General features: G+C 45.0%; 3 protein-coding genes, 1 long non-coding RNA gene and 2 pseudogenes across 17 annotated transcripts; 2 read left to right on the top strand and 4 right to left on the bottom strand.

Moving 5' to 3' along the window:
- Nucleotides 1-4,370: 4,370 nt before the first annotated feature.
- Nucleotides 4,371-6,150, bottom strand: LOC146188833 (uncharacterized; annotated as a pseudogene).
- Nucleotides 6,151-13,653: 7,503 nt separating this feature from the next.
- LOC146188832 (uncharacterized) lies at nucleotides 13,654-15,485 on the bottom strand (annotated as a pseudogene).
- Nucleotides 15,486-25,253: 9,768 nt separating this feature from the next.
- Nucleotides 25,254-34,927, bottom strand: LOC146188831 (uncharacterized). Of its 14 annotated transcripts, none has more exons than XR_014707595.1 (4): nucleotides 34,754-34,927; nucleotides 30,228-31,809; nucleotides 29,578-29,744; nucleotides 25,254-25,435 (listed from the first exon to the last, which is right to left on the bottom strand). It is a non-coding gene; the product is annotated as an uncharacterized LOC146188831 (long non-coding RNA). The 14 variants fall into 14 exon arrangements; XR_014707586.1 differs by having other exon boundaries at nucleotides 29,586-29,666; nucleotides 34,754-34,926; XR_014707593.1 differs by having other exon boundaries at nucleotides 29,578-29,666; nucleotides 30,228-30,353; nucleotides 34,754-34,923.
- A 3,033-nt stretch (nucleotides 34,928-37,960) lies between these two features.
- On the top strand, nucleotides 37,961-38,542 carry LOC146188830 (uncharacterized). Its single transcript, XM_084605132.1, has one exon. It carries the CDS (start codon nucleotides 37,961-37,963, stop codon nucleotides 38,540-38,542), a length of 582 nt encoding a protein of 193 aa, XP_084461258.1.
- Nucleotides 38,543-51,456: 12,914 nt separating this feature from the next.
- On the top strand, nucleotides 51,457-86,133 carry LOC146188829 (uncharacterized). Its single transcript, XM_084603923.1, has 3 exons — nucleotides 51,457-51,695; nucleotides 71,122-71,206; nucleotides 85,804-86,133. Exons 1-3 carry the CDS (start codon nucleotides 51,637-51,639, stop codon nucleotides 86,005-86,007), a joined length of 348 nt encoding a protein of 115 aa, XP_084460049.1. The 5' UTR covers nucleotides 51,457-51,636; the 3' UTR covers nucleotides 86,008-86,133.
- Nucleotides 86,134-114,663: 28,530 nt separating this feature from the next.
- On the bottom strand, nucleotides 114,664-131,937 carry LOC146188828 (uncharacterized). The gene is made up of 6 exons (XM_084603179.1): nucleotides 131,803-131,937; nucleotides 127,706-127,753; nucleotides 123,622-123,663; nucleotides 121,652-121,716; nucleotides 116,713-116,790; nucleotides 114,664-114,788 (listed from the first exon to the last, which is right to left on the bottom strand). The coding sequence occupies exons 1-6, from the start codon at nucleotides 131,837-131,839 to the stop codon at nucleotides 114,669-114,671; spliced, it is 390 nt and encodes a 129-aa protein (XP_084459305.1). The 5' UTR covers nucleotides 131,840-131,937; the 3' UTR covers nucleotides 114,664-114,668.
- Between the last annotated feature and the right edge of the window lie 12,242 nt (nucleotides 131,938-144,179).

Here is a 144,179-nt window from a genome sequence, read left to right as displayed (position 1 = left end):
GCGCCGCGGCGTCTATCCCCAGTTTTTATTTTTCTCTCAGAGATGGCGCTCCCTGTCAGGAGCAGCAGCGCCGCTCGACGGTGCTTTGGAAGCCTATGTGCTGTGAAAGTTTTTTTTTCTTCCGGTTATTCTTGGCAATTTTAAAACTTTCACAGCACGCGTAGTCGAAATTCGCAGCTGCCAACGGTCATAGGCTTCCAAAGCACCGTCGAGCGGCGCTGCTGCTCCTGACAGGGAGCGCCATCTCTGAGAGGGTAAAGGTGCAGTCGCCTTTTGTCCGAAAACCGGAATGCGGGGAGGACGCGCTAATGACGGATACACGTGCGCTGTTTCGAGGAAGCCAGGGTTACTGTAACGGGAAGAAAGGACCCGAGGTGACAAGGAAAGCAACAGAAGGACGGTGGGGCACAGAGGAACGAGAGACACTCTATAGCTGGTCAACCTAGCCTCGTGTTCCGAGGGACGACTGTCTGAAGATACGATCGCGGCTGCGAATTTCGACTACGCGTGCTGTGAAAGTTTTAAAATTGCCAAGAATAACCGGAAGAAAAAAAAACTTTCACAGCACGCGTAGTCGAAATTCGCAGCCGCCAACGGTCATAGGCTTCCAAAGCACCGTCGAGCGGCGCTGCTGCTCCTGACAGGGAGCGCCATCTCTGAGAGAAAAATAAAAACTGGGGATAGACGCCGCGGCGCCTCCTAGGCTCCCATGCACGTTTTCTCCTTTCGCCTCTCGCTTCCGCGCACGTGCAAACGTCTCGCGCTGCTTTGTCGCGCGCCCCAATGATCCGGCTGCAGTGCGGGTTCAAAAAGATATGCCAGCTCGACAGCTATTTCAGGAAAGCGAACCTAATCAAAGGTGAAGAGCTCATTAATCATGTGTACTCTTGTGAGCAGGTAATTGAAAGCGACGAAGCCCGATTGAATGGGAAATGCGTGTCACAAGTCAGCGACAACGTCGTGTACGTCGTGTACCTTGAGGTAAGTCTGTTCATTTGTTACATACTCAAATCTCCGCTTTATTATAAGCACTAGCTACGAAACAACGGTGCATTCGGTTGAAATTCTCCGCTGTCGAAATGCATGGGAATGAGTTGTTAATTCGTGCGCTTTCGGGAACGACGGGGAAAAATTCTTTGCGGCCATATCATACTACCCACTGTAAAGCTTGGGACGGTACGAGACACACGTTTAGAACATCACCGGCTGACTTGGTCGGGAGGCAGCTTAACATCGCTCATAAGCCACACGCATTGCTCGCCTTTTTTTTTTTCGGTCTCTCGTCTTTATTTCAGTTGTTATGTCATGCCTGCACTTTATTTACTTTTTGCGACTATCGAATTTGCAGACGTAAATGCGTAAAATCTGTTTCGCGAACGCGGTGTTCAGCGTGAGGGGTGGCGAGCTAGAGGCGCGCTGTAGTAACTGTGGTATCATGTGCGCGAAGCACTGGCGTAACTGCGCAGGCATAAAAACGCACTCAGAACATTGTACTCGGTGTTTTAAATAATGAAGCCTTTAATCAAATATGTCGCCTTAATTTTAGCTTTGTACGCGCGCCCGGAATAGTATGACAGAGGGGCAGACGAAGTGAACTGAAAAAATGTACACGGTGCCAGATGACATGTTGCTGAAAATTTGTAGAGGGAAATTTGGGAAGGAAGTCACTCTTAAAAAGGCGGCAAGGGTCTACGCTATCTCACTTTTATTTCTGCCTCTCATAGCTGGCGTGGTCCTGCCAGGAAAAGCAGGAGCTGCTTGTCCGAGAGGGGCGGTGCACCTGCAAAGCTGGAATTCAAGCTAACTGCAAGCACGCAGCTGCGGTGTGCCTCCATGTGAATGACCACGAAGTAAATTCATGCACCAGCGAGCCCCAGAAATGGGGCAAACCGAGTGGAAAGCCCAAGAGGCGCTTAGAACAGGATGTTTTGGACCTCTTCCCCCGTAAGTATTTTTGGGCATCCGATGTGCCACACCTTTAGCAAGCAAAGGCTTGAAAAGATATATTGCTATAATAGAGTAATAGACTAGCATTTCACTTTGTAAATTACCTTATTACACCAAATCAAAGCATTGTGACTACACAGACGTGCAACAACTATGCAATGCTTTTAAGCCAGACTAGCTAAACCTACAATTGCAACAAAAATTACTCTTTAAATAGGGTTGACTACAGTGTAGTAATAGAAACAAAATATACATAACAGTTTACCTTTAACAGGGCCGAAGCAGCAGTTTCCATTTTATGAGTCAATCATTATCTTCCTTACCCCTTGTCTCATTCTCCACAACAGGACAGGGCAGCAGCACTCCTGATAACAAACCTGCTGACCCAAATATTGTTCTCAGCTATCCGGACATAGAGTGCCCACTGAGAGAAATATTGGTGCTGCAAAATCGAAGTACCGAAGATGTCATTTATGCGAACGTGATAAATGGCATTGTTGAGAAAGTATCGGAAGCTGTGGAAAATAAATCTTATACGATTTACTGCAGTCAATGTCAAATCGGCCAGTTTACAGATATCTTAATGTCCTTGATGGCAAAACAACTGAAGTAAAGGATTTTGTTGGTGAAATGGACTATGAAAGGGCGCATATCTACAAAACAAATGTAGTGCTGAAAGAAGCACCTTGTGACATGTGCTTCCTCACCATAGGCCAGGCAAACTGCTCACGGTATGAAACTACACTTCAGTAAAAGGTAGCAGACACATTTCATGTACATTGTGTTGACTCACTTTTTTTAAAGTTTGTCAATTTGCAGATGGCATGAAGAACGTCGACTTTGCATAAGCAGCACGAAAGCCCATGCCATACGCACTAAAAGGAATGATGAAGGATTGGAGAGAGCTGCTGTTAGCCTTTGTAAGACATCGTCATACACAAGTGCTGCAATGCGCTATGGTATGTTTCCAACAGCACAGAAATTTGTTTAAAAGAAACATTTTCAGTGCTTAGTTATGGTGTCGCAACACTGCATTCACTTGTTCTACTACAAGCTTAACACAAAGCGTGATGTTCATAGTTTCTTTGCTCTGAAGTTTGGCGTGTAAATATCTTTACTAGGCATCAATACAGAAGCCATAGCACGAGAAGAGCTCGAACGTAAGCTTAGCATCCGTAATGTGCAGGTGAGTTCACTTACCAGTTTACATCACGAGTTATTCCTGGCATGCTTAGTTTCCTATTTGTTGTACGTTTAAACTCAAACACTAATCTCCATTATTCATGTTCTAGGCAGGACTCGTCGTGCTTCCACAGTAGCCATGGCTGTGCTGTAGCCCAGATGGACTCACAAAAATTGGCAGTGAAACCGTGTTGATTGAGATCAAGTGTACGTTCAAGTACAGGAAAGAACCTTTCATTAACTATGAAGAAAGACGAAGCTTGCTCCCCTACTTAATGTTTGATAGAGATTTGATTGTTCTGAGAACCACACATGCTTATTATACACAAATTCAAGTCCAGATGTATATTCTGAACCTGCAGTGGGCCATTTTCTATGTCTACAGTCCCAAACATTCAGTAATAGTGAAAGTAATTTGGGACGAGGCTTTTCTGTGGGAACTTATCCCCAAGATGGAGTATTTTTATTTCAAGTTTTTGATTCAAGGTTTGTTTTAGGTTTCCACGCTATGTTTTTATGGACTGATGAATGATACTTTCCCCACATCAAACTTTTTGCGGTACATATCTAGCATATTTCAAGTGACCTATATATCTGCTGTTAGATTTCGGCCCTGTTAAAGGTAAACTGTTATGTATATTTTGTTTCTATTACTACACTGTAGTCAACCCTATTTAAAGAGTAATTTTTGTTGCAATTGTAGGTTTAGCTAGTCTGGCTTCAAAGCATTGTATAGTTGTTGCACGTCTGTGTAGTCACAATGCTTTGATTTGGTGTAATAAGGTAATTTACAAAGTGAAATGCTAGTCTATTACTCTATTATAGCAATATATTATCTTTTCAAGCCTTTGCTTGCTTTTTATAGCAAGCTTTTTGTACAAAGAAGGGAAACAATCACAAGCCTTCATTATGTTTCATTATTACAATTGAGTACCATATACTATGTTGCACATTGGCCTACGACCTAGTTTACTGCATACTTGATGCCAGTCTGTGTTGTCTAAGTGATCTTGTTTGCTGTAGCAGGTTACAGTTCACAATCAATAAACCAAAGATAAATACTGTGATATTAATTGGAGCCATGCACTGGCTTGTGTCCAATACTTTCATTTCTGCATTCTTTACCTTTGTACAGTTGAATAAAAAAACATGCCTTTGCAGTGCAAGAAGACATTACAGAACCATCGCACGACTTCTCACTACAAAATAAAACCACTACAAATGAAAAATAGTACTCCAATTGAAGAACACATTTATTACACAAAGTGCACATAATTGCAGTTGTCAAGTCACAGTGTGCTAATATAAAACTGCAAAACTATTTTTTTTTCAAATGTCATCTTTTACAAATGCAATCCATGCCTACAAATCAATTTATGGATGCCACAGCAAACCAAGCAGGCCTACTTCTTAATGATTGGTGCTTGCATGTTTACAAGGGCAGCACACACTGACACCACTTTGTTCATGTGTGGGACCAGGCTTAGCGGTACTCTGTTGCTTAGAATATGATATATCTTCAACCTTTGAATTACTCTTTCTACATGGATGCGCACAGACGCAATCTTGTATGTCTTCTCCATGTCTTGTTGAGAAAGCTGTCCACCCGCTGAATTAAAAGGAGGCATAAGTAGCACTGCACCTTTACCCTCTACAGTTGTCGGTATGCTTGGGAATCCTTTGTCACTTAAAATTGTCCCCTGGTTTGATAAGCTGCAGGAAGCCAGAGTCCTGTGTTATGAAAGAGTCTGTATGCCATCCTCCATAAACCTTAGAAATGAAACTTATCATTCCATTTGGAATTATACCTATCAACACATTTAGCCTGTATCCTCCTTTGTAATGTGAATACGGCATGTGTTGACAATCGGGGTTTGATGGTGTTTCTGTGTGTACCTCGGTGCAATCTATTATCAGGGTGCAATTTGGATAGTTTTCTTTGAATGGGGCAGGCAAAGAAAGCTTGATTATTTCTCTGCAAGGCATGAAAACCCAATCCTTCAGGGCAATGCATAGAATATCAAGTGTCTTTTTAAACACAGTTGATACTGTTGTGGATGTGACACTGAACGTAGCTGCCAGGGCACTGTATGTTATCCCAAGCCGTAGCTTAGCAAGGAACAAGCATAACTTGTCTTCCCTTGACATTGCATTGCACCTGTATTGCGGTGCTGGCAACAAGTTCAGAAGGAGGCAAAAAACTTGCAGCGTCACACCGCACATATCTTGCAGTGCCTCTTCTTTTTCCTTTAAGGATTCAAAGCCATAAAATCCACATTTTCGCTTCCTATTTCCATCTGTGCTTGCAACCTTCAGGATAGGATAAGCATACAGAATGATGAAATGAAAAAGGAAATACAATAAGGTAAAATGAATAATAAAGAGAAAATAAGCATGGCCATTATAAAATAAAAACAAAGTTATGCAGGAACAAGAAATTAAAAATGAAATTTGCTCCAGAATGCAAGTACGATTGGAATAAAACAAAGGCGGGTTGCTAGCAGCAAGACAAAACCACAGTTAAACACAACAGATAAGGAACAACACCATCATCATCTAACCTTGTGAGTCATTTTTGTGTGCATGACTTGAGCAGATGCTTCAGTGCCATTTGTTGCTGAGAGAAGTATAGTTAGCTTTCCTGAAGTAGTGCATTCTTCTGTTTGGCATGTCTGAAAAAAAATTAAACAAAAATTTGAGGTATTTAGACAAGTTTTTTGTGCTCCCTGTGGAAGTTGAAGGAACACTATTAAAAGCAAATGTATGTTGCACTGGTGTCATGCTATATTTACATTGACTAAACAGGAGCTCAAAATTAAAAGGTGTCTTACAGCGTCCCTCTTTTTTGAAGTGGAATGGCTTTCTTGTCCTGCACCACACACAAGCGCCAAAGGATGTGAATCACTCGGGTCGTCGAGCAAAGAGGTAGCTATGCTCGTTTCCACAGATGCATCGCTGAAATCCATTGTGCTCAAGTCACAGTGCACATCGTCAAGAATGGAGGCTTCCGGCGCCTGCATTGTTGCTTCATCAGCTGTACTTTGTCATGAATGCTCATCGTTTGCAACAAGCTGTCTGGATGAGATTTCCTTCTTGAAGCGTGTCTGCCACCTGCATTTCGCAATCAAAAGCCAAGGTTACTATGAATCTTGTGTAGGCTGCAAGCAAACCTGCCTTGAAATGTACTCACTAAATGCATGCCAATGCATCTATTGTTCGATATACACTGGCACTACAATTTCATAAAAAAATTAAACAACAGAATATGATGGAGCACTGAGCAAGGGTAAAGGGGATACGCCTCAGTTCGCAGGTCAAGCCAACCTTTCCGAGTGGACTTGTGTTCCTCTGAATCATTGCTGGCAGGGGTTTAAATATGCTTTTGCTTCTGAAGAAAAAAAAGCTGGGGAGGAGGAAAGTGGGTGAGAACAAAGTAGGTCCATGGAGTGTGGAAGGGGAGGATGGGTGAGAAAAAAGCAGGTCCATGGAGTGAAAAAAAAATTCTTCAGTATGTATTTTCCAGCCTAGAACCAGGGATTCTGTGGCCTGCAAAAGAAATAAAAGCCCTAGTACCAAGAGAAACTATAATACTGGGTGGATGATTAGTCACCACCTAAGCAGGTTTGGTGCAGATACATCCACTTGCAAAGGGACAGGCTTTGGAAAGAGCCCTGATATGGGATATATCTAAGAGGAGCAATTCCTAAAACTTTCTGCAAAGGATGGGGGTGAGAAGGAAAAAGCAACAGAATAATCACTGCACAGTAAACCACAACTGACATGCAAAAAAAAAAAAGGTTCCAGGGAAAACTCAAGTAGCAAGGGATAAGGAGGAAATATGTTTGGAATAAATATCTCTAAGGGAACGTTCCCTTTGCACCATAACTGTTCGAAAAACAATCCCTCACAGCGTTAATTGTACAGTTTATTCACAGCACACATACACACTATTTCCCTCCGCAATAGCATAAGCTGCACAGTTCAGTTCAGGCGTTCAGTCGTGTCCGACTCTTCGTGACCCTATGGACCATGTCACGCCACACTTTCCGGTCTCTCACTATCTTCTTAACATCACATAGCTTCATCTGCAATGCCTCGAGAATGCCATCTAACCATCGCGTTCGCTGCCTACCCCTTCTCCGGCGACCCTCAACCTTTCCCAACATCAAATCTTTCTCCAGCGACTCCTCTCTTCTCATCAGATGACCAAAGTAGCCGAGCTTTAACTTTAGAATTTGACCCTCCAATGAGCAGTCAGGGTTTATGGTCGACAATATCGACTGATTTGATCTTCTGGCAGTCCAAGGAACTCTTAAGAGTCTTCGCCAGCACCACAATTCAAACGCGTCGATTCTTCGGCGGTCAGCCTTTTTCACAGTCCAACTCTCGCATCCATACATTACAACTGGAAAGACCATAGCACGGGTTATACGGATCTTGGTTGGCAGACTAATGTCTCTGCTCTTTACTAGGCGGTCAAGGCTAACCATTGCTCTCTTTCCCAGAAGCAGGCGTCTCCTAATTTCATGGCTGCAGTCTCCTTCCGAGGTAATCTTGGCGCCCAAGAACAGAAAATCTGTCACAGCTTCCACTTCTTGTCCATTGATGCTCCAGGACTTGATAGGGCAAGACGCCATGATCTTCGTCTTTTTAATGTTCAGTTTAAGCCCAAACTTCTCACTCTCTTCTTGTACGCGCATCAGAAGTCTCTTGAGATCCCCTTCACTTTCTGCCATTAAAGTGGTATCATCCGCATATCTAAGGTTGTTGATGCGTTTTCCAGCGATCTTCACTCCAGCTGAAGACTCGTCCAGACCGGTCTTCCTCATGATGCACTCTGCATATAGGTTAAATAGGCAGGGCGACAGTATGCAGCCTTGCCTCACCCCTTTCTCAATCGGAAACCAATCAGTAAGACCATGCCCAGTTCTGACTGTGGCCTCTTGCCCTTCATAAGCTGCACATGTTTCTCCAAACACATTTCCTCCTTATCACTTGCTACTTGAGCTTGCCCTCAAACATTTTTTTTTGCATGTCAGTTGCAGTTCACTGTGTGGTTATTATTCTATTGTTTTGTATGTCTCAACCCACCTTCTTTGTTGAAAGTTTTAAGAATTGTTCACCTTAGATATATTCCTTATCAGGGCCATTTCCAAAGCCTGTCCCTTTGTAAGAGGGTGTATCTTCACCAAACCTACTTAGGTGGTGACTAACAATCCAACTGGTATTGTAGTTTTGCCTGGTACTGTCGCTTTCATTTCTTTTGTAGGCCACAGGATCCATAGTTCCAGGCTGAGAAATACATACTGAAGAATCTTTTTTTTCACTCCATGACCTACTTCTCACCCATCCTCCCGCATACCCCCCTTGTTAAGTGCTCCTTCATACCGTGTAAACCATCTTCTTCCTCTCGTTCTACCTAGATCGTAAACAACAGAACACACTTGAAAACATGAGGATGTAACCTCTACTGGCAGCATCACATTTTTGGTTTCATACCTTTGCGCCCTTTCCTGATCAGGTGCCTTTTTTTCTGTAGACAGGTGGGAAAATGGTTAGGATGTAGGAAAGATGTTGGCTGATGTCACTCTTGCTGTTGCCCACAAAATGTGTGCTGCAAATTCGCGTATATTCTTTTGGCAGCCACTGAGTTCCATCGGCACTGCACAAGAAAGAAAAACATTTTCTCTTATCCACTATCAAGACACACAAACACACATGTACTCGCACACATGCACGACCACACAGAAACGAACGCACACACATGAACAAAATCGCACACGCTCCGAAGGTGGCAAACGGTAGAGCCGCCGAGCTTTTAAGCATTCGACAATATTAGGAGTAGTAACGTTCACAACTTAAAATGCTGCCATAATAAAGAGGCACAACAAAGTGAACGAGCAAAAAAATGTCGACGTTTGTTGAAATTGTGAGCAGTCTGTTCTGACACGAGAAAGATGCTTGCCTGACGCATAAATTGCAGGCGTCAAACATTTGACAACGTACGTACTTGAACTGAATTCAACTAACAGCGCAACGATCACATACGAGTGGGAATTTCAACAATGACGGCTACGTTTAAAAAAAAGCAAAACAAGCTGAATAAAACAGCCTCACCATGCCACCGTAACTTGGCTTTCACACACACACATGCTGTGAGAAGGCAGCGATCTCGATATATGGTCCTGTAGTCGCGATGCGTCGCGTTAGGAAACAAAAACGAGTAACTGAAACAGTCAAATCAGAAAACGAGACAAGGCTTTCATGACTTACTTGACTCTTCGTACAGCGGTGATCCAGGCTTGTCGCCTTTTTTTCTCGTACCATCTGCCTGGGAATCGGTAGTTTCACAGGCGGATCGCACCCTTTGGTGTTGTCTGCACTGTTGTGGCAGCCGACGACGCAGCAATACTTCGGACCCCGCTTCTTATTTCTTTGGGCCGTTTCTGCCATTTCGAAAATTCCTCTTCAACACCTTGTCAAAGCAGCGCACCAAACTAGCCGCAAGGATACTTCGCTGCCGGGCTAACAGCACGTGTACACGTGCGCCGCCCCCGCTGTCAAACAGGCAAGAAACAGGCAGCGTCTGCTACGCTCCGCCCCAGTAGCCTTTCCGGCTGGCCACCAGGGGAGGCGCGGCGCTGTCGTTGCGCGACCAAACTTGAGCTTGGGTTCCCTATGACCGTTGGCGGCTGCGAATTTCGACTACGCGTGCTGTGAAAGTTTTAAAATTGCCAAGAATAACCGGAAGAAAAAAAAACTTTCACAGCACGCGTAGTCGAAATTCGCAGCCGCCAACGGTCATAGGCTTTTAAAGCACCGTCGAGCGGCGCTGCTGCTCCTGACAGGGAGCGCCATCTCTGAGAGAAAAATAAAAACTGGGGATAGACGCCGCGGCGCCTCCTAGGCTCCCATGCACGTTTTCTCCTTTCGCCTCTCACTTCCGCGCACGTGCAAACGTCTCGCGCTGCTTTGTCGCGCGCCCCAATGATCCGGCTGCAGTGCGGGTTCAAAAAGATATGCCAGCTCGACAGCTATTTCAGGAAAGCGAACCTAATCAAAGGTGAAGAGCTCATTAATCATGTGTACTCTTGTGAGCAGGTAATTGAAAGCGACGAAGCCCGATTGAATGGGAAATGCGTGTCACAAGTCAGCGACAACGTCGTGTACGTCGTGTACCTTGAGGTAAGTCTGTTCATTTGTTACATACTCAAATCTCCGCTTTATTATAAGCACTAGCTACGAAACAACGGTGCATTCGGTTGAAATTCTCCGCTGTCGAAATGCATGGGAATGAGTTGTTAATTCGTGCGCTTTCGGGAACGACGGGGGAAAAATTCTTTGCGGCCATATCATACTACCCACTGTAAAGCTTGGGACGGTACGAGACACACGTTTAGAACATCACCGGCTGACTTGGTCGGGAGGCAGCTTAACATCGCTCATAAGCCACACGCATTGCTCGCCTTTTTTTTTTTCGGTCTCTCGTCTTTATTTCAGTTGTTATGTCATGCCTGCACTTTATTTACTTTTTGCGACTATCGAATTTGCAGACGTAAATGCGTAAAATCTGTTTCGCGAACGCGGTGTTCAGCGTGAGGGGTGGCGAGCTAGAGGCGCGCTGTAGTAACTGTGGTATCATGTGCGCGAAGCACTGGCGTAACTGCGCAGGCATAAAAACGCACTCAGAACATTGTACTCGGTGTTTTAAATAATGAAGCCTTTAATCAAATATGTCGCCTTAATTTTAGCTTTGTACGCGCGCCCGGAATAGTATGACAGAGGGGCAGACGAAGTGAACTGAAAAAATGTACACGGTGCCAGATGACATGTTGCTGAAAATTTGTAGAGGGAAATTTGGGAAGGAAGTCACTCTTAAAAAGGCGGCAAGGGTCTACGCTATCTCACTTTTATTTCTGCCTCTCATAGCTGGCGTGGTCCTGCCAGGAAAAGCAGGAGCTGCTTGTCCGAGAGGGGCGGTGCACCTGCAAAGCTGGAATTCAAGCTAACTGCAAGCACGCAGCTGCAGTGTGCCTCCATGTGAACGACCACGAAGTAAATTCATGCACCAGCGAGCCCCAGAAATGGGGCAAACCGAGTGGAAAGCCCAAGAGGCGCTTAGAACAGGATGTTTTGGACCTCTTCCCCCGTAAGTATTTTTGGGCATCCGATGTGCCACACCTTTAGCAAGCAAAGGCTTGAAAAGATATATTGCTATAATAGAGTAATAGACTAGCATTTCACTTTGTAAATTACCTTATTACACCAAATCAAAGCATTGTGACTACACAGACGTGCAACAACTATGCAATGCTTTGAAGCCAGACTAGCTAAACCTACAATTGCAACAAAAATTACTCTTTAAATAGGGTTGACTACAGTGTAGTAATAGAAACAAAATATACATAACAGTTTACCTTTAACAGGGCCGAAGCAGCAGTTTCCATTTTATGAGTCAATCATTATCTTCCTTACCCCTTGTCTCATTCTCCACAACAGGACAGGGCAGCAGCACTCCTGATAACAAACCTGCTGACCCAAATATTGTTCTCAGCTATCCGGACATAGAGTGCCCACTGAGAGAAATATTGGTGCTGCAAAATCGAAGTACCGAAGATGTCATTTATGCGAACGTGATAAATGGCATTGTTGAGAAAGTATCGGAAGCTGTGGAAAATAAATCTTATACGATTTACTGCAGTCAATGTCAAATCGGCCAGTTTACAGATATCTTAATGTCCTTGATGGCAAAACAACTGAAGTAAAGGATTTTGTTGGTGAAATGGACTATGAAAGGGCGCATATCTACAAAACAAATGTAGTGCTGAAAGAAGCACCTTGTGACATGTGCTTCCTCACCATAGGCCAGGCAAACTGCTCACGGTATGAAACTACACTTCAGTAAAAGGTAGCAGACACATTTCATGTACATTGTGTTGACTCACTTTTTTTTAAAATTTGTCAATTTGCAGATGGCATGAAGAACGTCGACTTTGCATAAGCAGCACGAAAGCCCATGCCATACGCACAAAAAGGAATGATGAAGGATTGGAGAGAGCTGCTGTTAGCCTTTGTAAGACATCGTCATACACAAGTGCTGCAATGCGCTATGGTATGTTTCCAACAGCACAGAAATTTGTTTAAAAGAAACATTTTCAGTGCTTAGTTATGGTGTCGCAACACTGCATTCACTTGTTCTACTACAAGCTTAACACAAAGCGTGATGTTCATAGTTTCTTTGCTCTGAAGTTTGGCGTGTAAATATCTTTACTAGGCATCAATACAGAAGCCATAGCACGAGAAGAGCTCGAACGTAAGCTTAGCATCCGTAATGTGCAGGTGAGTTCACTTACCAGTTTACATCACGAGTTATTCCTGGCATGCTTAGTTTCCTATTTGTTGTACGTTTAAACTCAAACACTAATCTCCATTATTCATGTTCTAGGCAGGACTCGTCGTGCTTCCACAGTAGCCATGGCTGTGCTGTAGCCCAGATGGACTCACAAAAATTGGCAGTGAAACCGTGTTGATTGAGATCAAGTGTACGTTCAAGTACAGGAAAGAACCTTTCATTAACTATGAAGAAAGACGAAGCTTGCTCCCCTACTTAATGTTTGATAGAGATTTGATTGTTCTGAGAACCACACATGCTTATTATACACAAATTCAAGTCCAGATGTATATTCTGAACCTGCAGTGGGCCATTTTCTATGTCTACAGTCCCAAACATTCAGTAATAGTGAAAGTAATTCGGGACGAGGCTTTTCTGTGGGAACTTATCCCCAAGATGGAGTATTTTTATTTCAAGTTTTTGATTCAAGGTTTGTTTTAGGTTTCCACGCTATGTTTTTATGGACTGATGAATGATACTTTCCCCACATCAAACTTTTTGCGGTACATATCTAGCATATTTCAAGTGACCTATATATCTGCTGTTAGATTTCGGCCCTGTTAAAGGTGAACTGTTATGTATATTTTGTTTCTATTACTACACTGTAGTCAACCCTATTTAAAGAGTAATTTTTGTTGCAATTGTAGGTTTAGCTAGTCTGGCTTCAAAGCATTGTATAGTTGTTGCACGTCTGTGTAGTCACAATGCTTTGATTTGGTGTAATAAGGTAATTTACAAAGTGAAATGCTAGTCTATTACTCTATTATAGCAATATATTATCTTTTCAAGCCTTTGCTTGCTTTTTATAGCAAGCTTTTTGTACAAAGAAGGGAAACAATCACAAGCCTTCATTATGTTTCATTATTACAATTGAGTACCATATACTATGTTGCACATTGGCCTACGACCTAGTTTACTGCATACTTGATGCCAGTCTGTGTTGTCTAAGTGATCTTGTTTGCTGTAGCAGGTTACAGTTCACAATCAATAAACCAAAGATAAATACTGTGATATTAATTGGAGCCATGCACTGGCTTGTGTCCAATACTTTCATTTCTGCATTCTTTACCTTTGTACAGTTGAATAAAAAAACATGCCTTTGCAGTGCAAGAACACATTACAGAACCATCGCACGACTTCTCACTACAAAATAAAACCACTACAAATGAAAAATAGTACTCCAATTGAAGAACACATTTATTACACAAAGTGCACATAATTGCAGTTGTCAAGTCACAGTGTGCTAATATAAAACTGCAAAACTATTTTTTTTTCAAATGTCATCTTTTACAAATGCAATCCATGCCTACAAATCAATTTATGGATGCCACAGCAAACCAAGCAGGCCTACTTCTTAATGATTGGTGCTTGCATGTTTACAAGGGCAGCACACACTGACACCACTTTGTTCATGTGTGGGACCAGGCTTAGCGGTACTCTGTTGCTTAGAATATGATATATCTTCAACCTTTGAATTACTCTTTCTACATGGATGCGCACAGACGCAATCTTGTATGTCTTCTCCATGTCTTGTTGAGAAAGCTGTCCACCCGCTGAATTAAAAGGAGGCATAAGTAGCACTGCACCTTTACCCTCTACAGTTGTCGGTATGCTTGGGAATCCTTTGTCACTTAAAATTGTCCCCTGGTTTGATAAGCTGCAGGAAGCCAGAGTCCTGTGTTATGAAAGAGTCTGTATGCCATCCTCCATAAACCTTAGAAATGAAACTTATCATTCCATTTGGAATTATACCTATCAACACATTTAGCCTGTATCCTCCTTTGTAATGTGAATACGGCATGTGTTGACAATCGGGGTTTGATGGTGTTTCTGTGTGTACCTCGGTGCAATCTATTATCAGGGTGCAATTTGGATAGTTTTCTTTGAATGGGGCAGGCAAAGAAAGCTTGATTATTTCTCTGCAAGGCATGAAAACCCAATCCTTCAGGGCAATGCATAGAATATCAAGTGTCTTTTTAAACACAGTTGATACTGTTGTGGATGTGACACTGAACGTAGCTGCCAGGGCACTGTATGTTATCCCAAGCCGTAGCTTAGCAAGGAACAAGCATAACTTGTCTTCCCTTGACATTGCATTGCACCTGTATTGCGGTGCTGGCAACAAGTTCAGAAGGAGGCAAAAAACTTGCAGCGTCACACCGCACATATCTTGCAGTGCCTCTTCTTTTTCCTTTAAGGATTCAAAGCCATAAAATCCACATTTTCGCTTCCTATTTCCATCTGTGCTTGCAACCTTCAGGATAGGATAAGCATACAGAATGATGAAATGAAAAAGGAAATACAATAAGGTAAAATGAATAATAAAGAGAAAATAAGCATGGCCATTATAAAATAAAAACAAAGTTATGCAGGAACAAGAAATTAAAAATGAAATTTGCTCCAGAATGCAAGTACGATTGGAATAAAACAAAGGCGGGTTGCTAGCAGCAAGACAAAACCACAGTTAAACACAACAGATAAGGAACAACACCATCATCATCTAACCTTGTGAGTCATTTTTGTGTGCATGACTTGAGCAGATGCTTCAGTGCCATTTGTTGCTGAGAGAAGTATAGTTAGCTTTCCTGAAGTAGTGCATTCTTCTGTTTGGCATGTCTGAAAAAAAATTAAACAAAAATTTGAGGTATTTAGACAAGTTTTTTGTGCTCCCTGTGGAAGTTGAAGGAACACTATTAAAAGCAAATGTATGTTGCACTGGTGTCATGCTATATTTACATTGACTAAACAGGAGCTCAAAATTAAAAGGTGTCTTACAGCGTCCCTCTTTTTTGAAGTGGAATGGCTTTCTTGTCCTGCACCACACACAAGCGCCAAAGGATGTGAATCACTCGGGTCGTCGAGCAAAGAGGTAGCTATGCTCGTTTCCACAGATGCATCGCTGAAATCCATTGTGCTCAAGTCACAGTGCACATCGTCAAGAATGGAGGCTTCCGGCGCCTGCATTGTTGCTTCATCAGCTGTACTTTGTCATGAATGCTCATCGTTTGCAACAAGCTGTCTGGATGAGATTTCCTTCTTGAAGCGTGTCTGCCACCTGCATTTCGCAATCAAAAGCCAAGGTTACTATGAATCTTGTGTAGGCTGCAAGCAAACCTGCCTTGAAATGTACTCACTAAATGCATGCCAATGCATCTATTGTTCGATATACACTGGCACTGCAATTTCATAAAAAAATTAAACAACAGAATATGATGGAGCACTGAGCAAGGGTAAAGGGGATACGCCTCAGTTCGCAGGTCAAGCCAACCTTTCCGAGTGGACTTGTGTTCCTCTGAATCATTGCTGGCAGGGGTTTAAATATGCTTTTGCTTCTGAAGAAAAAAAAGCTGGGGAGGAGGAAAGTGGGTGAGAACAAAGTAGGTCCATGGAGTGTGGAAGGGGAGGATGGGTGAGAAAAAAGCAGGTCCATGGAGTGAAAAAAAAATTCTTCAGTATGTATTTTCCAGCCTAGAACCAGGGATTCTGTGGCCTGCAAAAGAAATAAAAGCCCTAGTACCAAGAGAAACTATAATACTGGGTGGATGATTAGTCACCACCTAAGCAGGTTTGGTGCAGATACATCCACTTGCAAAGGGACAGGCTTTGGAAAGAGCCCTGATATGGGATATATCTAAGAGGAGCAATTCCTAAAACTTTCTGCAAAGGATGGGGGTGAGAAGGAAAAAGCAACAGAATAATCACTGCACAGTAAACCACAACTGACATGCAAAAAAAAAAGGTTCCAGGGAAAACTCAAGTAGCAAGGGATAAGGAGGAAATATGTTTGGAATAAATATCTCTAAGGGAACGTTCCCTTTGCACCATAACTGTTCGAAAAACAATCCCTCACAGCGTTAATTGTACAGTTTATTCACAGCACACATACACACTATTTCCCTCCGCAATAGCATAAGCTGCACAGTTCAGTTCAGGCGTTCAGTCGTGTCCGACTCTTCGTGACCCTATGGACCATGTCACGCCACACTTTCCGGTCTCTCACTATCTTCTTAACATCACATAGCTCCATCTGCAATGCCTCGAGAATGCCATCTAACCATCGCGTTCGCTGCCTACCCCTTCTCCGGCGACCCTCAACCTTTCCCAACATCAAATCTTTCTCCAGCGACTCCTCTCTTCTCATCAGATGACCAAAGTAGCCGAGCTTTAACTTTAGAATTTGACCCTCCAATGAGCAGTCAGGGTTTATGGTCGACAATATCGACTGATTTGATCTTCTGGCAGTCCAAGGAACTCTTAAGAGTCTTCGCCAGCACCACAATTCAAACGCGTCGATTCTTCGGCGGTCAGCCTTTTTCACAGTCCAACTCTCGCATCCATACATTACAACTGGAAAGACCATAGCACGGGTTATACGGATCTTGGTTGGCAGACTAATGTCTCTGCTCTTTACTAGGCGGTCAAGGCTAACCATTGCTCTCTTTCCCAGAAGCAGGCGTCTCCTAATTTCATGGCTGCAGTCTCCTTCCGAGGTAATCTTGGCGCCCAAGAACAGAAAATCTGTCACAGCTTCCACTTCTTGTCCATTGATGCTCCAGGACTTGATAGGGCAAGACGCCATGATCTTCGTCTTTTTAATGTTCAGTTTAAGCCCAAACTTCTCACTCTCTTCTTGTACGCGCATCAGAAGTCTCTTGAGATCCACTTCACTTTCTGCCATTAAAGTGGTATCATCCGCATATCTAAGGTTGTTGATGCGTTTTCCAGCGATCTTCACTCCAGCTGAAGACTCGTCCAGACCGGTCTTCCTCATGATGCACTCTGCATATAGGTTAAATAGGCAGGGCGACAGTATGCAGCCTTGCCTCACCCCTTTCTCAATCGGAAACCAATCAGTAAGACCATGCCCAGTTCTGACTGTGGCCTCTTGCCCTTCATAAGCTGCACATGTTTCTCCAAACACATTTCCTCCTTATCACTTGCTACTTGAGCTTGCCCTCAAACATTTTTTTTTGCATGTCAGTTGCAGTTCACTGTGTGGTTATTATTCTATTGTTTTGTATGTCTCAACCCACCTTCTTTGTTGAAAGTTTTAAGAATTGTTCACCTTAGATATATTCCTTATCAGGGCCATTTCCAAAGCCTGTCCCTTTGTAAGAGGGTGTATCTTCACCAAACCTACTTAGGTGGTGACTAACAATCCAACTGGTATTGTAGTTTTGCCTGGTACTGTCGCTTTCATTTCTTTTGTAGGCCACAGGATCCATAGTTCCAGGCTGAGAAATACATACTGAAGAATCTTTTTTTTCACTCCATGACCTACTTCTCACCCATCCTCCCGCATACCCCCCTTGTTAAGTGCTCCTTCATACCGTGTAAACCATCTTCTTCCTCTCGTTCTACCTAGATCGTAAACAACAGAACACACTTGAAAACATGAGGATGTAACCTCTACTGGCAGCATCACATTTTTGGTTTCATACCTTTGCGCCCTTTCCTGATCAGGTGCCTTTTTTTCTGTAGACAGGTGGGAAAATGGTTAGGATGTAGGAAAGATGTTGGCTGATGTCACTCTTGCTGTTGCCCACAAAATGTGTGCTGCAAATTCGCGTATATTCTTTTGGCAGCCACTGAGTTCCATCGGCACTGCACAAGAAAGAAAAACATTTTCTCTTATCCACTATCAAGACACACAAACACACATGTACTCGCACACATGCACGACCACACAGAAACGAACGCACACACATGAACAAAATCGCACACGCTCCGAAGGTGGCAAACGGTAGAGCCGCCGAGCTTTTAAGCATTCGACAATATTAGGAGTAGTAACGTTCACAACTTAAAATGCTGCCATAATAAAGAGGCACAACAAAGTGAACGAGCAAAACAATGTCGACGTTTGTTGAAATTGTGAGCAGTCTGTTCTGACACGAGAAAGATGCTTGCCTGACGCATAAATTGCAGGCGTCAAACATTTGACAACGTACGTACTTGAACTGAATTCAACTAACAGCGCAACGATCACATACGAGTGGGAATTTCAACAATGACGGCTACGTTTAAAAAAAAGCAAAACAAGCTGAATAAAACAGCCTCACCATGCCACCGTAACTTGGCTTTCACACACACACATGCTGTGAGAAGGCAGCGATCTCGATATATGGTCCTGTAGTCGCGATGCGTCGCGTTAGGAAACAAAAACGAGTAACTGAAACAGTCAAATCAGAAAACGAGACAAGGCTTTCATGACTTACTTGACTCTTCGTACAGCGGTGATCCAGGCTTGTCGCCTTTTTTTCTCGTACCATCTGCCTGGGAATCGGTAGTTTCACAGGCGGATCGCACCCTTTGGTGTTGTCTGCACTGTTGTGGCAGCCGACGACGCAGCAATACTTCGGACCCCGCTTCTTATTTCTTTGGGCCGTTTCTGCCATTTCGAAAATTCCTCTTCAACACCTTGTCAAAGCAGCGCACCAAACTAGCCGCAAGGATACTTCGCTGCCGGGCTAACAGCACGTGTACACGTGCGCCGCCCCCGCTGTCAAACAGGCAAGAAACAGGCAGCGTCTGCTACGCTCCGCCCCAGTAGCCTTTCCGGCTGGCCACCAGGGGAGGCGCGGCGCTGTCGTTGCGCGACCAAACTTGAGCTTGGGTTCCCTATGACCGTTGGCGGCTGCGAATTTCGACTACGCGTGCTGTGAAAGTTTTAAAATTGCCAAGAATAACCGGAAGAAAAAAAAACTTTCACAGCACGCGTAGTCGAAATTCGCAGCCGCCAACGGTCATAGCGAGCGCGCGTGAGCGAGCGCGACAATTATTTTGCAGCGGCACGGCCGGTCTCGAGGGAGAGAGCGCGCGCTCTTTCTTACGGCCTTCTCAATCGCCGCTTGAACAATGGGAACTTTTCTCCTTGAGTCACGCTCTCCGCCGCCGCAAGGGGCGCGACCTGCTCACTGTTCGCTCCGCATCTGCTTCAGTGGCGGCGGGTGGCTTTTGCCTGGTTTCGCGCTGTCACCCGCGGGTTTCGTGGTGAGTGCAGCCCCTAAATGAAAAATTACAGAAGGTAGATGCTGCAGCGGGATCTTGTCTGCGTGCTACGCACGTGAATGGAGTCTTTATATTAAAAAACACTGTCGCTCAGCAAACGCTCGACAAGCATATGACATGTATTACGGCATGGTATCTACTTTTGTTCATTTTAATCTTAATTTTTTCCCAAGCTTGTACAAGAAGATGAATAAAAAAGTGAATTAGCAGTGATCACATCGAAGCTTCTTCAAGGCAAACATAACAGCAACAATGGCAAAACCGTCTTTCAGCGCTAGATGAGAAACCATCGAGGTAATACCGAAGATGAAAATAATTTTATAAAAATGTAATGTAAGTTGCACAATGCTTACATGACATAAAGTATTAGTATAACGTCAGAGTAAATGCTTTTAAGTTTTGTTTTCAATTTTGCTATAATTTATAGACCAGCAAATGTTTTATGTTGTATTATAAACATTATTTTAATTTTGCAAATAAATGTTGGTTTAATGTATATTTTTGATATAGTTCCTTCTAACTATCTGTGCAATAATGCCTGCCTTAGAGAGCAATCGCTGCCCCATTATTTTGGTAGAATGCTTTGCTTATTACACATACGCCACTGTTACTCAAGGAACACTCCTCAATAATGAATATAAAAGCTTTTCTCTGTGCTATTTATTCAGATGTGACTATAGGAGTTGTATGTCGCGCTGTATTGCGCGCCAAGGCACCTAGTGTCGACACCGACGAAATCATTTCAGCTCTGCCGCAATCAGTAACCGAGGAACTGAAAGAAATGATGGTATCTCCTGTCATCCCATTACCCACTGTCTCGTATTCTGGTTTAGCTTACATCGCTGGATACATTGTGAAGTTAATCAGTGACTTCGGGTGTGACGCTTGTGCTATCCTTTGCTATCCTTCTTGAAACCAGCGAAAGAAGCAGCCCCATGTACACTATTCTGCGAGGACAAGATTCTAGCGGACCGCATTATCCAAAACCAGAGTTTGTAGCCCTCTTGGACAAGGTTGTGTCTCTTTTTGAAAAAGCTGTCGTGCATCTACCATACACAAATGTCCTTGAAGTCCTACAAATATTAATCCAGCCAGCACTTGAGGACTCACCTTGGCTGAGTTGTCCGGAAGGCATTGACAATAGCCATGCTATAAGGTCCGCTTCTTTAATATGTGAGAAATTTCTCAGAATACTTTTTGTCAATTATGCTAAGAAGGTGACAGACAGGAACGAAAGGCCAGCTCCTTATGTGCACAAACCGTCCAGAAAGATTTTGAGACTTTAATTTTCTAGCCGCATGTACCGTTTTGATGAATGAGTGCAATGAATTAACTTTGAAGGACATTTTTTTATTGCTTGCTGCAATTTTCAATTATGCATATCTGCTTACGCCCATTTCCTTGATTAAATGTCGTTTTTTTTATCACTGTATTAAACTATGACTGTCTACGTGTGCGTCATTCGCGAGACTACGTATACATCTGCTGTCTTTCAACCTACTGATTTGTTTTAAACGAAACTAGAACAGCCCACTTCACTAGACAACTGAAATTTTAACTGTATGCGTAAATGTTTGATCCTTACTCTGAATCTGAGACGTGCTATGAATTTTCGTCAGTGCCTCTTTTGCTCTAAACGAAAACGGCAGCGGTTGACAGAATATCCACCGAACAGTTTGCCATGCACTAGCGTCAGGCCGCGGAAACTCAGGGGCACTTCCGTCCCGTCTAATTCTCCCAAGCGGGGGCGAAAGGAGGAAAGAAAAAGCGGGGAGGAGGACTTCTCTCGCGCCTAAATTTTCCCCTCGCCCTGACGGCGCCGCCGACTGCGCTGCGTGGCTTCGTCCTCGCGTGAACCGCTGCAGCCGTTACGACTCCGCTCGTTTTGAATTAGAACCGTCGTCTGCGTAGCCTGGCGCTGTGAATTCTCTGCGTGTTAGCTTATCGGCCAAAGTCGCGATTTTTCGTCGCGGTTCTTTTACTCTGTGCATCTCATTCCTGCTGGCTCTTCGCCCCTTCGTGAGACGAGAGACTTATCTGCGCGCACCTCCAGTTGCGTGGACCCATCTCGTCTGCTGATTGTGCTGGCCATTACAGTCGGCGATATCTGCTGTGTTTCGTGTTGTTGAACTTGTTACCTTCATGTACTGTGGAGGGACGTGCGTTTCGAAGAAGACGGTTTTTCCAGGAAGGGTAGTGTAAATTTTTAATCATGCATTTTGGTTATGTATAGCACAGTGACATGTGTGATTACTTGCATCAAATACCAACCACTAGGTAACTAGAACGCAGCTATTTGCTCATGTTTCTACATTGCTTTGATGGTATGTAATGCGTAGAGTGAATATGTTGCATCATTTATTTAATTTCATATCAACTGTACACATGCTGACAGAAGCAGTGCCGGCAAACCGGGTTCTTTTGTAGTGATAAAGCAAGCATGCAAGATTACAATGTTAGCGCAGAACACATAACACTACTGTAAACTTTTAGCTATGTAAAGTGCGTGTGTGTGAGGGATACCTTGTCGCATCTTTTCATTTTCTGTTTCACGTGCAGTTAATAAAAAAAGAGAAACAATATCTGCTGTTCTATGTGCTATTTCTTGCTGCGGTCGGGCACGCTTGTTCGCGAGCGCCTGTGCCCTCGAGAGCGCTATGTGTTTCCATAACACTGTTCCTGCCGTGAGCCGGTCGCGCGCGGCAGAACGATGATGCGGTAGAAAATCCACGGTCAGAGCGTTTTCGCGGGCGCGGGCGCACGGGAGCGCGCGATCCGCGCTGCTTGAAGCAACCTACCGACACCCCCTTCAGCGCACCGTTTTTTGGACCAGTCAGCTACACGGCCTCCCCCGTGAAGTCCATTTTTTACGCGCCCCCTCCCGCTATAATCCTATAATGGGGAGTTTGGCGCTAGCGTCTGTAATTCGCGGCCGCTGGGAGGTATAGGGAGTTTCACACCCCTGCTAGCGTCAGGTCGCGTTATACCAGCTTACAGCTTTCAAAGGCACACTGCATAAAATGGTACATATAGTTTTGTGAAAAATTTAGGGGCAAAAAGTGTTGATGTAAGTGCACCCGAAACTTCATTCGACCGTGCGCGACAGCACTGACGAAGGCGCGCGCGCTCTCGCGCACATTATTGACTATTTTATTGCTCATACACGATAAATCAGACGCTGATTACGGCTTCTTCCTATAAGCCATAAGGGGTGAAATATCAGAACCTGCCGGTTGCAACCGCTGCGGGCGGAGCGAAGAGCGAGCGCGCGTTTCCCTTGCGCGTGAACGGCTATAGCGGAGGAGCAGCAGTGGGGCGGTGGCGACCCCACCGAGGCGCGGCGGGCGGTGGAAACAGACCCCATTGGAGAGGCCGTAAGAGAAGAGTGAAACGCGCTCTCCCTCGAGACCGGCCATGGCAGCGGCAAGCGCGGTATTGTAAGCGTGGGATTGCGAGGAGGAAAGCTCCGAGGAAGTGAGTGAGGGAGCGGTGGACGGAGTGGAAACAGCCACACTGTGCCCGTCAAACTTGTGGGCGTGTCTGGCCATCAAATTTGGTGGAAACACTAGTAGCATAGTCTGGAAACAGGTTAAGTTACGCTATTCTAGGCACTATAGTTACGCCAACCGGAACGAAGCCAACGCGTGTAAGTTAAAAACTGCTCAGTTCAGAAGCATAAAATTTTCCGTGAGTGTGCGCAAAGCGTTTATGAAACAGGAATGAAAACGTTTGGTAACTTACGTTGAAGATTTTTGGCAGAAAGAAGTATTTTTTTCCATGCTCGCGACGTCGCCAAACTAGCCAAACGCCGCTATGGTGACGCCGCCTCCCCGAGAAGTTTTTTGCAGATCTTCGGTGCACAATCACGTGACACATGAGCGATGCATAACGCATGCCTCTATTTTTGCAGGCATTCGGTGAGCAATCACGTGACACATGGGTGCCGTAGCTAAGCCGTAGTCTCGGCGTCCGCTCACGCGTATCTCGTGGAGTTCGCTTTTTTTTTTTAGTCGCGCTACCGCGCTGCTCAGACGAAAGGCGGGAAGCGTGGAATGCCGAGCGAGCCCCGGTTCTGTGCGTTTGCAATCTTTTGCTTTCGTTCTTTTTCTTCCGGTGGTTTTGTGGGGTGGCTGGTATTCGAGGCGACGCAGACTCGGAGTGGCGAGCCCGCTTCTTCACAGCGCGCTGCATGGACCGTGTTTGCTTTCCTCATTGTAATGAAAACTTGAGTTCTGACCGTATGCGGGGCCACACATATTGAGTACCTGCGCATGAGTTATTTGCACACACGCCGGCTCACACACATGCAGATTTGCAGTGGCGGAAAAGATATATATAGCTCTCAAGACTGAGAGCATTATCCATTTATGCTAAATAAACACGAAAAATTGATTGCTGATTTGGTTACTTTTACTCGGAGACAACTTCGTGAATATTTTGTGAAACTTTGAAGCCATCCTTTTCGCTGTTTTGATGACATCACTGCGGTATTACCATGAAATTGCGCTGTTATTCGGTAAACAATATCTATTTTCCTTTTTTTTTACTTTTGATGCTGTTTATCTCTGTAATGCCTGCAATGTGTTCCATGTAAACTAGCTTCGTGTTGAACTGTCACCTGCTGATGTATGCGGGGGTCCTCGGCACTCTCAAGCAGTGTGCAACTGCTTTCTCGCTGAGGCGCCCCCTCCCCCCTTCCTCCGATTTGAAAATAAAATTGATTGATTGAGTGATAATTTGATTGATTGATTGATTGATTGAAGGGCGCATAAATGTTGACGTAGCAGTCAAATCGCCAGCGCTACCTAGCTGCCGATCAGCTAAAGCAGTCCATACCAAACTTTAAGAAAATAAACGAAAGGAAGAAAGCGTGCAACCTGCTCTGTGATTTGCCGAGTGCAGCTCCAAGCCGTCACAGGTTTGATACCATGCTGTCTACGTTGGCAAGCCTGCGCGCTTCTCCTTTTACACCTTTCGCACTTCAAGGGGGGGGGGGGGGATGCGTGCGTGCGTACTGCTGTGTGCTTTGCTCACAGGACGGCTACCCAGACGGCCATAGACGTCCGACGGTCGATCGACGGACGTCCGTTTTCGGACCTTCGGACATCCGACGGAAGTCCGGTTATGTTCGATATACGTACAGCGGACGTCCGTCGGACTATCGTTCGTGGATCCGGATCGCGTCCCACGGACGTCCGACGGGCAGCCGGAGGCGGACATTCGGACGTTTCCCGGAACATGCTTGCAGGGCCCGCTATTGGTGTAAAAACTTGCCAATAACATTTGTGTAAAGCTCAGCAAGCATGTGCCATGGAAATTTCAGTCACTAGTGCTCAATGCCTTTGTCGTGAGAGTAAATCAGACAACAGAATATGCAACAGGTTCAAGTTTCCTGTTGTCTGCTTTACTTTCACGCACAAAGCACTGATCAGTAGTGTGCAATTATAACTTCCATCAAAGAGGCACATATGCTAGCTGAGCTTTACACAAATGCACCATTCCTGAAAACATGCTAAGTGCATAGGCATACCAGCATGCGAGGTTGTAAAAAAAGCATTTTTTTTGGCTTTATTGCAAAAACTGCATGCATAAATAGTCTACACTAAAAAAATATTGATGTTAAGGAATGGCATGGTAAAATGCAGGCCAACTGGAGTATTAAGAATCTACTTGAATAATTTTTTTTTAATTATCCTTGGCCGTGACAGCTCTTCCCTTGGGGAGGTAGTGAAGGAAAAGGTATTTATTGAAACCTAATATTTCGGAATTAACGAGGAGATGATCAAGTTCTCTGTGGGCGGCCTCCACAGGCCGGGATTCCAGGAGCAGTTACTATCCTGTGCATTTGCTCGATCAGCTGTTGCTGGTCTTTCAGGCCTAAGATGGAAAGAGCAGGCTGGGCTCCTCCTGCAATAGAAGGGAAAATGAAATTCAAGTTATCTGTGCTGAACTTTGATTACACATCTCCAAGGGCAACTGCCAGTTTCTCTCAATTGCTTTTTCCAGATGGCACTGTACGCATGCATCTCCATTCAGAACTGTCACATACTATATAGAAAGGTCATATAACTGCAGCAAAACCCATGCAGAATAACAAAAGATACAAACGTAGTTTGAACAGAACCTGGCATTCAGTATTTTAATGTTTTTATGTCGTCTCTTTGAACATGCCACTCTGACCAAACATGGCATGTTATGCTTGCTGCTATGCGCCCTCAGCAATGCCCAAGACATGGAGTGCACATGCAGAGAAACTAAGCATAAAGGATGCTGTATATGAACATAAAGCACAGCCAGAGCATTGCAGTATTACACAGGTACGCATTGGCGGCAGAAACCTGCATTTTGAGCGGTTTAACAGGCAGATTTCTAAAGTCATTGTTCCTGCTCTGAAAAGAAGTGATCAATAATAACATCATTTAAAATTGTTACCTTTTTGTTCTGTAAACTGCACATTTCGCTGGTTTCCATGTACCCTCTACCGAAGACATTCCCTGGGCGTGTCGGGGGTATATCGACATCAACATCTAGGCTACAAGCGTCTAGAAAGCGTCTCCTTAGAGCAGCTGTGACGAAGTAACTTATCTGATAACATGCAAGCTGCTGCAGCAGAATAAAGATAGACATTTGACATGTGGCTAAAGCCCAATGTGGAAGCATAGCCCGCCGCAGTGATTGCGCAGTGTTCATGCTTCTACAAGAGTTAAAAGTAAAGTTATTTGTTTACCCACAGCGCTATATGTGACATTACAATAGCAAGGCTTATAGTTACACAAAACACAAAAAGCTGACAACCACAAGCTCCTGATGTATTACCGGCAGCATGCAGCATGGATGTTAGTTACTGAAATATGGCTGCATAATTCTGGCAACCAGCTGTGCATGTATGTCATGGATTTCTCAACTACGCACAACAAATTACAAAAAAAATAATAGTATTTATAAATGCAGCCAGCTGTTCACAAGCAACACTGTAGCTTTTTTATGGGGAAGGTAGTGGGCGCCAAAGAAACTGCCCCTGTAAAGGCACCTAATTTGCCCCTATGTAATATCGGGGACAAGTGTGTGGACTACACAAACTGCAATCAAAGCACATAACTTTTACATCGACCAGGAAACTCGGACCATACTTGTCGATGTGAAAGTTGAACGTTAGTTCTTTCATGTGTGCAAGAGAAATAAGGTCACAATTTGTTTACATCGCGATTCTAGTCCAAAATCTCCAGACATACTGTCCAGAGACTTTCGCCCCCGCAGTATAAGCCACCATTTGGGTAAGAGATTAGTAAAAGAAGTGTATAAAAGACATTAGTGCTGTTGGACAGCCATAGCCATAAAAATGGTATTGACATTGGAGTACTGCCTTAAGGCGGGGCCTAGGGCATTACAAAAGCAAGAGTTAATGTCCGCTGGTCCTCATTTGAACGAACAAAAAGAGGGGGGGGGGGGGGGAAGAAATCTACCTCAACTACATGTTTTGAGTGACACCAAGCCGCAGTTAGTATTAAAGATATCACAGTTTTGTGGAAGATTTGGGAGCGCTTTGCTGCTTTCTTACAGGATTGGACAAAAGAGCTCACCATCTTCAGAAAGGCACGTTATATCGAAATGAAAATAGTGAATTTACTGCATCTGGCCACAACTTGCACACGGAGAGGAAGATGAACTGAAAATTTTATACATGAATGTACGTATTTACAACAGGTGAAACAATGACCATGATCTATGCCGAAGAGGAAAGATCAAAATCTAGCTCAGAACGAGTTCTCCAGGCCGCGGGGCCGTTTCATTAACTTCGGGACACCGCCCACATTTCTCACCCCCAATAACAACGAACTCACACATGACTGGCTAACAAACATTTTGGCATGTCTTTCCACTTTCATAAGTTCTTCATCCTCTCCCTAATACAAGCAATGCAAAAGGGACAACAAATTCGTTTCACAACAAACGGAATTTAGAGAATGGACCTCGAAATGATTGGCTCACTAGGTCACATGCCAAACTCTCTCCCCTAGGAAAAAAAAAAGAGAAAAAATAAATAGAAACCACCAAAACGGTGTCCCACGTGCGCAACCATTGCCCAACGCTTGCATCCTTGGCGGCTCCTTTTACAGGGCAATTATTGCAATTATTGGCGTCCGAGTCAGCACCATTGCGGACCACATCAGAAGAGCCAACCCACATCCTCCCGCTCCGCATCATACAGTCACTGTTACACACTTGCCCTTTTTCAACGCCGCCATCTCCAACCATTGTTGTCATCCAGGGTTGGAATCCTCAACGAGACCCCACTCAGCGCGCCTGCACTGAATAATTGTCACTTTTATGGGCTCCTCAACAAGGAAGAGGGCCTTACACCCTTCAACCTGACAGTTTTTTCTTTGAACGATAAGCAGTTCTTCCAAAAGAGGTGCTCGTTTCAAAGCTGGGCTACCTCTGGGTGATGGGTCCAGTCAGAGTACTAAGGACCCCTTAGTACGCTTAGTACTAAGGACCCCTTAGTTGTATACTGTTCGTAAAGCTCCTGAAATAAAAATGAGCCCCCTACATGACACAGCAACGAGAACAAACTGCTTGTCCCCGCGTCTTCGAGTGCGACAGCAAAGTCCTCGGAAGAGGGGACTTATTTCCCTCTCTGCCTACGTTTCCGTTAAGCACTGTAGCTGCTGTAGCTGCCTCTCTGTGCGTGTCTCTCTGCCTCCTGTCCGAGGGCAAGTGGGAGACGGCCGCAGCTGGGCATTGAACAGGTGACCCAAAAAGAGCAGACTGATAATGGTGCCTAGCATACCCACCGATCCCTTACAGAAATCATTAAAGAAATGAAAGCAACACATCAGATAACGCTACAATGTTTCTAAGTGCAAAGTCGACAACTCCAAGTCATATAAATATATGTACAGGGTCGTCCACTTCTAGCTATAACACAGACACTGCTTTCAAATCAACATTACGTACGAAACAGCCACATATCGATGCAAATCAGTGCACACACACAGGGACCCGGATGTGCTGCTTCACATGGCCTGCCACTTAGCTTTATTGTGTGGCCGGTTCAAACGCAACAGCGTTTTGAAGGCGGTGAGCATGTTATAGCTAGAAGTGGACGAGGCTGTACATCTCCGCACATTAACTAGACAGAAACAGTGCAGAGTAAACTAATAATTCAGTGTCTAGCAACACTATTAAAAGGGGATAAAGGCCACGGGGGGCTACGATTATTAGTACCGTTTTGCCTTTAAACTACAATAACATACTTGTTGCAAGCTTAAAATCAAAGATTCACACCTGTCCCACCCACAGCAATGGAACACACATCTGACTCAAGTCTGCAGAGAAGAGCAAGCTAGACTATTACAGACGCACCCTTGGTTATTTTTCTGGCATTTCTGAGGGTGAAGAATCTGACTTGTCAGTAGCATGTATATGAATAAGAATCCTATGACAGTAAATGCATCAGATTTTCTGGAGTGGCTTTTCTTTGCTGACCACATATGAGGTGAGCTATCCAACTTGGCCTAGGTTTATTCTATGAATAACAAAGCTATAGCAGGTACACAGTCGTCCACTCTGGCTGAACATGCGAGTGCGTGGCATGCACTTTTTGAGATGCCACTGCATCCATCGCAGCTGCACATCGTAGCGAAGAGGCAGACAGCGTGAAGTACCAGTTCTAGTCCCTCTACCACCACTGGGGTCCCAAACTAGGGACCCCTTGTTTTGTCAGGTCAGGCCCCCTCAGGGTCAGCTAGTGAATAACCTCCTGTATTTGTATCTGATGGCAATGTTTTCCACCGCCACCCACAATACGCAGCTGCGCATCATAGCAGATGTGAAGCAACAGCTCCTGGTCCTTCTATGCATAAGCCACTTTGCCTTGATGCATGCTTGCGCACCATAGTAAAGAGGCAGACGACATGACGCAGCAGCTCATGGTACCTTTACACATGAGCCCCCCCATTGTACTTCGATACGCACCATAGCAAATATACAGACTACGCCACACAGCAGCTCCTGGTCCCTCTATGCATAATTGCCTCAATACGTACCAGCGTACCTGAGCGAAGAGGCAGACGTGAAGCTGCAGCTCCTGGGCCCTCCATGCACAAGCCACTCAGCATCAATGCACGGCTGTGCACTGTAGTAAAGAGGCGAAGGACGTTAAGCAGCAGCTCCTGGTCCCTCTACACATCAGCCATTTTGCCTTGATGCGCATCTGCACACCGTAACAAACAGCCAGATGTGACAAAGAAGCTCCTGGTTTCTCTACACATAAACCACTTTGCCTCAATGCACGTCTGCACACCGGAGCAAAGAGGCAGATGACGTGAAGCTGGAGCGGCTGGTCCCTCTACGCACAAGCCACTTAGCCTTGATGCATGGCTGTGACGGATGCATTGCTATTTTGCAAACTGCATGCCACACATTCCCATTCAAGCTAAGAGTGGACGACTGTGTAAACTTAAAATACTGGTTATTTACTTCAATGGACAATGACAAAAAGTAACATGGTGGACAATGCAAAAAGAATTTGCTGCATAAAGTTTGTTCAAACCAGTTCTACATCCTACATGTAAACAAGCTAAAACCTTAATGTCGAAGGGATGTCCTGTGTGTTTAAAATCATCACGCTCAAACAACTTCAACACTGACAATCATGATTCAATATTAATAATATAGATAATGATACAATACTCACTTTTAGCCATACCAAAGAAATGAGAATGCAAAGGAATGTTGCTGTTTTTTCCCCGTGGATGACAGTTTTCCATGTTCAAAATGCTGCTTCCTGTTGGCCTACGAAATCGGCTACAGCAAATGGCATCTGAAAAATTTTCGGAAGCCTCATGCTAGTCTTCAACGAGAAAAGCATTGCCATACAGAAGCAGAACACAAATACTTTTACAACACACTAAAAGCACCAACTGCAGTGCTGTTTTTAGGATGACTAGGTAGAGGTTTTGCTGTAGCAAGCCAAATGTTAGCCTTCAATAAGGAAAGCATTCCCATACAGAAACAGAACACAAAAACTTTTACAACACATTAAAAGCATCAATTGCACAAATGCTTGTAAGATTACCAGGTACAGGTTTCTGCTATAGCCCATATCATGTGACCAGCGGCTATCAGAAGCCTTGTATGTGAGCATGATGCCCTAGATTCAATTTATGGCTATCACTGTATTAACAAGTATGGGTTTAAAGCTACTTTAATATGATAATCTAAGAACATGGTAAGAGCTTTCAGTGCGAGACATAAGCTCAGTATCATGCACTATAAGGTGCTGCATGGCTCTAGTGTAGCTTTGGCATTATCTCGCTGTCAATAATGCAGTGAAGTTCTGAGGAGCCTTTGAATATCTGTAAGGACAAAGCAACAACAATTTTGTTTTCATCTCACTTTTGCTCAACTCGTTTCTTTTTTTTTTTTTTTTTTTGAGCCCGCGGCTTGCATGGCCTCCCAGCCCTAGTAGCACAATATGTTTCTGTAACATTGCAGCAACATTGTCAATGTTGTACAATGTTGCGATAACATTGGACTACATTTATCCAACATAATGCGAAAACTTTCAACATTCGATAACGTTGCTGCAATGTTAACAAGTAACATGCTGGCAATGTTGCTCTAAAGTGGTCTTTCCACATTGCAGCAATATTGTCAAATGATGTATAAATGTTGAACCACATACGATGACATTACTATAACATTTACTTTATTGGCTAACTGTCCTTCTTTCAGACTATTTCTGCAGCCCAAACAGAAAAGCCGGTATTAGGTCACTCCACTGACCTTGTCACTTCCCCGTATGACAATGTTTATTTATTTTTGAGTTTGAATGCAACCTTGCATGTCATGTGCATGCGATGAACAGTACAAGTGTACTCAACTTTGTTACACTGAGATAGAAATATATATACTATATTTATATGCAATATATTTAGACTGATGAGATTGCATTATTATTCAATTAAACATGCGGACTAAAATTATAACTGCTGAAGAAATTTAGTTCTGTTTTCACTAATGCACCGCAGCCTAATGGTCATGAAGATCGTCGCGAATCCAAATCAAGTCGAAATCGCGGTCGCGCCGAGAGCCATTCCTGCCAAACCGCGTGTAAGCGGTGATCGCGGCAAATTCTTCACGTGCATGGAGCATTTTCCTTCCTCCATGGCTCACGTGTGTTTCCCTTATTCTAGCATAGTTTTCTTCTGGTCGCCGTGTTCTTGCTGCTGTGTTGCATTGCGGCTTCATGAGAATTCAGCTGAAATGACGGAGGCCTGCACAAAGGATAACATCAGTGGTGAGTGATTTATAACCTACATTGTTGAGCTGTGACACGTGTTGCCTGGCACAAAGCCAGTAGTGCATATATGCATGTGTTACCCATGCCCTTCGTGATAGTTTGGTAAAGTGTTACATTCATTGTATCATGAAGAGAGTAAAGTGTTCGCTAAGCGAAGTGTCGATCCGGCAACGACGCCGAAGAATAGCAGAGGCTGTTAATGACGAATTAGAAAGCTGTTCGGCAGATGTCAGTCCTGATAATGGTCGTGACAGCAGATCATGAAGAGAGTGAAGTGTTCGCTAAGCGAAGTGTCGATCCGGCAACGACGAAGAATAGCAGAGGCTGTTAACGACGAACTAGAAAACTGTTCGGCAGATGTCAGTCCTGATAATGGTCGTGACAGTTGTCCATGTCTGTGTTCATAGAGCAGCGTAAAATTTTTGTAATTAGAGATGTGCCCACCAAGATGCTTAGCTTAGCAATTCGATTTTTTTTTTTCAGGGATGCAGCTTCACTTGTGACAGCATCATGATTTGGAAGACCCCCTCATCGTGACCAGCTGGAGGCTACCAGGGCACAAGCATTTTTAGACATGCTAAATTGTTCAGTCAAATGCTGACAATACTTGTTTGCAGTTTTCCAGTGCAATGGCGCATGTCCAAAGAAGGAAGGATTAAACTAGTAATGACTCTACTGTTCATAATACGTCTGCTTGTTTCTGAATACCGAACTAGGTTGTACTCCTACTTTGTATATTTGTGTCAAGTTTCTGCACAAAATAGTGCTACACTGTGTTATAGTGTTTGCGTAAATAGTTTACTGAAGTGTTTTATATTTGTAAATGCAAGTTGAGGGGGGGTGGGTTCATTTTCATGCTATGCTATTGTGCCCAGTAACTGTTCAAAACATTATCTCTGGTTCTTGTTCCTGAGTAGCCTATGTGTTGCTTTGTAGCTTTGTTGCAAGTTACTTTATAAAGTAATTAAATAAAATAAATCTTGTCTGAAGTGTAGGCTCGTGTGGCACATTTTTCAATATATGCCAATGTGCCTGTGTAAACGTTCAGTATGTTATATATCTGCTTCCTTTTTCTGAATAGGCAGTACTGCTGTTTTATATTTTGTTGCAAGTTTCTGCATTTAATAATTTATTAAAGTGTCATGTTTGTAAAACTCAAGTTGAGGGACATGCACATTTTAAAGCTATGCTGATGTGCTTAGTAACTGTTGACATTTTTTGTGCTTCCTGTTCTTGAGTAGCCAAATCGGCTGCGTGCTATGTATGATTGTTGCAAGTTTCTGCATAAAACGATTGTCTTGAAGTAAATGTCTTACATTTGTGACACTAGCTGCTGTATGTCAAGCTAATGAGTATACTGGAATCAAGCTTGCTGTTAGGCTAATTGAATAAATTCTTGACAAAAAAAAAATAGTGCTAAAACACAAATGATGGTTATTGATGGTTATTTGTAATGCACATGCATATATATAAATCATTCTAATTGCCAGAATAACCACTTTCAGTGCCATTTTCAGGTCACAGCTGCTTATAGCATCTAAATGAGCACTGGTACAGAGCTGATGAATATTACATTTAAGGTCTCATTCAGAGCAAGCAGCTTGAAAAGTGGGGAAAAGCTGTGTTGTCCAGTGCAGCCTTTTAGGTATTCGTACTCTGCCACCGGACTGCCGTGTGGCAACGAGTAATGTTCAGTTGCTCATTCTTGCGACCTTAAGCTACCATAACCATTGTGGTACGGTGATACCATTGCACATGGTTTAGCCTTTCACAAGATAAATTTATTGAACACCAAGCATCGATAGCTAGTGGCCATCAATGCGGCAGAATATTTCAGTAGCTTGGAATGCTGCCTGAAAGTTTCTGAAACATTACAGTAACTTTGCAGCAATATTGCACTAACGTTGTCATGGGAATGTTGCATGTGTGCAAATAAAAAGTTGTACCAATATTAAGAAAATGTTGCAGCCATGTTGCATTAATATCGTCTTCAAAAGTGGCTTAAACATTGACTAAAGGTTGTTGTAACATTGGTGCAATGTTGCTTCAATGTTGTCTTATGTATGTTGCATCAACGTGGCAAAAAGAGGACACTAGCCACGTTAAGGCAATGTTGAAAGCAAACATTGCGGCCACATTGAGGCAACAAAGTGTGCTACTAGGGAGTATGCCTGTTTTGCATAAAAGAAGGCGTTGCAGGTACCAGAGCTCACAGCCCAACTGTATCGCGGCGGCGGTATGTCAAATTCGTGCCAGAACAGCGCAGAACAACGGGTCAAGAAAAAGACAAGTGCTGACTTTTTTTTTTCTCTCATCTCCTTGTCCGGTTGTTCTGCGCGGTTCGGTCCCACATGCATAACCAACATGCGCAAGGTGCTGTCCTGGTTCGTCAAAGCTGAAGGAGAGTACTAAACCTTTAGTTATTTAGTAGCTACAGCCGTTCCTTCTGGAAACTGTAGTTGCCGTAGAGCTCGAGAGAGAAAAATCAGCGACTGTCCATTAAAAAAAAAAAAAAAAAAAAAAAAAAAAAAAAAAAAAAAAAAAAAAAAAAAAAACTCGCGACGTTTTCACAAGTGTAGGCATGTCGCACGATAGGCTCGAGGAGTGCAAAAGTTTTCTCGTATAGTTTTTACAACTCAGCACGTTTATAACTCCTTTAAAGCTCGGGCAGGCACTCCTTTATCAGAGACAGAGAAGTTGCGCGGCTTACTGGCGCAGCATCCAGTAATGCCGAGAAAGATGGCCCTCAGACTTGAGGCTGCACTTTAGTTAGTCGGCGCGGAGCCATCCTGTCAGTCTCGCCTAAAACACTCGACCGTTCGGCTGCTGTACAGAGCTGTTTCCTTACCTAAAAGCTCACCACTATCGGTGCATCGAAAAGTTCCACTAAAGAAACAAAAGTTCGGTGAAATACTTACTTTGGAATCGGCGGGTGAACAAAGTGTGCCAGCCGCACAAAGCCACAGCAAAAACAATGCTAGCAGTGCATTACAGCCGTAGGTATTTGTAACTGCGCAGAAAATGCAGAACACGGAAACGTGAAGCCATCTTCCATGACTAAACTTCAACTTGTCAGGTGGATTGGATTGGCTCATTTAAGATTTTTTTGAGGATAGGTTCGGTTTCGTTCTTTTTGAGCTTGCTGCGTCTATTCAGCCACTGATTAAAATTTCACCGAAGCATCATGATAGAAAAATGTTTAATGGTCATTTCACTTTTAATCAAAAATTTTTGATGGAAGAATTCAACGATGAAACACGCGGAAAATAAAAAAAAACTGTTTAATGGAAACGCTTTCTATCGCATCGATTCGCTCTGACATCATATAATGCAGACTTGACGGTATTACTGATTTATACGCTGTTCAGACGAGCACGACGACTACAAACTATATCATAGCTGTGTAAAAGCAAATCCAGTGGCGGACGTACGGCGGCTGTCCGCTGGGCGAACGGATTCGACCATCCGCCTTCGTACGTACGCCGGAATTCCGGCGGACGTCCGAAATCGGCCGCCGAGTTGCGGCCGAGTTCGGTTGTCCGTCGGACGTCAGTGGCCGTCTGGGTAGGCGCTCCCCCTCCTCCAGCTCAAAGGCGCGCGCTCCGATGGTCAAGCGCCTCCGTGCATCCTCCCCGCGCATTGGATTTGAAAGACACCTTGCAACCACCCTCTCGAGAGGGTGGCTGCAGCTAGAACTGGCATAACGTTCACAATGGATCACAACACACGGAAGGGTGAATATGTTCAGCTACAGCTGTTTCATATTCCGTGGTTCTGCATGTTAATTGCTGTTAATTGTGGCGTAAGGGCGTTTAATTTATGCACAGAGCAAGGTCAGTGCTGCGGACCGCAGGTTGCGCGGTGATATAGTTCACCAGGCTGAATGAGCGCGATGCGAAGGCAGCGAGCGAATATGCATGTTTCTGCGGGCGCATTCTATGCCGTTAAGTGTGCTAGTTCGCCCGCACCGCCCCCTTCTCTGCGCCTTCCCTCTTCCGCTCTCTTCTCTTACCATTAGCGCGCCTGCCTTCCCTACCCTTGCCCTTAGCACGCACCTTACCCAGACACCACCTCCAGCAAAAGCATAACAAACAAAAGTAGAACCTGTAGAGCACTCGCTCGGTTGACGCACATGCCCAAAGGCTGCTGTGTGGTCTCGGATAACCTCCGCGAGCGAAACATACGATGCGCGCGGTCAGGAACAGATGGGCTGAGCTATGGCCGCTGCCTTGACGTGAGCTGTGGCGCAGAAGTGATTAAGACAATTGCTAACATATTGAGCGCGGCGATAGAAAATGTCGGCGCCGCGGACGCCGATTTGTTTGCATAAGTGGTGGGCAGGGGCGTACCGTGAACAGGGGGGTGGCTCGACGGCGTCTGGGCGCACATTTCTAATCCCAATCGTGTCGATAAAAGAAAAAAAAGAGAAGTTCATTTTTTTTTTCTGGTGAAAGTTTTGTCCTCGCCAGGGAAAAGCACCCTCCATTTTCCAGTAATTTCGGCGCGTGAAAAGGGAAGGGGGCGGGGGGGGGGGGGGAGCTCGTTCGGTATTTTACTGAACATGTGCATATACTCAATAGTTGTGTGTATATGTGTGTATACCATCAAATAATGCTAAAGTCCCGCCCATACAGCTTCTGGGCTACGTGGATGCGAGCGTCCAGGGCGTATGCCTCTTGGAGATGTAACCCGACAACACCCCACAGCGCACATTCGCCATCGTAAAGTTGGCGGTGCGGTGGCTGACACCGTGCTGTCCGCGTTTACCTTCCATTTGTGATGTTTTAGTCTTTAATGGTGCGAGCGAGCCCGATAACCTGACTCAGTGCGTCCTCAACAAGAGCGGACGCTTGACGAAGAAATGCGCAATGAAGAGTGAAATTGTAACCAGTTAAATTCTTCAAAATATAAAGTTATACATTTTTATCAATGATTCTTGCAAATTGGTCGTATCAATTGTCTTTTTCCATTTCTTTTCTTAACAGATGTTACTCATAATAAAAAAAAAGTAATTCAAATATGATTTACAATGAACAGCATGCACTCGGTCAGTTAATTGGGGCTATATACTTTCGATCTGAACATTTTTTCTGACATGCCAAATTGCTTCAACATATTGCAATAGCTGTGCATGAGTGGTATAACCAGACATAATTGTCGAGGGCGTTATACGGCATCGATAAAAAATTTGCAAAAAAGGCGTGTAAAAACTTTCGGAAGGTGTTTTGACCTCGAAACAGAGCCCTAGCTCCGCCCCTGCTGTATATTGACAGGCGTATATACAGATAAGTATATTCACCTAACAACTTGCTATGTACTAACTTTATATGAACTGATCTAAATACACAAAAGTAACCGTGTATGAACTTCGTATATTCACATGTCCATACATATTAAAAGTACGTACAATATTGATAGAGTCAATAAGGTGCTAATACAAATTCTAAAGACTGTTGACGACCATTTTTGTAAGGGTGATTAAGTCTGTTGCTGGCCCTATTTCGTGTGTGATTCCTGGTCTCCACCCCGACAGGAGCCCTATAACCGGGATATCACAGTTATATGGTGACCTCAAGGATTGACCCTTCGGTTGGCGAGGTGTGTGCCGCCATCAAGACATTTGAGACTGAGCAAGCATTCCTCCGCGAGCTAAGGCTTACTCCCAAATCAACTGCAAGCCGGCCATCCCGAGCCAGTAGCCAAGGAGGCCGACCTGCAACGTCGGAATACTGAGGTGTCTGTAAAGACCTTACCTTTAAAGCCGACAAGCCTTCCTGCGAAGAAGTGGTGACATTCAACCGGAAAGAAAAAAATGGAATGCGGCCAAGTTTTAGATGTAACAGGTGCCGCAAGCAGCTTTCACAGCTTCATGGCACCTGTGTGCTTCAAGGGGTACAAGGCCAAGGGTCTTTTTTTTTGCCTGTACGGACCGTTTGGGCCGTCCAAATGTAAAGTTGTCAAGGCGAGACATAATTTGGATCACCTACTGTATGGCGAAAGAACGCACATCCAGACAGACCGGCGAGCTCGTGCTCAAAGATTTCGAGCTTCACAACGATGCCCGCACTTACTGGCGAAACTATACCCGGGAAGTGCTGCAGCAGGAGCTTCTCCAGCGGCCTCCCATGGGAGGAGTTGGCGAAGAGGTTCAAATCGATGAATGCCTCTTGCGTGGAAAGCGGAAGGCCAATAAAGGAAGGCTTCTATGCTGCGACAATGTTCCTCCAAGGCACCGGAATAACTACGGTGGTGTCGCCGACAAGGGTCCGTGGGTGTTCGGGATGGTGTGGTCCCAGACTGGCGAGCGTCGCCTCTTCAAAGTTGACAAGAGGGACGCAGATACTTTAGGCCCTATCATCGCGGCTAACATCAAGCCAGAAACCACAGTTTACAGCCATGAATGGGCCGCGTACAACTGTGTTCCGAGCCTTCAGGACCCAACCGGAGTTCCCCTGAATCTCAACTGGCACACGGTGAACCACACCATCCATTTTGTCGACCCCACGACCGGAGCAAACACTCAGCGCATTGAAAGCGCATGGCAAAAAATCAAGCGCAAGCTAGTGCGCAACGGCCAGAAGACATCATCGGCTCTTCTGGAGTCGCACCTCTACGGGCGTTGGTGGCAGTTCGTCAACGGCCGCACTAAGTGTTCAGACCCTTTTCTGCACCTAATAGAAGCCATCGCAAGATGCTATCCGCTGTAAAGGACCCTGGCTTCGCCGCCGAAGTCGCCACTGATCTATTTGCTTTGAAGTCGGGGGCGAACAACGCTGGCTTCAGCGACAGCACCTGCTGTCTAAATTTTTTAACCGGTTCCTATCGGAGCCACCAAGAGATGCCTAGGCAGAATCGTCGCTGTCCGCTCCGTCCCCACCCTCTCTCTGGTAACTCGTAGTTTCTTACCAGTGCCATACCTCCAGTCTAATCTTCTAACCTCAGTTAACCGTACGCGACTTGCTACACATCGGAAGTGAAATCAGAGCACGCGAAATTCGCAGCTGCGAAGGTCAGAAGTATATATCAGAGCACGCCGCCAAGGCTGCCATAAGCGCCGTCGAGTTTATGTAACGCCAGCCGGAAGAGAGGTAAGGCTACCATAAGCGCCGTCGAGGTTATGTAACGCCAGCCGGAAGACAGGTAAGGCTGCCATAAGCGCCGTCGAGGTTATGTAACGCCAGCCGGAAGAGCGGTAATGCTACCATAAGAGCCGTCGAGGTTATGTAACGCCAGCCGGAAGACAGGTAAGGCTGCCATAAGCGCCGTCGAGGTTACGTAACGCCAGCCGGAAGACAGGTAAGGCTGCCATAAGCGCCGTCGAGGTTATGTAACGCCAGCCGGAAGGCAGGTAAGGCTGCCATAAGTGCCGTCGAGGTTATGTAAAGCCAGCCGGAAGACAGGTAAGGCTGCCATAAGCGCCGTCGAGGTTATGTAACGCCAGCCGGAAGACAGGTAAGGCTGCCATAAGCGCCGTCGAGGTTATGTAACGCCAGCCGGAAGACAGGTAAGGCTGCCATAAGCGCCGTTGAGGTTATGTAACTCCATCCGGAAATCAGGTAAGGCTGCCATGAGCGCCGTCGAGGTTATGTAACGCCAGCCGGAAGACAGCTAAGGCTGCCATAAGCGCCGTCGAGGTTATGTAACGCCAGCCGGAAGACAGGTAAGGCTACCATAAGCGCCGTCGAGGTTATGTAACGCCAGCCGGAAGACAGGTAAGGCTGCCATAAGCGCCGTCGAGGCTATGTAACGCCGGCCGGAAGACAGGTAAGGCTGCCATGAGCGCCGTCGAGGTTATGTAACGCCAGCCGGAAGACAGCTAAGGCTGCCATAAGCGCCGTCGAGGTTATGTAACGCCAGCCGGAAGACAGGTAAGGCTACCATAAGCGCCGTCGAGGTTATGTAACGCCAGCCGGAAGACAGGTAAGGCTGCCATAAGCGCCGTCGAGGCTATGTAACGCCGGCCGGAAGACAGGTAAGGCTGCCATAAGCGCCGTCGAGGTTATGTAACGCCAGCCGGAAGAGAGGTAAGGCTGCCATAAGCACCGTCGAGGTTATGTAACGCCAGCCGGAAGGCAGGTAAGGCTGCCATAAGCGCCGTCGAGGTTATGTAACGCCAGCCGGAAGACAGGTAAGGCTGCCATAAGCGCCGTCGAGGCTATATAACGCCGGCCGGAAGACAGGTAAGGCTGCCATAAGCGCCTTCGAGGTTATGTAACGCCAGCCGGAAAACAGGTAAGGCTGCCATAAGCGCCGTCGAGGTGTAACGCCTGCCGGAAGACAGGTAAGGCTGCCATAAGCGCCGTCGAGGCTATGTAACGCCAGCCGGAAGAGAGGTAAGGCTGCCATAAGCGCCGTCGAGGTTATGTAACGCCAGCCGGAAGGCAGGTAAGGCTGCCATAAGCGCCGTCGAGGTTATGTAACGCTAGCCGGAAGACAGGTAAGGCTGCCATAAGCGCCGTCGAGGTTATGTAACGCCAGCCGGAAGACAGGTAAGGCTGCCATAAGCGCCTTCGAGGTTATGTAACGCCAGCCGGAAAACAGGTAAGGCTGCCATAAGCGCCGTCGAGGTGTAACGCCTGCCGGAAGACAGGTAAGGCTGCCATAAGCGCCGTCGAGGTTATGTAACGCCAGCCGGAAGGCAGGTAAGGCTGCCATAAGCGCCGTCGAGGTTATGTAACGCCAGCCGGAAGACAGGTAAGGCTGCCATAAGCGCCGTCGAGGTTATGTAACGCCAGCCGAAAGACAGGTAAGGCTGCCATAAGTGCCGTCGAGGTTATGTAACGCCAGCCGGAAGACAGGTAAGGCTGCCATAAGCGCCATCGAGGTTATGTAACGCCAGCCGGAAGACAGGTAAGGCTGCCATAAGCGCCGTCGAGGTTATGTAACGCCAGCCGGAAGACAGGTAAGGCTGCCATAAGCGCCGTCGAGGTTATGTAACGCCAGCCGGAAGACAGGTAACACTACCATAAGCGCGTCGAGGTTATATAACGCCAGCCGGAAGACAAGTAAGGCTACCATAAGCGCCTTCGAGATTATGCAACGCCAGCCGGAAGACAGGTAAGGCTGCCATTAGCGCCGTCGAGGTTATGTAACGCCAGCCGGAAGACAGGTAAGGCTGCCATAAGCGCCTTCGAGGTTATGTAACGCCAGCCGGAAAACAGGTAAGGCTGCCATAAGCGCCGTCGAGGTTATGTAACGCCAGCCGGAAAACAGGTAAGGCTGCCATAAGCGCCTTCGAGGTTATGTAACGCCAGCCGGAAGACAGGTAAGGCTGCCATAAGCGCCTTCGAGGTTATGTAACGCCAGCCGGAAAACAGGTAAGGCTGCCATAAGCGCCGTCGAGGTTATGTAACGCCAGCCGGTAGACAGGTAAGGCTGCCATAAGCGCCTTCGAGGTTATGTAACGCCAGCCGGAAAACAGGTAAGGCTGCCCTAAGCGCCGTCGAGGTTATGTAACGCCAGCCGGAAAACAGGTAAGGCTGCCATAAGCGCCGTCGAGGTTATGTAACGCCAGCCGGAAAGCAGGTAAGGCTGCCATAAGCGCCGTCGAGGTTATGTAACGCCAGCCGGAAGACAGGTAACACTACCATAAGCGCCGTCGAGGTTATATAACGCCAGCCGGAAGACAAGTAAGGCTACCATAAGCGCCTTCGAGATTATGCAACGCCAGCCGGAAGACAGGTAAGGCTGCCATTAGCGCCGTCGAGGTTATGTAACGCCAGCCGGAAGACAGGTAAGGCTGCCATAAGCGCCTTCGAGGTTATGTAACGCCAGATGGAAAACAGGTAAGGCTGCCATAAGCGCCGTCGAGGTTATGTAACGCCAGCCGGAAAACAGGTAAGGCTGCCATAAGCGCCTTCGAGGTTATGTAACGCCAGCCGGAAGACAAGTAAGGCTGCCATAAGCGCCTTCGAGGTTATGTAACGCCAGCCGGAAAACAGGTAAGGCTCCCATAAGCGCCGTCGAGGTTATGTAACGCCAGCCGGAAGACAGGTAAGGCTGCCATAAGCGCCGTCGAGGTTATGTAACGCCAGCCGGAAAACAGGTAAGGCTGCCATAAGCGCCGTCGAGGTTATGTAACGCCAGCCGGAAGACAGGTAAGGCTGCCATAAGCGCCGTCGAGGTTATGTAACGCCAGCCGGAAGACAGGTAAGGCTGCCATAAGCGCCGTCGAGGTTATGTAACTCCATCCGGAAATCAGGTAAGGCTGCCATGAGCGCCGTCGAGGTTATGTAACGCCAGCCGGAAGACAGCTAAGGCTGCCATAAGCGCCGTCGAGGTTATGTAACGCCAGCCGGAAGACAGGTAAGGCTACCATAAGCGCCGTCGAGGTTATGTAACGCCAGCCGGAAGAGAGGTAAGGCTGCCATAAGCGCCGTCGAGGTTATGTAACGCCAGCCGGAAGGCAGGTAAGGCTGCCATAAGCGCCGTCGAGGTTATGTAACGCTAGCCGGAAGACAGGTAAGGCTGCCATAAGCGCCGTCGAGGTTATGTAACGCCAGCCGGAAGACAGGTAAGGCTGCCATAAGCGCCTTCGAGGTTATGTAACGCCAGCTGGAAAACAGGTAAGGCTGCCATAAGCGCCGTCGAGGTGTAACGCCTGCCGGAAGACAGGTAAGGCTGCCATAAGCGCCGTCGAGGTTATGTAACGCCAGCCGGAAGACAGGTAAGGCTGCCATAAGCGCCGTCGAGGTTATGTAACGCCAGCCGGAAGACAGGTAAGGCTGCCATAAGCGCCGTCGAGGTGTAACGCCTGCCGGAAGACAGGTAAGGCTGCCATAAGCGCCGTCGAGGTTATGTAACGCCAGCCGGAAAACAGGTAAGGCTGCCATAAGCGCCGTCGAGGTGTAACGCCTGCCGGAAGACAGGTAAGGCTGCCATAAGCGCCGTCGAGGTTATGTAACGCCAGCCGGAAGAGAGGTAAGGCTGCCATAAGCGCCGTCGAGGTTATATAACGCCAGCCGGAAGGCAGGTAAGGCTGCCATAAGCGCCGTCGAGGTTATGTAACGCCAGCCGGAAGACAGGTAAGGCTGCCATAAGCGCCGTCGAGGTTATGTAACGCCAGCCGAAAGACAGGTAAGGCTGCCATAAGTGCCGTCGAGGTTATGTAACGCCAGCCGGAAGACAGGTAAGGCTGCCATAAGCGCCATCGAGGTTATGTAACGCCAGCCGGAAGACAGGTAAGGCTGCCATAAGCGCCGTCGAGGTTATGTAACGCCAGCCGGAAGACAGGTAAGGATACCATAAGCGCCGTCGAGGTTATGTAACGCCAGCCGGAAGACAGGTAAGGCTGCCATAAGCGCCGTCGAGGTTATGTAACGCCAGCCGGAAGACAGGTAACACTACCATAAGCGCGTCGAGGTTATATAACGCCAGCCGGAAGACAAGTAAGGCTACCATAAGCGCCTTCGAGATTATGCAACGCCAGCCGGAAGACAGGTAAGGCTGCCATTAGCGCCGTCGAGGTTATGTAACGCCAGCCGGAAGACAGGTAAGGCTGCCATAAGCGCCTTCGAGGTTATGTAACGCCAGCCGGAAAACAGGTAAGGCTGCCATAAGCGCCGTCGAGGTTATGTAACGCCAGCCGGAAAACAGGTAAGGCTGCCATAAGCGCCTTCGAGGTTATGTAACGCCAGCCGGAAGACAGGTAAGGCTGCCATAAGCGCCTTCGAGGTTATGTAACGCCAGCCGGAAAACAGGTAAGGCTGCCATAAGCGCCGTCGAGGTTATGTAACGCCAGCCGGTAGACAGGTAAGGCTGCCATAAGCGCCTTCGAGGTTATGTAACGCCAGCCGGAAAACAGGTAAGGCTGCCCTAAGCGCCGTCGAGGTTATGTAACGCCAGCCGGAAAACAGGTAAGGCTGCCATAAGCGCCGTCGAGGTTATGTAACGCCAGCCGGAAAACAGGTAAGGCTGCCATAAGCGCCGTCGAGGTTATGTAACGCCAGCCGGAAGACAGGTAACACTACCATAAGCGCCGTCGAGGTTATATAACGCCAGCCGGAAGACAAGTAAGGCTACCATAAGCGCCTTCGAGATTATGCAACGCCAGCCGGAAGACAGGTAAGGCTGCCATTAGCGCCGTCGAGGTTATGTAACGCCAGCCGGAAGACAGGTAAGGCTGCCATAAGCGCCTTCGAGGTTATGTAACGCCAGCTGGAAAACAGGTAAGGCTGCCATAAGCGCCGTCGAGGTTATGTAACGCCAGCCGGAAAACAGGTAAGGCTGCCATAAGCGCCTTCGAGGTTATGTAACGCCAGCCGGAAGACAAGTAAGGCTGCCATAAGCGCCTTCGAGGTTATGTAACGCCAGCCGGAAAACAGGTAAGGCTCCCATAAGCGCCGTCGAGGTTATGTAACGCCAGCCGGAAGACAGGTAAGGCTGCCATAAGCGCCTTCGAGGTTATGTAACGCCAGCCGGAAAACAGGTAAGGCTGCCATAAGCGCCGTCGAGGTTATGTAACGCCAGCCGGAAAACAGGTAAGGCTGCCATAAGCGCCGTCGAGGTTATGTAACGCCAGCCGGAAGACAGGTAAGGCTGCCATTAGCGCCGTCGAGGTTATGTAACGCCAGCCGGAAGACAGGTAAGGCTGCCATAAGCGCCTTCGAGGTTATGTAACGCCAGCCGGAAAACAGGTAAGGCTCCCATAAGCGCCGTCGAGGTTATGTAACGCCAGCCGGAAGACAGGTAAGGCTGCCATAAGCGCCTTCGAGGTTATGTAACGTCAGCCGGAAAACAGGTAAGGCTGCCATAAGCGCCGTCGAGGTTATGTAACGCCAGCCGGAAAACAGGTAAGGCTGCCATAAGCGCCGTCGAGGTTATGTAACGCCAGCCGGAAGACAGGTAAGGCTGCCATTAGCGCCGTCGAGGTTATGTAACGCCAGCCGGAAGACAGGTAAGGCTGCCATAAGCGCCGTCGAGGTTATGTAACGCCAGCCGGAAGACAGGTAAGGCTGCCATAAGCGTCTTCGAGGTTATGTAACGCCAGCCGGAAAACAGGTAAGGCTGCCATAAGCGCCGTCGAGGTTATGTAACGTCAGCCGGAAAACAGGTAAGGCTGCCATAAGCGCCGTCGAGGTTATGTAACGCCAGCCGGAAGACAGGTAAGGCTGCCATTAGCGCCGTCGAGGTTATGTAACGCCAGCCGGAAGACAGGTAAGGCTGCCATAAGCGCCGTCGAGTTTATGTAACGCCAGCCGGAAGACAGGTAAGGCTGTCATAAGCGCCGTCGAGATTATGTAACGCCAGCCGGAAGACAGGTAAGGCTACCATAAGCGCCGTCGAGGTTATGTAACGCCAGCCGGAAGACAGGTAATGCTACCATAAGCGCCGTCGAGGTTATGTAACGTCAGCCGGAAAATAGGTAAGGCTGCCATAAGCACCGTCGAGGTTATATAACGCCAGCCGGAAGACAGGTAAGGCTACCATAAGCGCCGTCGAGGTTATGTAACGCCAGCCGGAAGACAGGTAAGGCTACCATAAGCGCCGTCGAGGTTATGTAACGCCAGCCGGAAGACAGGTAATGCTACCATAAGCGCCGTCGAGGTTATGTAACGCCATAGGTAGGTGTTTTGAAGAGTGTACAGCGACCTGTACACTCTTAAAAACACTTTCGCCTAACCGCGGACAAGCAGGATCAACCGGTGAACAAAAGTCGACAGGCGCTGTGGTTCAGCTGGCGAAGCGCCAAGACTAGCAAAAGGCCTGCACTACCTGCACTTTAGCATGCGTTTCAGTTTGGCGCTAGTGTCGCGCTAAGCCTGCGCTGCTGAACTGGCGCTGCATGCGTGCGGCACTTTTTCTGAACTGCCAGGAACTAGTTCACGCAGTGCAAGGTAAATCGAACGAATCTTTTGGTTCGCTTCATGTCCGTCCATCAGCGCTCGTCGTTCTGTCCGCGCTTTGCACGTTGTAGCCTATACTCAGTTTCATACATCAAGTGCAACACTGCCAGAGCTACAGCTCTTGTTTAGCGCTCTCCGCAGCCGCGCTGAAACATAATGCTGCTCTTGATGATAGTAAATAATAGTTATTTTGTCTGCAAACTTAATACATATTACATTTGCCATCAACTTCATAACGAGCTCCTTTTTTAGGGAGAAAAGATTGCATTCGGTGAATTTGTACGTTTTTTATGTCGTTTTCGTTCGTGTCGCGTTTTCGCTGCCCCGCAACCTTGCCAGTTGTGCCACTAGATGCCGCTGGCTGTGCTATCCGCGCTGCGCATTTTGTTTTGAGAAAATGGTTCTTCGGGGAGCATTTTTCTATAAGATCCGCACTGCAAAGATGTCTAGGCATGCGAAGCAAGTTATTGCAAACGTGTATGCTCGGAATAGAGCCCGTTTCCGCAGGAACCACTCGGCCACAAAACAAGTGCGTAGTGATACGCCTCCCTTTGTTTCTTGCGGACTACTTGCGTAGCTTTCGCTGCGTTGCACCTGATGTATGAAACGGAGTATAGTGTGCTGTGCTTGGATTTCTCTTCTGTTCCTGGCGGTGTCTGTTAGTGACGCCAAGAAGCGTATTTTGACAGCCGAGGCGTAGCGGGGTCCACCGGCCGCGCTGCCGAACGTAGTTACAAGCTGCTCTACGAGTCGTGCATGGGCCCCTAGTTGATCCGCGCAGCGTCATCCCTATCCAGGTACAGTATCCAGAGTTTCGTAATGTGCAGATTTTTTTTGTCCATGTGCCTTTGCTATTTACTTGAACGACTATGAGAGATGATCGCGAGTTTGTTTGCTTGGTTTGTGCATCACCGTCGCTCATCCCACTGGTAGATACTTGGTGGAATGAGCGAGGAAGCAATTTATTTTAAGACGAAAGAATCGTGCGTAATTTGACGTAAGTTGGAATGGCGCTTAGCACTTTTCTGCCTATGCCGTCGACGCAGTAGTTGGCACGGGTCTCGGAAATAATCGGGGCTGCGTAAAAAAAAAAAATATATGTCATGATAATTTCTGCTTCCAGTGAGTGAAGATTGGTGTGCGATAGCGATGATGAGTTAATAAAATATTTGTAATAAATTGATAAAATTGATGAAATAAAACAACGAAAAAGAAAAAAATGGAAATTGAGGGTTTAAAGGTGTCAAAATGCTCAGAGTGAAAAACCAGTACTTGGTGATGCTAATGAAGAAAATTTAGAAGGTGTGATTGATGAATTGCACCCCGATATTGCAGCCATTTCAGATATCAAAAACTTTCACGACGCAATAGCTAACAATGTTTATTCTGAAGGAATTTGATCATATGTTATATCTGTTTCCACTGTGTTGTGTACATTGATTTTATGTTATTTACGCTTTGTGAATGTTGTGTGTTTTATTCTGGAGGAATTTCATTTTGTACTACTTGTTTTCACTGTATTATATTCATTGCTCTGTATCATAATTAACCCACTCCCCTCTGTAATGCCTTTGGCCCTGAGGGTACAATAAATAAATAAATAAATTGAAATAATTGAAGAATATGTTCAAAGGTGTTAAATTGCTCAGAATGGAAAGGCGATTGTTGCTGACCCTGAGTGTTGGTGTATAAAGATATAAAACATAAAATAAAGTGAATAGGCAAATGATAGAAATATAAAATAAATAAAAGTTAAATTTAAAACGGGAATAAAGAAATCATCGTGTGTGTGTGTGTGAGAGAGACGCTATCGCGTCATACCCTTAACGGCGGAGCTTAAGTGTCCCCCTAATTTTTTATAACAGTATTGTATAATATCAATCTGACTTTATGAACACAGCCAACTGCAGCAAGCACAGACACTTCGCAGTAATGTGAGTTGACTTTTCAAATTTCTTTTCGTTTCAGCCGAGTTTCTCTTCCTCCTAGTTCCTCGAAGCATCCCATGACAGCGCTTTCATATGAGGTTAATGCTTCAAATGTTTACTATCTCATAGAGGGAATAAACAAGAAATCGGCATGTTTACAAAATCAACTGAATTTCAAGTGGCTGTCAATTAGCGAACTATCGGGTGACTCGACAAAACACACAAAACTGAAGCTCACGCTTTGTTATGTTATCGGCCGCGCTGGCAGCTATGAAGGCACAGAATGCAAACCAGAGCTGCGCGCTCCGGACGCGGACCGTACTTCGCATGCATTATCACCTGATAACCACTTTCGAAACGGGCTACCCGTGAGCATATTACAACAAACCAGTGGGATATCATCTTTTACTGCTTTTCTAGACGCCGCGGGTTTGGCAACCGCTTTTGCAGCGTGAAACACGCACCTCGGGCGCACTAGACAGCCGTACTGCTCTCTGCACCAAACACTACCATTTCGTACGACTGTGAAAAGTAGTTTCGGCAATCATGCCCTTTTATTACATCAAATACACACTGGTAAATGCAACCTACGTACAAAAAGTTTCAAAGAACGTATTTGAACTATAGCGTTCGTTATGCATGCATTGCTCCTTCTCCCGTGTCCTCCATCGAAGCATAAGCTTATCTTTCAAGTTAACAAGGCTCCATAGCCGCAAAACAATCTTGCTGTTTTAGGTGAAAATGAAACGATCGCTTGTGATCATTCTAATGCACCTTGAGGTGCATGCACGGGTTCTACGAAGGCGCACGTTGACAGCGTACTCGATGCGAGACGCGGGCGGACTGAACAAAACATGGCCGCTGCGCACAGTTTCTGTCTCTTTCACTAGATGGCGCTAACTTTTGTAAACAATTCACCATATTATACTCGAATGCAATGGTATCCATCCGGAAGTTGATGCAGGCGCAATCACTGTTCCTGAAGCTGTGGGGTTTAGGGATAACAGTGGCCGGGTGAATAAACCGGCGGTGGAAACTAGCAAAAAACGGCTGGAAGAATGGTGGCTTAAAAGCAGAGAAGTGACATAATGTTAGTAATGGAGGAGCAAAGTTTAATAAATAGAATGATGGTTTAATTAACCATTCTAAATAAATAATTAAGATATAGGAAGAAAAATGAGCATGATAGCTACTGCTACCACCCCGTTTCAAAGGGGACGCTCCTATATTACATCCATCCATCCATCCTCTATTAAAAAAAAAACTCAATTTTTTATATTTTTTAAACTTTGTCCACCTATTCTCCTCTCCTCAGCTTTCAAAATCATGAAAAAACATTGCATAGTTTTATTGCGTTAGTAATTATGGCCACTTAATAAATCCCTTGTGCAACGCATAGCGCTCCACGCAGATGTAAAGTATCTACGGAATTTGTGAATCGTCCACGATTTTTAAAGTTTGGCATAATATTTTAACTGGGAGAAATATATTTACAAAATAGGATTAAAGATGTATACATCATGAGACAGGCAAGGAGCCAGGCAATGAGGGCCCCCGTTCGGCGTACTTCTTTTTCTTTACCTTCCACAAACGAGCGCGCCACTTCGCGCTCATTCTCCTGCCGTAACAATATTGCATCTAGTCATTTTTGTCACGGCGTTGCAAATTAGCTGTGGCATGCACATCAATGAATGACTCGGAATCGGTTTTGTACGCGTACAGTTCCTCAAGGGCGCTGTGGCATCGGGCAGCACACAGACGTTTTTTGCAATCACCTTAAAGCAATCACCTTAAGTGAAGCAGAGAACAAGCTTCACTCCGTAAAGTCCATTTTAGGAGAATGGCAATTATGTCAACACCAGAAACGATTCATCGAGATAGTTTTATGTCGTCTACGCATAGGTCACACACACAATACCCCTAACACCTCGCTAACAAAAAAAGACAAACCTGTATGTGAAATGTGTGGACATGAGCTCACAGTCACATTCTATTCTCATACTCGCAAATCGAGAAACAGGCAAAATGTTTTACTGTATTTTACAATAAACATATTCCATTTCATTCTGCATTGCTTTTAGGCGAACAAGTACTTGTTTACACATTTCTGAAGAAAGCCAACGTTTTATATGAAATATGAGCAACATAACTTCAGTCACCTGATAGATCATCTAACCTTGTGTTTGGCGCATGATAGCCACATAGCATGATAGCCCTAAAGCCTCATATAACTCTAACTTTTCGCTATTTTATGCATGCTGTGTTCTCTCTATACGCTTGGGTAACATTTAAAGTACGAAGTAAAATATTTTCATGCGGTGCTGCTTGTTCAACTGGAAATATTAATCAGCCTGCAATAAGGAATCGATCAAGTGTCTCGATCAAGTGTCTTGAAAATTTTTGTGCACCGGTAACAAAAATTGTCTCAGTACAGTGATTGCTTGCTTCCGTATCACCTACTAGAGTATAGGTATATATTTTATTTCCTAATGACTAATCGTACCGTGACACCGTCTGGATCTTTCCATGTGAAAGATGTCATACGGTGATCTATCCGTTAAGAACTTTTTCCTTTCCCTTTTTTTCTTGCATACATAGTAATCGAAATCACCCCCTTAAATCTGTATATCTCTGTCTATAACTCACCCACACCTTCCACCCTCTAGAAAATGTGTAGAGATACAGATGCACAACTTAAAAGTGCAGATGAAGAAGCACTACTCCCTCCACTAAAAGGGTGCTGCAAGCGCATCTGGAATCTGTGTTAAAGAGGTGCTACAGATGTGTAGACAATCGTTAATATCAAATTTTTACACTCGTATGACTTGCGTCCTGCCCTTCTGCTGGCTATTATAGAAATAATCATGCATGCCCTGTTTTAAGGAAGTCACACCTTGATATGTATCCACGCTTGTGATGTCGATAACATAACTAAGCACAAAGCGTTAGAGAAAGGAGGGGCTCCTAATGAGAAACACATTTTAGCATGCCCCTAAGCTCGCAGCTACTATGCTGAATAAAAGCTGAGGAGAGGCTTCTAACACAGAGCTTTATTTGCATACCATAGTAGCATATTCAATGATGTTAAAATGATACAAGAACATCATGATCAAGGAATTTGTGGTTTCAGTGCACTGAGCAAATATGCATTGGAATTCTCATGCAAAGCAACTGCACAACTTCTTTATATATTTTCTTCCTTTCGGATCGAACTCGATCGTTTCTATCGAACGTGAACAAGTTTATTCTTTGACACCGCAAAGCCACTAATGACCCAGAAGAAACTGACATAGCAACTCCTGACATAGCAACTCGCCTCTTTACATGAGACAACTTCCTCGCCTTTTCATTTTGGCTCTTTGTGACGGCAGTCAAAACTCACTGTTTTCCAGCTATCAGGAAGTACTCAGCGCATTACGAATTTTGTGGTTAGAACTAAACAAGAATAATTTATCAAACATTATATCTCTATATATTCGTTAGTAGTTTCCAAAAGTTTGAAATCCCGCATGACCAGATTGTTAAGGTTAATCATAGATTAATTGTCTCACATAATACCGCCTTTAGCGCTAGATTCAAGTGATCTTGTATAAATTTTAGCTAGAAAGGCATACGTGTCAAACGAGTAAATCTTAGTGCTAACTTATGCGGCATCGGCTGTCATGAGGACAGCTGTGAAATACATTGCGTAAAACTGACGTCAATTATCATCTGCTTTTCTTTACGCGTTTTCGACACACGAAGAAAATTGCGTTTTAGTCGTGATTTATTCAATACCGTCGATAAAGATGCAAACGTGATGTCAAAATTGGTTCACAATGTCTCATAATTCCAAACTATGGACAGAAGCTCGTGGTGACAGATCAGCTCCGTATGCAGATGTCCGCTGCTCAGCAGAGATTGGGACTAATTAGGCTGAATTTCAATTCTCCCGCAAGGACTCCGACAAGACCACATAAAATGCTCAACACGGCTGCTTAAGAAATCCACCGATTTTGCGAATCTCCTGAAATTTTCATTTTAGGCCAAATGGTCTCTGCTGTGCTTTTGAGCCTTGGCCTACTACTGCTCTTTGCAGCGGCTGCCGAGTGAGTATGAAAACGTAACGTAAGTTGTGTAGCGCGCACTTTAATTTCGCAGATAGTTTCACAAAACGAGGAGAGTGCGATGCGATTAAAGTACATTTATAACACAGTTCCCGTTTATTTACGCTTTCGCGGCCGGTACACTGAACGCAACTTGGTCAGCAGAGTAGTCTCTGCTGAGCGCTTTCTCTAGCAGAGTATTAAACACACTGCAAGAGCTTTCAATCCTGCTCGGTGCCTAAAATGCTGCGCATACACTTTACATTAAAGTCATACGCGACCATGTAACCTATGTATAAGTATCGTAGCTATTTACCCGTTCGATATTTCTGTACACCAGTAATATTATATTTCTTTAGTGTTTAGAGTACTATCTTTAAATGCCCATTTTCTACGCAGTTATGAACGCAATATATTATATTACGTATACGAGTTTTTGTTTGTCTGTATATCGATTTAGCTATAATATGCTTTCTAAATCTTTTTATAGGCCTCTAAACTCTGCCAAATATAGTTTTGCTTTCTTGACGTACATATATCGAGATTGTGCTTACATGATATTTCCTAGAGAATTCTATGATTGACATTGCTACAGTAAAAATGATTACTCGGATTGATGTCTAGGAAAAAAATTACAGGGGCTCAACGCTGCTGAACCGACTGTGAGGCGAAAGCCTTGCCGGTGTTAGGTTTGTGTCGCGTGCGCCTGGGTATCGTACTGCTGCCACCAGTTATTAGGTTTGAGGCTCGCGTTCTCAGCCCACCGCTGACGCCAGTTGTTACATGCGGCTCGCGGCCCCTCAGTAGCGTTGGCCTGGCGGCTCCGTGGACGGCGGACGGAATCAACGGTGCCAGCAAAGACACAACATAACTTCCACGCTAGGTTGTATTCTCTTCTAACGAAACAACCTTTACTAAAACATCATGAAGGATCGGGCAGAGAAGCTGGCCCGGAAAGAATACAGACACGTTCACACAGCTGGTGTCTAGCGTCGTCTCCACGGCGCGTCAAAGTAGTCTCTGTCTCAGCGGAGTCGGCCGCTGCTTTTTATAGGTTTTCCAGTTCACAGGGAAAGGGAAAACCCTCACAGGAAATGGAGAGCCCGACAAGTCTGGGCACGAAGGGATGACTCAATAGCAGGTGGTCCGACCGCATCTCCTCCACCTCCTGCAGACGGGCGAGGGCGGCGCACTCTCTCACGAGCTCCAGGCTTGGCCGGCGTTTGCACACGCACGCACGCACACACATTTGGCGCGCGGCAAGATCACGTCGAGACTTGCCCGCGGGAGGAAGCGTTGCGCGGCCGATGAACGACGCCGAAATGGCCTATCCGCTCGCGGTTCTGCCTGTTGCTATGCGGTGGCCGCGTCAGCTGTCCCACTTGTCGGTGGAGAAACGTAACAGACTGCCCCGCCGGGGAAGGGAGATCCCGAAGGGCAGGGGACTGCATCCGCTGTCCGGAGGGATCGGGATGTTGCTGCTAGCCGGGGTCGTCCGACTCTGTTTCTCTTGAGCCAGTTAGCCTGAAGAAGTCCTTGGCAAGTCCGGGTTTCCAAGGCACTCTGCAACTTGTCTTCAGGAGAGTTTGCTGACAACCCACAACGTCACAACCACGCTAAAAACTCAACCGTTCAGCCAACAAGCACGGCACAAATTTCACTAAGTTATGCCAGACTCTTTCCCTCTTATGCCCCCATCTATATTAAAGGGCAGGTCAGCAGTTCTTGGAACGCGTCCACAAATTTGAAAATTTCGCTTTCAAAAGCGTCATTCTCAAACAAAAATAATACAATGCAATCTGTTCAAATTCCTATGTCAGGAAGAAAAACACCAACAAATGAAAATTGAGGCTTCTCACGTTAGGGGCTCCGACTTAAGCCATCGGCGTTACCGTTGAGATTACCTTTTTCACTAAAGCTTCGGCTGTCCGTTTCACGGAACAACCGTACCTTCCTGTTTCTGTGCAAAGAAACACATGAGCTTGAGTCGCTCACTTTTCTAAATAACCTATCCCTCTCCTTACGGGTTGCGCACCAGTCATGCATTTTCTTTGCACGGGCGCATTTGTGCCGCTGGAATAGTCGCTTTCTCTTTCGCGATAGCTTCAACTTGCACCATTCTTTCTCGCGCCTGCCTTTCCGTTTTTTTCTGCGGCAGCACTGGAACACATGATTTCTGCTTTCTTTTCGCAACCATATAAGTTTGCTCTCCTTACGATGGCAGCATTCTTTCTCGCGCCTGCCCTTCCGCGTTTTTCGTTGGCAGCACTGGAATACTAGCCTTCTGCTTTCTTTCTGAGCCATCTCTGACAAGCTAGCGGTCAACGTTCTAGCGGTAACCGGAGCTAGTAGGACACCGGTGTCGTCTGAGTGGTCAAAGTGTGGTGCCGCGTATGCATCGCGGCCAGCAGCGCAGGACTCACTTTCAGTCAATTCCGAACCACAGCAACGGCTGACGTCAGTCGCGTCAGTCCCCCTTCTAGGCATTTGCTCTGGCGGCTCGCCACTCAGTGCGTCGCCTCGCTCAGAGCTAACCGGAGCACGATCAAGCTCTTTCGACAGCTGGGGCGCTTCGGATTGCGTGAGGGTCATGTGCGCTACGTCCGCGTTCGCACTGGGGTTGCTTTCGCGAATACAACCTAGCGTGGTATCGGGGCACGAACGATTCTGACTCTGCTCTGGTCGCTCGCTGTCGCCTTCGCAAGTCTCGCTCTCTACAGCATACGCGCACTCCTCGTAGGTCTGCCCTGGCTGATCACAACTCGCGGGCTGCGCAGTTTCCCGGATTGGCAATTCGCTTTTCTGCGTGTCCTGCTCTACGACACAGTCGATTTCGGAAACCGAAATTTTCTCCTCTCCTAGCTCGTTTTCAGCTCCGTCGCGCTCTACACAAGCTTCTGCTTTCGACTCGAGAGGCGGTTCAGTTATTGCCAGTTCCCCACTCTCATTTGATGGAACTGTATCTCCTGCAGCTACTTGGGTCGGCGTGCAGTTCACCTCGCTTAACGGCGTCACTTCGGACTTCTCACCGATTAAGCCTGCGCTAACGGTCTCGGCTAGTGTCTCGACCAAGGTAACACAATACTCTTCCACGGCCGCTCGATGGAAGCGCACTTGGTGCGGCCTGCTACGTCGCCCGAAACCGGCGGGAGGCGCCTACTTCCCGTCGCCGCCGCCGCGGCGCCACCGTTCGGGCACAGCCGCGCGCGGAGAGCTGCGCCTGGCTGCGCTTTCAGGGAATCGTCGGCGTGGTAGAAGCTTTTTATTTTAAGGATATAAGAGCTCCGCTTCACACAATTAGGCAACACGAATTAGTATATACTGTCATGTCTAGTGTGACCATGTCGGCACCTAGCGCTTGCTCGGCAACGATGTATACTGGAGTGTACCCCGAAAAACTTAATGTGACGGTGGGTCAAGGTTACTCGATTGGAGAGCTCGCATTACCGTGATGTTGCATTCGGATCAAGTTGTTTGTCACACGAAAATGTCACCCGGCTGTGAACAATTCGAAGTTGTTCAGCTGCCATGGTAGCCTAATGCATAACCACTTAACTATGTCGCGAATTCCGTGGGTCATTTTCATACCATTTACTCATTCCTGCATACAGCTTTTATACACAAATTTATGTAAACCTGTTCTAAGCTGACAGCGCTATCCAATAAAAATATATTTTCCTACTGTGAGCAACCTCTGTGAAAATACGACATGTAACTAACTAACCTTTCTATCTCATTCTGACAAATGTTACGTTGGAAATATGAAGATGTTTGTTAGGTTAAATCTACATGATAACCTGGAATCTTCGACTCAGTTGGAGACCTTAAACTTTTTACGCCAGAAGGCTATCCATCATGGCTTCTCGCATTTTGCATCACCGAACTAAGCGCGCTTCATAGAGCCGGTCTGCCTCAAGGTGCTACGTATATGCGCCGAAAGTTTTTATTACCATTTTTATTGGCAGCTCGCAAACCCGTACAATTTTTGCAGGTTTGTAATTTTCAATGGAAGAACGCCCATCGAGTGTTCCTGTTGTGAAACTCTTAGCTGCGATCACAAGAATGTTCACGCTTCAGAGCGCAACTGCAGCCGAGATTCAGCGAGCAGCCGAGTACGTTTATGAAATGGCCACACAAAAAAGGAAGAAAATTACCAATCGCAGATGGAAAACCTTTTATGAGAGAGGTTTATGCCATAGCCATAAATGTCGTTCCACTGTTGAGTTGACATTTCCAGCCCAGCTCGCAGTCAGTGGGTGCCGCAACTTAACCGTATCTTGCATAGCACCTCAGCATGGGCACGATCATTGTTTTCATAGATTAGCTGCAGGTACTGTGTACACTGAGAAAAGAATGATGGAATCAAAAGTTTACACAGCTTGCTACTTCGCCGGACCTCTTCAGACTTCATTCTCCTGTTAATGAAGGTACTCGTAAGCTGACAAAGCTTGATTACTTCCTTTGCGGGTACATCAAGCCTCCATTGTCTCTGTTTTTCATCAACCTGTAACTGGTTCAGTTGACATATTTCCTGCAACAGGCTTTTGCATGACTGACATGTCGCCTCAAAACCATCACCAAATATCGCATAAATTAAGCAACAACCTGGTAGTGATAAACAAAACTTGGGGTTCTTAAATCTCCTTGCAGAGCCTCGTTAGAGTACCCGCTCTTTGCTACCTGCTTATTCACCGTCTCCCGTAATTGCTGCCTCTGTCGCATATATCATTAGAATGCAGCCTTAAGCCACCGAATTATATGAAATAGCACCCTACACATAGATATATAAAGCCCCTTTTTACTGAAGCCGTACGAACATGCCCTATAAGAGTATAGTGTGCCTGACTTGGGATCTAAGGGTCCCACTTTCAATAATTCCCATTTCACCCTTACATCATATTGATTCTCTCCGATTTGGCAACCACATTGAACATGTCGTGTTCTCAATGCGCCAAAGGTGTCTGGCCATATTACCAACGAACGTGCCTCTTACCAGAGAGGTATTTTTCCAACTTTCCGCCGACAGAGCGGGCGCCGGATTTTCTGTGGAACGGGACTTTTCAGTTTATCGCATCGGCTCAAACAGTCTCAAGAGTATAAAAAAATGTTGTATGCACAGACTACTTTGCCTGCAAGGCCACTCAGACTAGCGCGGCAAAATATAGAACAAATTCTATGCTTATATAAAAAAACAAAACGCTTCGTACCGTTTTCTGATATGTCCTCGCAGCATAACCTGCTAGAAAAGCTTCTGGTGCTACCTCATCATGTTCATCTGCTTCACAACACATCGGTAAAAATCTTAGTTCACTGGCCAGCTTTATGGTAACTAAATAGGTTAAACAACGTGACGGGTACACAGGAAAAGAGGACGACACAACTAGCGCGGTTGTGCCGCCTCTTCTCCTATGTTCCCGTCACGTTGTTTGTACTGTTAACCTATAATTTATCACCAAGTCCAATCTGCTGTCCCTTGTAGCAAATTCAATGGCAGCTGATAGGGCATTATGCTTCAGCATCTGGACTTTTAACCTCAGCGCCGCTTTCATTTCAAAGGAAGCGAGTGCATTTCCACTCCTCGCTACTGCCTTTGTCTGAAGCGAGCTCAGCAGATAAAATTTGAGGGTCTCTTAGATGTCTCTTAAGCGGAGGACGGCGAAAGCCTACCCTTGTCTTATCATTTGCCTCTCATCGTTTGCCACAGTTCATTTCAAGTCGTCGTTTGATATATTGGTCGTTTCCCAGTCATGATGCGTCTTCCTGCGTAGTCATTGTAGCCCTTACCACTCATAACTAAGAAGGTTACTCATTTAGAATCAGCAGTGGTCATTAAAGGTCATCCTTTCACATATTGGTAATTTCATAGTCATTAGCAGTAAGGATGAGTCATGCCTAGCTATTATAGTCATCGCCACACATCGCTAAGCACTTGTACTCATTTCTAATCAATTGTGGTCATTACATGCCATAGTTTGATATACTGGTCATTACAAATCATTTTAGGCATTATTAGTCATCAGCATTAGTCATTACCTCTATCAATGTCTATTTATAACTTTTATTGATTACCTATCACCATCAATAATTTTCATTCTTAATCTCCCTCCTTGCACGTCCGCTTTTGCGACAGACACACCAGTGCACAGATGCGACGCACAGATTACAGCCACAGCTTCTGCGCACAAATTTTCGCTCCATGAGCCTAGAATGGCTTTCGCCTTAAAAAACAAACGCATCCCGTTTAAACGTTAACGTGTTTGCACACGCGCACACAAAAAAAGTTTGTGTTTACAACGCAGACACGAGGCGAACGCGTCCAGAAAGGAAGCAAACCGCGCGCTCAGAGCCGGCGACCCCGGCGGCGACGTGTCCCCGAACGGTGGCGCCCTCAGCAGAAATAGCGGGCGCAACTGTAAACTCCCCAAGGACGCGCTTGCCCATTGACGGCGGCGCGACGCAGCAGGCCGCACCCAGTGCGCTTCCATCGAGCGGCCGTGACTCTTCTGTTCGAGGCTCGGTCGGCTCGCTACTGCGGTCACGTTGCTCGGCCGCTTCCCCAAGTTGTAGTTTACTCTCTGGTACTTTTGACTTTTCAGGCTCACTTGTGTCTACGGCGTAGGTGGTCTTCATCTCAGCGTGCTGTGCCTTCGACCCTTTCTCATTGCTTCACCCCCTCTCCGGTACTACCGCCTTTGCAGCAAGCTCCCGAGCTCTAGATCTGGTCAAGGCCTGTACGCTACCCTCTCCAAACACAAGCCCATTTTCGCGCAAGAGGTGATCGGACTTGTTTGAAAATAGGTACGGGTACTGAGGAGGAAGCACAGATGACACCGCCGCTTCTGTCTCAAGTGCCCCGAAAGGTCCCTCAATAAGCAATTTGGCTATTGGCAAACGCACGCTGCGAGCTTCCACGGCCTCTTTGATCCACGCGCACTCAGCCGTGAACATCTCTGGTTCTACGTAAGAGGGGTGGACCACATCCATGGTAGCCGCAGAATCGCGAAGCACTCGACACTGTTTCCCGTTCACGAGGAAGTCTCGAGTGTACGGTTCGAGAAGCTTCATGTTCTCGTCACTTCGGCATAATGACAAAAACACGATCTTTGGTTTTGTCTCTGGACACTGCGCCGAAAAATGACCATGCTTCTGGCACGTATAACAGACGCGCGATTGTCTTGCCTCGAACCTCTTTTTCCGTTCGGCTTCGGCTACCACCATTTCTTTATGTTTGGCCGGACTGCCTTCACTCGCATCCGCACCACGTTTATTCTCTCTGGCTCTAAAGGGCTTGAACTTCGGCCTCTCAAGCTTAGAGCCGAATTCCCCCTGTTGACCGTCCTTAGCTCCACGAGCCCGACGCGTCACAAACTCTTCAGCTAGCTCGGCGGCTCTATCCACCGTATTAACATCTGACCTGTCCATGACCCAATACTGCACGTTCTCGGGTAACCGACTGTAAAACTGTTCCAGCCCGAAACACTGCGGAACCTTATCGTGGTCACCATACGCTTTTTCTTCTTTGAGCCACTCATACATGTTTGACATAAGCTTGTATGGCAAACTCTGTATACGACTCACTTTTGCTTTTCTCATACTCCCGAAATTTCCGACGGAATGCTTCTGCTGACAGCCTGTACTTTTTTAGCAGACTCGATTTCACTTTGTCGTAATCCTCTGCTTCCTTTTTGTCAAGCGAGCGATTACGTCTGCCGCCTCACAGGGTAACAAAGTGAGCAAGCGCTGTGGCCACGTTTCCCGAAAAAACCCTTGCTTCTCGCACGTTCGCTCGAAGTTAACCAGGAACAAACCAGTGTCCCCTCCAGGCTTAAGCGGCCGCATCAGGTCACTCAATTTGAACGATTTCCTTTCTCCTGCACCGTGAGCCCGGCTTGCACTACCAGCGCGTCCCGCGTTTATTTCGAGACATTTCATTTCCATAGCGAATTGACGGTCTCGCTCCTCTTTCTCTGGCCTTTCCTGGCGTTCACGTTCCTCTTTCTCGTGACGGTCTTCAATGATCTCAAGGCATTCCGAAAGCTCGTCATCTTCAGCTTTCAACGCAAGAATAGTCTTTAACACTTCTGGTTTTCTGCGTTTGTCTGACAAATCCAGACCCAACTCCTCCGCAAGCTCCAGCAAATTCGGTTTGCACAACGACTTCAAATCCAAACCCATGGCTGTTCCGAGTGTTGCCTTCTCTACTGCCCACTATTGCCTTGCTGCAATTAACCCAGCAACAACGAGAACACAATTACCAGCTCTGCTCTCTACTTAACAAAAGCCTGGCAAAACTCAGTAGAAGAAAGTCCCGCACTCACCAAACCTCGCAGCGAAGAATCCAACGCAGTCGTTCCGCTGCGGGCAACCAGTCATCACACAGGGCTCGTCGCACTGCTCCCGCATTTCCGCTGAGCTGCTTGTTGCACGGGTCACGCCTCGGACATCTCCGCTTTTCCCACCAGATGTTGCACCTCGGTCAGGCCTGGCTCGTTTCACCGACCACGGTCACTGCTTGGTCGTCCTCGTTCCTCTGCTGTTCATGTTGGACGACGGTATCGCCTGGCTCCTCCGACCCCGGTTACGGCTTGGTCGTCGTCGTCCCACCGCTGTTCACCAATTGTTGGACGACGGTATCGCCTGGCTCGTCCCTCCGACCACGGTTACGGCTTGGTCGTCCCACCGCTGCCTACCAGTTGTTAGATTCTGAGTCGCATGCGCCTGTGTATCCCACCGCTGCCACCAATTGTTAGGTTTGTGTCGCGTGCGCCTGGGTATCGTACTGCTGCCACCAGTTATTACGTTTTAGGCTCGCATTCTCAGCCCACCGCTGACGCCAGTTGTTACATGCGGCTCGCGGCCCCTCGGTAGCGTTGGCCTGGCGGCTCTGTGGACGGCGGACGGCATCAACGGTGCCAGCAAAGACGAGGCGTCTTCTAACGAAACAACCTTTACTAAAACATCATGAAGGATCGGGCAGAGAAGCTGACCCGAAGAGAATACAGACACGTTCACACAGCTGGTGTCTAGCGTCGTCTCCACGGCGCGTCAAAGTAGTCTCTGTCTCAGCGGAGTCGGCCGCTGCTTTTTATAGGTTTTCCAGTTCACAGGGAAAGGGAAAACCCTCACAGGAAATGGAGAGCCCGACAAGTCTGGGTACGAAGGGATGACTCAATAGCAGGCGGTCCGACCGCATCTCCTCCACCTCCTGCAGACGGGCGAGGGCGGCGCACTCTCTCACGAGCTCCAGGCTTGGCCGGTGTTTGCACACACACGCACGCACACACATTTGGCGCGTGGCAAGATCACGTCGAGACTTGCCCGCGGGAGGAAACGTTGCGCGGCTGATGAACGGCGCCGAAATGGCCGATCCGCTCGCGGATCTGCCTGTTGCTATGCGGTGGCCGCGTCAGCTGTCCCACTTGTCGGTGGAGAAGCGTAACACCGGCCGAGTGTTGCATCGAACACAACCAACGTTGCATTGAATGCATAACAGTTCATCGGCGTTCTAGGCACAGTCCACTTTCATGCCAAGCGCATGCGATTCCGGCAGATCCTATCCTGCTCCACTTGATCAGCTTTCCTTGGCGTCGCGCGCATGCACAGTGCGCCGCGAGATCGACCTAGAGGTGGCGCCACCGTCACTCCGGAAGTGTGGATCGGAAGCCGGCGGCGCTCGCAGAAACACACGCTGCGTAGGTCTGCTTCCGAGTTTACGGCGGATTTGTTGGCGATGAAAACGTGTCTTCTGCAGTATTTCTGCAATATTGCAGAAAAAAATCCAAGGATTTCGCCAATGCAGCAGAAGAAGAGCGGATTTTAGGAAAACAATGCACGCAATCACCATGCCAAGGAAATAACAAGAAGAATAAGATTGGGATGGAGCGCATTTGGCAAGCACTCGCAGATTATGACTAGCAGCTTACCGGTATCGCTCAAGAGGAAAATATACAACAGTTGCATCTTGCCTGTACTCACCTATGGGGCTGAAACGTGGAGGCTAACCAAGAGAGTTCTACTTAAGTTGAGGACAACCCAGAGGGCTATGGAATGAAAAATGGTAGGGGTAACATTAAGAGATAGAAAGCGTGCAGAGTGGGTCAGAGAAATAATTCAAGTTACCGACATTCTAGTGGAAATTAAGAAGAAGAAATGGACCTGGGCAGGACATGTTGTTCGAAGAGAGGATAACCGATTGTCGCTGAGGGTAACAAACTGGATTCCAAGGGAAGGAAAGCATAGCAGGGGGCGGCAGAAAGTTAGGTGGGCAGATGAGATTAAGAAGTTCGCAGGGGTCAAGTGGATGCAGCTAGCACAGAACCGGGTTAAGTGGAGAAATACGGGAGTGGCCTTTGCCCTGCAGTGGGTATAATCAGGCTGATGATGATGATGAACCACCATGCATCTTCTACATTTACTTTGCACGTTTTTTGCGCTGTACCGCGCTCATGCGCCTAATGCTTGGGCCTGCCTAATGACAGCTTTATTTTTCTTATCGACTTGTAAAACAGTTTGCGCGTGTCTCATGCGAGTGAGACCGGCGATTGAGTGTCAAGCCCACGCAGATACGAGGTTAATTCGTGCTCTGACCTGCAGTAATTTAGATTGAATCGAGAAAACCTGGTTCAGTATATCGTACTTGACTCGAGGATTAAGGAGGGTAAATGTAGCATTAGCAGCGCACTGCATGGAGAGTTGCTTTAGACTGAGTGCACATCAACACTGGCCCAGACAACCACGCACAAGTATTCTCAAAAAATGAGATCACGCCGACACTATACAGGAAACCTCGCCGCACAGGAAAGCTGGTTGTTCACGTGTACAGCGCTGAGTGGATTGAATTTGTCGAGACGCTTTTTGCGGCCACTGTCATAGAAAGTGATAGTGTATTAATGCATGCGCCACTAACTGTAAATGATTTCCTGAAACCGAGGAAAGTATAAGGAATTTCTGATGTGTGTGATGTTAATATATAACGATTAATTAGTAGTGTAATTATTTTGTTTTGCAATGCGAATAAATTTCACCGTGTGAGAGAACTTTTACACACTTGACAGAATTTACAATGATATGCGATTAATTTTCAGTAACGTTAAAGTGCAAGCTACGAATTACTCGCTGCGAAGACATCGTTATAAACTGCGCATGGGCACTGTCATGTTCTGGGAAGCAATTTTGCAGGCTGAAAATTTCTTTATCACTAATTATTTAGCAGTGACTAAATCTTATGCGAAGTAAAATATTAGGGCTGCTTCCAAAACAGATGCCGGATATAAAATTATCCCGAAAGAAATGGAGGTCATCTTATCATGCGACTATAAAAATGTATTTATTCCCGAACTTAACACTGATATTTAAGCCCGCATGAAGCTGTTTTACTCCCCTTGTCAGAAATGACGATTTTTGTCGGAAGACAGCACTTGGACGAAAAGGGATTATAATGATTATAATAGGCTACCAGTAAAGTACATTAATCTAGGTGTATTATGTAAAATTTAGGGTAACAATTAGGTGCAGGGAATATGTTTCCCAAACATTCGAGCATTTCTCTAAAGCAAAATGTGCTCACTAAAACTTTTACGGATGCACAGAGCCTTCAACAACAACAACAAGAAAAGAAAAATGCATATTGGCCCGGGTTCAACGCATGAAAGCTGCACCGGCTATGACGGATGATTGCAGAGGCTGGTTTTGGTGTCGTTTTTTTTTTTCATTATTAACACCACATTTACCACGTGGAATTGTTTATTAGGCAAATCCCACAGCAGGGGAACGCCTTTCGAAACGGTTGTGATTGAATCCCCCGTTCTCGAAATCAGCAGTCGAGCGCCCTTACCATTGAGACACCGTAACATAGGTATAAAAGCAAAAAAAAAAAAAGCACTCACACTACTCTATCGTGCATGCAGACGACATAGTAGGCATAGAGTGGTCTGTTGAAACTGCATTCTGCTATATGAAGCAGTCTGCGGTGGCATATGTTTTAGTAGCTGCGGTATTCCAAACAGAAACGGGAATATGCGATTTCTGAACGTTTGCATTAACTTTTATTGACGGCAGCGACTTGTTTTGCTTTGACACGGCGGTAACGACAGTACCACTTCGTTTGAGACATTTCATGTCAAAGGATCGCAAGCGCCGAAGACCGCGATGGATGATGTCCTTATCCAAGCATAACATGCTCGATACGGACAAGTATATATTTTTTTTAATGAAGCGTGGGGTTATAGACTGTTCATATTTATTTTGCAAGAGGCATATAGGTAAGCAAAAGCTCACAGGAACTGCGAAACAAACAAAACAGTCCTGTACACCCCGCATGCGCGCGCGTAAATCACTGCGGGCTGGCACGCGACGCGAAAACGCATCCACACTGAGTAGGTTTTGCCGCTGAGCCGCAAGGTGACGACTCTGCTCGATCTCGAGGCATATTAGTAGGGTCCCTAGAAATATTGCTAGTCTGTCGTCCGCCGGCCGCGGCGGGGGCTGCCGCTGAATGATCGCCGCGGTGGCGCTGCGGTGAACCGGAGTGCGCCATTGCTGACGGAGCAGACGACGCGCGCGCCCGTGCGCTTCGAAATGCATGCGCTGCATGCTCATTGTCAGGTGCCTTGTGCATGCGATGCCGCTCTTTAGTCTTTGATTTTAGTTTAGTCGTAATATTGAATTCGCAGCCGAGTTGTTGGCATAACCACGGATGTGACTTTTTTTTTTTCGTGAGCGAAGTTAAGTTTTGCGCGCATGCCCCTGAGCCGATGTAGAAACGAAGCTGCTTTTTATACCCTATTATCCTGCTGAAGCTACCGCCGTGCCGTATTGTAATGAAGACTTCTGAGGATTTTGTGCAAACAATTGCGCTTGCACGGAGAACTATACTAGACGCACATTCTAGGCTCCAAGGACCATGTGTGCGAACAACAGAGCGCCGTAGCAGGCGTTTTCATTCACGCTATAGTTTCATCTTAACTTCTTCGGACGTTTAGCTAAGTTATAATACGTATGTAGAACTAGAAACTTTCGGATGCATGCACAATTAAAGCACGCAAGATGGGAACCCGAGCCCTTCAAATCGCACCGCGCTTCAGGCAAACTGCTGATAGGCATTCTTTGGTACTTAGGAAGCCTAGTAGCCACTCATCAGAATATGCCATCACTTTTGTTGATTTCCGTTTTGCAACCTCTAAAACATATTTTAACAGCCAGCTGTTAGTTGAGAGGAAGGGCACTAACACTCTTTCAAACTCTGTCCTTGAAGGTGTTCATTTTCATTTTTCATTTCACCGAGAGCTTTTACCAGCTTTGCCACCTTGTCCTTCGTGCGACAAACTGCTCGAGACATAGAAGTCTGTTTCTTAATTTTTTCTTCTTCTTGACAGGGTGTTCTGAGTTAACTTTCGCAAGTATTTGCAGGCTATATGCATGTTGCATCAGAAATTAAGCAACGTCCATTGTAGGTGGGAAAGGTCTTGGTAATAGGCTTCAATCCGCTGCCAGGACACAAGCTGAGTTTCGCAATGTCCTGAATAAGATTAATTACCTCTTCTGTCGACTTCACAGCTATCTCCTTGACTTTGTTTCCTCGAATGCACACAGCAGCTTTCATGGCAGCTTCACCACTGCGATGGAACAGAACTCGTCGATGGCAATTGCCTCCGGAGATTCGTCCTCGCTTGAGTGGCACTATGCGAATGTTCATTGATCAACATCAGAAAGATCGACATTTGTCCCCAGTGGCGGTGGCATGCAGCTTTCTGCATTCCTGGAGCAGGCTCACGTCACACGAGCCACCACCGCTGTATTCTTCAACTGGCTCCACTGATGCTTCAGGATCAGTGCACTTTTTTTCTTTTTCTGCAGGTCTCCCTGCTGACTGTTTTTGCTCGTACAAGTTGCGCTCCTTTCTCTTGAGAGGCAGGGGTTTCAACAAGTATTTTGGAGTGTCAGGAAACAGCGTTGAGATGGCATCCTTCGTGAGTTGCGTAACATCCCGTGGAATCTCAATTACCTTTACCTGTCTTAAAACTTCGCTCAATAAAGCAGGGTTTGAAGTGTCGCTCACAAACGTCGACACTAGCTTGTTCGTGTTACAGTAATGTGAGGGCAACCCCGATCCGGATCATCCGATATTTATATATACCGATATTTATATCAACGTCCAGGATTTCCTGTCTGCAACTCACAAAATAATGAGGAAGATATTCACCACTTGTGGGTTTGCCCGCCACTGAAGCCGACAATATCGGCACCTGACGGCAGTGGGCCTTTCACCGAGCAACCCATCTTCGTACATTGCTTGCACGCAAGGGCCTTATCATCGTTCTCTCTTGAATTTTATTAGAACACAGCCAGTCTATTTTCTTTCATTAATTACGCCTTTTAATTTTCGTTTGCATATTCCTTTATGCCCTAGCTGAGACAATAAACAATGTTATTGCCTTTGCAGCCGCGCTTGATGTTGCGCTCCCACTATTGCCTCTTCCCTGCGTCTTTCGGTGTCCTGAAGAGAGAACATTTCACCTGGCACGAGCGCTACCCGGTCTTGCACCCGGGCAAGAAACACGTGCTATCATGCTTACCCCGTTTTCTGGACATGACGCGATCACATATCCATAAAAAAGGCACACTTGCACACATGCTAGCTAATTTGTGCGCATTCCAGCTCGCGAGCGAAAAAAAGTGCACGTGGTGCACGAGCCTTGTCACGGCACCAACGGATCAGCGCGGCGCAGATTCGCAGTACGGCACAACCGCCACAGCACCACGTACACAACGCGACCACGCTCCGAATGCGTACAGCGCCCCCTGCGCTTTCATCCGGGAAGCGGCCAACCGGTTCGATAGGGAACCCCGCCCGGACGGCAGACTAGCAAATACTTCTAGGGACTCTAATATTAGTGCGGGCGCGCACATCTGCTGGGATGCCGCTACCCTTCCCCTCCTCTTTGTAGCGAGCGCAACGGCGGAACACCCGTGGAACGGCGCCACTAGTTGCCATGGTAACGACGCCTGCGCAATAGGAGCCTCTGCCCGGCTTCGCAAAATGCGCTTCGATTAGTCTAGTGTACCTTTCGCCACAAAATAGTTATTCCACCAACCTGTAAGTACCTGCTTTCTCACACAAAGGAAAAAAGATACTATTGTTTCCCCTTCAGTCTTTTTATTAATGAAAACATTACTTTACTATCTTCACAGATTTATTTCTGGAGGCCGTGTCCGCAGACCGTGTCCGCAAAATCGTGTCCGCAGCAGTTGTGAGTAATTGAGATGTGGTAGAGGTTAATGAGTGGTGTCAATCGACAGAGGCTGACGTAATGTTTCTGCAAAAGAAATAATTAGGCCAATAAGTTAATTCGGTAATTAATTAGCAGCATCTGCCACACTTGTTCCGCGGACACTTGAACCGCGCCGTAGGGGAAGGGAGGAAGGGGGAGTGAAAGCGGAAAGAGAGAAACGGGTGCCGTTTTGGATATGACGTCAAGGATGTGACGTCATGCAACCGGAAGTAGAGGCGAAAAAAAAAAGGGCGTAGGAAGGGATCGGCGCGCAATTTAAAAGTACCAAAGACTAAAAGGGGTAAACAAGAAGTGAAATAATGTCAAGTAGAGGTTGTGACGTCACGCAACCGGAATTCGAACAGAAAAAGGGCATAGGAATGGATTGGCGCGCAATTTGAAAGTACCAAAGATTAAAATGGGCAAGCAAGAAGTGAAGTAAGCTACTAGAAGCAACCAGAAGCAGTATCCGTGCTTTCGCATTACTCCAATGTAGATTCTGCAGTGCTCTTTAATTTTTCACTGTTTTCCTCCTTTTTTTTTCTTCGCTTTTAAATTGGCAGCCAACTTTTATCGTAGCTTTTGACGGACTGCTTATTTCTTAGCAGTGAAAAAGAAAGCGCCCTTTTCGCGTAAAATGCTATGACCTACATTCTATTCGAAAAGAAGGTGTTCTGAGAATATTCTTTGATGCATCAATCGCTTGGGAAGTGGTGTCTGCTTCGAAGACTTATGGTTCCAATTTCTGGCACTTTAGAGGGCGGAGAGGGCTAGGAATGTCGGTTAATGTTACCAATGCTCTGTTTCGCCAAACGAACGTGCTGTGGCCCACCTATTTTTTATTTCCACATTTGCAGCTAGCTGCATAGCCCGCGCGCGTGTAGGAACAGTGGCATAATGATGTGCGGTGTTATGTAGGCAGCGCAGGCTGCGTTGACATGCCGGTGAAGCGCAAAATATGCCTATCTACGATGCTTTGTCTGTGGAGGATACTGGCTTCTGAATGACCGCAACATTGCTCAGCCCTTTATTAAGAGCGCCTTTCTCAGTTTCACTTTAGTGCTCAGGCAAGGAAGCGTACACTTCGCCTATTTGCATTTGGCTTGCTTTTCGTTTCTAACCTTGAAATATAGTATAAGAAATATGGCCGCAAGTGGCGTGACATCGGGCGAGGCGCAAACATATTAACTTTGCTGGACACTTGGCTGGACCGTTACGCCAGCACCTTAGCCAATTATCTTGCGTCTTTAAGGGCCAAGGTTGTCACTGCGTAGCTGTAGCCAATCAAAGAGGCGCGCCGCAATGACGGAGCCAAATATTGAACAGTGCGTCGAAAAGATTTGTCTTGCAAATAGGGCGTGTGTTTCCAGTTAGTATAAAGGCAGACTGAATGCCAAAGTTAAGCAGACATAAGTTCGGCATATGCTTGAGCAACAAGAGAGCCACTTAATTGAGCACATGAAACCTATGAACAAGTCATGCGCATGAACGCATTTGTCAAAGTGATCTTAATCGATTGATTTTTTTTTCAAATTGCTTATCTCATCATGTCCTCACCTCAGCGCCTTCGCTACGTATTGCACATCTTTTTTCATGACGTAATTTGAGGTATCCACAAGGGGTGTGTGGATACTTTGGAGTCTTCCTTTAGCATCGGCTTTGTTCTTCTCGGTTCCGACCAACAAATGGTAGGGGCTTAGCCCAGGTATGCCAGGATATGCGTAGCGAGAAGTAGGTTGCCTGGCTGAGCTTGTTGTGGTCATGTATGTTTAGGAATGAGAGTCAGGTCCTCTGCTGTTGGTTCCCGTTGGCTGAACTCTTCCATAGGCCCCATCTCGGCGGTTATGCTCCGTCTGTTACGCTCGGTAGTCTGGCATCACCGTTTGCAAGCCGTTCCTCTCTGTTCGGGAGTCTCCGCTGCTCTGTTCGCTTTCTTACTCATTTTCTCTTTGGTGCTGCTATGCGTCGCTTTTTCCCGCTCTGCCGGCGGCTGCGTTTCATTAGGTGCCTAGAATATTCTGGCACTAGAATATATTCTAGGCACTATAGTTTCGATGGCACCGAAATGGAGAGACGGCCATGTGAGGACGGGGTTCTATTGCAACAGCAGGGAGCGAAAAAGGCGCCCAGGTAGTGCAGCATCCCGCCATCCTCATTGTCACTGCCGCGCCCTGCCTACTTTGCGAGGAAAGATGCCTTCAGTCCTAAATAACCATCGTGGAGCTGGTAACCTCGACAGAAAAACGCTGCAGTGTTAGCACGCCTAGTTTCGGCACTTCGATATGCTGGCCAGAAATGCGCAACCGGTAAGCAAGGAAATGTTAAACTATGATCACCCTTACTATCGCTCAAAACTGACTACATGCTGAATTGCGCGAAATAGCGTACGCTGGATTTCAGGACTGGTCCGTAGGCCGGCAACTATTAAATAAGGTACCGATTTAACCATAAACCATGTACGAGGCAAGTAAAGCTGTATACGTATTTCTGAGAGACCTCAATGGGAATTCGGTGCCATTTTGTCTTGAAAGAAAATGAATATCATGTCTGCGCGGGTGGTGGTAGTAAGAACATTTATTCGATATTTACAAGGAAGCATGTTGGCGCGGAGCCTTTTAGAGCCTCGGCCTTACAATTACTAGGTGGAGTTCTTAGTCAGGGACCCCATTCGCGGTTGCCGCCGTACGCGCACGCCCCGTTAAGGCCCTTCGGGCCTGTAGGTCCCAGCAGCTGAGCAGGGTCGCCTTCCAGTCTTTCCGGGAAGGGTTAGGTGTGGGGAAGGGATGGGTTCGGTTGGCAGGCCCACGCCATGTGGTAGGTGTCAGCCACCTCCCCACAGTACTGGCAGTGGTCAGGGAATTGGAAGTTAAAATGTTGAAGTACTGCCGGCAACAGTATCGTGTTGGTCAATAGGCGCGGGAGGAGCCTCTCGTTCGCTTTTCCCAACCATTTGCAGGAGTATTTGCGATGCGAGGTTTGATAGAAGGTTACAATGACTTTGAATGTGTAGGCCGGACAGCATCAGAGACCAGAATGTTTTTTGGGCAGTATCTGGAAATGTGCAAGTTGCCTTCACCAGACGATCGCAGTCTAAAAGCGCGCCTTCGGGCTACGCCGTGAAGCGGCTGCTGCAGAGGCGAGCAATCTACTATGGTATAGTAACTTTCCGGCCAAGCACCAGCGGGGATGATGACATGCATGGTGTCTCAAAGGTTGCAGCAGTATTGACCACCGTTACATAAACAAACATCTATTCCACGTTTGGATGACCGGATTCCCCGTATATGGCAGTCAGTAGCCACCGTCTTGAGGAGTATCGCCGTCAGGCCATTAGTTTTCGGATGGTGCGCAGTTGTACGGCTGTCGTTAGTCACTTAGACTCAGGGTTCTCCGTGGGAGTTGTGACGCAAACGGCACGCCCCGGAGACTGATGAAAACTTCATGAACACCATAAAAAAAGGCCTGGTTGAAATTTTGGCGGCCCCAGCAGCTATCCACAATAGAAATATCGCGTAGCGTAAGATCCTTCTGTTCATCGCATTTGGCTGCCATAGAATGTATCCGCGACGGATATGGGTTCCAGTGGTGCGTTCCTTTTTTTTATACTCTAGTTATTTCCTTTGCTTTTCCGAGCAGAGAGCTCAAAAATTACGAGGGACTTTAGCGACTTAAATAGTGAAAGGCGAAAGCCTGAGTGCCGCTTTCTGCAACGCAACTGTACATAATTAAAAATTAATTTATTAGTTAATTACCTAACTAGTAATAAGTAATAGTTAATAATTAAGGACGTAATTAACCAATCAAAATTAGGTTATTAACAGATTACCTATTTTGTTATCGATTATTCTTTCATTAATTTAAATTGCTCATTGACATATGGCCATATAAGGCAAGCATTCGCGTATACTGTGGTGGTGCTCTGTGATTGGTCGAGACCTCTATGACGTCATCGCCGCGGCCAATCAGAACGCTGCAAAAGCGGGACACATTTTGTCCACGACAGCATAAGCCATTAAAGGCTTTCGCCTTAAAACGCAGGGTGGCCTTGCCGCATCAGTGTCTTCGTGGTCTAAAGGATAGCTCTTCATCTTGCGCTCTAATATATGCGTACAAAGATCGGAGAACTGCCAATAAGCTTTTTGTTTCTGTCCTTGTTTCAGAGCTGGAATTGGAGTTAGCCTACCATTATTTCATGAACCAAGCGACTTGGACATACAGAACAGGCATAGGCGCTGCCTTCAGTCGGTATGGTCCAAAACATTTCCCTATGTATTGTGGTAACGATATTTCGGGGATGAATGTATGTGCTATATTTAGGTACGAAAAAAAAATGATTGAACTAAGGTAAAAAGTATCGTTCTTCGTGTCTTCTAGAGCGTTCAGAAATTCGACCTAAAGAAAACTAGTAAAAAGTATTCTAAAAAGGAAGTTGTTTGAAAGCATGGTTTAAAACAGCTTTCAGAATTAAAATAGTCTCTAAGATGAAGCCAACTGAATTCGCCATTTGCTTTATTCTTGAAATAATGGGAAGCAGTTACCTACAGCTTCGCATTGCTTTGGTCTATCAGTAGACTTAGTTAATGGGATAGTTGGTTATCTACATTTAAGGACCTAGTTTTCAGCGCGAAAGCAGACAACCAAAGAAAACAAAGGGAAGAGTAGGACGAACACCGCGCTGACTGACAACGAATATATCTTTTTTCTGATATATCGATAATTTTTTATTCAAAAACATGTTCATTGTAGAAATTGAAATTACCAACAAATTTATTTCTTTTTAATCTGTACACTTCATTGCGCATAATTGCATAATAGGAAAATATATTGTCATTTTAGGATGCGTAATAAAAATATATGAATTGATCATCTCACCTTCAACTGTACTGCATTATATATACATCGAGAAGGTACGATGAATCGAAGACTATTACAGTATTTCTCCAATCACAACGACTGTGTTTTAGGCTATTTGCAAACGAAGTGACATTACAAAGTACCAAAGAAACAAAGCTGATTGTTTTTGCTTTAGTCAATTGTTTCAAAATGTGGTCAATCTGACTTCGTGAGTAATTTTACGATTTCTTTAACGCACAGCGACATGGAACTTCCAAAAATTGAAGAAATCGGGTGTGCCGTGAAATTATGATGCAGTCATTTTTGGTCGCAATTATATATACAACATGTCTGGCCGCAAAAATGGGGGACGAGGAGAAAAATGTTCGTCCTTTTCAACTACGTCTATACATACCAAATACATATGAGTTTGTGGTCACTCCTCTCAATGTATCTACCAGAAGCTGGGGCGTTATTTTAAACTGAGAAATGTATTTTTAATGCGAAAGCCTTTAATGACTCATGATCGCGGTCCTGCTCGTCAGTGCGTTGGAATCGTGCCAGCTGTGGCCTCTCCGCGCAGCGGCGCAACCTCCTGCCGTCAGGAACCGGTGCACCGATGGGAGGGGGGGTGGCGCAGCTGTGGATAGCAACCATGACGTCACATAATGGCGGTAGGAACGAACACGCGAGCGTCTGCGGTGTCAGCTGCACCGCCGCTCCTACGTCCTCATTGCAGTTAAGTGAGTGAGACGCATGCAGGGTTGGAAGCACTGCTCCATTCTGCTCCAAACTGCTTTCCCTACTCTATGCTGCTCCAAAATGCAATATTGCTCCAAAACTCCTCCAAACTGGCTGCCTCAATATTCTGCCAATAAATTTGGCGGAAAACCGGGAACGATGTCACAGCCTCACATCACCAGAGCTATCCTTGCATTGGACCTGACGAAGTCCTTTGATAATGTTGCCCACTCCTCCATTTTACAATCACTGAGCGACCTAAACGAGGGCTCTCGCACGCATCGTCTGCCTACAATTAGGCACAGTAAAAACTTGCCCTTTCACGCTAGGCAGTAAGGGAACGCCCCAGGGAGCAGTTTTGTCCCCATTTCTTTTTAACATTACTCTTATCCCGTTAGCGAGGGACCTTGACAAAATTCCTTCCATCTACCACTCCTTGTATGCGGATGACATCACCATCTGGGTCAATACCGGCAACCATGGCGAAATAGAATCCAAACTTTAGCTGGCCGCTGACACTGTTGCTACGCATGCAAGCAGCATTGGTCTAAGCTGCTCGGCAGCTAAATCTGAGCTCATAGTCATGGACCTAAAAGAACGGAACCCCCCTAATATTCAAGTCACATTAAACGACAACCCCATCCGCAGGGTCAATAGAATCAAAATTTTAGGTCTCAGTATTTCTGACAACGGCTCCGACGCCGAGACCATAAAATTAATTCGTGCTGCCATTTTGAATACAGCCTCACTAATTAAGCGTATCGCCAATCGCCATCGCGGCATGAGGGAAGCAGACACACGTCGCCTCATTCAAGCATTTTGCCTATGCAGGATCACCTACTCCATTCCTACCTAACACCCACGGAGACCGAGCAACTCAACAAACTTATCCGCACAGCTTACAAAAGCGCTCTCCTCCTCCCTAAATCAATGCCTACTGAAAAACTACTTCAACTAGGGGTTCACAACACCTTAGGAGAGCTGGTAGAAGCTCACCTCATTAGTCAGTACCACAGACTCTCACATACCGAAACCGGCCAAATTCTTCTGCACCGAATTGGGATAAACCTACCCGGTCATACCACGGCCACGCGCAATCCTCCCACCGCTGTTAGCAACAATCTTTACATTCAGCCTCTTCCCAAAAATGCCCACCCGGAGCATAATCGTGAGAGACGGAAAGCTAGAGCCCCGACTTTGCGCAAGCACTACCCTCCTGGCGCTCGGCCAGTTTACGTAGACGCGGCCGAATATTCAAACCGACCAGCTTTCGCATTAGCCGTCGTGGATGGATTCCACAACACGATAGTCAGTGCGTCCATTCCAAATTTGCAGGATTCCCTGCAAGCTGAAGAAGCAGCAATTGCCCTAGCAATCACACACTCCTCTGCTGAGTATATCTTCTCAGACTCCAAAACAGCAATTAGTAATTATGCCCATCGCAAAATCCACTCCCCGGCCGCAAACATTCTAGCATCATCCCCTCCAGCGAATCACCTAATCACCCTCCTCTGGGTCCCTGCGCACAGCGAACACCCAGGCAACACGGCTGCTCACTCCCAAGCCCGAGCACTCGTCAACCGGGCTGAGAGCGACCTGGTGCCTTCGTCTCGCAGTGCCAGAGCTCGGCTTCTTAACTACGACGACCTCACCGTATTTTATAGAAATTCCAGCCTGCGGCACCCTCATCCGCATAAAGCTCTTCCCAAAAGCGACCAGGCTTTCTGGCGCAGACTTCAGACGGCCACAGTCATGACCCCTTTCCTTCTCTGTATTATAAATCGTGGCGAAACCTCTCCTCACTACGACTTGTGTCCTAGCACCAGAGCCGACTTTACTCACGTCTTCCTGAACTGCCCGAACAAACCCAAGCCCCCGTGGCAAGGGCCAAGATATCAGGAGCGATGGGAGGCTGCTCTGCGCAGCTCGCTGCCGGAGGTACAGCTTCTGACAGTGAGCTGGGCCCGAGGGGTCGCCGAAGCTCAAAAGTGCCCGGCCATCTAGAGCGGCCTGAGGGCCCATCGTCGTCCTGCTCCCTCACTTCCCTTTACCCCCCCCCCCCCCCCCCCCCCCCCCCCCTCACTTGGTTCTTTTCTGAATCGTTAAAGTTGCTACCTACCTACCTACCAGGGGCAAAGATATACACACAATGCACCTTGCACTGGGCTTAATACAAATGAAATTTTCGTAAGGGAAGGAAGCATGGAGCATAATATTTGAATGGAAGGAAGGAACAGCTCAAACGGACGGGACGTGTAGGAAGGCAAGACAGACACATGAGCTGACTAACAACCAAATGGTATATCGCGACACAAGGAGCAACGTATAGCAGACAGCCACAGCGCATAAGAATAATCAATTTGCGACACAATCATGGTCCTGATATCACATAGCAACGATCAAAACCTTCCGCGATTGAGATACGTGAGCTCTTGTGGGGATAGAGCAACGGATGGTTGGCTGACACACGTGTCACCAAGTTCGTGAATGTGAAAAGTCTCAGATATGAGGCGTGAGGTCAAATCTTTCCGTCCGTTTGAGCTGTCCCTTCCTTCCATTCAACATGAACCAACCAGCCCGACAAAGCCCTCTTCTTGAGCATAATAATAAATATTTATTCTTATGTAAATTTAGTATGAGCCACAGGTGATTAGAGATAGTTAATTGCAAAAAAAAAATGCATTATGCATGTGATGTAGAGAGTAGCAAATGAAGCAGATAGAGTAAACTGCCGCGAAAACAAGCCTGTACGTCTACATCAAGCCACTTTCTCTATATGACAAGCACGTCAGGCCTGATTGAGGTAAAATGACACTGGAAGCGTTATGGGTTGGTGCGCCAAAGCTGTCAAAGCAGAAAGCTGGGCTAGTTGGTGTGCCATCATAAAAAGACAGCGCGCGTCCTGTCTTCTCCTATGTCTGTGTTATTTACGCTAGTCTTTTTATTTATTTATGGCGCCAAAGCTGTCAATCACGAGGAAACCTCAAGAGTGTTTGAAAGGCATATGTCCTACTTCCAAGTTACTAAAAATGAGCTGCAGCATTGTTCGATCTTGCAAATAATGATGAACTATTGACAGGAGGCAGTGAAGTATAGCTGAAGGATCGTATACCCTTCTACGCCATCTGCCTGTATCCCAAAGCTGTTCGAAATGCTCGAGCCTGCTTCCACCCCTGCTCATGGCTCTGAAGCGGCCCAGTGATTCCGTCCCAAGCGGTTCGGGGAAGCGGCAGCGGACGCCGGATTCCCCCAACAGCAAACACCAGAAGAACATGTATAGAGAGTCCCTCGTTTAGTCCATGCTCCTTTGGGTAATTCAAAGGGATATCGGCGAATACGGTGCCCATTACACTGGTGCGCCGTGTACAACGTGCTATGTGCAGTGGGTTGACCACAAGGCTTTTTCCAAGCACACTTTAGAACTTCAAAAGTGTCTTCAGTAATTTTTTTCCGTCAATATGGATTCTCCGCTAGGGGGCCAACGGAGGCGCATGTGCTTCGTGTGGGCTCCGCGTTTCGAGCACCTGCTACAAGGGACAACACCCGGATACGTCGACTGCGACACACGGACAAGAACCGTGAGTGTACAAGGCACATTTCAAGACCTTTTTTACGCAAATCGGAGCTCGGGAGACCGAGCTCCGACTGTCTAAATCCAGCGTCGCTCCGGCGCCCTTGCTTACCCGAACGCCAGGCCTAGTGCGGCGCGAACGCCACGGCGGCAGTCATGGAATACGCCGTAGTTGGGACGAACGCTTCTCCAGCCGAATTCGAAACACCAGACTGGAAGACAATTGTTTCTTACCGTACCAAGAACCCCAAATCTGAGTCATTAACACCTCAGAGGAAAAATGAGCAGTCCGAGAAACCGAAGGCGAAACCTCTCCCTCCGCTACATCCGAAGAAACCGCTACCCCGACTCCCGGAAAAGGACTATAAAATCATCTACAGACCAACGGGTGGCGTAGACATCACGCGCTACACCGAGAAATCTATCAGACAAGCGATCGCAACAGCGAGCGGCGTCACCGCGTCCGCGGCCGAAAACGACCAATCTAGAACCAACTCTGCAAAAAATGTGATCACCATATCGACGCCGGTGCAGGCAAACGCACTACGCTACGTCGCAGTCAAGCAAATCAAAATAGAAGGCAAAGACATTGTTATGACGTCGTACATCGCCCCTCCGGACAGGGCCCTGCAAGGCATTATCTATAGGGCTTACGATGGCGAAACGCACCAAGAAATGATGACCGAATTCCGAAAAAGAAACCCGGACATCGTTCAAGCACGCACCATGGGAAGAACATCAAAGTCCCTCCTGCTTCACTTCGACGCGGACGAACTCCCAGATAGCATCGTCTACTTCGGAGTCCTGTACCCAGTTTACCCCTTCATTCCTAAAGTAGAGGCGTGCACAAACTGCAGAAGAGTCGGTCACAGAAGAGACGTATGTCCGGAGCCACCGCAACAACGGTGCCCGTACTGCGGAAACCAACACCTGAAAGAAGAAGTCTGCGACCCGGTCTGCATTATCTGCGGAGGAGGGCACCGCACAGGCGATAACAGCTGCAAGAAGCGATTTCAACGACACCAAACGAAAATGTCGGAGCACCAATCAAGACCCAAATCACGGACATGTGAAGACCCAACATCTACCGAAAGGAAGGACCGCTCAAGCTCCTTCCCGTCCTTGGACAGCGGACGCAGCAGCAGCCGTAGCGGACGGAGCAGCAGCGGCGGACGAAACGGAAGCAGCAGCAATGGAGGAGGCGCCAGCACTAGCAGCCGGACTCAGAGCCCCGGGCCGAAACAGGTGAGCTGGGCAGGAGTGGCCTCTCATGGGAAGGGGATGGAGCTGCAGACATTACAGTCTAAACTAGATCAGGCACTCCATCACATTCATATTCTCACGGATAGAATCAAACACTTGGAGGAGGAAAATAGTAAACTAAAAGCACCCGCCATATCTAAGGACCCACCTCCGAAACCACTCCCATTGCCGGAAGTCACAGAAATGGAAACTACTGTGACCGCCTCAGTCGAAACCCCAGTAAGCGTAGTTAGCAAGGAAGAAACACCTCGCAAAAAACGAGCAGCAGCAGCTGACGTAAGAAATACCTCAGTGGAGGATAGAGTCCCAAAACTCGAACAGAAAGTGGAGGAGCACAGCCAGAAACTCGATAGTCTAACCCAAAGAGTTGATAATTTAACACAAAGACTCGAACAACACATACAGGATGTAAATCACAAATTCGGAGTAATTGACACCGTTTTACAGGAAATTTTACACCGGCTTCCCCCTTTAGCTCAAGGGGCGCCAATCGATCTATTCCAGCAAAATGGCCAATCCTAAAACCGTAACAATTTTGCAGTGGAACTGCAGGTCTATGCGCAACAAAAAAACAGATCTGCAGTTACACATTCAATCGCAATCCGAAAAACCTGACATTATAGCGATTCAAGAACCCAGAATGTCTCGACTAAAACTGCCAGGGTACCGGGCGGTTCTGCCATGTCACATCAAAGAAAAGCCTTTAACCACTACGTTGGTACATAGAAATCTTACCGTGGTTAACCACGAGATTGAAAACGTAGAGCTCGATTGTATATTAATTGAAATTCTGCCTAGCAGAAGAAACTCCTCTTCTCTGTTCGTACTAAACGCATACAGCCACCCCAGGGCACCGGCTGGACCAGCGAAAGCCGCTATACTCAAAACCCTCCAAATCGCAGGCCAAAACCCAACCCTAATTGTGGGCGACTTCAACGCTCAACACGTGCAATGGGGACACGCAACCATGTCCAGGAAAGGAACGACCCTAATGGATTTTATCCAGCAAAGAGGGCTCACCCAATACACGGACCCCATGCAACCTTCTAGGATAGGAAACAGCGTGACCAGGGACACGTGCCCGGACCTAACGATAGGCAAAAATCTCCCAGACTTAAGCTGGAGCAACACCAGACAAAATCTGGGAAGTGACCATTATATCATAATGTCTAAAATCACCATTGCCAATCTCAAACCCCAACCCAGAAAAAACAAAATCACCGACTGGGACAAACGTAGGACTATCCGCGACCAAAACAACGAACCAATCATAGACTTAGAACACTGGACACAGACCCTCCTATCGGATGTGGGAAAGGCCACTAAGGAACTAGTACATGACTTAGGCGTAAATACGGTTGACAGCCGACTTACGCACATGTGGGAGGCAAGGCAGAGCCTAGAAAAAAGATGGCTTAAGCAAAAACATAACAAAAAGCTTAGAAACAGGATCGTCACACTCACGAAAGAAATTCAACACCACACCGCAGAACTAGCGAGACAGCAGTGGAGCCATATTTGTGAAAATGTGAATGGAAATCTAGGCACGAGGCAGACGTGGAATCTTCTGCGGCATCTCCTTGATCCGGAATCCAACAAAGCTACCACTCAAAAGGAAATCACCAAAATTTTAAACATAGACCCAGGCACAGATCAAGATATTATAGACACGCTACAGCAGAAATACTTCTGCACAACCCGTGAGACGAAGTCCCTGCCCAATTATAAAGGAGAGCCTAACTCCATCCTGGATGCTGACATAACATTGGCGGAAATAAGAGCAGCCCTCTTTAAGGTACGTGCAACATCCGCCCCAGGAGAGGACGGCATTAACAATAAGACACTCAGAAATCTAGACGACGCTTCTATCACAGCCCTCGCGGACTTTGCGAACGAGTGCTGGAGGGAGGGAAAACTCCCAGCGTCTTGGAAACATGCCATCGTTAAATTTATCCCGAAACCTGGCAGAAAGCTCGCGCTCGAAAACCTCAGACCTATTTCGCTTACTTCTTGCATAGGAAAACTGATAAAGCACGTCATACTAGACAGACTCCAGTCCCACATGCAAAAAGAGAATTTATATCCAAACACTATGGTCGGCTTTAGACCACATTTATCAACACAGGATACGATGCTAAGACTAGCAAACGAAGTCCTATCTCATGTGCAAGAAAGGAGTACCAGGGCAATCCTAGCCCTAGATTTAACCAAAGCCTTTGATAACGTTAAACACAAAGCAATCCTAGAATCTCTTTCACTGCTGAATGTAGGCGCAAGAACGTTTAACTACATCAAAGACTTTCTCTCCGATAGGACGGCTAAAATTCAAATTGGCACTATCAAATCCGACACCTTCACTTTAGGAGATAGAGGAACTCCGCAAGGATCGGTCCTCTCCCCCTTTTTATTCAACATAACCCTAATCAAAATGGCACACGAACTCGCAAGAATCCCAGACCTAGAACACTGTACGCGGACGATATCACCCTTTGGACCACCAAGGGGAGTATTGGCACGATACAAGATACGCTACAACAAGCGGTAGACGTAGTCGTAGATGAGGCGCAAGCCGCGGGACTCGCGTGTTCCCCCCAGAAATCTGAGTTACTCATTCTACACCCAAAGCGTCAAAGAAAGAATAAAGCGCCTGCGATAAAAATCTACGCGGAAGGTGCAGCCATCCAAGAAGTGGAAACACTAAGAATCTTGGGAATGCTCATACAGTCAAACCAAAAAAAACGACACACTAATTAAGAAACTGAAAAACAGCGTGAACCAAATTTCCCTCCTCCTCAGACGAATCGCGAATAGGCGTGGAGGAGTTAAAGAAGCTGAGACCAGGAAACTAGTAGAAGCCTTCGTTCTTAGCAGAGTTATCTACTCTACACCATACGTCACCCTCACAGTTAGAGAAAGAGACGACCTGGATTCACTAATTAGGCAGTCCTATAAAATTGCGCTAAACCTCCCTCGTCATACCCCAAATGAAACACTACTAAAGTTAGGAATTCATAACACCTTAGCGGAAATGGTGGAAGCACACCTCACCGCACAGTACGAACGACTGTCAAGCACTGAAACGGGACGTTTCATCCTAAAAAAAGCAGGAATACAATATGAAGGGACCCGGGCCCACACTTTGCCGATTCCAAGACACGTGCACGAGCAATTAATAGTCCGTCCTCTGCCTAAAAACATGCATCCAGAATATGATACGGACAGAAGAAGGGCTAGAGCACAAAAATTACACGAAAGATTTTCAGTACAGAAAGACACGGCGCACGTGGACGTGGCTGAACATGCGGACAGAGATGCCTTTCCCTGGCAGTTGTCGATCATCGAGGTTCTCCCCTCGCATCGGCGACAATCGATAAAACAAAATTTCCGGAGGAGGCCGAAGAGGCTGCCATAGCTTTAGCCATTACCTCCACCACTGCCAAATACATCCTTAGCGACTCTAAAACTGCAATTCGAAATTTTGCAAAAGGAAGGGCCCACTCCGCAGCCATCAAAATCTTACAAAAAATCTCCCATACCCGCCTTATCACATTGATCTGGGTCCCTGCCCATTTGGACCATCCTGGGAACGAGGCAGCGCACCAATTTGCCCGAGGATTCGTAGTTAACCGGGAGGTGCGCTGCCCTGAGCTCAGGTCGGCTAGGGAGCGGATGACAACCTAGAAAGAAATTACTACCCACTTCAAGAAAGAAAGACAAATCTTCCCAGAACCACATCGATCACTAAGTAAAACACAACAAGTCACCTGGCGCCAGCTTCAAACAGACACTTTCTTTAATCCGTACATGTACTCCATATGGTTCCCAGAGCAGTTCAGCACTGTCTGTTCTCTCTGTGGACATCGAAAGGCAGACACACCACACATCCTATACTCATGTAATCAAGACAAGCCATCACAGAGTCTGCAACTCTCTACCCAATCTCAGTGGGGGGCCGCGCTGCTCAGCTCCGACCCGGAGGTTCAACTCCGAGTCACGGAGCGAGCCGAAGAGGTCGCCAAACGACATCGTCGGTCGGCCACCTGGCGTCCGGCCTAGAAGAGGAGCCCACCGCGGGGACGGGAACGCCAACCCACCCCGCGCCTATGACCTCTTCTTTAATAAAGTTTACCTCCTCCTCCGTCAATATTGCGACAAACGAGTGACAAGGCCTGACGCGCGTAATTATGCAAACCTTTGTTATATTCATTTTTTTGCTACTGGCAGCCGCTGGAATATGGCCTTGTCACTGGGCGCGTGCCACAACGAATGATCGTGTTCTTTATTTGCCTTCTTAATTGGTTCACAGGAAGGGAAAGGCGCAGTATCTGTCACACTTGTGTCTGTGGACACCTGAACCGCGCCGTGAGGGAAGGGAGGAAGGTGGGAGTGAAAGTGAAAGGAGAGAAAGAGGAGCCGTAGTAATTTCAACCACCTGGGGATCTTTAACGTGCGCTGACATCCCACAGCACACGGACGCCTCTTCGTTTCGCCTCCATCGAAACGCAGCCGCCGAGGTCGGGTTCGAACCCGAGAATTCCGGACAGTATTCGGGCGACGACTGTACCACCCCGGCGGGGCCTGAACGCAAATAAAGAACACGATCTTTCGTTGTGGCACGCGCCCAGTGACAAGGCCACAATCCAACGGCTGCCAGCAGCAAAAAATAAATATAACAAAGGTTTGCATAATTACGCGCGTGAGGCCTTGTCACTCGTTTGTCGCAATATTGACGGGAAAAAATTACTGAAGACACTTTTGAAATTCGAAAGTGTGCTTGGCGAAGGCCTTGTGGTCAACCCACTGCATATAGCACGTTGTACATGGCGCCCCAGTGGAATGGGCACCGTATTCGCCGATATTCGCGCGTGCCACAACGAATGATCGTGTTCTTTATTTGCGCTCAGGGCTGCACGGACGCGTTTTTTTTTTTCATTTTCTTTGCCATGCGAGATGCGCCGAGATTTATCTTGAATGACTGTGACCACTCGCGATTATTTATGGAATGGTCGAGGTTGTCGAGGTCGAGGTTCGCGCATTTATCCAGATGCTTCTTTGCCAACTTTACTGGCAAGTGCTACGGAGATTCTTAGTTCGGCGACCAGTGAGCAGGTTTCTTGCTACCGCCCCCGATGCGTTGCTTAGGTCTTGCAGGCATGCGTCAGTCCAACATAGAGTTGATTTCAGCACTTTTGCGCCCATCTGCTCATTTGTGCCCACTGCATTGTCACCACTATGTGACAATTCACAGAGGAAAAAACTTCCCGTAATGCAACTGCCTTTCGAATTTTTATTATTCTATCGGAAAAACGTGATCGGTGTAGGAAGTTCAGGAAAAAAAAAATATGAACTCAAAACTTTGGTCAGCTATCGATATGAGAAGTAATTTTATAACGTTTGTGTAAAAATCACAAGGACAAAACCACTTTTCTCTTATTTTGAACTTATTACGCATCACTAGAGGTCTGACTGCCATTGCTTCTCAATGCCATCTTGACTTTTTTTAAATGTGTACGATTTTGTTTTCTTAATAAATTTCATCCTGCCCACTCTCTCAATAGCCTCACAGATGCTGCAGTCTGAATAGATAAATAAATAATCTAAATAAATAAATAAACAAGTAAATACAAATATATTTGATCATTTGAACATACTGCAAACCTACTGGGCTATTGTAGGAGTGGGTTTGAATGGCATTGCGTCGGGAACAAATAACAGAACATTGCAGAATAATATAGGCAGGATGAACTATACACATAATTAACAAACAAAACATACAATACAATGCAAAAAAGTTCTTACAATTCAATAGTTGTTAAAAATGTGTTTATTGGAAAAGAACGAGTAGCACCAGGCAACGAATTGTGAGATTCTATTACTCGAGGAAAGAAGCTACATTTAAAGATGCCAATATGGGCAAAAAAGGCACGATACTGAGGTGATGGTGTCTTCTAGTATTAGTTGGCTTAGCGATAATCAGGTACTTGTACGAAGAAATCAGGAAAGAGGAGTTAATAATACAGTGCAAATGAAACATCTTTCACTTTTACCAAATATCACGGGCGATAGCAGATTTTAAAGGGTAACCCTAAATTGTACCATTGGAAAACTTTGCTACAAAATTCCAATTGCTCCGTTGGACAAGAAATAAATTCTGGTCCACAAAAGTGGGCATGGGAAAAAATCCCACATCTTTCATCATGTTGACAGGATGGAGCTTGGTGCGTGAATAATCTTTATTAAAGAAGGCGATCGGTTATATAGGCAAGTGTTTAGGCCATGCATGTGCCCACTGTGCACACGCATGTACACTGTGCCCTACCTCCCTGCTTTGAAACTATAATTATCAAATTCTGTACAATGCGCTTTCACATTTTGAAGTTTTTGTTTCCTGCCCGAAGTACGTGTTTCAGTCGTTCAATGTAGCGCCGGTTATATCTACCTCGGAATGTCATTTAACTGCAGAACGCAGTGCTGACACAGCTCTAAATGCCCTACTTCCGCGCACTCTTTGGGCTTTTTTTTAACCTCTGAGAGCTGCCAGCATCATCGTTTTTGCGTGCTTTGTTTGCAAGATCACTGCTGCGGGAGCAAGGAGTAAAATACCGTAAGCGAACCTCAGTTATAAGTGTGATCACCTTTATAGACGGCACGGTTAGTGCCGGTAAATTCTGCTAACTTCTCCGTCCTTCAGTCTCTCTACCTGAGTCGGCGCACTTAATAGAGCCCAAAGATTTCTGAATTAAGAAGCTCCTTTCTGAAATTCAGAAAAAGGCGTTTTGTTCCATCTAGTGTGCATACAGCGCAATAACGGGTGCTGTTCTGGCGTTCTGGATTCGCAATATGGAGTTGTTAATAAGCCCGAAATATGATTTCAAGCTTGCGCAACAAATATCGTGTAAACACTCGTGATGTGCGTTCGTTTGGCTGAAATTAGTAGTGACGAATTTTTCAGTAATCACAGCAAACTGCAGTGCATCAAAGTGCTTACAAACTAGACGCTCTAATTTATCTAGAAAAAATAATATGACCTCAGCGAGAATATTAGTGTTTGATGAACGTTTAAAACATTGGTAGGACTGATACGCGTTTCACCGAAACAACTTTCCCAACTTTTGACAAGTTTGCATTTTTGTCTTCAATTGTGCTTTCTTAAATGTTGAGGATCCGGAACGTATAGCCTTTACGGTAGTATCCACCCATGTGAAAATGTCCCGGGAGGAAATTTTGTCACTGTTTGAAATCTTTGAAAGGCTTGTCTTTTAAACTGGGCGCCTCACTTTGCCCCAAAGATACTGTATCTTGCCGTAAAGTTTTGTAGAAAAGTACCATTCAGCTGACCTGTAGAATTTTCAATAATTTCAAATAAAATAAAAAAATTATATTCCTGAAAGTGAAAGTATACGAACTTCTTTTCGCTGTTATGTATTCTCGGGAGGTGGCATTATTTAGGAAGTAACGGATTCTTCTTTCCAGCTCGAAATTTACGGTTGGGTTGTAAGCACCCTGCGATAACCAAAAACAGCATGTAACCATGTCGCAACAGACCAACGTTGCAACAGGCATAATGCATATTTTTACCATTAATAGTTTTGAACAAACAAAGAAGCTGATTTCTTGTCTACTACATAATGTACCGAAGACTTTTGTCAGGAATGGAAAAGCGCGAGCGCAAACAGTTCTGTACTTGGCAAGGATGACCAGTCTGCAAAAAGTGTTTAGTTCTCTCGGCCATTAGAAACATGTGGCGTAATTGGCGAAACAAGCAAATCCGTGAGAATTTCAAAACAGGTGTTACACACAATTGGCAACATTGCCAGATGTTTTTTAACATTTAATATATTCTCGACTTTAAGAAGCAGATGCATCTTAGTTAATAAACACAATCTTCAGCAAAGAACCATACGGTATCTTAAATTACAGTTTGGTATTTTCAGCAAAGTTACAAAGATCCAGCAGCAAAGACGAATGAGCATACTATTACCTAACCACGTGCTTATCCCTATACGTATATACGAGCTATGAACGCTTTTCAAACTTGCGTGCAATTAGCTGCTCAGATTGAACACTAAGGAATAAGTGTCAACGTTGTGAAGGTTTCAGCTTGCTGTGGGGAGTGTGAAAAACTACCTTTTTAACAAAATTACTTCCAATGCCTAAAACATTTCTCTTCCAAAATGACGTTTCAATAAAAGAAAATATATATTACATCCTTTGTACACAAGCCTTTATACCCTAATGACTTAGGAAGAAAATTAATTGGCAATTTGGCAACCTAGTATAATTAGCAATAAATGCTTTGATAATCGCTGACTGATTAAGTACATTTTTTACACTGAGTTTCTCTAACCGTTCTACAATATTCAGGCGACCGTTACATTAGCTTCCACTGTGTTGTACTCAGACAGCCTTATTATTTTCTATTTCTCTTTTTAAGTGCCATCCACGCATGCCACTACCAAGGTGCCCTACCGGATGTATGTGCCATCCACTGGCAAGTAATCATGAAATAGGGATGTGTTTCAACCCTCGCCTTCAGCTGCCTCAAGGTTGGGACCCGCCGCTCAAGTCCAACCCGATGTCACCCGTGACACGATCACCCAGCGCATGGCGTAGATACAAAAATTTGTTCACTCAGTGACTTCCCTTTTCAATAATAAATATCGGAAGTATTTCGGTGTATATAGTAAATTCGCAAAAACGGGGTTTGGTGTTCTTAAACAAATATCTCCAATTAGTCCTAATAAAGGTGTTTCAGGTAATTTGCTTCTTGTGGTCAAAATATCTCCTTCTTAAGTCCCATCTTTGTCGAGCAACCACTTGTTTTCTTTTCAACGACTGTGTCAGAAGAAGGCACCCGGCACATGCAATACGTTTATTAAATTCATAGACAATAAGTACGGCAACGCACCCGAGGGTAAGATTTGATTGTCTGTGGCTCCTGCGGGGACTTGTTTTTTGTTCACATCCTTATCAAGGGCTCGAATGCATAGGAAAGCAATAGGAAAGGAATATTTGATATCCATTCAATCGCGTAAAAAAGGTCACCGCCATTCAGAGACGCAGCCACAGCTTTCAATTGGTTTTGATAAGTAACCGTACCACGGCTGTGCTTCACTAACTGATGAAGTGATGATGATGATTATGAAGTGAAGTGAAGTGAAGACCACTGGCTGCGTGCCGCAGCTGATGGCAAGTCGCGTATGACGAGAAGAGAATGCTCTTGTTGACAAGAGCACCGACTGCCATTGGATTTCTTAAACTGGCTCTTAATTGGTCCATCGGATATTTCCGTGGCGCTAAACATATGGTGTGCGAAAAAGGGCTCGTTATAAAATTCTACTTAGAACCGTGTTTTTCACTGTGCTGCCACATTTAGCGTTCGTAACAACTGACAGTTTTACTATAGTTTACCGCCAGCCCTGCCGAGTGTCATCTTCAGAACAGTACGGTAAGAAAGGATAACGTTGTGGATATGTTAAATCACAACATCACTTGCCCTTCTGCTAGTGCCCGGGCATCACCTGTTGTGCTGGTGAAGAAAAAAGGATGGTTGTGTAAGGTTTTGGGTCGATTACAGTGCTCTGAACAAGACAAATTGAAAGGATATGCGGTTCTTGCCATGCATTTATGACGCCCCTGAATGTCTCTAAGGGCCTAATTTTTATCAGGTTTTGACTCCGAATTCGGTAACTGGCCAATAACTATGCATGAGGAAGACAAAGACTACTTTCGCCACTCCCGATGGGCTCTAAGAGTTTAATCTGATGCGCTCGCTTTGTCCTATGGGACTCGGGGAAAATTCGAACCTATGATGGACACCCTTTTGCGAGGCCTTAAATGGAAAACATCACTATGGTACGTGCACGATATAGTAATATTTCCTCGAAAGGTATCAGGACAACTGCAGCGTCTCAAAGATTTAATTGCAATCTCCGGCGCCGATCTCAAGCTCAATACGAAGAAATGTCGGTTTGCCTCAAAATCCACCAGGCCTTGGTCATATCATCAGCAGGGATGACATTATACCTGATCCCGAAAAAAATTCTGCTGTGGTGCATTTTTCACAACCATCCTGCATCAAATTTAGATCTGCGTAATTTCCTCGGACTAGCTTCTTTTTTTTTTTCACTGGTTCATTTGCAATTTTATTTCTATTGAATCCCTTCTACATCAGCTGCTTCCAACCGGCGTGCCTTTCGACTGGACTACTGATGCAAGACTGCCTTTATGAATCTGAAGCAACCTGTGACATCAGATTCAGTTCTATATACCATTGTCTTCTCCAACCATATTTCACACTGATGCTAGATGACTTGACATTGGTGCTGTGCTACTACAATGAGATTCATTCATCAAAAAGGTTGTCACTTACGCCAGTCGCTCGCTAACTGCGGCTGAGCAGAACGACCTTACCACCGAACAAAAATGTCTTGCAGTTGTGTGGACTGTTCAAAAGTTTCGCTCTTACTTTTATAGTTGACATTTCATCATAATCACTGACCGCCATGCTTTGGGCTGGTTCTCATCCCTGACAAATTAATTAGGGCGTCTCGGGCGCTGGATTCTCTGGTGCTTCAAGAATTTCAATTCCTATTACTTAGAAATCTGGCAAGAAGCACCTCCACGCTGATTCCATCTTTTAATGCTACCTTGTCTCCCCTTCATCTAGTAATTACCTGAGTACTTCTTTCCTCGCATGTTCAAGGGATTTGTCCGATTAGCATATGAATACCGCGCCAAGTGCTACCTAGTCCGACATCCCGCATGATCTGGCTTCTGCCTAACAATCGGATTCGTTCTATTGCAAGCTGATAGTTCTACTACACGGTACTTCGCTACCACCAACTTGTCAATTGCGTCGTCAACTTGCCAACTTTTAAATGCAGGGCGGACAGCTTTATGGACATAACACAACCCCTTTAGGTAAACCGTGGGTGCCTGTTGTTCCCAATTCTCTTCGCCGTCAGGTCTTCCATGCCTTCCACGACGATCTCATCGCTGGTCACTTCGGCTACCATAGGACCTGGGACATAAAGAGTTGTTTCTTCTTGTCTGGTCTCTTAACGAGCGTTGCCAAGTATGTTGCCCTTTTTCCTAATCCTAATCCTAATCCTAATACCGTAAGTGCTAGACGTCACCCCCAGCGTGCCTATTTCAACCTATCTCCTGCCCTTTTACACCTTTTCAAATTGCAGGCGTTGACCTATACGGCCCTTTACCACTGACCGCGGCGGGAAATCGTTGGATCATAAAAGTGGTGGACCACTTCAACCTGTATACCGAAACCGCATCTATGCTCTCTGGTTCCGCTACGTTGATAGCAAGTTGTTCCCTGCAAGACAATTTTCTACGACACGGATCCCCTCTTCTTCAGCTGTCCGACCGCGGCAAACTCTTCCCAGCACAGTCATGACTCAAGTTACACATGCCACAAACACCGTTCACAAAACAACATCGCCTATCAACCGTAGTTCCTGGATGCATCTTCCTTTGCACTTGTTCTCCCTGACACACCACCTTATGAACAATTTTACGTATTGCGAACATGCAGGCTCAATACAAAAGACGTCCAGACTGGATGAAAAAAGTGTTGCGACTCCTCTCTCCGTGAGGTGTGATTTGATCCGACGACGAAGTCTTGCTCTGGACACCATGCCTGCATGACAAACTTGTGCGCAGTTAATTTTGTAAACACAGTTAAGTTTGTAAGCGGCATTGTAAAAACAGCTGTATTGATGATGAATGTTTTGTCTGCTAAACATGTATGCATATGAGTGAGAAAAAATAAGCAGGCTTCATTTGTGTTTATTTAATATGCCTGACTATTGCTATTGCACACTTTATGGTCCTTGTAACTTTGTCGTCGTATGCGCTTTGAAGAAATGGAAAGATTCAGTTGTGTTGATATATGCCACTCCCACACTATCCTAGAAATTCCGTACCAGATTTATGGAGCCTGCTTCTTGTGCATTCATATGAACTTCTTCTTATCCGTATAGCTTACGAGGGCAGATGTGTAGGCGAGTTGGTGAGACACAAGGAAAATGAAACCGCAGCAGGCACAGGACGGAGTGAGGAGACAACACAGGGCAGTGCTAGCAACTTAAAAGTTTATTCAAAAACTATAGGGCTTTTAAAGACAGATGGCACATGTGACCCTACAATCAGGTACAGTAGAATGAAACATGAAAACCAAACAAGTCCCTCGGCGAAACTTAAAAGACAACAATCAGGACGTGAAAGGTGATAAAAAAGTGGTAAAAAAGTGGTAAAAAGCAGGATTCGTAAAAGGAAATCATTACAAAGGAACCCGAACGACCGACAACAGAACACGTAGGAAAAGGCATCAAAATGACCGCATGAGGTGAGCATGAAAAGAAACCAAAACAAAAGGTTCAGAAACTTAAATTATCGACAACCGCCGGAGAAAGCGGATACATGCAAACCACAGCACGAAAATAAACAAATGTAAATGGAAAGAAACAAGCGCCCAAAAGGTCACATGACAAGGAAACCTAGTTCTTTTTGGAGGAGAGAGACCGAAGGTGAGCTAACGCAATCATCTGGGTGCGAATGCAGGATGGTAATGGCTCTACATTATCTCTTTCAAGCTGCCCCTTTCTTCTTCCTATAATCTCAATCTGTCTGAGCTGTGGACAACAGCCCCGACAACTGCGGCAGTGAATTGGCAAATTCTAACCTCCCGCCTCCCCCAAGGAACGCGCGTGCTCTCGTAAACGATCATTTCACCACCTGCCTGTTTGTCCAATATAAACACGCCTACAGCTGAGGGGAATATTTCAAACGATCCCTTTCACGCATGCAACACGCTTGTTTTCTTCAAGGTGTTTCTTGCCCCACATGCCTGATCTGGAAACACTCTTTCCCACCAAATTGCACAATCTGGAAATTTTGCAAGGTGCAGAAAAAACAATAGCAATGCCATATTTGCCTGAAACCTTTTTAAGATCATGTGAAACATTATGAATGTAAGGAATGTCTTCAAGTTTCTTCTGGCTGGTCGGCTGTAGCGAAACAGGTTCTTTTTCCTTGCGGAGATTCTTGGCCATCGGTTCGGCTACCGCGCTCAACAGGAAACTCGGGTGACCTGCTTTTTCTAGTCGCTCCACTTGAATATGAAAACTAGAATGCAGCATGTGGATGCATGATTTTAAAATCTTTCGAGCTTGACATTTAACTTCAGAATTTGACTATATGCATGCATTCAGAAACAACGTAGTTGCTAAGACTACCTGAGGTGATCGATGAAGGGCATTAATGGGTGTCTATAAAGCCATATCTTCATTGCGTCTGTTCAGTATAAATGGAGCTTGTCGAGCGAGCCAGGACTCACCAATATATCCGAACAGAAATTACAACATAAGCCTTGCAATGAAAAACGTAGGCAACAAATACCGCAAACACTATTCCTGTTAATGACAGAGCTATCTTTCAACATTCGGAGGCAACCATATTTAAATCACGGCACCTTGTCTAGTTTGTATCGTTTGCAGCCATGACCTCATCACTTCGACTAAAGATTACTAATTTGACACGCACAGTGGTCCGGTATGCCGACGGACATTTCGCTGAAAACAGGTGTTCAGAATGCGTAGTTAGATTATGTACTTTCAATTGACACTTTGTTTAGCTTCAGGTCTTTATGATAGGACAGGATGCTCTTTACGCTTACATGCCATTACATTGTACGCTTAGGAGAGACGATTGAATGAAAATGTCCACAAAACATCAAGCTCGGACCCGCCGTAATGTTACAGCGGTTAAGGCGCTCGACTGTTATGCTCAAGGATGCGGGATCGAATCCCGGCCAGGGCGGCCGGCTTTCAATGGAGACAAAAAGCTTGCCACCCATGTTCTGTGCAATGTGAGTGCACATTTAAGTGCCTCAGGAGGTGGAAATTTCCGAGACCCTCCACTATGCCGTCTCTCATAACCTGAGTCGATTTGGGACGTAAGAACACACAAACCAAGCTAAAACATTAAGCTCGGGAATTTTCTTTTTAATATAACCGTAGTTTCTGTGGATTGGCACACAAGAAGAATATTTTGGCGATTTTCGTAAAGCGCCACTTCTTTTTTTCGCTATAGGGCAGACTGACGGGAACGTTGGAGACATTCTACGAAAAGGCAGCGCACTACCACAAACACGAGGCAGCGCTTTCTCTAGCCCCTTTCTCCCTCCTGTGTTTGCTAGTGCGCTGCCTTTCCCTGAAACCCTCTCTTCGCCCTGGTTTCATCGTAAACCCCTGAGTTCGAAGTGTACGGCGAACTCGGACTGTTTTGCCCTGCTTAAACACTTTGAAACCTTTCTTTTTTCCTTAAGGCACACAGTGCTGTATGAGAATTGTGCGCGAATAAAAAGCAGCTTAACAGCAATATTCCTGCAGTAATATAAAATGCCTGCGTCAGTAATCTTCAAGCTGCGTAGACATTGCATCAAAGAACCAAAAGACATCTTATTAAGTTCATTTATTTCTGTTCAAGAAAATTCAATGACAATAAAGTGTTTCACTGGCTTTCACAATATCCTTGCATAAAAATTGTAATACAAATTCCAAGCTGTCTGATGTGGAGCAGCGAATACTATAAGTAAATCAAAAATGCCGCCGAAAACAGAACTTCGGTTTCTCAGCAGCTAATACGAGACCCTTGGATATCCAATCAGATGCGGTGCTCATAGGCCTAGTTGGCAGTTCTTCCGGCTACTGTATTAATTACACGCGTTCCTGCGCTTTAGGCAGCTATGCATTCTTAAGATAATGTTTGAGAGTTTTTTTTATTTTCTGTTACTTCATTTGCATATAAAATATTCGGTCGGTTTGTGACGGTGTTTTGGCGGAGATCTTGTCAAAAGCGCCCAAAATAGCCCCGGATTCTCGATATCCATCTGATACCGCTATTTACAGTGACATTTATAAAATATATGATTTCGTTATTTTTCTTGTAATTTTATCCCATTAATCAAGTATCAGAGGGAGATTTTCTGAAAAGTTTAGAATGTATTCTTGAGTGGATCGCCCGATGTTAGCATGAGAAAAACGTTTGCAGTTTTGCATAGTGTGCTTGCAAAATATTTTCTCTCCTTCACTTTATGGTGCATTTCTGATGTGTTCATCCCATATTGTTTTCAAGGTTATGACCTATCGATTTAGAAATTGTCCTTGAATTCACCTTTAATTGTCGCTCTATATTTATGTCATGCGCTTTACGTTCCCATTTGCGATACGCTTATGACGCATGCATGAAATGAGCTTGTGAAAATTTTGTTTGGCATCTAAGCACAGTTTAAAAAAACAAAAAACAAAACATATTACATTCTCATGACTCCTGAACTAGGGCCGCGAAAAGTGCGAACGGTCGAAATAGAGCAGTATTTATAGGAACAGCTTAGTGCTGTAGCTTTGTACAAGGTTTACCATAGCTAAAGAAAACAAAGTGGATGCGTGATGCCACAAAATTCTAGTTAGTAAGACGCAGTGTTTCCAAATGAAAAATTCTCAGATGTTAGTAAAAGATGACGATCTAGTACGACGATAAATATTGCAACGATGCTACAAGTGACCGTACACGTTCTGATCATTTTCTCTCTCAGCACTTAACGATGAAATTGTCATCACAATAATTTCAACTTGTCTTTTAGCAAAATGTGTAGTCAGAAAGGAAGCAAAAATATTATGCTGGCTTCATGGATCACTGCCTTGTCGTGGCGGAGGGGCTTGCGAAACTCGATGAAGTCGTGAGCTCTGCTGTGTAGGGCCACCCAAGATAGACAGGTCACGGCAGAGAGTTCTGACAAAATGTGATTCACTGGAGAAAGTAATTGCAACCCACTCCAGTATTTCCTGCTAAGAAAGCCTTATGGCCAGTCACTATAGCATTAATGATAAGGTGCCGGAAGATGAGCCCCCCAGGTTGTAAGCCGTCCCACTTGTTACTGGGGATGAACAAAGGGCGATTCCCAGTAGCTCCAGGACGAATGAAGCGGCTGGGCTAAAGCCAAAAGCACGCTCAGTTGTGGATGTGTCGGGAAGCGAACTGAAAGTCCGATGTTACAAGGAGATATATCACATAGCAACATGGAATGTAAAATCTATGACGCAAGGTAAACTGGATGTCGTCAAGCTAGAAATGGACAGATTAAACATTGATATCTTGGGTATCACCGAGCTCAAGTGGACCGGAATGGGAGAATTTAATTCCGGCAACCATTATGTCTTTTATTGTGGGCACGAATCCAGGAGAAGGAATGCGGTCGCTCTCATAGTAAACAGAAGAATTGGCAAAGCAGTGCTAGAGTACAACCTCAAAAAACGACCGAATGATTTCACTTCGGATCCAAGGTCACCCTTTCAACCTAACAGGTATCCAACTCTATGCACCAACCACTACTGCTGAAGAAGCTGACGTTGAGAGATTTTGTGCCCACCTGCAATGCCTTTTAGACCGCACTCCATCATCAGATGTCCTTTTTCTCATAGGAGACTGGAATGCTAAGGTGGGGAGTGAAAAAATACCCGGAATTACAGGCAATTTCGGTCTTGCTGAGCCAAATGAAGCTGGGCAGAGGCTAGTAGAGTTTTGTCAAGAAAACAACCTGACCATGGCGAATACTCATTTTCAACAGCAGAAGAGGCGCCTGTACACATGGACTTCACCGGACGGTCTGTACAGGAATCAGATTGATTATATTCTTTGCCGGCAGAGATGGAAAAGCGCTATAAAAGCAGTAAAAATAAGGCCTGGGGCCGATTGTGGCATCGATCATCAACTTCTTGTTGCCAAATTTACGCTTCGATTGAGGAAAACGCAAAAAAAACTAGAAAGCCTATCAGGTATGATAAAATTCTGTCAGAATATGCTGTGGAAGTGAGGAATCGATTTCATGAATTAGATCTAGAAGACAGAGAGCCTGAAGAGATGTGGACTGATATTCGTGATATAATACAAGAAGCTGCTAGGTAGTTCTAAAGCAAAAGAAATGCAAGAAAGCAAACTGGTTGTCAGAAGAGGCTTTGCAAATAGCTGAGGAAAGGACGATGACAAAAGTTATGGTGGAAAGAGAAATATACAAGGTTCTCAATGCGGATTTTCAGAAAATAGCAAGGAGAGATAAGAATGCTTTCTTGAACATACAGTGCCAAGCAGTTGAGGACAACAGCCAATTGAGGAACACAAGAGCTCTGTATAAGACAATCAAAGATATCAAAGGAAGCTTCTGTGCTAAGCTGGGCGTGATAAAGGACAAACGAGGTAAGGACCTCCCTGAAGCCTCAGATATAAAGAGGTGACAGGAATACACAGAATAACTGTACAAGAAAGCTCCGGTTGTGCAAACCCAACATTAGACGGTTGTGATTACTTATCTCAAGCCGGGCATCCTGAGGAGTGAAGTTGAATGTTCCTTAGCCAGCCTGGCTAAGAACAAAGTTAGCAGAATTGATGGCATTCCAGCTGAGTTGCTTCACAACCTCAACCATGACACTGTTAGCGTTCTTTATACATTATGTCAGCAAATTTGGACAACCTTGCAGTGGCCACAAGATTGGATGAGGTCAGTTTACATCCCTATTCCAAAGAAAGGCAGTGCCAAAGATTTTTCCAGCTACCGCAGGATCGCGCTTGTTTCGCATGCTAGCAAGGTGATGTTGAAAATCCTCCAAGATAGGCTGCAGCTGTATGTGGATCGGGAGCTTCCGGACGTGCAAGCTTGGTTTCGCAAGGGCAGGTGAACTAGAGACCAGATTGCCAACTTTCGCTAGATCATGGAAAAAGCAAGAGAGAGTTCCAGAAACACATCGACTTCTGCTTCATTGATTATGCGAAAGCGATTCACTGCGTAGATCACAGCAGATTGTGGCAAGCTCTCCAATAGATGGGTGTTCCAATTCAGCTCATCTGTCTCCTCAGGAACCTGTATCAAGGGCGAGAGGTTACAGTCAGAACTGGGCATGGTCTTACTGATTGGTTTTCGATTGAGAAAGGAGTGAGACAATTAGGCGGCATGCTGTCGCCCTGCCTATTTAACCTATATGCTGAGTGCATCATGAGGAAGGCCGGTCTGGACGAGTCTTTAGCTGAAGTGAATATTGCTGGAAAACGTATCAAAACCTTATATATGCGGATGATACCACTTTTATTGCAGAAAGTGAAGTGGAACTCAAAGCACTTATGATGCGCGTACAAGAAGAGAGTGAGAAGTTTGGGCTTAAACTGAACATTAATAAGACAAAGATCATGGCGTCTTGCCCTATCAAGTCCTGGAGCATCAAGGGACAAGAAGTGGAAGCTGTGACAGATTTTCTCTTCTTGGGCTCCAAGATTACCCCGGAAGGCGACTGCAGCCATGAAATTAGGAGATGTCTGCTTTTGGGAAAGAGAGTCATGGTTAGGCTTGACCGCCTAGTAAAGAGCAGAGACATTACACTGCCAACCAAGATCCGCATAACTCGTGCTATGGTCTTTGCAGCTGTGATGTATGGATGCGAGAGTTGGGCTATGAAGAAGGCTGACCGCCGAAGAATTGACGCGTTTGAATTGTGGAGCTGGCGGAGACTCTTGAGAGTTCATTGGACGACCAGAAGATCAAATTAGTCGATAATGTCGACCATAAACCCTGCCTGCTCATTGGAGGGTCAAATTCTAAAGTTAAAGCTCAGCTACGTTGCTCATCTGATGAGAACAGAGGAGTCGCTGGAGAAAGATTTAATGTTGGGAAAGGTTGACAGTCACCGGAGAAGGGGTAGGCAGCGAGCGCGATGGTTAGATGGCATCATCTAGGCGCTGCAGATGAAGTTATGTGATGTTAGGAAGATAGTGAGAGACCGGAAAGCGTGGCGTGATGTGGTTCATAGGGTCACGAAGAGTCGGACACGACTGAACGACTGAACTGAACGTCCAAAATACCGCATGAACAGACTGCTAAGGCTATTTAGAAATCAATGCCTGACATATGATTGCCTTTAGCTCTGGGTACATTTTTTGCTATATTGCGTGTTATTAGAGACACATTTGCGCCAAAAGAATAAATCTCAAGTGCTAAATAATACGGCGTCGGCTGCCATGAGACCGGTAGGGAAATACATTGCGTAAAATGTGACCCCAAAATTATCATCTGCTTTTCTTCGTGCTCTCAGCCCACCAATAACACCGCGTAGTACTGACGTATTTAATACTGTCCAATTAAGGTACAAAATTCATGTCTAAATTGACCCGCTGTTGCTTATAATTTCAAACTCTGGACCGAAGCTTGGGGTGACTGCTGCGTCCGCAGGTGCCTGCCACTCATGAGAGATTGGGGCTAATTAGGTTGAATTTCAATTCTTCCGCTAGGACTCTGACAAGAGCACATAAAGTGCTCTACATGGCCGCTTCAGAAGACAGTTTCCACTGGTTTTGCGAATCTGCTCTAATTTTCAGTTCAAGCAAGATGGTTTCTGCTCTCGTTTTGAGTCCATGTCTTCTTTTGCTCTTTGCGGCGACTACGGAGTGAGTATGAAATCTTAACTTAACTTGTGTAGCCGAAACTTTAAATTAGCGGTTAATATCTAAAACCGAGGGGAGTGCGATGCAATAAAAATATATTTAGAACACAGTTTTCGTTAATCCACACTTATGTGGCGGGTACGCTGGACGCATCGCGGTCAGTACCATGTTTTGGGGGTGTTTGAATTTTAGTTCTGAATCATTGCTCAGGTGTCCTTACCTGTATATGAAATAATTTCTCTTCATAAGAGCTTAAATTCAGATAATCTCGTGAACGTCGAGGTTCATCGCCATTTTTAAATTGTTCCAGCAGGTCAGATAAACTATCACCTCCAGACTACTTTCTTTTAGAGTTACAGAATGGGGCATCTTTCGCTTTGCTTTTACAACAATAAATTGTTCCCGAAATACGAGCCTCAGATAACCGATTCGTTTTGGGACATCTTTTTGAAACGGAGAAAGGAAAGGGTCTATCTGGAGACAGCTAAAAGTCGACAAAAACAGTAACAGCTTCTTGAAGATATAGCGCAAAAAAGACGGGGACCATTAACACAGATGTAGACAGGACAGGCGCTGTAGCGCTATTGATAGCGCCTGTCCTGTCTACATCTGTGTTAATGGTCCCCGTCTTTTTCGCGCTATGTCTTCAAGAAACTCCTACCATACCAACTAGCCTAAGCCAAACATCTGTTACAGTAACAGCGTTCAGTGTTGTGATAGACCACACGCACTACTTTCGATGTGCGTAGCGGACAGCTTCATTGAACGACGCAGTGAATACGTCGCTTTTCGGTGCTCACAAACAGCTACATACGTCAGCTAAGCAGCGAACGTTCAGCCAGAACAATTTTCGAGAAAGTCTCGCTATGCTGATAATCATTATTGTGCGCAAGCTTTGTTTAATTGGTCCAGAAGCGGTAAGTATAGAGAAAGCTAAAACAGAGGAGCAACAAGACGGGACATTTTTTTTTTTCAGAACCATTATGAACAGCTTGAAGTAGTACAGACTTTTATTTTGCAGTGTGCAACAAATACACAGTAAAGTGCAAATTGCCGGCCTCACTAACCATCTGCTGAGTGCTGCCTTTCATCTGACTCTTTTTCGACGAGAAAAGGAAAGTGACCTTGTTCATCATCATCATTATCAGCCTGATTGTACCCACTGCAGGGCGAAGGCCTCTCCCATATTTCTCCACTTAACCCGGTCCTGTGCTAGCTGCATCCACTTGACCCCGGCGAACTTCTTAACCTCATCCGCCCACCTAACTTTCTGCCGCCCCCTGCCACGCTTTCCTTCCCTTGGAATCCAGTTTGTTACCCTCAGCGACCATCGGTTATCCTCTCTTCGCACTACATGTCCTGCCCATGCCCATTTCTTATCATTAATTTCCACTAGAATGTCGGTAACTTGAGTTATTTCTCTGACCCACTCTGCACGCTTTCTATCTCTTAATGTTACCCCTAGCATTTTTCGTTCCATAGCCCTCTGGGTTGTCCTCAACTTAAGTAGAACTCTCTTGGTTAGCCTCCACGTTCCAGCCCCATAGGTGAGTACAGGCAAGATGCAACTGTTGTATACTTTCCTCTTGAGCGATACCGGTAAGCTGCTAGTCATAATCTGCGAGTTCTTGCCAAATGCGCTCCATCCCAATCGTATTCTTCTTGTTATTTCTTTTTCGTGGTCCATGTTCGTACGACCACAAAGTTACTTTCTGTTCTCTGGCAGAATACTAAGCTGCACCACATTAGCACCTAAACCTATTGGGCGCCTAAAATGTTGCGCATGCTTGTTTTTTATCTTGCGTACGAAATGAGCGTTCCACTACTAATGCGCGTGCAGGTAGCACTCTATAATTAAAGTGATATGAGTGTACAGTTATGGTAGCTATTCACCCATTCATTACATGTACACACCAGCTATATTACATTTGTTTAGTGTTAAGAGTGCTATTTCTTTAAATACTCACTTCGTACGCAGTTAAGGAAGCAGGAAATATCTAAAATATTTTGTTTACCTTTAGTCTGAACAGCTCTAACACGTTTTGTAAAACTTTGCATAGGTATCTCGAACTCTGACAAATGTAATCGCAGCTTTCGTAAGAGACGTATATTCGCGGTTATGCTTGCATCATATTTCCTAGAGAATTTTATTGTAGTCTCTGCAGCGCTGCAATAACAAATATTACTCAAATTTATGTCTGAATCACATTTAAGCCCACCATCTTGTAAGTACCTCTTTTCTCGCACAAATTAAAAAGCTACTATCGTTCCCCTTTGAGTCTCTTTCTCCTTTGTTTTCCTGTTTAGCTCTTTGTTATTCGTTTAAAAATTGGTAGCCAGCGTTTATAGTAGGATTTGACAGAATGCTTAATTCTTGCCAGCTTACAAGCAACTGCCCCTTCGCATGAAATCATGCGACCTACATGCCCGTCGATTTGCACCCAGAAAATAGGAGACTGCCAATAAGCATTTTTTAAATCCTTAATTGTTGCAGAGCCGGAATTGGAATGAGTCTACCATTGTTTCTAGAGGAACCAAGTGACCTGGAAATAAAGAACAGGCATAGACGCTGCGAACAGTCGGTATGCTGCAAAACGTTTCCTTAAGTTGTTTTTTGGCAGCGATATTTCGGTGATGAAAGTACGTGCGAACAAACATGTTTGTACTGTAGTAAAATATGTCCACGTATTCTACAGTATTCAGAGATTCGGTTTCAAGAGAGCTAGTGAAAAGCATTCTAAAGAGGAATTCATAGAATCGGTTTTTAAGTGCTGTCTAGAATAGCGTTCAAAATTAAAATTGCCTTTAAGAAGCAGCGACAGGAATTTGCCGTTTTCTTTATTCTAGAAACAAAGGGAAATACTTACTTAAAGCTTCGCATTGGTTTATTCATATCCGAGTATGTCGATAATTTTGTATTTAATTACACATCTTATGTAGAAATTGCAATTACGACAAAATTTTCATCTGTTTAATTTTCATACGCCGTATAGCAAACAGTAAAAAAAAAAGAGGAGGAAAATATCCTATTCTTTTCAAGATGGATAGTAAAGAGCACATAAAAATTGTCACCTCACTTTCAACTATACTCCCGGTATAGCGCCGGTGGTAAGGCGTTCGACTACTGTGCCCAAGGATGCCGGATCGTATCCCGTCCTCGGCGGCCGCTTTTGGGTAGAGGCGAAAAGCTAAGCGCTCGTTTACTGCGCGATGTCAGTGCACATTAAATAACCCCAGGTGGTCGAAAATTCCGGAGCCCTCCACTACGGCGTCTCTCATACCCTTAGTCGCTTTCGGACGTTAGTGCCAAAAACCAAACCAAACCAAACTTTCAACTATATGGAGAAATATAGTTATACAGAAGATACAGGGAATCAAAGACGATTGAAACCTTTCGAATCACAACCATCATTGAAGTAAGTTATTAGAGAGCATCAATACTACAAAGGTAAATGATTTCATTTTGTTCTCATTTCAAAATGTGACCAAGCGGGCTTCAAGCGTAACTTTAAGGCTGCTTTAACACATAGGGACATGGTAATGCTTCCATAAATTCAAGGAATCGGGAGCTGAAAGAAGCTTTGTGCCGTGAAAGCATGATGCAGTTATTTTTGCATATGGTGCGTAGCCCGCACCATATGCAGAACGATAATAACGATATTTTTACGGTTTCTATCTAGACCTATAGATACCAAACACCTGAGGTTTCGCTCAACCTCTCAGAATATGTGCCAGAAAACTGACATTCCTTTAAACAGTCAAAGGTATTTTCCTTCAATAATACAATACGCGCCCAGTGATAAGGCCACATGCACATAAAGCCGCGAATTTTTGTAATCTTTATTTGCTGCTTCTGGCAGCCGCTGGCGTGTGGCCTTATCGCTGGGCATGTGCCGTGAAGAATGATCTCGAGTTCTTTCTTTATGCTGAGTGTAATAATAATAATAGATAGAATAATTGATTCACAGGAAGGAAAAGTCGCAATATCTGTCACACTTGTTTCTGTGGACACCTGAACCGCGCCGTAAAAATTGATTGATTTATATAAAGGGAAAGGCGCGGTAACTGTCTCACTTGTTTTCTGTGGACACCTGAACCGCGCCGTAAGGGGAGGGATGAAGGTGGGAGTGAAAGTGGAAAGTTGGTATCATGCGCCGAAATTGCTTTAATTTTCCTACGTCAGTTAAAATGTTACTTTACCACTCTTTGTTCTCTTCCATAGCCAACTACGGATGTATGGTGTGGGCAACAACAACAGCTGAAAATATTAACAAACTCACTGTCTTACAAAAGCGCATTATACGCATTGCATGTAAAGTGCCGTATTTCTTCCACACTGCAAGCCTTTTCCATCAACACAACGTTATACAAATGAAGTCCATGTATCACTATAGGCTGTGCTTTAAATATAAACTCGCCATAATGAAAAAGGATGACTTCTTACTTACACTTGCTGGGTTAGAGCAAAGCAGAACTGTGTATGATACCCGCGCCGCAGAACCTTGGCATGTTAAGAAATGCCGCACAAACTATGGCAAACAAATGTTGCAGCATACCTTACCGACCCTTCTGAACCAGTTGTACTGCTCCGAAAATATAGATTTAACCAATATTTCTTTGAAAGAATTGCCCCAAATGTTCATGTAGTTTTGTACTGTACAAGTACAATGCACTGCGTACTAAAAGTACGTCTCTTTCTTTGTGCCGACGATGTTGTTGTTTTTTTTTTTCCTCACATCTTGTTTGATGTATTGTACTCCGCCGCCGCTCTGTAAGAGGAAGCCAGGACCTCTCAAGCAGTTTATACAGCTTTTTCCCTGCCTGTCCGCGCAACACCAGTTGCGGAAATAAACCTTCAACCTTCAACCTTCAAAGAGACAAAGGGAAGTCGTAGTGAAGAGCTACGGAGTAATTTCGACCACCTGGGGATCTTTAACGTGCGCTGACTTCGCACAGCACACGACGCCTCTTCGTTTAGCCTCCATCGAAACGTGGCCGCCGAGGTGCGCCGTAAGAGAGAAAGAGAGAAAGAGGAGGAGAGATGGCGTTTTGTCATTTTCTTTGTCACACAGATGCACCGATATGTATCTCTAATAATTCCGGTTACTCACGTATGTTTTTTCAATGTTCGAATTTGTGATAGACACATTTCGCGGATTTATTTAAAAGCTTTTTCGCCGACTTTAAAGGGGCGCAGATGAGTACTGAGGGCCTTCTCAGTTCGGCGACCAGTGAACACCTTTGCTGCTACCGCCGGTTATAGTTTATTGTGAGCGTCAGTTAGCCCAATAAAGAGTTGATTTCATGCTACTAAGCCTATCGGCTCATTTGTGCCTAAGACATTGCCACAACCGCCTTACAATGTCACAGAACACAAAATTTCCTATAATACAACTGCCCTTCTGATTTTTATTATTCTATGCGCAAAACTTGATCAATGTAAGACGTTTTTGAAAACAACGGTATTTATTTCTTGCCCTCAAAATATTTATTTTCAGTGTTAAAGAGTTGTAACTTTACAACATTAATATAGAAATCGCAAGGAGAAAGGTTTTATTTTTTCCATTGTGTTCAACTTAATACTTATCGTTAGAGTTTTGACTGCCATTTCTTCGTAGTGCCATTTTGACTTTCTTTGATTTGTATATGTTTTACATTTTGGAAATAAATTTTCTCCCCCTGCCCTCTCTAGCTATAGGCAATATGCAGTGTGTATAAATAAATAACTAAATAAAATTACAATTCAGACTTACTAAAATGTTACGGGTGATAGCAAAATCCAATCGGCTAGCCCTAAATATACTACTAAACATATATCTTTGCCGAAAACTGAATTCGCAACTTTGAATCTAAAGCTTTCATGTTCTGTAAAAAGCACGTCGCGATGTTTTGCATTTTTTTCTTTCATAAGAACGGTTTTTAGTCGTTCAAATCAGCACTTGTTATATTCACCTCGTAATATCATTCAACTGTAGAACGAAGTTCTGGCGGAACTCTAAGTGCCCTTCCTGCATGCCACACACATTTGGCTTTGTTTAACCGCTGAGTGCAGCGAGAATCGTCACTTCTTGCGTGCTTTCTTTGCAAGAGCAGTGTTACGGGAGGATAGAATAAAATACCCTACGTAAACATCAGTAGCAAATGCGATCACCTTGATGGACGGGAGGCGAGGTGAAGGTACATTCTGCTGCCTTCTTCGTCCGCCATTCTTTCTTTCTGAGCCGGTGAACTTAGCAGGGCCTGTAGAAACCTGTAATCAGCAGCCTTTTTCGGAAGTATGGAATAAGGCATTTTTTTTAACCTATAGATCCATACAGCGCATTAAGGTGTACTGTTCTAACCTAATATCTAGTTTTTGATGAGCTTAAGCCCGAGGTAACATTGCGAGATGGCACAATAAATATCGAGTATATAATGTAACCTACACCGTGACTTGATGTACCATCTTCCAGAACATTAATATTGACCATTCATGCTTTACATCAACTGCGGTCGAGCTTGCATCGTCCTTGCTACCTGCCATAACATCACTGAAATGGGTGCTTAACCTAATGAGCAGTAGACAGTCGTCATGTGCGTTTGTTGGGCTGAAAGGAGCATTAGTGAACTGTGGAGTGATCAGAGCAAACTGCAGATATACGTGCACGTACTTTCAAACCATCTACTCCGATTTTCTTGAACAGATGCGCCTCCAGAGAGATTACTTGTGATTGATGAACGTTCAAAGCAGTGCAACGGCTCGCACGCCTTTCACAGAGACAGCCGTCTCAATTTTAGACAAATGTTTTTATTCAGTTGTGCTTTCTTGAATCCTGAGGATCCGGATAGCCTCCACCCGGGCAGCATCCGCCCGCAGATAAAGTGACGGGAGGACAATCTGTTACCTTTCAAAAGCTTTGAAAGGCTTGTCCTTTACACTGGCTGCATAACCTTCACGAGGGTATCGTTGCGGGCTAGTTGGTTTAACATGCTAAAAAGAGGAACAGCGCAAAAACAGGAAGAACAGACCGCATGTGTTGTTCGTTCATCTCTTCGCCTTATATGAAGCTTTTTTCCCTGTTGTATATTCTCGGGAAGTGATAATATAAAAAGTAATGGAGTCTTCTTTCGGGCTCGAAATCTGGATAGAAAGGAAACCAGCGAAATCCAGACGCAGGAAAAGAGCACGCACACCGCCAGTGATGTGGTGTGTATGCTATGTTTGCTCCTGTCTTGCGTCTGTTTTCGCTCGTTTCCATTAAATTCATTATTAACCAATTAGCCCACCAGTTTACTCTACTGATCTGCGGTTGGGTTTTAAGCAGTCTGCAGTAAGCAAAAACTATTTATAAGCTGTGATACGACCTTAATTGTATACTCACATTACAAGAAACGAATATTGCAACAGTCCTAATAACTGTTTTCACCACTAATCATTCTGAATTGACCAAGAGGGTGATATTTGTATACTACCTATAGCAGACGAAGTCAAACTTGCTTCGGCTGTCCCAGGGTTTACTCGGAAAATGATGATCAGGGCGAGCAAATGTTGAGTTCTTTCTCCCCTCAGAACATATGCCCTATTTGGCGAAAAAGGTAAACCCATGAGAATTTGATGGAGCGTTTTACGCATAAAAGGCAATAATTGCACAGCCTTCTCAGCATTTCATATTTTTTCGAATTTTGGAAGCGGAGGCATTTCAGGAAAGAACCATACGCCATCTTAATTTACGCTTTGGTATTTTCTGCAACATTACAGGTATCCCGCAGCAAATACAAATGAGCTTTACGCTATTGCCTAACCACATGTTTAGTCTTACATATACGACATGTGTACGCTGTTTCAAATTTACTGCATGTCTGCTCCTCCAATGAAACACATACAGGAATACGTGCTAATATTTAGAAGGATTTCGCTTACTGATTTCAAAAACTATATCTCTTTTTTTTTTTTTTGTAACAGTAATTTCGGTGCCAGAAACTTGTTATCGCTTCCAGATTACTGTTTAAATGAAAGAAAATTTATAAAATATTCATTTTATGCCTGCTTTTTTACCGTAACTACTGTAGGGAGAACATTAGTTTACGATGTATTAGAGGTAGTGATTATTTTTACACAGAGTTTTCTGTGCGAAAACTTTCAGACTACAGTTATATTAGTTTGCTTGCTGTTGTATTGAGGCATCCTGAATATTTTTCTTTCTCGCTTTTCAAGTGCCATCCACGCATGCCGCTACCAAGGTGCCCTACTGGATATATGTGCCATCCACTGGCAAGTAATCATGAAATTGGGATGTGTTTCAACCCTCGCCTCCAGCTGCCTCAAGGTTGGGACCCACCGCTCATGTCCAACCCGATGTCACCCGTGACACGATCACCTAGCCTACGGCGTAGATTCAGAAACCTCTTCTATCAGTGACTTCCTCTCTCACTAATATATGTCGGGAGTGTTTAGGTTTTGCATGTGGGCAATTCTCATAAAGGAGGCTGGTTGTTTGGCACGATAATAAATATCTCAATTTAGGCCTAATAAAGACGTTTCAGTTTATTTGCCTCTAGCGTGTGAAGACATCCTCTTTTCTCATCTCGTATTTGTCGAGCAACTACTTTCCTTTTCTCAATGATTGTGTCCGAGAAGACACCCGAAACATGCAACGCCTTTATGAAATCGACATACAATAAATGCGCCAGTGTACCCATGAAAAAGATTTGAATCATTTTGGTTCCTACGGGGAAATCTTTTTTTCCCCACACTATTACCAATTAAGGGCTTTATGCACAAGAATACAAAAACAAAGCTTTATTTGGTATCTATTTGATCATGTACAAAAGGTCGCTGCCATTTAGAGACGTTGCCACGCCTTTGAATCACTTATGATAAGTAACCGTAGCACTGCTTCGTTTACTATATAGCGTTCCCTTCGGCAGCGTACCCTAAAGTTGAAGGCAAGTCGTGTATGAAGAGAGGCGAATGCTCTCGCTGGCAAAAGCACCGACTGTCTTTGGATTTGTGACCTGGCTGTAACGTTTTCCGTCGGATATGCAGGTGTTGTGAGAATAGGTTCACTTGGGGCCAAAGGTTTCGAAAAATGTTGCCAATTGTGGAGGCAACTCGCTCCTTCGCTGCAAAATTATTGTTGCTGCGTATATGTACGGTTTATTATGTCCAGCGGATGCAGCCTGCTATCACTGCTACACATGTTAATATCCGCAGTATACGAAAACACAGGAAGCATTTCTGTGTTTTCTTCTTTCCTGTCTATTTGCCATGCCCTTGCTTTAACAGACATTAATCTTTCTGCTGACACCATTACTTCTTATTCTATGCCAGGTTATCATACGTTTTCATACACTCGCACACAGCGTAGGGGAGGGGTCGTGGCTGTTTTTGTGAAATACACATGGCCTGTATCAGAAATTCAACTCCAATTTTGCCAGCCGAAGTGGTCCCTTTACGACTGTGCTCATCTAATATGCCAGTAGTTATATTGACTGTTTATCGTTCCTCGTGTTGAATTGTTCGTTTATTCTTATCAGAGCTCGGTACAGCTTTATCATCCCTTCCTCTCGACGAAAACGTGTGTGTGATAGGCAATATTATTATTGATACATTGCGCCCTACTCTGCCTCAAGTCGTCGACAATCTCGACCTTCTATCGAGATGAGGATTAGAAGCCGCACTATATCAAGCAACTCGCAGGGTATTTTTTGCGGAAAGTTGGTTAAATCCTGCATTGCGTCATAGGCAGCGATTGTTGAAACAAAGGTCGCTCATCATTACTTCGTGTGCTGTCGTCGTGTAGAAAATTTCAAACCTTTGAAGGCTATTAACACGAAGAAAGAAATTCTCCTTGTTGCTCCCAGGCTCTTTGACGAATGCATCACAAAGCATGACTGTCAGTCTCTGCTATGCATAATCTCTCCCACTAATCATTACGACCATTTTGTTCAGACACTCCGTAACTGTAGGAACAAAAGCACTCGTTCTTTAAAAGCTATATTACGTCACGACGAGAACAAATGACAATAGCCAGAAATATTAGCTGCGATTAAGAAAAAAGATCTTATGTGGGTCTAAGCCAAACGGGCTCGTAACCGTCCTGAACTGCAGCTGATGTTTCGGATTTTTTGAAATCGAGTTAATTATCTTATTCGGTTGGAAAAGCGCAATCACCATGTGTGCCAAATTCAATGGAGCACGTTCAGACATGAAAGAGACGTGGTCTCTCGCAAATGATTTACAGGTGTACCCAAACTTGGTGGTCATCAGCAATTACTTATTTTCCAGTTTTCTTCACACGGCGCAACTGTCTGAAATGAATTTAACACATTCTTTTCGCGCGTCTCTGGCACTGCTAATTAATAAACAGCACCCTGATTTATGCACTTTAAGAAACAGCGCATGCAAATCTGCGCATCTCCCGCTTTTCTCAGAATATGGTCTGAGTTCAATCCTTTTCAGTTAAAATCTAATAAATCAGATTGCGTAGATGGTATTTCTGTAGAACAGTTATGCAGAAGTTTTGGGGTTGTATAGCGTGCTTTCAACACTGCTGAACCATATTCTAGTTAGGGGTGTTACCCCTCAGAAATGAAAACAAAAAGCCAGAGTAATTCCTCTCTTCAAGGGAGGTGCACGATATAAACACGAAAATTATCGTCCAAATTCATTTTTGCCGTGTATCTCTCAAATACTAGAAAAACATCTGCTGCTGGTCGTGTCTAAGTATTTCGATGCTAATGACATTATTTCAAGTGCGCAGTATGGCTTTATGCCAGACAAAGGCACACAGATTCTCCTGCAGGATATTGTGGACTTTATAAAGTCAGCTTGTGACGCTACCCAGGTTGTACGCGCCCTCTTCTTTATGCTAGCAAAGCTTTCAACAGTTTATGCCAAAGCCTTTTATTAACTAAGTTCTCATAAATCCTATCGGCAGAGCGAAAGTAAGCTAACTTCATTAGCACCGAACATTCGGCGTGTCGATGGAATTGCATAAACAGGTTTGGGGTGCGACCTGATGCCGGTGAACACCTCCGGCAACGCACTCCCTTACCAGAACAGGAGTTGGCCACCCTGGTGCAGTAATTGGCCGCAACCTCTCATGGTAAGCTCCATAAAACCCCGGCCCTCAGTCACCAGCGGCTGCGGAACAACTGACCACGGGCGGCGGTAAGACCTGCGACGCAGCAGGGGGTGCTAAGAATGCCTGGCTCCGCTGGACAGGCCGCCTTTGGAAACTGACCCTGGCAACGTTTGATGCTAGAACCCTAGCTAGTGAAGCTAGTTTAGCAGTTCTCTTACAGGAACTAGAGGGTATGGCCAGTCGGAAAAAACTACAGGAAAGTTTTTGTGTTACGACAGAATTTCTGTGCGGTTTTTGACGGGAAACCTGTTGTGACAACAGAATATGTTGTAGTAACATCAGATACTATTTCTGTAGTTACAACAGAAAAGTGCTACAGACAGACAACATAAATATACTACAGAAAAACTACAGAAATACAGAAAAGTGCTACAGAACAGAAAAATCTGATGGTTACGACAGAACTACAGGATATTTTGTCGTATTTTTGGCACAGATCTGTAGTTTTTTTCGACTGGGTGAAATGGGATCTCATAGGGCTTAGTGAGGTTAGGAGGCCGAATGAGGCATATATTGTACTGAAGGGTGGGCATGTACTGTGTTATCGAGGTTTACCAGAGAGGCGACAACTAGGAGTAGGTTTCCTTGTCAATAAGTATATAGCGGGAAATATAGATGAATTCTATTGTATTAATGAGAGGGCGTCAGGCATCGTAATTAGGCTTAATAAGCGGTATAAACTGAAGGTTGTACAGGTCTATGCACCTACGTGTAGTTATGATGACCAGGCAGTTGAAAGCTTCTACGAAGATGTAGAATCGGCAATGCGAAAAGTAAAGACGCAGTATACTGTACTAATGGGCGACTTCAATGCCAGGGTAGGGAAAAAGCAGGCAGGAGACAAGGCAGTAGGTGACTATGGCATTGGTTCTAGGAATAGCAGGGGGGAGTTACTAGTTGAGTTTGCAGAGCGCAATAAGTTAAGAATCATGAATACCTTCTTCAGCAAACGGAAGAACCGGAAATGGACATGAAAAAGTCTTCACGGGGAGACTAAAAATGAAATCGACTTCATAATGTGTTCAACCCCCGCCATTATGCAAGATGTAGAGGTAATTGGGAAAGTGCGATGCAGTGACCACAGGATGGTGAGGTCCCGATTTAGCCTAAATCTGAAGAAGGAACGCACCAGAGTAGTAAGAAAGAAACCCATCAACGAATTAGCGGTGAGGGGGAGGGCAGAAGAGTTCAGGATCTCGCTACAGAATAGGTATTCAGCTCTAACTGAGGATGGCGACATTACCCTAAAGGCAAGGAACAATAATTTCAGAGATATCGTTACTGAGTGCGCGGTAGAAGTAGGCGGTAGGATAGTTAGAGAGGATACCGGTAAGCTGTCTAAGGAGACGAAATATTCGATTAAGTAAAGCCAGAGTATGAAAGCTTCCAATCCAACAGACCAGATAAGCGCAAGGTGGCAGATATAAGGAAGTATAACATGGAGAAAATTGAGCATACTGTAAAGAACGGGGGAAGCCTGAAAGCGGTAAAAAGAAATTGGGCATATGCAAAAACCAGATGTGTGCGATAAGAAACAAGGCGGGCAACGTCATTACGAATATGGATAAGGTAGTCAAAGTAGCCGAAGAGTTCTGAACAAATCTCTACAGTAGCCAAAGTAGTCAGAACCGTAATGAGATTGGCGGTAGGGAAAAACAGTCAGACGTTCCATCAGTGACGAAGGACGAGGTCAAGAAAGCATTGGAAACTATGACAAGGGGGAAATCATCTGGAGAGGATCAGATAACTGCAGATTTGCTGAAGGATGGGAGGGATATCGTGCTAGAAAAACTGGCCACCCTGTATACGCAGTGCCTGGTGTCATCGACGGTACCGGAAGCATGGAAGAATGCAAACATTATCCTCATTCATAAGTAAGGAGACTCTAAGGACTTAAAAAATTACAGACCAATCAGCTTACTGTCTGTTACGTATAAGTTATTTACTAAGGTAATCGCTAATAGAATCAGGACAATCTTAGACTTCAATCAAGCAAAGGATCAAGCAGGTTTTCGGAAACGGTACTCTACTATCGATCATATCCATATCCTCAATCAGGTGATAGAAAAATGCTAGGAATACAACTAGCCCTTATACATAGCATTCATTGATTACGAAAAAGCATTTGACTCAGTTGAAACCTCGGCGGCGATGCGGGCATTGCGAAATCAGGGGGTAAACGAGCCGTACGTGAAAGTGCTGGAAGATATATATAGTGGCTGCACAGCAACCATAGTTCTGCATAAAGAAAGTAACAAAATTCCCATAAAGAAAGGTGTTAGGCAAGGAGACACAACCTCCCCAGTACTATTCCCAGCTTGCTTAGAGGAAGTATTCAGAGACTTGGAATGGGAGCAGTTAGGGATAAGGGTAGATGGAGAATACCTCAGTAATCTGCGATTTGCTGATGATATTGCCTTGCTAAGCAACTCGGGGTATGAACTCCAAATAATGATTAATGACCTAGACAGGAAAAGTAGAAAGGTAGGCTTGAAAATCAATAAGCAGAAGACTAAGGTAATGTTCAACAGCCTCGGTAAGGAACAGCAGTTTACATTAGGTAGCTAGGTACTGGAAGTAGTAGGCGAATATGTCTACTTAGTACAGGTAGTAACCGCAGATCCGGACCATGAAAAGGAAATAACAAGAATAATAAGATTAGGAGGGAGCGCATTTGGCAAGCACTCGCAGAATATGACTAGCAGCTTACCGGTATCGCTAAAGAGGAAAGTATATCACAGTCGCAGCTTACCTGTACTCACCTATGGGGCTGAAACGTGGAGGCTAACCAAGAGAGTTCTACTTAAGTTGAGGACAACCCAGAAGGCTATGGAACGAAAAATAGTAGAGGTAACGTTAAGAGATAGGAAGCGTGCAGAGTGGGTCAGAGAAATAACTCAAGTTACCGACATTCTAGTGGAAATTAGGAAGAAGAAATGGGCATGGGCAGGACATGTAGTGCGAAGAGAGGATAACCGATGGTCGCTGAGGGTAACAAACTGGACTCCAAGGGAAGGAAAGCGTAACAGGGGGCGGCAGAAAGTTAGGTGGGCGGATGAGATTAAGAAGTTCGCAGGGGTCAAGTGGATGCAGCTAGCACAGAACCGGGTTAAGTGGAGAAATATGGGAGAGGCCTTCGTCCTGCAGTGGGTATAGTCAGTCTGATGATGATGACATGGGCGATCGGAAATGATGCTCCTCCTCTCCCCCCTCAACTCAACCCGCACGGGCGCAGAAGAAAAATTACGAGGCACTTTAGCGACTAATGTAGTGAAAGGTGAAAGCTTGAGTGCCGCATTCTACAACGCAACTGGTATTAATTAGTAAATAATAATTAGGCATTAGGTAGGTGATTGGATAAATAATTAAAAAATTAGGCCTCATTTAGTTATTCAGTGAAATGCCTTATTAGTCAATAATTAAAATTAATGATAAGTCATTGATGCTTGATTGGCATATGGCCATATAAGACACGCATTCGCGCATACTGTGATGGTGCTCTGTAATTGGTTGAGACCTCAATGACGTCATCCCTCCTCGGCCAACAGAGCCGCCGCAAAAGCAGGACAAATTTTGTTCACGACAGCATGAGCCATTAAAAGGCTTCGCATTAAAAAAGAGCACAAGTCGCGAAGGTGTCCCATCGCGCCCAGTTCCATGCGCGTAACTTTCGAGCGTAGAGCGAGATGGTGCGGCCAGCAGCCCCACGGACGTCAGTGGGGAGGTTTACACGGGATATGTCGCCCTAATCGATGGCGAGCAGTCGCCAGGAGGACTTTTAAGCATAATTTTGAAATTATCGCAGCCCCACGGACGTCAGTGGGGAGGTTTACACGGGATATGTCGCCCTAATCGATGGCGAGCAGTCGCCAGGAGGACTTTTAAGCATAATTTTGAAATTATCGGCTGCACGCAAAGTTTTAAAATTTGGCTGGAAATACAAAAAAAAAAACACCTCTATGAATTTTATTTAATTACAATTGTACAGGCGGCAGCACTGCAGTGATTAGTACGTAAAAGATTTTATTTACATCTCTGTATTTTACTTTAGGTCTTAATATAGGACAGACTTTGTGAACAAACCACCAGAGAATATTTCAGCCTGTCCTGAAAATGAAGGTCCGATAAGAGTTCGCGGATATTTAGAAGTATCTGAATTTTTTCTATGGCCGCTGGCCTCTTATCTCAATGAATTTACTTGGCTGATTATTACCCGATTGCAGGATGTTGCAAGTCTGTCAGAGGTGATAAAGGAAAGGACCAGAAGCAGAGTTGTTGTAATAATATAAATGTCATTTTAGCCAAGAGGCATCCGCTATTGCTTGAATTATGCTGCCAATATGTTTGAGGAATAACCTTTCGTTAAATTTGATATATACTTCTAAGCAAACAATTTCATATCTCCAAATGTACAGTTTTGGATCATTTATACATTCTTTCGCTTAATCGAAGCATGCTCGAAGTATGCTTCCATGAATATTATTGAGTCATTTTACATATATATATATCGACTATGAAGCAGGACTTGAAGTGAAATTTAGGTAAAATGAATTCATGTTTACAAAAGTACATTTTTTAACTCATTGCCAACATGCTGCATACGCACTTGCACCTATTCAAAATGTTCGAAGGGTATATCCAGATATTGCAATTTTGAAAATTTGGAAAATATATTTCATATTGTCAAAAATCTTTTACGAACCTAGCTTCTGTGCATCCATGAATAAATCCAAATATAGTACTTTTTAATAAGGGATGCGCATTGCACACTAACATGTATCTATGACGCCTGCAGCGGCCTAATTCTCATGTCGTAGTCTACAGCCCACCTACCTTCCACCGCACTCATCAATTGTACGCTTTGTCTTCATAGAGATAGTTTTACTCACCGTCGGTCATTGTGCGTTCGCATACACTGCCCTGGCCTTTTGAGTCTTGACACCACAGCTCGAAGACCTTCCTGAGACTTTCAAACACTGAGCATTCAAATAAAGCTGCGGAATATTGGAGAGGTAAGTGCACATCAAGCCAAAACTGGCATGGAGGCACTTCCAGTTGCTTTATTTGAATTACAGAAATCTTTCGCCATTGCAGTTGGAACCCAGGCAATCTCTATCAAAAGCAGGCAAGCACCGCATAGGCCTCGAAATCTCTTTAGTACCACGCATAGTAGGAGAGGCACCCATTTAATGCACTGTGATGCGTACAACCTATCAATGTGTATTTGTTATGTGCACTGACGTTCAAGTGCTATAATCTATACAAAATAAATAATTTTAATGCAAGTGAAATATCAAGTGGACGTTTTTTGTGTTCGCCAGAGAGCCCTCTCTAGTCCGAGCAGTGCAGCATCCTCCGTTTTAACAAGTATGTTGTGGTCGCCCTTTAATTATCTGCGCAGTAAATCTCCGGATGTTAACACCCGCATAAAATGGTGCACTTCGGGTGGACTCACAAATGGCCGACGCAACAGAAGGTGCGCTTAGGCTCTTATACCTGACGTACTTTGACTTCACTGTGCTGCTTCTGCATTGCACCAAGTCAAGTGGCGTGGTCTCAATTTTATACAATATATTATAAGATAGGAAAGCATGACGAACTCAGGATGCGGCCTATACCTCATCACGACAGTCTGAAACGGGTGGTGGACCCGAGTAGTTTTGGCTACACGTAATGTTTGGGAAAGAAAGCCATGGTTAGCCTTGACCGCCTAGTAAAGAGCAGAGACATTAGTCTGCCAACCAAGATCCGTATAACTCGTGCTATGGTCTTTCCAGTTGTGATGTATGGATGCGAGAGTTGGGCTGTGAAGAGGGCTGACCGTCTAAGAATTGACGCGTTTGAATTGTGGTGCTGGCGGAGACTCTTGAGAGTTGCTTGGACTGCCAGAAGATCAAATCAGTCGATATTGTCGGCCATAATAAACCCTGACTGCTCATTGGAGGGTCAAATTCTAAAGTTAAAGTTCAGCTACTTTGGTCATCCGATGAGAAGAGAGGAGTCGCTGGAGAAAGATTTGATGTTGGGAAAGGTTGAGGGTCGCTGGAGAAGGGGTAGGCAGCGGACGCGATGGTTAGATGACATCCTCTAGGCACTGCAGATGAAGTTATGTGATGTTAGAAAGATAGTGAGAGACCGAAAAGCGTGGCGTTACATGGTCCATAGGGTCACGAAGAGTCGGACACGACTGAACGCCTGAACTGAACTGAATGTTTGGGCCTGGAATATCCTGGTGTTAAAGCATTTGCGCCGCACTGCACTTCCAACTATGTAGATTCAGAGGTGCGCTAAAAAAAACAGTAAATATGAAACGCACAGGACACCTCTAATTCAATATGAATTGAGACTGCCCAGTACAGTGTAAAGATTTGCTCTCTTGCGACTAGATACGAATTTATTATTTTTTATATTTTACTTTTGCGTACATTAACGATTCACAAAAACTCGCAAGAGTGCGAGCACAATTATGTACACATCTGGTATCAGTCCAGCAATTTTCCCATACACTCGGAATCAAAATCCAATTTATGGTGTGCCAATTGGACTGTGTTCTTCCGAAAACAAATTAATCACCGTAACGAAAATGACGTGAGTATCATGGTGAAGAGTACAGATTATTTGTAACGTCGAATATCAAAAGAATTTATTATCCACTCTTGCTGGAGAAATGTTATACCCATGCTCCACATGTCTGGTCGCTAAATGGACCTGCACAGGAACCATTTGAATCGCATGCGCCAAGCTTGCAGGCGTAAGAATGCACCACATTCCCAAAGTTTTCATCAGGCTTCTGTAACAGAAAAGGAGAAGTATTGAAGAGAAGGCTGCACAAAGAAAAGTTTCGATGTTTTTATTGTCCGTCAGGTTCGTTTTTTGTTCAGAACAGTACAAGATTTTTGCATGATTTGGACGTAAAGTTGAGAATTTAAATTATTTCTGGCGATAATATCTCGCGACCTATGTCATTTGTCTGAAAGGCATAAAGAGAGGTCGATATATTCTATAGAAACTTGACTTGTGATGGTTTAGTCACGCACAACCAGGAAAGTATGTAACGATTTGCATGATGAGTACCCTCGTTAAATGAATACGGAAGAGCTAACACTACATGCGCCTTTTCGAATGGAAATTGCTTTATTGTAAATGCTTTTGTGGTTAAGATTTCTATATTTGAATGCATGATGCCCACAGAGAAAAAACAGCGTTGCAATGAACGGGTGCAGTTGGAAAAGAGGCTTAACTGAAGTCACGTGGAGCCGACGCGAGTGAGCAATAACAATAGTCCGACATCTCGCGTTCTGTATTTTATAATGAGACAGTTGACGTGGGTAACGTGGTAGCCATGTTTCGAAGGAAACGAAACCTAAAAGGTGCCTTTGTTGTTTCCAGTTTCAAAGCAAATAGAAAGCTCCAATGATAGAAATTATGCCACTGCGCTGGACAACGGCACCGCGTATTTTCATTAAAGAGATTTAGCACACCGTGATCCGCGATCCGCTACTGTGACTCGCCACCGCGCGTTCCATTGCGCATGTCCAGATCACTTTGATGCCGATAGATGGCGCCACATTCTTGACGTCGGCACATTGACCTGCCGCATCGGAACCAATCAGCTTGTGCGCCCCGCCCACGAGCGGTAGAGGGTCACGGTGGCGGATCGCGGATCACGGTATGCTAAATCTCTCTATTATTTGGACCCATTATGGCTCTGCACAGAAGGGCAAGAGGATTGCCTACGTTCGCTATGCTGCAGGAGGGGCTGATGCATCGGTGACTAGTGTAGTAACTGAACAGTTTTCATTAATGCCGCCGAGCGACACTCTTATCCAAGGAGAATTTGAAGAACACCATCGTTCTCAACAAAATACCTACGCTGCTACGGATAGCGCTAGCGAATTATTTTAGTGGTCCACAGACATTAATGCTATTGGGCCACTGATGATCATCACGTGAATACATTACTGCTTCCTTGGCATTTATTTCTAAACCAGAAAATATATTTTGGTGTTGTTCCACCAGACTGACAATGAACCTTCCGTTGGGCAATGTCAGCCAATGTTAAAGACCCCAGTTGGTTGCAATTTCTGGAGCCCTCAAACATGGCGTCTCTCGTAGCCTTAGTCGCTTTGGAAAAATAAACTCTAGATGAAAGTAAACGTTCACGCCTCTAGATGTTTCGAACGTTCCAGACTACTGATGGCTCTGTTGCTGCACGATATGTGTCCATGGATTGTCTTATGACAGCTCACTGTTGCAATATATCCACAGTATAGTGTTTCCGGCAAAAGACGCAATATACATTATAGAAAAACTGCGAAATTAAAGGGGATCATTTATTTTATCTTTTAAATCAGAGCTTGTAAACTATATATGAAACATAGAACCACTGCATTAAAGAGATTTCTTTTCTTACGAACAGCTATTGTCAGCCGTAAGATTTCACCAATCATTGTGAAAAATAAAGCATTAACCGAGAACTGACGACCAATTACCAGCTGCGTTCTTCTGAACAATATTGTTAACGGGCTCAACGCAACACATGCATCGTGGTATCATGACAGAGCTTCAGAATATAGAAAGAAAATTGCATTGACAATATAAATCATTTGTGTTCGATATGCATGATTCCCTGATTTCAGGGAGATGATGCCATGGGTACAGCAATGCAAATTGGGTGACAGACAAATTTCATAATTAGAGATGCAAACACTTACAATACAAGGCGACTTTTCGGGAATATATTTTGTACTTTTGTTGTTGCACTCAAATTTACAGCCGCTTGGTATAGTTGGCTGAAAAGATTAAAAAAATAGAATGCCAAATAAGATCACAATGGCGGCTTCCGATTCTGCAGCGATAGACAATGTTTCGTTTTAAAAGCGCTCCAGAGTGGCCTACAACAGCTTGTAAATAACACCTCTATACTCGCTGAAAAAAAAAGAGAAAATGATTTATGAGAGCTCAAGTTTTTTCTTAACCAGTCGCATCTAACCTACAAAATATTCTCCTCTTTCGCCAGGAGCCAGCGAAGACACCAAAGATGAAGTAAACTTCAGCTGGTGGCTGAGCTCAGCATGCATGCTACGGAGTTTTCAGGCCATGAGCGGTGTTGTTTCTGTTTATTATCGTTATTATTGTCAAACCGAGCAGATAAAGTTGATAAAGTTGTAGGCAGTGGCTTGCAATGCGAACCACTTGAAGCTGGCATTGTCTTCCGCATTGCATCGCGCAGAAGCGAGTTTGTTTGCCAAATAGGTGCGCTTCAACACGCTGCTCTTAAGAAGCTCTCATGCGCCGCCTGCAGAGGAAACCTAGTTGAAGACCACGACATTCAAATTGAGAATGATGAAATTGTTCTGAACATGACCCGCGGTGGTCTCAAATTTCCAAAACCTGCTGTCGTAAACGCTGTAGTGACAGTCGAGATCGTGTTGGATAAACTTCGTAATGAAAAGCATGCAATTCAATTCCATGCACTGGCGAACCAAAAAGAAGCCCTTTTTACTTTGACAAGCAACCTGGTGAAAAATGAAAATAATGAAAGATGCGAAAATGGTCTACAGCCCGCAGCGAGTAATGAAATATGTGCTCGGTGCAGCAACCAATGTCCCCCTAAAGAACTATTTCAAGACAAGGAACGATCGGTTTGTGCAGTCCAAGATCGCTCAAAAGCTTGAAATTAACACTTTGAAGCCTTGATAATTTTGACTTTTTTTTGTGACATTCGTCAAAACGTTTCTCGAAACTTGCATATTTTAATAAATGCTTTCATATTCGATACAGTTTACGTATGTATTGAGCTAAAATTTATTCTAGAGCCAAAAACGAAGTCCTTGGCTGATCTAGGAGCTACACGTTTTGAGTGCTATGAAATCATAGCGAAACTTTCTTCCCAATTTTTTCCAAAACGAGTACAGAGACTAAATTATGTTCCAGCCTTTATAGAGCTGACTTTCTTAAGCTATGTTTATACTCGTAGCGTTATACTAACACTGGCACAGTAAAACCAGTGCTGCTGGCTTTTAATAAGCTCATTTAGATTATGCGCTGTTTCCTCAAACTTTAATCTTCTTTAGAAAATCCGCTGCACGAATATCCAGACGTTTACTTGCGATATTGGAGCAGACCGAAAATATATGTAAAACAACCGGGCTTAAAACAACAAAAAATGTTTTCGCATGCGGCAACAACCACAATTCTAGTGAAATTAGAATAAGCGCGCAGCTTTCGCGTACGTCCTAGTTGATGACGTCACGGAGGAGAGGAGAGGCCTTGAGTAGTCTAGGTAGTGTTGGGCTAACCGACTAGTGCCAACAGTGCTTTCTCAACATGGTGAAACTGTGTGAAAGTACTGTGATTGCGAGTGGTGTGTATATATCACCGCAAGTGAGTGTGGACACTGCGTTAGACGTCCTGGCCCCCGGGATGCCAAACGGGGCGGAAAAGGAGTTGCTGTTCTGTTTTGGATATTTTATTAAGTATCAAAAGCTTAGGGATAAACGCTGCGCCCCCCAGCCCAGCGTTTATCAGAAGTGTAGGACAACGATACGATTTAGAACTAACATCATTTCAACCCAGCACGACCATGCAGTAGGGAGCCAGTTTAGTACTTGTTCTTAAACGAAACTGCGTTACGTTAATCATAAAATATGCAACCATAACATATGCCACGACATGCTACTTTACAGAATACCGGAGGGTTTTCATCGGAATCAATAATTATGAAACCAAGTTAAAACATTGCAATCAATAAAGATGAAACCAATTAAAATGATGTCTCACAATGTGGTTAATCCAAGCTTGGCAATGAGCGCAGCCATCCGCATGAAGCTTTCGCTTCCCTCTACCGTACACTAAAGTAAACAACTAGCTAATTTTTAGCAACAAAACTCCCGCCTTAGTTGTATATAGCTTCAGCGCTCGCCGCTAGAGGCGCAGCTACACTCGCTAGATAGATGCAGCCGCCACTGGAAGTCCGTGCTTCCTTCATATCTTGAGTTGCATTTGCGTTATTAACATTCGAAATTTCTTGCGCTTATCGCACAGAATGGCATTATCGTGCTTGGCAGGATGTACGTGGGCATCGGTAATATTGCCGTACACCTCCTAAAACCAGACTTCAGGCACGAAAGTATCTTAGTAGCATTTTCGTCAATGTAACTTACGCGAATAAAATACATATTAATGCGTGTCGCCCTTAACGCTGATTTGACGAAGCGCAATGCCTTCTGTTTGTCTCGTGCCTTTACTGTACTCCCTTCGACTGCACAAACTACAGCACATAATTGAAAACGCCACCCTAGTCGGTGTCCGACATCTGGCGCGTGAAGGCCCGGTCACGTATCATAGTCGGCCAGTCTCGGTAGGAACGCTGTCACTAAGCACATTTTCTGCGTTAGGGACTTTGCCTTTCTCATGCTATGGTGGTGGTCGGCGCTCCGTCGATGTCAGCTCAGAGCCTGGTAATAGGAGCAGTCGGCCGGCAAACGGGCTGCACTTCGGTACGGCGCCCAGCTATCCGCTCGCACCAATAACCGTCGCCGCTGTCTATTGAACGCTCCGACTGCGGGAGGGCGCAACAACTGCGGATCTCAAATCACTGATTTGGTATACCCCTGCTAAAGGGGAAAATTAATGTGATTCGCACCGAATGACATTTCTTCTTTTTAATGTAATTTTTTCGGCGTGCTGCTACACGACCAAAACTAATGTCATTTGCAAATGATGGCAATTGCGATGGAATCACAAATGTTGATTCGCCTTCAATACGTTGCAAAAATGATGAGCGCTGTGAACGAAAGCAGCCTTTAAATTCATATTCATGTCTTGCATGACTCGTAACCAACCTGTTGATTATGACTATCCGTAACGAAGTCAGCGATGTCGCCGCTGGTGTTTGTACGAAAGGGTAGGGAAGATGCGCGCGTCGGCGCCCGGGTGTGAAAAGTGCATGAATTGTTTCGACAAGGTACACTTTGCACACTAATCCAAAGGTTGGTGCCGCGGCTGCTACGGGGCTGCGAGCTTCTAGTAAATCGCCCGTAAATCGCCCTGGTTACTGATCAACGATCATCAGTAAAGTTTGCTTTTTTGGGATTCCTTTATTCAAGCGCGTATTATTTACGATCAGCAGATTTTAACATGTTTTTTCTTACGGTGGCGAGAGGAAACCGCTGTGCCTGCGCCGATGGACTGTGCAGCAGCGGCCATTGCCTCCCGCGCTGAGTCAAGAATGGCTATGTGCGGTGGCTGGCTGGCTGGTAGCGAGGGTTGAAGTTTTTTCTTTTTTTTTTTTTTTGCAGTGATATTTGGCATGTTTTACATAATGTAATGACTAGCTTCAAAATTGTAGATGCAGAATAGAATTATCATGCCTGCGGCATTTCTGCAGTTTATTTTGGGTGTATATTCTGTCCGAGTCTCTGGTGTCGGGATAACACATTTCCTCGTTGATCGCATTCAAATGAGTTCCTCAAACTCATTCGATACCTAATGTCGTTTTCATCGAATGCCATTATACATCTCGTGTAGCAGGAAAGAAATGTCATTCGATAGAAATGACATAAAATTTGTCGTGTGGCAGGGGTAAGCTTTTCTTCCCTTTGTTTTTTAAATATTTTGTTAATGCGCAAAACGAGAAGAAAATTTGCAACGAGTAAGACGAGCAAGCTGTGTTCCGCAAGTGACTCGAACTACAGAAGACGACCGCGGTTTCAGAATTCTAATCGGCAGAACGGATCACAAATGCGATTACGCTAGCTCCATGCGCGCTCTGCGAGTAATACAGTCGCGTACATTGTGTCGCTGTGGGCGAAACTACACTGTCTCAAGATTTACATTTGTTACACCTTCCACACTTGCTCAGCACTTTCCCCAAATCAGACTCGTGAATCCTGCGGTCTCAATGTCAGGGATGGCGTCGGCTTACTGAGCTTCACAAACTAGCACACATTTCAAGGCAGAGGTGTTCTTTTCTGCGCTAATTCACGTTTCGTTTTCCTTGGCAGCTGCTATTCCTATTCCCTTTTGATTCCATGTCCATGTCGTAGAATACTTCATATGGAACAGGTGTCAACTAGACTATGTTACTAGCCGCATGCACCTGTTTATGGTCCCGCATTTCTCGCTGGGTATACTTTGCCTTGGCGTGGGGAAGGTCATTTTAACTGGTTACAGCTGCCTGATTAATCTCTCTGTTGCAGTGTTAATATTGGACGTTGTTCCGGAGCTGTTTTTTTTACCCGTTGCAGATTTTTGAAGAGCGATCGGTTCGTGTTTGTGTTCTTGTAAATGTTGCTGTTGTTGTTTTGTATAGCATCTCATGGCTTCCTTATTGTTTGCCGTCTTTCTCTTAGGAAGAGAGTATTATTCACGGACTACCTGACTGCCTAAAGAGGCAGCTCCTGTGAATGCAACTTTTATAAATACAAACAATGGATATCACAATGCACGTGATGCGAGACAAGTGAACAAGTTTTCATTTTAGACTGTTGTATTGAAACACAGAGATGTTAGTTGAAGCCAAGAAACAATAAAAGTGGAAAGAAGGCGATGAGGAGCAGACAAATAAAAAATAAAGAGTGCTTTCTGTGCTTCGTAGGGTATGTTAACAACTATTTCCGCAACATTTAGAGCATTCCTTGTGACTTTTACTTCGTTTGGACTTTCTTTTTGACTGTCGTAGTAGAGGCGATCACGGCAGCCATAACCAGTCGATGCTAGGAAGACGAAAGGAAAAGAGGCGGCATTTGTTTTAGATTTGGTTACAGCTCCCGTAATACATATTCCAGTAAGGAAACATTATGTACGAGTCATTATCACAACTTCAATTACAGAGGTTTCGCTTCTATATTTTTCTTCTTTGTGAACAAAACACGTAATGTTTCTCTATTTTGCGGAATTTATCAGCGCAATCCATGAAGCTTCGCCGTGATCTGTGCCAACACTTCGATGAATCGTTGCTTTTTGTCGCCCCTGGACATGGTCCGGTGTGTCGCAAACTGATTGCCACAAAATTATTCCCATTTAGCACGCGTAAATATTCCTTACGAAAGAACAGAAATGGGGTAAGCGTCGCAATGCTACAGATAGGCGCAGTCGGCGCAAAGTAGCCAATTTGAAGACATTCTCTTTCCTAGCTCCGTCGTTGCTGTGGCGCCTTAAGTTACACGTGGTCGAACCTACTGCTTTTGTGGTGGAAAAGTCATTTATGTAATGTCTACTTTCTCGCAACACTCAAATAAGCAAACACTCGAGCATTTGGTCGTATCGCTTACTTTAAGCAATAACTCTTTCGAATAATCAGAGAGTATAGAATGTTTCCAAGTAAATATTTAGGGGCAATGTTTATCCCGTGCTTAAAGTATAGACCCTATAATTATTCTGATTCGCAGCTTGACATGATTTGATATACGCATTAGCTCAAGCCTTTAATTTTGGTATATATTATAATCAACATATACACACGTTGACTATAGTAACAAATATATATATATATATGAAAAATAATGCAGGCACATAAAGGCGATCAGAGATTAGGCGAGATTAAATCCACCAACTTTGCATCATCAAAGGAGCAGGCGAGGGAGCGCACACCCCCTCCTTCCCTCCGGAGAAAACATTAGATGTGGTTGGGCCCTGGTTAGCCCTAGCTGAATTGCGAAACCAGCAGTGGAGGCTTCTTTTGCCTACTATATTATTCCGCTATCACGCCATGCCAGTGTAAGGGGCTACATTATTGGGGAAACTTAAGCTGCTCCTTTAAGGGCATGACGCGAGAGCGTAAGCTACCAGCCCACATATAAAGTCACACTACAACCAAGCCGTATGGACGTGCCTGCATGTAGTAGGGATAACGAGAATGCAAACCGTTTTGGCAGGCTGATTCTGGTATCACATTCCCATACGAAAGGAGCGACCCGAGTTGGCAGTTCCTGCCCGTGTCATAGGGGAAACGTGAATTCAAATGTCATGGCATGCTGTGTGTTTTATGAGGAGACCATAGGTGCGCCTCTTCATGGAATAGCTGCGGTCCCCCGAGGTCTCGCTTTGGCTGTTGGAGTGTTGTTTTCGGAACAAAAATAGAAAATGCGGGGTATATAGACTAATAGCGCAAAGTGGTTTTTTGGGTATTCTTGCTTCTTTATAAAACGTTGGGCGTTTGATTATTCAATGCCAGGTACTTTAAAATGGCCCTAATATGAACAATCCTTTAGTGATGGTTTGCTTCTAGAATCGCCTAGAGGTTACAGCTATGAAGGCTCTCTAGCAAATGTGAACACCTTCCTCGGAACAGTCGCTTCACTTTCGATGCGAGACGAACGGAACAGGGAACTATCGGCTAAGATTTTGGATTGATGACAATAATTGAGTTTGCTTGTTTTCGTATCGATTATCACGAAAAACATGTATTTTCTGCTACTGCATTTCTATTTGCCCAAATTATTTGAAGTACTGCTCTAAGGTTAAGAGAAATAATACTGGTACCGGCAGCAATGAATGACTATCAGTACCATTCACCGCCGATGAGAAAGTACCATGCGTTCACTAGGATCTTTCACTTACACACACATGATGCCGTGAATGATACAACTTCACAGATGAATTAAAAACCTCCTACTTACGTAAGGTCATCAGTTCTACCAACTCGATATATTTGGTCTTTCCTGCGAGAACATAAGTCAAATATTTATATAGTGTGATCCACCACTTGAAAAACATCGCAAATCTAGAACGCGTTTGCACTCTTCGCGCTATCTAGTGAACAGCGGCGAACTATGACGGCGATGGGTATGCGTATGTGAAGCAGCGAAAGATCGCGCACAGAGCCAGCAATATAGTACATATTCGCGCGTGTGTATTTGTTAGAAGGCAACGGTCTTCAATGACCAAAGTGAAGAGGACTTTTAAATTGTTTGCTGTCGATGTGCATTAAGACTTTATTCATTATGGAGAGGAAGTCTAATAGACAAAAAAGTCAGAACAAACAAAGCATGTGCACAAGCCACTGGTGGCTTGTGCAGTTCGACAATACCAGTTGTTGGGCGAGTTGGTGTGCACGGTTATCCATAACAACAGCGCGACGGACGGGAGTCAGCGCTCTGTTTGTCGTCTTTTCTTCCCGTCTGTCGCGCTGTTGTTATGGATCAACGGGGCTTGTGCAGGCTGTTTCTGACTGTGTTTAATCTCCGGCTGTCCCCCTGGCTCTCAATGTCCCAACTTGAAGCGCAGTCTCCTTTGCCGTTCCGTTTCGAAGCCTCCTCTTCCTGCATCTCATTCCTCTTGGAGATGCACGCACGCATCTGCAGCAAGATCCGCCCCCGATGTGAGATTTATATAAGATAGTTACTGTAGTTCGAGTCTGGGAATTCAGAGCTGCACCTCAAATATCTACATCCACCGCTTTCAGAATGAGACTCTGAAGGGCTTCCAGCATGTCCTTTTCCTGCGCAGTGGCCTTCTTGTGCTTGTGAAACTATGACTTCCATTTTTCCAGGGTTCTAGATGAGACGTTCTCTTTGCTCAGCAACCGTGCGCGCTGCGCAACTGCTCGATGCGTTACAGGATACACATCCTGTGTCTGTTTCCCGACATTGGAGGTGAACTCTTCGTTATTGACCTCAGCTTTTTTTTTTTTTTTTTTCGGAGCGTTTTCTCTCTCTACTGTTTACGGCGTCCTACGCTTTGGTTACGTTCAGCGACGCGGCATCATGCTCTCGTAGTTTTATGTGGAAGTCTGCAGGACATGGATCTTCGTGGTTGTCTCAGTACTCCTTCCTCACATTGCCTATTTCAGCTTGCTGAGTTCCGGTAAATGCTTTTTCAGCCGATTCAGCTCTCGCCTTATCGGGAACACGCATGAAGTTCTCCTCACCAGTCACATATCTAAGCAGACTGACAGACTCTATTCAATTTAATAATCGCACAGTGGGCGTGTCTAAGGGCACCACGAACACTCGCTTTTTTGAAATCTTGCGTAGGTTTCCAAGCTGCGAAGCTCTCAGAAACATCTCCCTGTATCTCAACACGTACTACATGTTGGGCCCTTTGCGCAGCCTCAATCAGTTTCTCAATTAAATTCTTTATTTCCAAAGTATGTTGGATATTAAGCCAGCTATTCGGTTACTGCTGGTATCACGTTGAGACTAGAGGCGTGCACGGGGTCAGGCCGGCCCGTAGCGCAGGGCCATGGGCGGGGGTCAGGCTCAAAATTGTGGCCTCTGCGCTCTTCTAGTTGCGATGAAGCATTCTACGCCGTACTGCGATGTACCGCTTAAGGTAGGTGGACCCCTCAACCTTTTCAAATATTGCCTTCACCAGTGACTTACGTTTCGGCAGAAGACATTGCTTGCATCTGTTCTGAAGCACGAGGAAACTGCCACATGAGCAATTCTCTCTCTCCGCAACCATATAACGTATGTTCAAGCGTCTCCTCCTGGTGCCAACATGGGTGGTTTTATGAGGGCAGCAGTTCAGCGGCGCGCGGAAGCTGCGATCTCAACAGAAGCATTTTTACAGAAAGAAGCTTCGACTGCTTTAGCAAACCAGAACATGACTAAGAATAAGGCTTTTTCTAAAAATTAGTGGAGATCAGCGGACATCCACACGGGTCGGTTTTCCACCGGAGCATGGCACATTACGTGAAACAAATGCTGCTCACGCTGAAAAAGCAGCAATCTCATTCAGCTGGTCATTATTCAAAACATTGAAGAGTCGAACTACCAGGAGCATTACATCATAGCGCGGCGTAGACTGCTTCGATCCACCGGTGTGAACAATGGTTTGCAGTTTTTTCCAGAAGTCATCAATGACAGTCTTCTTGCTGCTATCAACAGAGCCCCTTTACATATTCAACCTTTGTTCTTTGATGCACTGCTCAACTTAACTCCGGAGCATCCTATTACATTGAAAGAGATTCAAATAAAATTTTCACCGAGTTCACACTAATGACCAACTTTCCTTTACTTGAATCAGTTTCAAGACATTATTACAAACTCGTTACATCGAGACAACGCAGATACCAATGTGACGAATTCAAGTGGCCTAACGTGATACCAGCAGTCAACGTTGAACTGCCTTACGCACGGACATACCATCAGAAATTATAAATTTCAGTGAGAAACCAATTGATTATACGGAAAAAGCTGAAGAAGTAAGATGCATTCAAAAGCAGGCAGATGTTCTAGACTAGTTTCCCAGCTGCAGGGTTTACAAGCCACATAGAAAAGATTTCGAAACAGAGTAGACCACATCTTAACGGCGTGTGCATGGTGTAATCCTTCAATGCAATCGTCTCTGCCAGCCCGCTGAGTACAAGACTAACGAGGATTTCATGCCAGAATCCCAGAAGATATGAGTGGAACTAGTAGAAAAGGCATTTATGAGATCTCAGGAAGCTGGAATAGGCAGTGGCTGGAAAATACTTAGAAGACCTCGAAGAGCTCAGTCCTGGTGCCTTCCATATGAAAATACAAGATCAGGAAGGCACTACATTCAGCCTAATCCAGCGATGTAAAGAGTAGAGATAAAGAAAACGTTGCGAAATCAACCGAAATGAAGAACAAAGAGCTCGCCTCTAATGTAACCAAACCAGGTGCAACTGTGCAGCGTGCACATTTGCTAAGGGAAGAGAACGGCTCAATGAGAACTGTGGAAAAGTGGCGGCCGCCATTTCACATGAACAGCACGAAAGGCCATTGAGCAGGAAACGGACACCTTTGAAACACTGATATCAAGCGGCCCGTGTAGAACTTTGAGCTGCAGATATGAACTTCCAGTTTCGAGTTCCAATAATTATCTGATATGCGTATTACCCCATGACGCACAGTTTTTGCAGATTCGCGCGTGCGTCTGTAAGACGACGAGGTGGTAGAAGTTGGGGCGCGCGAATGACATTGACCCCCTATTGTGATATTGATAGCCGTGGGAACAACCGGGAATGAATGCAGTGTAGAGTCTGGCCTGGCGTCTCCCCTATTTGTTTTATACCCACACCCTCTAAATATCACGTCGAGTGTTCTTACCAGCTGTGCTACAGCGACAACTGTCGTACCTTCTTCATTATTGCGTAGTGATGTTCCATGGAGCCGAACTTTGAGAGCCTTCCCCAGTACTAACAACATCCATAGGGGCGGATGTGGAACATCCTGTGCTACCCCGAGAGTCAAGGGGAAAGTTATCAGCATGAAAGGGAGAGGCTGCTTAAGTGCACTGTTGCTCTATATATGGCGTCAAGGTTGCTAGAAATCGTACCCTCGAAAGCTAGTAAGCACAAAATTAAAGGTGAGATGAAGGGCTCGTTATGATATATCAATGCACGAAGCAGACAGTGGGAGAGGGCAAGGAAAAAGTAAGACATTTTTTTTTTTACTTTTTGCTATTGCTTTAATTTAGTGCTGAAATCATTGCAGGAAGGAAGATAACTATACCGTAAAAGAAACAACGCGCCTTGGCGGGACCTTGACGCACGACATCCGAACATTGCGTTTACGTGATATTTCACTTTACATCCCAAGAGGCAATTTCTCTGTCTCTAACTTGACAAATTTCAAAAACTCTTGTATATCTTTGCGAAAATGCACGTTAGTATCTTGGACCAAAATCGACCTATAATAATCTTATATAAACACATAACAGAATATTTAGGAGAAAGATACTGATACAGCAATCCTAATGAACGAGAGGAGGTAGAAGATTTCACGTGCTTACCACTGCGCTTCTCTATTGTTTTGCAGTTTCCACTGAGAGCCAAGATAGCTGAAAAGATTGCGCATAAGAACAGGTTGGGACTAATCATCGTCCTCAACATCATCACCAGCCGTACTGTACCCACTGCTGGGCTGAGGACTCTCCATATTTCTTCACCTAGCCCGACCCTGGGCTAGCTGCATCAAGTGGACCCCTGCGAATTCAATACCTCAACCTCATCCACCCACCTAACTTTCTGTTGCCCCCTGGTACGTTTTTCTTCAATTGTAATCCAGTTTGTTACCCTAAGCGACCCTCGTTTGTCCTCTCTTCACATTACATGCCCTGCCCATGTTCAGGCTTTCTTCTTGATTTCCACTAGGATGTCATTAACGCGAGTAAATTCTCTGACGCACTCTGCACACTTCCTATCTTTTAATGTTGCACCTACGTTTACGGCCCATAACCCTCTGCGTTTTCCTCAACTTAAGTGGAACCCTTTTAGCTAGCCTCCACGTTTCAGGCCTATAGGTAAGTGCATGTAGGATGCAACGGTCATATACTTTCCTCTTGAGCGATACCGGTAAGCTGCTAGTCATAATCTACGATTAACTGCCAAATACGCTCCATCCCAACGTATACTCCTACTTATTTCTCTTTCATAATCCGGATCTGCTGATAAGCATATTCACCTACGACGTCCAGTGTTTCTCTTTCTATTGCAAACTGCCGTTCTTCCCCTAGACTATCGAACAATATCTTAGTCTCTTATATATTGATTTTTAAGCCTACCTTTCAGCTGTTCTTGTCCAGGTCATCAATCATTAATATCAGTTCATCCCCTGAGTTACTTAGCAAGGCAATGCCATCAGTGAATCGCAGATTATTGAGGTAGTCTCCGTACTCGCTTTTCCCTAACTGCTCCCATTCCAAGTCTCTGAACATTTCCTCTCAGCAAGCTGTAAACACTAAAGGGGAGATCATGTCTCCTTTCCTAACCCCTTTCTTTATTAGACTTTTGTTAATTTTTAAGCAGAAGAATAATTGCTGTGCAGACACTATATACATCTTCCAGTACTTTCATATACAGCTCGTCTATACCTTAATTTTACAATGCCTGCATAAGTGCCAACGCTTTTTCATACCCAATGATTGCAATGTACAAGGGTTGGGTGTATTCTGAACATTTTCTATCACCTGGTCGATGGTATGGATAAGATCGATATTTTAATACTCTTTCCTAAAACCTACTTGATCCTTTGCTTGATTACGTCTAAGGCGCTCCTGATTCTGTTAGCATTTACTTTAGTAAATACCTCGTAGGTAACGGATAGTAAGCTGACTGGTCTGTAATTTTCAAGCCCTTAGTGTCTCTTTCTTATGACTTAAGGTAATGTTAGCTATGTTCCCTAATTCCGGTACCGTCAATGACACCATCCATTGCGTACACAGCGTGGACAGTTTTCCTAGAACGATATCTCCCCCTCTCTTCAACTAATGTGTAGTTGCCTGAGTCTCCCCAGCTGCTTCGCCCCTTTCCATAGCTTCTAATGCTTTCTTAGTCTCGTCCTTCGTTACTGGAAGAGCGCATGACTGCTCTTCTCTACTGCATAACTCAATCTACTCCTGACTACTTCGGCTACTTTATAGATCAGCATAGAACTCTTCGGCCACTTGGACTATATTGTCTATATTCATAATCGCATTGCCTGCCTAGCCTTTTAGCGCATACACTTGATTTTTGCCCATGATTAATTTTTTCTTCACAACTTCAAGGCTGCCGCCGTTCTTCAGAGCATAGTGGATTTTTTTCATGTTATACTTCCTTATGCTGGAAACTTTGCCCCTATTGATTACCCTTGATAGCTCTGCCAATTCTATCCTGTCTGTTGGGTCTAATGCTTTTATTCTTTGGCATTTATAATTAAATCTTTCGTCACCTTAGATAATATGCCGGTATCTTCTCTAACTATCCTACCCCCTAATTCTACCGTGCATTCAGTAATGATATCTCTGAAGGTATCGTTCGTCGCCTCTACAGTAAAATCGTCATCCTCCGTTAAAACTGAATATCTATTCTATGCGAGGTCCTGAATCATTCTGCCTTCCCCTCACGGCTAATTTTTCGATGAACTGCTTCCTTACTAATCTCTTTCGTTCCCTTTTCAAATCTGATAGGTTTCTCTAATAGTTTCACTAATAAGTTTCATCTGCTGTCTGTATTCATTCCCGCGTGTTATTTGTTAATTTGATCTCTTGACTATAAATATTTCAGCTTAACTTTTATCTCTAACGTATAACCTAAATATCTATATAGGAAGAAGCCTGATTTTCAAAATTGCGAAATATTTTGGCATTACCTTGAGGTTTTTATTGGTTTACTGCGCGAACCAAATGTTTTTGTTCAAACCAATGTCGTTTACAATTTGCGAAAGATGTTAATTATGCCTACATATATTTTGTTGCTTTGTAGCGTTGTGAAAAAGCTTATCAGGTCAAATTTCACACATTGGCTACGGAAATGATTGGTCAGTTGAGACCTCTTATATTGCTTAGGAAAAGCGCTGGCTGTATTGTTTGCAAGAAAGGTTTATATAAAGAGCTGTGCATGCTGCAATTAAAATCAAGCTATGACGCAAAAAGCTGCCGGCTTTTATCTCTCGGCACTCACGAACATTCATCAGGAAGGCAGCTCTTGCTAAAAACAGATGTTGTTTCATAAAAAACCACCTTGGAATAGTATGATAGGACCACGTTTATGCAGAATGTTATGTTTAATTTGGAAATCACTGTTTAAGGCCGGTATCATTGACTACGTTACGAAAAATGTTACCTCGTACTAACCTCTCCGCCACAGATTTTTAGCTGATAAAAAACTTCTCTTTCAATATTTGTTCTTGGAGTCGAGAATACTTGTACCCAGCATTCCTTGTTTCCAATATTTAGAGCAGAAAGTGTACAGCACAGACATTGTTTTCGTGCTACATAACACGTATTACATATGACCTCTCCTTCTTGGGCATGGTATGCCGGCAGTGTTCCTTAAATAAGAAACCCTAAATAAACAGGAAATTAAGTGAAAAGTGTTCATTGTCTGGAAAAAAAAAAAAGTCTACTTCCGTAACATGCAAAGTAGATGATTGCTTCTTCTTTTGTTTATTTTTAGTGTTATTCTTTCAATTTTTCAACTTAGATATTGCGCAAAATCCAAGTTTTATCCTTCCGAAATGAAACGAGCGGCAGTAGTGAGATGCAGTTGTGAACACTGAACATAATTAGACGGAAACTGTTTTGCATCGAGCAATAAGATTGCAGTAGTCGATGTTTCTTTATTTCACTTCCTTGAAGACAGGCTTCTATACACAATTATTGGCAGGGGGAATTATTACTCTCTAGAAATAAATCGCCGTATGTTAAGCCGACGCTTGCAAGCAGGACATTGCGGCCTGAATTCATTCATCAATGACAGTTTGGAAATATAACTTGCTCACGCCCAATATGTTGATTCAACACCAAAAAGTACTTTGAGTAGAGTCCATGATTTTGAAGCCACGTCCAGCTATTATCATTGCAATATGTTGTATTGTGGTTATGGATGACTCGTTCGATTGTCTGTGTTCCCAAAATGATTAGAATGTTTTGTTGCGTAATGTACCCTCTATAGCTTAGTCTCTACAACAGGCTTTAGTACATGAAAGTATTGAATACATGAAACTTCAGGCAAACATCTTAGACAAAATCTGTACAGTTGGTTTAGAGTGCAAAATTATCTCAGAAAAAACGACAGACCGCAAGAAACCATGTGCTTTTAAGTCTGGTATATAACATTACTTTATTGTTTCAAAATGTGTGGCTTTACGTAAGTTTTTCAGTGCCGATTGTAGCGATCCTATTGTTCTTTACCTAGTCAAGAACACATGAAACGTGAGGATGTATTATAAAAACATCACTTTATCATGTTTTTGTCTTCTGAACCTATAATGTAGGCATAGTTTCAAAATGGCTGGTAATGCGTAACTTCAAAAATGAAGGCACGAATTAGAGAGCCTTCCTCCACATATTAGTTTTTTTTTAAATTTCTTAAGCGAAATAGTTTCAGTAATCAAGCGAAAACTCACCGAGAACAACGGCGGGCCCAAACATTTTCCCCAGCATAATCGTTCCTTTAATATCCCTGTTAGTCAGTACTGTCCGCTAACAAGTAGATTCGTCCAAACTCAACTTTTATATCATCCACTTATATAGGCATAAAAATCTGCTTCCAGCATTTTCAGAACTTCATGACACTACTGAGCCATTTAAAAGGCCACTGTTTTAAATTTTTAATATACGTGCCATTTAACCAATTCAGTCAATTAAGAAAGTACAAGACTACTGTGCATCTTAACGAATGCGGCCTAATTTGTTGTCTGCCGTCTGTAAAAAGGTAGCCTATACACTTAACCTTCATGAAGTGGAAAGCATTCCATTCCATCACTTCGCATTCCATCATTAAATCAAAAGCAGAGTAAAAACTTATGAAGATACTAAGGAGGCCGAACGCAACCTCAAATACAAAAAGGTAATTATTGAGGTGCCAACTGGGCAAGCGAAGTCCTGTACACTAAAAAAAAAAACAAAAAAAAAAAACTGATCGCTATTGCTGAAACAAGCGTTCGGCTGCATCTTCCAGTGCGAAGCCAGTATAAATTTTACATTGATTTGCTGAATACGCGGGCGGTCTGCTAGATTCACTCGTGCCGTAGCGGGAAACACTGGTTGCGCCGGCATGATAGAAGAAAACATTGGGATTTGTTTTATGACGCTGGATCCGTCGTTGTTACACCCCATATCACTGGCGGAGAACCATAGAGCTAATAGACAAACACTAGAGGGAAAGCTGCCCGTTCAGCCAATGCATTCAAGTGGTGACCGCGTGATTGCCGCCATCATCATACTGTTTGATGGTTGCCAGATGATTTTTACTTACTAAATCTGGCCGATGAAGATGGTTTGAAGCTGGCAACTTAGATCGTGGGAAGATGGTGGCGTGCAGTTTACCGGCGGCTACTGTAGAGTAGGAGCTAAACAACGCCAGAATCGTCACGCCTGGACCATTTCTGCTAGTATGTTGCGTCGCGTGCCTACTGTAACATCACATAGGTGTCCTGCTTCTTCTGTGTTGTTATCGTAAGGCCAGCTAACCCTGCGATTGTTACGCGCTTCACATGCATTTCGTCTGTCGAGTATATGCATCTTCTCTGTGCCCGATCGCCTGAAAAGACATCAGAAATTTGGTTTGGCGCAAGTCGAGTACCACAGTATGTTAAAAAAAAAACAGTGGCGAATTCGACAGCAACGGCCTTCTTGGTCTATCCGGGATGGTATAGTGGCGCGTAAAGTAAATTTTAAAGGGTGCTCGTGTGTGTCTACTGTTGGTTTGCCTTGTGTGCGTTTTTTGGCTTTTATAAATGTCAAAGGCTTCTTAACTCCCGTGGATCCTATGAATTTTTTTACCTTGCGTTTCACTGAGGATGAAGTTGACATATATTTTCTGGTGTGGGACGATGACGCAATAGAATTATCCCTCCACTGCATCATCTCGAGCCATTGTAACAGCTGTTTGTTCTTCAGTATACGGAGTAGCGGCTATGAGAAATCAGAAATGCACTAAATAATATCGGCTTTACTTACCGCATGTATTAGCGATGCAAAACATTGCTCCAAAACAAATTTAGATGCCATTGAAAACACTAGATCATTCACCTTTAAAATTAGCATAATGTGTCCCCTAGCAGACTGGGGAAATGGGATCACAATGGTGTTCATGCATCTCATGGCAAGAAATGCACACAGCGCTAAGGCATATCACTGAAGACCTTCTATTTGAGTTGCAGCCCGAAGTTAGGGGCTGAGCATTCTGCTCATCTCATGCAAGCTGGAGCGATGCTCTAAAACTGAAATTTGAAACCGAAACTCAAAGAGCGTTTGCTACGTCCGCTACGTCTGCTCGCAAACATGCTCACATGGTTTCCAATCGTTCTACGTCACCCCTTTACGACCAAGAAGGTGCCTAAAAGATCATATAGAATGCTTGAAATTCGAAAACAATATATAAAAATTTCCTACAGTTGTGTTATCTGCAGCGGTTTTTAAAACTTCAGTTCAAACTTTCATTAATGATTGACGCAGTCAGCAGCAACTCTACAATAGAGGGTTTACAAAAGTAAGTCTGGCAACCATGAGCGGCACGCTGATCCCGCGCTGGCAGTCATGTTTTGATCGCTCCATCAGTTTGCTTTGGCTCGCTTCGTGCCCGTCCGTCAGCGCCCGCCGTTCTGTCCGCGCTTTTCACGTTGTAACCTAGTGTGCTGTGCTTGGACCTCTCTTCTGTCCGTAGCGGTGTCTGTCAGCGACGCCAAGAAGCGTATTTTGACAACAGAGGCGTAGCGGGGCACACCGGATGCGCTGCCGAACGCAGTTACAAACTGCTCTACGAGTCGTGCATCGGCCCCTCGTCGATCCGCGAAGCGTCATCCCTAATCAGGTACAGTAACCAGAGTTTTGTAATGTGCAGGACTTTTTTTTTGTTTGTTTGTGTGCCTTTGCTATTTACTTGAACGACTATGAGAGACGATCGCGAGTTTGTTTGCTTGGTTTGTGCATCACCGTCGCTCATCCCACTGGTAGATACTTGTTGGTGAAATGAACGAGGAAGCAATTTATTTTAAGACGAAAAAATCGTGCGTAATTTGACGTAAGTTGGAATGGCGCTTAGCACTTTCCTGCCTATGCCGTCGACGCAGTAGTTGGCACGGGTCTCGGAAATAATTGGGGCTGCGTAAAAAAAATGGTAATTGGTCATGGTAATTTCTGCTTCCAGTGAGTGAAGATTGATTGGTGTGCAATAGCGATGATGAGTTAATAAAATATTTGTAATTAATTGATCATTGGATGAGATAAAGCAACAAAAAAAGAAAAAATGGAAATTGAGGGATTAAATGTGTGAAAATGCTAGAATGAAAAACCAGTGCTTGATGATGCTAATGAGGAAAATGTGTAATTGAATAATTGAAATAATTAAAGAATGCATTCAAAGGTGTCAAATTGCTCAGAGTGTAAATGCGATTGTTGCTGACCCTCAGTATTGGTGTATAAAAATATAAAACATTAAATAAAATAAAGAAGCAAATGATAGAAATATAAAATAAATAAAAGCTAAACATTTAAAACGTGAAGAAAGAAAACATCGTGTGTGTGTGTAAGAGAGAGAGAGAGAGACGCTATCGCGTCATACCCTTAACGGCGGAGCATAAGTGTCCCCCTAATTTTTTATAACAGTATTATATAATATAAATCTGACTCTATGAACACAGCCAGTTGCACCAAGCACAGACACTCCGCAGTAACGTGAGTTGACTTTTCAAATTTCTTTTCGTTTCATCTGAGTTTCTCTTCCTCCGTATTCCTCGAAGCTTCCCATGACAGCGCTTTCATATGAGGTTAAGGCTTCAAATGTCTACTATCTGACAGAGGGAACAAACAAGAAATCGGCATTATTACAAAATCAACTGAACTTTAGGTGGCTGTCAATTAGCGAACCATCGGGTGACTCGACAAAACACACAAACGTGAAGCGCACGCTTCGTTATTTTAACGGCCGCGCTGGCAGGTATGAAGGCACAGAATGCAAATCTAATCTGCGCGCTCTGGACACGGACCCGACTTCGCATGCATTATCACGTGATAACATCTTTTAAAACGGGCTGGACGTGAGCATATTACAACACATGTCATCGTTTCCTGCTTTTCTAGACGCCGCGGGTTTGCCAGCTGCTTTTGCAGCGTGAAACACGCACCTCGGGCGCACTAGACAGCCGTACTGCTCTGTGCACAAAGCACTGCCATTTCGTACGACTGTGAAAAGTAGATTCGGTAATCATATGTCCTTGTCTTAAATCAAATATACAATGGTAAATGCAACCTACGTACAAAAGCTTTCAAAGAACGTATTTGAACTATAGCATTCGTTATACATGCATTGCTCCTTCTTCCGTGTCCTCCATCGAAGCATAAGCTTATCCTTCAAGTTAACAATGCTCCATAGCACGCTAAACAACCTTGCTGTTTTAGGTGATAGCACATTCTGTGAGCTAGCTCCCAGTCAGAGGGACGTGTAGTAATGCTTTGCATGATGCAAGTGACACTTGTAAAGCCGATTAGGAATCCAAACGAGCGGTCGCATACACACTTATACCTTGTTTCCGTGCGCGTCTGCGACGGTGCGCTTGCTGCAGAAGGATACGCAGCAACCTGCTGGCATCATTACGAATAGAGTAGCAATTGCTGAGATGCTAAAAAATGAAACAATCGCTTGTTATCATTCCTATGCACCCTGCGGTGCAAGCACGGGTTCCACGAAGGCGCACGTTGACAGCGTACTCGATGGTAGGCCCGGCCGGACTGAACAAAACATGGCCGCCGCGCACAGTTTCTGTCTCTTTCACTAGATGGCGCTAACTTTAGTAAAGTCTCTATGATGAGTTTGAAGATGACGGCCAACCAGTAGGAAGCGCGTTTCCCTGCTCAGCTTTCCTTCTAGAGTTTTTGTATTAGCTCTATGCAGAGAACTGTCTGTGCGCGGGGGCCTTACTGATCCTAGTATCCATTTGGTAACAGCCGGTAGCCAAACACGTGGGATCCGGCGAGATATAGGACGCAGAATAAATATTTTCTCCCAGTGAGCGCTGATTGCTTGGCCCACGTCGCACGCCTGAATAGTACAACGTGAGCGGGCTTTTTTTCTGAGCGTTTCGACTGGAGCCGGCAGCAACCGCAATCGGGGAAACTCTGATCCTCTCATAATCCACTGACGAACAAAGCACAACTGAAAAATGAATTGAATAGTGCAGGATGGTATCATAAACTTCGCAATATCTCTTGACAGCAATCTAAAAAATTGAGTGCTATCACAGTGGGCACTGCCCGCTCAAACACAGGCTCCGAAGAACGCCTACGGAATAGCGAGCGTGCCCTATACCGACCGACCATAAAGAGCAGAAATAAATAAATAAACCGACAAAAAGAGCAGCCTGATGTACGATGGGCTGCTGTGAGAAAATAATAACATACAGTGCTTGTAATGTATAATACATTACATGTTTCGTGGTCATCGCAACGCTTCTTGCAGTGTTTACGTACAACTAAGAATTAGTTGCGACTGAAATCATGTTCTCGCTATTTCGTTTCCCGGTTTGGAAGCTTTGTGAAACATTATTCCTTGATAATTAACTCTAGAGCTCAGTGTTCAGCAAAAATCACGTAAGATAGTGTCACAAGTGAGAGCCGAGGCTCTCGAATTGCTAGTGCTCTGAAACTTCGCGTGTTAAAATGTCTTCAGTGCACAATTCAGTACGAGTAGGCATACAGAACACGCTAGTGGAGAGTCTTGAGAGCAGGCAGGAAGCTCTAGTGCTGAACACTATTTAATGGCTAGAGTGGCAGTGGGGATCCTTACACTTAGAAAGAAGTCTCATTGCTAGAAAAACCTAAGGGGACATAAAATACAAATGTATTGATGTGCCCCCCCCCCCCCCTTTGAGATTATATTTAATTGATAGTATTACTAATCTCAAATTGAACTATATTGTCAAGACAGAAATATGAATGGATGCCAGTTTCGATCAAGCTGGCTAACCTTAAACGTTTCTCGGCTTACTTTACTTTTACCACACTGTTCGGCTCATTGTGAACAAAAAATAAAGAAACAAACATCCAGCGCGGTGTAGTTGTGGGGGTCTAAAGTTAGAAAACAAGTGGTGCTTAGTTCGATCCCGCAGTTGATGGAAACTGTTTATGTAATATCTTTTCTGTTTACTTTCCCGCGTTTTTGTGTACGAGAGTATACTTCATTGCTTTTAGGTTTTTATTTTTATAAGAGGCCTCGTTTTATCCGGGAGCTGAATATCTCGTGTGCGCAGCGTGCCAGTATAGCTTATCCCAATATGCCGAATCTCCGGTGTCATATTGTGTCCAAACCAGTTATGGCGCTAGGACGCTGCACGGGCCCCAGCAGCCCTGGCTTTTACAACAGGGAACGCAATATTTCTATGAAAAGAAACTGCCACTATGTAGAGAATATTACGTCCGCATGAAACATATAATTCATGCCTTTAACCTAATGGGAACTTCTGTCTCTATGATATGTTCCTGTCTTGAGAAATATGTCCGCCCACTTCTGTCACAGCTAGAGACTAGTTATGGAAGAAAGCTGTGTGACTTTTGTACACCGTTGATTCTAAACTGAAGAGTGAAAGAAATATAACAATCCTCGGCTCTTGTAATTGTTTCTTAGAGTACGAAGCCCTTTCTTTCTATGAAGAAGATGGGCCCCCTTCAACAAAGTTCAGAACCCTCTACGAAATACTGCGATATAGGCAACCTGCAATGGAGTTTGCTGAGACATGTGGCGCCACCTGGCGGCCGACTGGAGCTAATACTGAGGCGGCGCAGAAGCTGACGCCGTATATGTTGCGGCCGCTGTGTTCCTTCTGCGTTCGCGTTTTGTTATCCCAGTGAGTGTGATTTACTCATTTAGTGACTTCAGTGATCTCGTGCGATGATTCGACTACTACGGATGTGAACAAGAATAAAAATAAGCGCAAGGGCGGCGAGAAAGACTGCTACAATCACGAAGGAAACCTAAGCGTACCGCTTGCTGGGAGAACCTGGTGAGAATGATGAAAGAAGGAGATATTGGCTGCGAGAGAGTAATGTAACTGAAATTCATTTTGTTATAGGGCCATTGGCGTACAGACGCCAAGAAGCTAAAATAAGACGATTGCCCGTGAGCGGAAGAAACGGCGTGACTCGGGGAGTCGCACGCTGTTTGGGGCACACTACTCAGTACGCGCTCCGCGCTGTAAAATTTGGCGTGTTCTGGTATATGCAGTGGAAGATCGAGTGGCATACGTCCAGAAAAGCAACAAAGCCGTGCAGCCGCAGCATCGTATTCCAGCCGCATTTCAACGGAGGCGAAATAAAAAAAAAAATGTTCGTGGATCTGTGAACCGGATTTCTAATGCGGTGTCTACTTGGAACCACAGAGCCAAAATATCTTCAGCACTTCCAATTACAGATTTCAATAAGCATATTTATCTGTAAATTAGTTCTTAAGGTGATGAAAAAGTCGAAGTGGCGGAATGTAGAGGCCCATAATACTGTGTACGCTGAGAATGGAACTTCGTTCTATCGTTCCGCGCCAAATATTTCTTTCACCGACTGCTCAAGCTACTCAAGGTTCTCTTGTCCCAGACGATAGACTATTTCATCATTAGTAGCAACAGTAAAAATTCTAACTCTTAACGACCTCCTTTACGAAAGCTTTGCCATTGAGTGCCAGCATTACCCGCCGGCTTTCCCCAAGATTGAGGTACGGTGGTACAAAATGCATGCCAGTTGTTGTTGTTGTTAAGAGCTTTGTTTTTCCAACGGCGTAGGAGGTCCCCTACTCCCCGCCCTCGGCACGCACAGTTTTCGTTGATGACGCACGCTACAACCGCACAGTGCTTGCAATCGCCACATCCGTAGCGGGTACTGCACCATGCCTCCTGTAACTTCCTCGCGGCACTGTCGAAAGGTGCACCACGAACAAAAGTGTTCGTCATGGTATTAAACTGTAAAGCAAAACCGCGAGGAAATTAATATGCTGCTGTAATAAAACAGCAAGAACAAAAAAAGAAGAAATGGCGATCAACCTCTTCTCAGGTTCTCTCTGCACTTTCAATGTTTGGGTATGAGGTGTGAACGCAATAGGTAAATGAAAAGCTACGTTTACAACATTTTTCATTAATTTAATTACTTTTTAATTCATCATCACATATCCGACTGATGCCCTGAGAGAATAAACTTCGTTAAAAAAAAATCTCCGTCTACTCACGCGAAATTCAAAGCTGTGCGCGCGGCTGTTCCGTCGCGAGCGGCACGCACTTCGCGGTGACATCGACACCGTTCACGTTTTAAACATGAGCATTCTCGAACAGGCGGTGTCCTTTCGTCAGTATTGGTTTTCAGAAGTAGCTCTGAAGACATTCGATTGCCTTAAAACCGCAGAAAATGAGAGCCGAGATGCTTCCAGCCGTACAACGCGAACGCAACCCGACCACGCCGGCCTACTCAGATTACTCGGCGCCGCCGTTGGCGGCGCTGAACGCTGCGCTCCACTAGCGCCGCCTGGCCACTGCAGGTTGCCTATTCTTCCATCTCAATGAGAACAATGACCCGGGCGTCCTGACCAAAGCCAGCTGCCTCTGTCCTATCAAAGTGGTGTTATAGTGACTAGAAAAACTATAATTATAGCCAAATATTAAGACGAAAGCCTTTAATGACTCATGCTCCGGGCACCCTGTTACATTTTCGCTGTTAATTAAATGACGGCATCAGAAAACTAAAATCCTGTCTCCACAGAGAATCGAACCTCCATCCCTCGGATCCCCATCAGAACTCTTTAATCAATTATGTCCGGCCCGGGATCGTGAACAGCATATCATACTTCTGCTTTTATACTGTGATGATGATATCATCGATGACAATGAGGCTTAATTAGTAATAATCACAATGATGACTGTAGCGATGATAATGAAGGTGCATTTAGTTGATAATGATAATGAGAACAAACGTGATGCATCCTGTGCAACACCAAAGCGCAGGCTTTCGAATTTCTACATTGTAGATTCAGCAGTGCTCTGAGAATATTTTCTCGTATGCGAAGGAAATTATTCGATACTTCGGGTACTAATACCATCGTCTACAGAATTGTCCCTTATCCATGCAGAAGCACCTTTCATTTTGTTAGTGATGAGTACCCGTTACGAGGCTTAGAAGGTTTAAAGACATGTCCTCTTGATTCTCAAGGCAGCGAACCTTTTAATGAGAGCTTGTGCAACGTCATAATGCAAGTCGAAGCCAAAAATGCTAGGTGCAGTTTCTTTGTCAAACATGAAAATCTGCTCATAACCAGAAAAATCAACGAAATATTCTTCTTGAGCTCTTGGGAGCCGAAATGGCGTGTGTGAAAGCCTTGGACGGCGTTAGCTCTGCTCTAGTATTCGAGCATATCGAAGATCTTGATTCATCCACACATTGCAACCGAAAAGTAATACCTCCCAAGTAGCACACAAAATGGTGCCCCTGCGGATCCCACATGGGCAAGTGCAGCTAGGGCAGCCCTTCTAATAACTACATCGATCCCCCATGGGCCATATGCCGAGCGGCCTAAATGGGACTTGCCCTGCTGAGATTAAATAGGTCCCATATGGGCATTGCTTATGCCAGGGCTGACCGCATTTTTACATCTACCCGTCATTGGTTTTTGTCGAGTACTTGAGGGCAGATGCAGCATTAATGTGGGCTACACGTTAAACAAGCCCCGTTAAGCCAAATGGGGCCAACCGCACGAAGCTGCTAATCTGGCGGGCCCACATGTTACCCGCAAAGGTCCCTTGCAGATTATTTAAGGGCAGATGCAAAGTAATGTGGGCTCTACGCGGAAAATTCTTCGTCGAGCCCACTTGAAGCTAACCACAAAAACCCGCTGTAGGTCCTACATCGGTAGTGGCGCAGTTAGAAAACGTGAATTCCGTTATGGAGTTCAGAAAGGTCCCTTGTAGCACACTTGAGGGTAGGTACTAAACAAATATGTGCTATCTGCAGGAAACACAACCTGAAGACTAAATAGCGGGCACACAACATGCTGCCCCGCTGGTCCCGTGTCGGCAGCTTGAGGGCAACGCATCCTAAATATGGGCACCATGCTGGAATACCATGTCTGGCTCAAGTGAGACCATCCATATGAAATCACTTCAGATCCCATATCGACCATGAAGTGATGGAAATCTCGCGTGCTCGTGTTTCCCAATAGCATCCCTTGTAAACAATTTGAGGGAAGGCTCGATATAATGCGCGGCATATGCGGCAAATTCTTTATCAAGTCGAACTGCGGTTGCCCATACAAAGGCGCTGCAGTTCCACACCGGCCGCGGCGGGGGCCGGAAATTAAGCGCATATGCTGCCCTATCGGTCTGTTGTAGGGCACGTGCAACACAAATTTGGGCGCTTTGTGGGCGAAGTCACCTTAAGACTAAGTTATGCTACCCACACAAAGAAGGCACATGGATCCCAAATCGGCCGCACCGGGGCTTACGCCATCAAAATGCTTCCATCCTATTGTGTATACGCGGTCATACGTTTCTTTGCGTGATTTATTATACACTTCCATGCATATTTACCCGATTGCTTAAAATAAAGCTCTGCTCTCTTGTACTCACCTCACCTCACTCATAATAATCAGATCATGCACAGTAAATATTGTCTCTATACCAGGCGCATTGAACAACCTAAAACTCCGTGGTTCAGTGTGGCTTGCAACAGATAAGACTTGCCTGTAAAAATCGTGCGTCGATTTACTTATGTCAAGCGCTCAAATAAACATTTTTATAAACGCACACGCTGCACGGATATTTGGTCATGCTCTAAAATTGTTGTAGACTGTCCATACTTACTTACGCTTACACATAAACGCTTACACATCCGTGCTTACATAGATGTTTCAGATGGGTCTCAATTAAACAAGGATGTCATTTTGAAAATTATTGCTGTACAATAGTACTGAGATTAATTACGATGGTAGCACTTAGGGCTGAGACAGCTGCTTCAGTAACCACATCAGCCTCTGCGGGGATATTGTGAGCAAGCCCCAATTGGGGTTTCCTCTTTAGAGCCCTGGTCGGTCCTATATCTTTATTGGAAGGGCGAACAATGACGAAAATGCTCCTCTTCAGCGGCCGCAAACATGCCCACAGTAGGGCCGTTGGGAAATGCAAGCTCAATAGTGGCAGCCTCATGTTGGGTGCCTGTATAGGTTCGTAATGATACCAATTTCCGTGTGGGCCATCAGAGACCCGCTTGCAAATCCCCCATTGATTCTTTTGGGGAATTGGGTGTGCTTGGGATATCGATTATTAATTACTGAATGGGGGCGACTCTACTTGGGCTAGCTGCATCGGTCCCTAATGGGACCGACTTGGGTAAGTGTAGGCTCTCCACTGGGGGCTGACAGGGGCCCGCTTTGCAAACCACACATGGGTCATTGCGGGGCTCGCATGGGAAAGCCACTTGCAACCTACAGGGGCCGCATTTCATAGCTCGCTTTGTGCTACTTTGGCTGGTATGCCCGTATACTGTGCGATGTTAGTACATGTTGAAGAACCCCAGGTGGTCGAAATTTCCGGAGTCCTCCACTATGGAGTTTCTCATAATAGCCTGAGTCACTTTGGGACGTTAAACCCAACAAACCAAACAACTAAACCAAATCAAGCGAAAATTCTTGTAGAGATTGCCAATAACCTTTCCCGAATAGCGCGGGGAGCGTATAGCAAACTCAAAAGACAGAAAGACTGTGTGTAGAGTCTGTCAGGTGATCATAATATATAAAAAGTGAAATGTAAAAAGATTGCCAACGATTGCGGTACTTCCTAATGCGAAATTTGACCGCAGTTCGTCAATTGTTTCCGCTTTTCGATAGATTGAGGCAAATAATTCGAGTAAGAGATGTATGTACAATTACAGACAACTGGTTACTAAGGACAACGGCGACGACGACCCAAAACACAGGAATGAGCGCCAAAGAGCTTAATTTTGAAGCGATGTCATTCAAGACATTTTTGAAAAGGAAGTGTTTCTTTTTACTGTGGTGGAACTAGGTGTATATATATACGCAATCTACATCAAATATGATGATTTTCTCTGAGTGTGTGAATTCTCGGTTACTGCACATGTTACCCTGCATCTAATGTATTGCTATGGAGCTTGACTAAGAAAGTTTTTGCTCCCCTTGGTACAACCATATTTTTTCCTCTTTTACGGACTGACTTCAAAGGTACACACTGCAAAGATGACTTAGGCATCCGCAGAAACTAGTGTGACAGATTGTGCGCCTTTCCCTTTCTGTGAACCAATTATGAAAGGCACGCTTCAGAGCTCAAGTGGAAGGCGTGACCACACATGGTACACACTGCAAACATAATTCATGAATAATGCGAGCGCCCACACCGACATGTTACCCTGCAGTTCGCTGCGGGCGCTCGCATTATTCATGAATTATCTTTGCAGTGTGTACCATACCATGTGTGGTCACGTCTTCCACTTGAGCCCTGAAGGTCTGAACACTGAGTGTTCAGAGACTTGCTCTTCAAAAATAACCCAAATTCCCTCGTTTTCTAGTTGAGAAATTGGTTCCATCATTATAAACACGACTGCGATGATTGAAAACAAAACCTGGCGTGCAAAGTGTAAACGTATACACATGTAATATGTCCTAAGTGTGGTCACAGTCTATGCGCCATGTGGTAACTCACTACTTGGGCATTTATGGCTGGCATTATTTTATAAATAAAAGAATAAATGCCCCAGCCCTCGTGCGCGCATAACAGATTTTGAAATAATTTCCTTCCCAATTCCA

Source organism: Amblyomma maculatum, chromosome 5, assembly GCF_055883805.1.
Source record: "Amblyomma maculatum isolate TAMU_Amacu chromosome 5, ASM5588380v1, whole genome shotgun sequence".
Classification (NCBI taxonomy): domain Eukaryota; kingdom Metazoa; phylum Arthropoda; class Arachnida; order Ixodida; family Ixodidae; genus Amblyomma; species Amblyomma maculatum.
This window is presented reverse-complemented; position numbering and strand designations above follow the sequence as displayed.

Coding starts and splice junctions, on each gene's coding strand:
- LOC146188830 (XM_084605132.1), top strand. CDS start 37,961: ATGGGAGGAGTTGGCGAAGAGGTTCAAATCGATGAATGCCTCTTGCGT.
- LOC146188829 (XM_084603923.1), top strand. CDS start 51,637: ATGGTCTCTGCTGTGCTTTTGAGCCTTGGCCTACTACTGCTCTTTGCA. Junction 51,696..71,121: donor CTCTTTGCAGCGGCTGCCGA/GTGAGTATGAAA, acceptor TCCTTGTTTCAG/AGCTGGAATTGGAGTTAGCC. Junction 71,207..85,803: donor ATAGGCGCTGCCTTCAGTCG/GTATGGTCCAAA, acceptor TCTCTTTTTAAG/TGCCATCCACGCATGCCACT.
- LOC146188828 (XM_084603179.1), bottom strand. CDS start 131,839: ATGCTGGGGAAAATGTTTGGGCCCGCCGTTGTTCTCG. Junction 127,754..131,802: donor TGGGCCCGCCGTTGTTCTCG/GTGAGTTTTCGC, acceptor CAATCTTTTCAG/CTATCTTGGCTCTCAGTGGA. Junction 116,791..121,651: donor AAAAAGAAAGTCCAAACGAA/GTAAAAGTCACA, acceptor TAATCTTTTCAG/CCAACTATACCAAGCGGCTG.